This window comes from Ammospiza caudacuta, chromosome 7, assembly GCF_027887145.1.
Source record: "Ammospiza caudacuta isolate bAmmCau1 chromosome 7, bAmmCau1.pri, whole genome shotgun sequence".
NCBI lineage: Eukaryota > Metazoa > Chordata > Aves > Passeriformes > Passerellidae > Ammospiza > Ammospiza caudacuta.
The window spans coordinates 21373355-21489325 of record NC_080599.1 but is presented as its reverse complement, the minus strand read 5'-3'; the positions used below and the strand labels follow the sequence as shown (position 1 = coordinate 21489325).

General features: G+C 45.9%; 3 protein-coding genes across 5 annotated transcripts; 2 read left to right on the top strand and 1 right to left on the bottom strand.

Moving 5' to 3' along the window:
• The first annotated feature begins 22444 nt into the window (after window positions 1-22444).
• On the top strand, window positions 22445-48735 carry FAM20B (FAM20B glycosaminoglycan xylosylkinase). Of its 2 annotated transcripts, XM_058808380.1 has the most exons (9): window positions 22461-22481; window positions 23156-23395; window positions 28958-29390; window positions 32711-32797; window positions 34673-34782; window positions 36862-37033; window positions 40670-40861; window positions 43148-43207; window positions 45286-48735. In XM_058808380.1, exons 3-9 carry the CDS (start codon window positions 29014-29016, stop codon window positions 45515-45517), a joined length of 1230 nt encoding a protein of 409 aa, XP_058664363.1. In that variant the 5' UTR covers window positions 22461-22481; window positions 23156-23395; window positions 28958-29013; the 3' UTR covers window positions 45518-48735. The 2 variants fall into 2 exon arrangements, with proteins under 2 accessions (XP_058664362.1, XP_058664363.1); XM_058808379.1 differs by lacking the exon at window positions 23156-23395 and having other exon boundaries at window positions 22445-22481; window positions 28860-29390.
• A 3251-nt stretch (window positions 48736-51986) lies between these two features.
• Window positions 51987-57072, top strand: TOR3A (torsin family 3 member A). Its single transcript, XM_058808941.1, has 6 exons — window positions 51987-52287; window positions 52619-52732; window positions 53426-53691; window positions 54216-54391; window positions 56286-56410; window positions 56822-57072. The coding sequence occupies exons 1-6, from the start codon at window positions 51987-51989 to the stop codon at window positions 57070-57072; spliced, it is 1233 nt and encodes a 410-aa protein (XP_058664924.1).
• A 2039-nt stretch (window positions 57073-59111) lies between these two features.
• ABL2 (ABL proto-oncogene 2, non-receptor tyrosine kinase) lies at window positions 59112-104128 on the bottom strand. Of its 2 annotated transcripts, none has more exons than XM_058809088.1 (11): window positions 103948-104128; window positions 74431-74601; window positions 73392-73687; window positions 71889-72161; window positions 71096-71180; window positions 69330-69507; window positions 68570-68754; window positions 68154-68306; window positions 67262-67351; window positions 65916-66089; window positions 59112-65425 (listed from the first exon to the last, which is right to left on the bottom strand). In XM_058809088.1, exons 1-11 carry the CDS (start codon window positions 104126-104128, stop codon window positions 63729-63731), a joined length of 3483 nt encoding a protein of 1160 aa, XP_058665071.1. In that variant the 3' UTR covers window positions 59112-63728. The 2 variants fall into 2 exon arrangements, with proteins under 2 accessions (XP_058665071.1, XP_058665070.1); XM_058809087.1 differs by lacking the exon at window positions 103948-104128 and adding an exon at window positions 78041-78263.
• Window positions 104129-115971: the final 11843 nt, after the last annotated feature.

Genomic DNA, 115971 nt, shown 5'->3' with positions numbered 1-115971 from the left:
ATACTGTGTATAGGAGTTACCAAACCTGAGTCACTCTCACCTCAGTAATCAGGTCCCCATCAGTATTAAATTCTGTGTTGTTACACCAGTGCTGCTTTTGTTCTAATTCCCTGTCTCTGACACCTGTATCAGAGGCTTCAGGAGTAAACATACAGTGAGGGAACTTTTAACCAGGTAAGTAAGTTCTGACTCTTAATGACTTCTGTGTATTGAAAGCTTTACAGTTTCATTTTCTCAATTTCATTCAATAGGATAATGGCTCAATAGTGAAAATGTTCCTGCAAATCTTTTGGTTTCTTTGAAAAGAAGCTGTAAGATGATAAAGAGCAGAAGGAATGTGGTATGAACACACTAACACAGAGCCAATGTGAACTGTACCCCAGATTTGTGTTAAATCTTGGTTCACATCTTGTCAGAGACATCTGTATTTTATTACTTTTAGGAGTTAAAATACTTCATGCAATGTCAGTGACACATAGGGTTCTTGCACACAGCTTTGCATTTAATTTCATAGAATCCCAGAATAGTTTGGATTGGAAGGTGCCTTAAAGTTCATCTCATTCCACCCCCTGCCATGGGCAGGGACACCTTCCACTATCCCAACTTGCTCCAAGCCCTGTCCAGCCTGGCCTTGGACACTTCCAGGGATCCAGGGGCAGCCACAGCTTCTCTGGGCACCCTCAGAGGGAAGAATTTCCTCCCAATATCCCATCCAACCCTGCCCCTTACCAGTTTGAAGCCATTCTCCCTTGTCCTGTCACTCCATGCCCTTGTGAACAATCTCTCTCCATCTGTCTTACGGGCTCCCTTCAGGGTCTGAAGGACATTTGTGAGGTTCCTTCAGAGACCTTAACTAGAATGAGGAAACTGTTTCAGGGTAGATGCCATTTTTGTTATCTATCTCCTAGCCATTGTACATGGATACACCAGCTTGCTACTCTGGTATCTAATGAATATTTACTAAACAGCTGAAATCCTCTCTGTTGTGCTGCTCTGCTTCCAGTCCCATTTGTCCAAATCAAAGCTTGAAAATTCAGTACCTTGTTGGTTCTAAGATTGCAGGGGAAGCTGTTCCTCAAGAATGTGGTGATGCCTTAGTTCAGGACATCAGCAAGTTCATATGTTTGATCTTCCATGGGATTCATCCGTCAGTTGAGTGCCTTCCAGAGAGGGAGCTGCTATCATCCTGTCCTTGTGCTACAGTGGAGAAACTGAGGCACAGCAGAGAAATAAATCTCATGTTCATTGTGCAGCACTAACAGAGTGGTATCCAGTGCACTTTCCAGTGGATCATAAATGCATAAAATAATGGAAGAACTTGTCAGAGCAGGTCTGCTCTGGTGTTTCTTGCCAAAATCCATCAGCTACCCTGATTTAAATCACTTTTTGACAGTGATGATGTGTGGAGGTAGAGCCCATCAGTGACCTTGCTGTGTGTCTCAGACAGTCAGCCCAAGAAAAATTCAGGGCAAGGTAAATCATTCAAATCCTGGTAGTGCCAGGGCTGTAGGGGGGTGTCTGTGGACATGGAACCTCAGGGATTTTGTGAGACTCTGTGCAGACAGAGCGATCTCTTGCACTCAAAGAAGCTTAAAGTATCAAAAATAAAAACAATTCTCTAGACAAAGCTCACTGAGCTGAAGGGTTTCCAATAGCTCATCAGTAATGCTCCCAAGGTTAATGATGCATTTGGGTAACTGAGCCCACTGCTCCTGCTCAGTCTCCTGCCAGCCTCAGAAGGGGTAGCTCTGTGTTCTTCTTGTCATTCTGTCTGCATAAAAGTGGCCAGGGAAAATATGAGTAAAATAGTTTATTCAAATAAAACAGTAAGGAAAAACTATTTATTAGGTCCAAGTTTAAAAGGGAAAGTATGCAAAACTCTCAATTCACCCCCATATTCTGATCCTTTTCAAGACTAAAAGCAGGTCACAAATCCTGCAAGGCTTATACATTTATTATTTTCTCTAACTCAGTGCTTTGTGTTGTTCCATTTGATCCTTGAAGTGCTGCTTTTTCAGTGCTGAATGTAAATGAGCAAATACAGATTTTTTTTTTTTTTTCCCTCCTGCCATGCATGTAGTAAGAACTTCCAAAGGAGACTTTTGGGATGCATCAGACTGGTTCACCTTGAGCTCATCCAGTCCTTTAGTTAAGCAAGAGTTCTAAAATATATTGTGCTGCCTGTTACTTCTAGTTAGATAATGACATCGAATGCTCTGATAATATCAACCCAGCATTTGTTCCTTCAGTGTCAAGGATAGGCAATGAAAATGTAATAGCCAGTCAGATTAAAGTAAGAATCTGCTGCTGGCAAGGAAATAACAAATTGGATTTAGTCAATGCTGTTTTGAATGTTGGTAACTAGATGAATTTTAATTTCTCATGGTTCTTTAAAAGAGCCGTTTAGGCAAACACTTCATATTTTAAGGTTATGTTACTGTTTTAAATCTACTTCCTAATTCACTTTAGTATTTCAAAAATGTATTATTCCCACATTGTGAAACTCGAAGCTGCTCCTTACGCATATCCTGGAACACAAGAAATGGAAAAGAAACATCTAAAATAAGAGAATATTGTCACATGAGCAGCAAATCTGTATAATCTGGCTGTAGATTAAAGATAGGTTTCACACCAGCAAGGAGGGCAAGTTTCTGTTCCAGCTCCTCAAAGGAACAGTGGGGAGCAAACCCATAAGTGTGGGGGTTTCTGTGGGGTTTAATCAGGTCATGAGAGAAATGCCACTCTTAGTGAGATGTGTGCAATGCCACAAGGCACAGCTTGGCAATGTGAGAAGGCTGCTGTGGGCTCTTATGAACACTGTCAGACAGTTAAATATCAAAGCAAAACCAATCTTCTAAAGGTTCTTTTTTAAAATAATTTATTAGTACAAAATACTGAGTCCTGTTGTACAGGCAGGGCCAAAATGGTGCAGCTCTGAAACCTGCCACTTAGTGAGAGTAGCCCAAAGTTTCCTTTGGTCACACCTTCTATCAAAATCTGAGTTTGCAAGTTGAGAATTCACATTATGATATCTGAACATTAAAGAATCTGAGGTTTCAAATACCTCTGAGCCTTTGTTTATCCTAATTTAAATCATGGGGGTCTCAGCTGTGCTGAAAATAAACTTTAATTGATACAGTTTCTCCAAAGCTGGGCCCTAGTTCCTTTGTTGGTATTAAAGACTAATCAGAACAGATTATTAAAGATTATATTAAAGATGAATGGAAAACAGATATTTTGTACTATTAACTTTGTATAATTACTTACAAACCACAGAAAAATGCTCTTTTAATTTTCCCTGAAAGATCAGGCTGAAGATTTGAAGTCGTAACACATTTCTTGTGGTAACTCAAATTGAAGTCATGTGAATCAAGAACTGTAAGCACACATGGAAAGTGGGATTGGATCTGGAAAAGTATTGACAGTATGTCCTGTTCCTGTATTATTTTTTAAATTAAAAATTAAACAAAGCTTTCAAGTGGTTTACAGTAAGTTGACAGTGCCAACACACTTTAATTTCCATTAAACTGGAGCTGCCACGCTCTTCATTTTAAATGGAAATAGTATTTTGCTGGTGTGACTAGTGAGCTTTTTTCCTTTCTGCCACTAAAATATGTTTGTCTTAGAGTGATTTTTGAAAGGAAACCCCTGTGAATATGTTTGTCCTGGTAATCTGCTGCTGCTTTAGATGAAAATTGCTATAGCAGTCAACTTGTGGGAAGATAAAACTTCTTTATTTCTGTCAACTTAAATCCAATGTATGCTGCTAGATATTGGAATAAACGTGGTTAGTTTCAGCTGGGAAGCCTGGTTTAGGAAGAGGTGTCTCATCTCAATGCACAAAGGCTGTTTCTCATTTTATTGTGTTGTTTTTTAAAGCAATGTCTATCTTTTCTGCTGAAATGTGTGCAATAATAGATGTGCATAAACAAATTTGGGTAATTCTCACTAGTGCCTCAGATTTGTGCTTCTCTCCCTCTTTCCCCAGCCCTCAAGGAAGTGCCAGGCTTCCCTCAGGGCTGCTTTTGGGGATCCTTCTGCTCCTTGTCTTCCAGCCTGCTTCAAAGCCTGCCCCTTCCATCTACTCCATAGCTGCTTTGTAGACATAACTTGTCCAGACACCAGGGAACAGAATAAAGTCTATTTTTCTGTTGCCACCAGAGTTAACAGCTCCATCAGCCTGCAGCAGTCCTCAGTAGGATCATTGTTACCTGTGTTTTCCAGCATTGTAAGAAATGCTACTGATCCTAAAAGAAAAAAAAAAACAATCAAGTTTAGCACTTAGTTGATCTTAGTTAGCACTCTCAAACTCTTGAGAGTCTGATACTTAAGTACAGAATGATTTGTTTTTTCCTTGATACAGCTTTCATCCAGAAGAGATTGCCAAATGCTTTCTGGATCACACAGAAAAGAGAAATTGTTTCTGGCACCTACTGGATCAGCCAACAATAAGCAACCTGTTTACCCAACTCATAAAATGCAGAATCTTGTTTGCTTCTCTTCTACAAATATGGCAGGTGGGTTTTTAGTTCTTTCAGTGGGCATGACTTTAACATTTGTGTTTCTAGTGGAAGGTGGTGGTGCCTGGGGTGTGTTTCCACCCTGACTCTGTGTCAGTGACTTAGGAGCCACCTCACCAGCAAAGTGTTTGGAGAAGCAGGACATCTGTGAGAAAGGAAAGGCTGGAAAGAACAAACTCCAGAAGTGTATTTTCATAAAAGCCACTTGGGGTGTGTGTCTAAATTGGTGCAGCATTAGAACTCACACACACTCTTTTTCTAGAGCTGTGCTTCTGTGGCAGATGGCAAAATTACCTCCTTTCTTTTTAATTGGAACCCTAGGAAAAAGCAGTGACGTACTTCCAAGTGGGGCTGGTGCCAGTGAGGCACAGCTTCTGTGGGATCTGCTAGCTCTTCTCCAGGGAGGGTTTTCTCTTTGCCTCCTGTTTGAGCACCATTTCTGTCCCACTGGGAGTTCCTGGTGGCCAAGCAGTTTGCCACGTGTGGGGGTGCAGCTGGGGCAGGGCACTTGCACAGGGTGGGCTGTGATAGTGAAGACTCTGAAAGCCCAGGCCAAGCACACTTCAGTTTTATCTTTTCCTGCTCTTTTCCTTCTTTTTGGGGGGGAATTTTTTGGTTTTTTTTTTTTTTATTTTTATTTTTTTTTGAGGCTGGTTTAATGTTGTAATCATTTCAGATTGACACAATTAAGCAAAATTCCACTTCAGATTGCTGGTGATCCCCCCTCTGTTTTATATTAACACTGAGAATTTGTCTGGTTGAGAGACTTTTTGGGTTTTTTCCTCCCTCTCCTGCCTGAGATTGTTCAAGAAATGTTGAACAGAGTGCTTAATGATTTCCAGGGCTTTCTCTTGACGTTTTAGTTTTGGAGAATAAGCGATGCCTCCACTGGGGACTTCCCTGGCAGATCCATGTCTGAACAGCCAGGGCTGGCTTCCAAGAACATTAAATTCCAGCTGCTTTTCCATCCAAGGCAAGGTTAGTTTAGTATCCCCCTTCCTCCTGTGTCTTTACAGCAGGAGATATTCTAGCCAACGTATTCGTCATGTTTCTGAGCCTCCCTGCTGCTTGATTTATGCAGAGAGGGCTGAGGAGAGAGATTCCAGAGCTGTGGGCTGAGTGTGGAGTCCCTGCAGGTGTGTGGTGGGCTGGGATGGCCTGGGCTGGGCTGCTTCATCCCACACAGACCCAGAGCTGGGCTTGTGCCCTGCACGCTCAGAGTCACCAAACGTGGCCCTGCCTGTGCCATCCCAATTTGGGGAGAATGCTGTGGAATCCAGGAGAGGCTGAGGTGGGGTGAGAGGTGCTGAGACAGGGTTGGGTCTCCCATCTGAGGTTGCTCTCCTCATTTATGAACAGCAGTGTAGGGAGATACTGAGTTACAGGTAGGTAACAAGATGTAAAGCTTCAAGAAAATTCACATTTTCAGTTCTATAATGGATTGTTTAGGTCTCTCTTGTCAGCTGGGAGTTTGAGTATGTGGCACATTTGGAATTTCATCCCATGCTGACCTAACAACTGACAAAGCTGAAATCCCAACTGCTCAGTTGCTGTTTACACCTGAGATTTGTGTTTGCCTGTGTCTCACCTGAGCAGGGTAAGGTGTATGATCTCAGAGCTGGTTTTACACGTGCAGCTGCCTGATAAAAGGCACAGCAGCAAACCCCAAATGCAGCCAGTCTCCAGCTGGTAAAATTGTCATCATCCACAGCCTAATTGAGCTGGAAATTTACCCAAGTGGAGGATCAGGTCCAGTGTACACAGCTGGGAACCAAGCTGAGCTCAATAACTATCTGTGCTCAGTCCTCAGCCCAAGCCAACTGGGCTGCACACAGATATTTCTCCTAGGCAGCAGCACATGGATCAATGTCCTCTTGTTTGCTTGTATCCTTGTTGTCCCCTGCTCTCCTTACCCCTCTAACTCAGCAGTCCTCACACCAAAAGGAAAAGGCATTGTAGGTGAAAGCTGAACACCTTTTCCTGATGATTCAGAGGAATTTACTGCCTTTACACATTAACTTCTCCAACAGTGCTCATCATTTGCTGCAGACCTTTTCACAGAATCCCAGAAAGGTTTGGATTGGAAAGGACCTTAGAGCTCATCTCCTTCCAATCCCCTGCTATGGGCAGGTGGCTTCCACTATCCCACATTGCTCCAAGCCCCATCCAACATTTTTAGGGATGGGGCAGCCACAGGTTCTCTGGACAATCTGTGCCAGGGCCTCCCCACCCTCACAGGGAAGAATTTCTTCCCAATATCCCAACTAAACCTGCCTTCTGTCAGTGTGAAGCCATTTCCCTCTTGTCCTGTCACTCCATGCTCTTGTAAAGAGTCTCTTTTCCTTGTTTCAGAGAGAAATTTGTGTTAAGCTTGATGTGAGTTGGGGAGAGAACAACAGCAGTAGATAATCAGGAGTGGTTATTCCTCATTGCTCCATAAACAGCACCATTACAGGCCAGAAAACTTAGAGAAGGTTTTGCTTAGCTCTGTTTTTTCTCTGTGACTTTATGGCCATAATTTTTCCCCACACTTCTCTGCAGATCTGTACTAGGACCCAGACCACTAAAATGCTTTCATTTTGGTCCTTTTCTCCCCCTGTGTATTCAGCTAGTATGGTAAAATGTTTTGTTTTTCTTTTTTTTTTTTTTTCCAGAGTCTATGAGATCATTCAAGTATGGAGACTTGGCAGCTTCTCCATATGTACAAAGACGGCTGTTTGAATGTCTGAGTGTCTTTCTGGCTAAGGATAAATTATTTGGTGTGTTAAATTAGGATTTGTTGCTTTATCTGGCATGAATAAGGTTTCGTTTATTATCAGTGTTCCATCATGATTTACGCTGGACTGCATCTTTGGGGTTTTGCTTTTTCACATTTTATTACATAAAAACATAGGTATTTCTTTTAAACAATATGCTCATAGAAAGGACTGCAGGAGCAAGTTAATGTGGTTGTAAGACCAAGAAAAGGCATTGCAAGACAGCAGATAAACAAGAGTAAATGCAAAAGTAGTGGTGGGATTGGAAAAACAAGGTAGATGTTTACCCAGGCTTAGCTGGTCATTTACATAGTGCTCTGTGTAGAATTTAATGGTCACTATAAACAGTGTAATCCATGGAAAAGATGTATAGGCAGTTTTGTAAACATAATTCTTGGTGAAGATACAATTTACAAAGAGAAGGAAAAAAGAAGAAAAATTATTAATACTTCAAAGATTCCATTCTGGTTCCCAAAATGCCTTGTAGCTCTCTGTTGAGAGGAGAAAAAAAAGTATTTTGTTCAAAAAAGATATACCCTAGTGTACATCTTTTGTACACTGGTGTACAAAAGTACTTGTGGCTGTTGTCAGCTTAGAAACTGGGTGCATTTTACACCCACCAGTGACTCCTGGTCTGGAAGTCTCAGTCTTGGCTGCAGGAGCCATTTGCAGGGAGCCCCTGCTGGAACTGTGTTCCCTTACCAGACTCAAGTATGCCATGTGCAGTCCTTGCTCAGGGTGGGTGCTCTGCCCTGCTGAACTGCTTGGAATGCTGAAGGGATGGAATAAATGGTTTTTTTGAAAATATCTTTAATAAGCATTACAGCTTGATTTAGACCATCTGGGTTTAACTAGAAATAGTGTTACAAAAAGTAAAACATCTGTACTTACAAGCTAGAAAAGATTAATAGAGCTTTATTTGCTTCTAAATCCTCCAGTATAGATTAACAGCATAGACCACCTCTCTCTCCCCATTTTTGTTTAAGTTACACAGGCAGCCAGTCCATCTGTACTGATGCTGCAGCACATGACTGCCCTGGCCTGGGCCTCTTTATTTTCTCCCAGGGCAAACAAGTGTCAGTCAATATTCACTTACATTTCTTAATCTTTTGTCTCCCACAGTGATTGTACAAGTGTCAATCACAGTGCAAGTCTGAACTTATATTTTGGGCAGTATTTGAAAACTGCTAAAAGCAGAAGGATATGGTAAATATACACAGTTTCCAACACTGTTTGGTCTTCGTGTCAGAAGAATCAAGAAACCCAGACATTACTGTTAATCACAAGGTGGGGCATGTCATTAAAGCCCTGTGCTTACCAAAGGAAAATCATCCATGTTCATCCTTTGGCCATGTTTCAAACCAGAAAATAGGAATGTCAAAATCTGTGCAAAAAAGCTTTCTGCCTTTACTGGTGACTCATTTAAAAGAACTCAAGAGCTCATCTTCTGTTTGCACAACCAGTGTTGTGATAAAGTGCTGGAGTAGCATCCTGGCCTCAGTATGTGTGTAATTTATCCTGGCCTCTGTGTGTGTCAGGCACTTGACCTGCTGCCTTTTTTCTTTTCTATTTTTCTCTTTTAGCAGCAGAACTTCTTTAGCATTTGTGCAGATTGATTTCCAACATGAAATTGAGTTAATATTAGAAACTGGAAGATGAAAGATAAGCGAGTGGGAGAGGGAAAGAAAAATAGAGCAATCGCCTAGAGGGTTGCCAGTAAGAACTAAAGGAGTAACACCAAACAGTTGGCAAAGTAGCCTGTGGCTTCTTTGATAGTCCCTCATCACAAGTAATAAAACACCTTTGGAGCTGTTCTTTACCTACTGGTTGTAAATCCTGGTGTAAAGCTGCCTGTGTTTCCAGGAGTCCTGGGGACCTCACAAAAGCTTCTGCTCTCTCACAGTCCAGCCTGCCTGCACATGGAAAAGCAGAAATATCAAGGTGGGGAAGGTGGGAATCACTGAATTTCTCAATCTCTCCTTCAGGTTGTGGTGTTGTAGAGATCTCTCTGAATGTGAAGGCCATATTTTAAAACAAAACACTAGCACATTCAACCTTCCTTACTTTTGCTGCGAGTCACTGCAGCTGTGGTATGTATGAAGCTGGTACTGTCCTATCCTTTTTAATGTGTTTTAAAATGTGCCTGGAGGCTTGGGGAATTTCTCATTTCTTTTATTTGTATTTTTTTAATTCCGGCTGAAATGCTCTGCTGTTTATATTTAAGCAAAACCTCCAGCAGGAATGAATAAAATCAAAGAGCATCATAATGTTGAAAGGCAGGTCAGAGGCTGACAGATAGGTCTGCCTGAAGGGGCCTTTTCACAAGGGATGGGGCAGGCAGTGCGCTGGGAACAAGGCAGCCCCTTTCCCCTCCTATCTCTCTCCGTGCTCTTTTTCCCTGTCATCTCTCCTGCCCCACATCTATCTCCTCTGCCTGAAGCTCGTGTCAAAGCCAGGTTTCACCAACAAGTCTCAGCAGCATGCAGAGAAGTGAGTCTTGTTCAGCAGGGCCTGCCCAGCCCCTTGGCTCTGGCTGCCTCAGGCGCTCCAAGAGCAGCAGCGCTGCCTCGTGCCTGGAGAAGCTGCTCCTTCTGTTTTCCACTGGAACATCTGATGAGATTTCAGTTTCCACACCACAATGCCCTTCAATTCCAGTGCAGTTTTTAGCAGCCTGCTTTCAGCCAAGAGCAGGAGTAAACTCTGAGGGCTTTTTCCCTTTGTTAAGCTCCCTGTGTCAAGTGACCTGGTGTCACATCCTTGGCTAGGGGAACCTTCTGGCCACAAACAGTGGGGTTTGCTAGGAACTCCTGCCTTTATCCAGGAAAGAATCCAACAAAACAAGGCTCACTTTTCACTATGCCTTCTCTATGCCATTCTCTTCCAAAATAAATGCAAGCCAAGCTGGGCAGCAGTGCTGCAGCAGGCCAGTCTCACAGCACATCTGTGATGGAAACATGACAGGAAGTTTCACTGCAAGGAAAAGCAGCTGGCAAAGGGGAAATAATGAATTTGTGTTTCATTTTGCTTTCCATGTTGTGCATTGAATACCCATGAGAATTTTGCAGAGTAGAATAAAGTTATAAGGGCTTTTTTTATGGTGTAAGATGCCAGGCTTGCTTGCCTTTTTAATCCTGGAAAACTAGACCCTTAGCTATCCAGGGGAATTTTGGAAAACTTTCCAGCCAATGTTACCCCAAGTTAGGGGTGGTACCAGCAGCAGCAGGGAGTCTGTGCTTAGATGAGACCATCAGTTTCTAGCATGTATTGACCATCTCGGCAAGTAGTTTTAACTGATTGTAGAAAAACCTCCTGGGAGCTGCTGGGGCCTTGTTTAGGGTCATCTGCTGGTGCTGTCCACCAAGTGATTTTTTTCAGTAGGTCTTTTCTCAAGTTAGATCTGGTAAATGTGGGTGATATAATAACCTAGTATATAATTCAGGGACTGAAAAGATGACCCTTCACTTTTCCAATCTGCAAAGCAAAAAAAAAAAAACAAAACAAAAAGAGCGTTGCAAGGACTGTGGAGGAAAGAAGTTTTGATAGTTCTGTGCCATGGGTGTGGATAGGAAGATGGGAAAATGGAACATGGGGAAAGGGAACACTCACCCACCACACACACTCTTTCTACCATCACCCTGCCTGTGGTCTCTGCTCCTGTCCCTGGCCAAGCTAAAAGCATCCATCTAAAATCCTTCCTTTAGGAGATTTTCATCCATGCCTCTTTTGGCCCAAGATCAAGGTGTTTCCCAAAAGCCCCTGTTCCAGGCATGGCTTAGTGCTGGCTTTAGGCAGGTGTACAGACAGCAGACACTGCTGATTTACACCATCATTGTGGCATGCCCACAAAACAGTGTTTAGCTGCATTTTGAACATCTCTTGCTGCCAGGATCCAGCACAGCTGGAGTTGGATCTTTGAGTCTTCTCCATGGTCTTTACCTCTGGTAATCTCAGCTGGTGTAGTGCTGCTTATAAACTGCTGAGGGTCTGTACAGAAATACTTCCCACCTGCAGAGCTGACTCCAGCCCTGGGGAAGGACAAGGACCTGCTGGAGTATCCAGAGGAGGCACCAGGATGATCAGGGGGATGGGGCAGCTCTGCTCTGAGGAAAGGCTGAGGGAGTTGGGATTGTTCAGCCTGGAGAAGAGAAGGCTTTGGGGTGACCTCATGGTGGCCTTCAGTGCCTGAAGGGAGCCTGCAGGAAAGATGGGGAGAGACTATTTACAAGGGTGTGGAGTGACAGGATAAGGGGAAATGGTTTCAAACTAACAGAGAGCAGATTTTAACTGGACATTAGGAAGAAATTCTTCCCTCTTCCCTGTGAGGATGGGGAGGCCCTGGCACAGGATGCCCAGAGAAGCTGTGGCTGCCCCATCCCTGGAAGGGTCCAGGGCCAGGCTGGACAAAGCTTGGAGCAACCTGGTCTAGTGGAAGGTGTCCACTAGGATTGGGATGGCTTAGAATAGATCTTTGAGGTCCCTTCCAACCCAAACCATTCCATGATTCTATGTCACAATGCCTTTTCTCTAAGTGCTCTTTGCTCTCCATATTTCTGGCCATTAGATTAAGCAAGATGTGTCCATTATGCCTCTAGTTTTTTCAGTGATTTTGAAGTTTAAGTATTTCTATGAACAGCTGGTTTTATTGGCCTGGAGTTCTAAGCCACTGAGGAGCTTTTCTACTGATTTTAACTCTTGCAAGCATTAGTTATTTCAGGTTATTTATGGTTGAGCTTCTGTGCTTGGCTTTTTTCAGATAAGGGGAAAAAAAAAAGAAAGAAAAAAGCCTCCAAAACTGTGGGCCTGCCTTATCCCTTCTTGCTCAAGCAGTGAAACCAAGTGGGAATGTCTGGGTTATTTCTGAACTCCACTGATGTGGCCCTCCTTCATGAAGGCAGCAGGATGATGTCACATTCAGCAGCTCAGGAGAGGATCAGTGCATGGTGCATCCAGCTCAGCACACCCCAGAGGTAACACCATGGGCTGATGCCACAGAATAAGGCAAAGAACTACCTGATGTCTGCTCTTTTTTTGTATTTAAAAATGTATGTATGTTTGAAGAACTGCCTTTACAGGCTCTGAGAAGAAGAGAATTTTTGAAAGGAGTTTTGGTTCCTTGGGAATTCCTTTTTTAATCTTTTAACAAATTTTTCCTTCATGTTTTGCTGCAGAAGGCAAGGCTTTGGCCACAGGTTTGTTCAGAAGCTTCATACATTGCTTTACTTGGTGTCTCCACTGTTTCAGTAGATGAAAAAAAAAAAAAAGGCCAAAACTAATATTTGACCTTTCAAATCTGGTAATGTCTTTTTTGTTGTTATTTTTCCTCCCCGCTTACCCTTTTCATGGTGAAGAAATAGTGTAAAAAGTTCAACATTTGTTTCCAGGTGATCTGTTCTTTTTCATCCCTCTCCTTCTCTCCCTGGACTTGGAGGCCCCTGCCATCCTCTGAGATGTCAGGAGTTTCAGGAGATGATTTATGCAGCAGCATAAAATGGCATTGGACCATGCAGTTAGGGTCAGACATATGGTAGCAATGATCATATACAATACATACATCCCCAGTAAAGCAGCTTCCCTGCCTGTCTTTGAACATGTTATGATATCCTTTCCTGAACAGCAAAATGCTTAAAATTTCATTATGTATTCTGATCTTATTCGGGTTTGTACCATGCAAAACAGGAGCAGGAATAAACAAATAACTCTTTTCCTTGACCAAAATAAATTATGTACATTTTGGTGTGGAAATGAGATTACAGCCCTTATTTTCTTTTTGACTTGACTGGAGCTGTTGAGAATAGCAGCCCCTCAGGTCTCTGGTAATGTAGTCTTCAGCTCAAATAGGGATTTTAAAATATTTAAGCATCTCTCTCACGAGGCTTCCTGTTTCCTATTTGTTTTGTGTTGCTAAGCAATGCATTTAAACCCCCAAAGTTAAAATTTACAACTCTCAAATTGTCCCTCAACCTTATTCTCCAAACCTCACATCTGTAATGGGTTTTCCATCTGCCAGTTTTCCCAGGTCGCCCCATCCATCCTCAACTCTGCAGAGGAAAAAGCTTTGTGGTTGAGAGGTGGGGGAGGAGGGGGGTTCCCCTTTATTTTTTTTTTAGCCTCCATCTGTAATTAATTTCTTGCAAAGCCACATCTGTCCATTTGGGGCAGGGGAAGTGGGGAAGGGGAGGTAAAGAGTGAAGTCACTTTCTCCCAGTAAAATGCAGGATTTGGCATGTGTGACTGTAGTTCCTCAGGGCATTTGAGCCTCTCCCTTCCACCCTGAGCCCTGCCACCCCCAGCTCCAGTGCAGGCCTTGCAGAGGGCACAGTGCTGGAACTTCTCCTGCCTCTGTGGGGCTTGCTTGTGCTGCTGCCCACATCTGACACCGCAGTGTTTCAACTGCTGGGGTTCCTGCAAAACCTTTGGAAAACTTCCTTCTGTCAATATTTGAATTTTCAAAAGCCATACTAAATAGCTGCCATGATGTTTCGTTTTTAAAGACTTAAGAAGCAGCCGCAGCGGTGCCAGTCAATATTCCTTCTCTGCCATCATCCAGGGCAGCTGTTCCAAAATATTTTTATGTTCTGCAGACCACCAGGTAGCTTTGAGCAGGAGCTGGGCTTGCTGTGAGGCTGGTCCTCTGCCTGGTGCCCTGCTCTCTGTGGTGGGGGAAAGCAGAAAGAAGCAGCTGTCTTAGAGTCATGGAATTGCTAAGGCTGGAAAAGGCCTCTAAGATCATCAAATCCAACTGTTCCCCCAACACCACCACAGTGCTCGCCTCTGAACTGTGTCCTCAAGTGCCACATACAGGGTTTTTAAACAGTTTCAGGAATGGTGATTCCACCCCCACTCCCCTGGGCAGCCTGCTCCATGGCTTGACAGCCCTTTCCATGAGGAAATTTTTCCTAATACCCAATGGAAACCTCCCCTAGTGCAACATTTCCTCTTGTCTCATCACTTGTTAACCTGGGAGAAGAGCCTGACGCCCACATGGCTATAACTGCCTGTGAGGTGGTTGTAGAGAGTACCAGGGTGTCCCCTGAACCTCCTTTTCTCCAGGCTTAACAGCCCCAGCTCCTTCCCCAGCTCTGTTCCTCTCCTCTGGGCATGATGCTGTTTGTTGCCCTTCTTTGCTTATGGAGGACATAAACACCAAATATGTAAGAACAAGAAAATCCTGAAATCTGGGAAGAAATTCTTCCCTCTGAGGGTGGGGAGGCCATGGCACAGGGTGCCCAGAGAAGCTGTGGCTGCCCTATCCCTGAAAGTGTCCGAGGCCAGGCTGGATGGGGCTTGGAGTGGAAATATATAAGTGGAAGGTATCTCTGCCCATGTCAGGGGGGTGGAATGAGAGGATCTTTAAGGTCCCTTCCAACCCAAACCATTTTGTAGTCTATGGAAAGTTGAATTTTTAGGCATTTTTGGAGATCTGGGGTTTCATATCTTTGTTACTTTAAGCAAGTCAGACTCCAGGGATATAAACTGAACTGCTCTGATTTAAATGTCTCCTTCCCACCCAGTGCTCTTCTCACACTTGGTCCTGGTGGCACAACTACTGGGCAGTTTGGGAATTGGATGGGATCATTAATCTGGGTTAAATATATACTGACTTACTTTGATGCCAAATTATTTTTAATTTAGGTCAGTTCTGCAATTCAACTTATTGCCCAGCCTCACAGGCCATGGGATTGGCACATTGAAAGGCTGGCAGAGGGGTGGGAGGATAAATGGTGAGGAGTGTGGCAGAGGCAGCTTAAGCTGATGTTCCTGCTGAAAACCACCCCTGTTGGTCCAAGTGCTGCCTGATATGTGAGGCAGAACCTGTTCTGTGCAGGGCTAACACAATGTGCTGCCTGTTTGCTGCCTGTTACAGGCACCTTCCTGAGCGTTGCTTTCAGGAGAAGTTCTTTGGGATGATGTCCCTAACACTGAAACATAAGAAATGGCAAATTTTAGAATAATATGATAAAGAACTGAAATGCTGAGTAGTAAATAGTTGTAGAACCTTCCTGACTCGGGATTCATCCCTGTTGGACATCCAGCAGTGCTTCCAGTAACTCTCATAATTCCAGGTTAGAAGAGGAGCTGTTATAGGAGTGTTGTAGAAAGCTGGGCCACTGGAAGATGGGCAAAGCTGGGGCACCCACGTTGGGGGAATATTGTGTGTCACAGACACATCTGCCACAGCTGCCAGAGCACAGTGGGACCTTGTTCCAGCCCAGCCATGGTAGTAACATGTCTGGAAAATAATTTTTGGCAAGGGTCAACTTAAACAGCTTTGTTCTGCCTCAGAGTCAGCTCTCAAATGGCTCTCAATTGCTGAATGGGTCGTGGCAGACTCTTGTGGTGGTCATGTCAGGAAAAGGACATGGAGCCCTGGGCTGGTGCCTCTGGAAGGGCTCTGGATCAGCTGCTGGAAGATCCTTGCCCAGCAGCAACTGAGAATCCCAGCAGCAAATTGGGAGCAGATTTACAATGGTGATCCCATTGCAGATCCTTCTGAAATCTCCCATTGTCCCCAGACCACGGTAAGTGTGTGTTTCCATCTCCCTGTTTTAAGATGTTTTGTTTTAATTAAATGAATTTAATTTAAATAGAATGAAAAATATGGGCAAAATTCTGTGGTGGCAGCTGCTCTCTGAGGAATAGACTCATAAAAATAATGTGGTGAGAAATTAGTGTGATTCCAGCATAAAATGACCCAAATTTGAAATAACACTGACACCCTGTGGAGATGTTTGGAGGGACCTTCTCCAGGTCTTGCTGATTTTTGTTTCTGATACTTTAGGCCAGTGATTAGATTCATTCATGCCATCTTTTAGAGAAATTTTTTATTTTTTCCAATGAATGTTTTGTTGTCTACAAAGTCAGATTAAAAAGTGAAAATCCTTTGTATCTTTTCTATTAGAAATATTTCTTTAGTCCTGTGGCTAAACCACAAAAGCTCAATTACCAAAAAGAGGATGATGAGGAATGTTCTAACAAGATCTGAAGAATGTGCCTGCAGTGAGTTGAGTTTCCTGAGGGACTTTCTTGGGCACAGCTGGAAGCATTGGAGGGAGCTCTTCATGGCAAAGTGAAGTCAGGGTGGTAATCATTTCCTTTCCAGTCTGGACTCTTGGTTAAAAATGCAACAGCTGCAAAGTTTATTGGCAAATGTGCACTGTGAATATGCAGAGCAGCAGCTCTGTGTTTGTTCTTGCTGCAGATCACTCACAGGATGGTCTGGCTCTTTGGAACATGTCTTGGATGCCTTCCTGTGCTTGTGCTCTGGGCAGAGAGCATCCTGGTTAAAAAAGGATCAGTTTCCTTTCTCACTCCAGGCTGAGCACAGGATCCCCTTTCTGTGCAGGATTAAAGGTTAGAAAGAGGAGGGGGGTGTTTGAGGAGGCTCCTGGTGATGTGAGAGCAGCCAGCACTGCAGGGGAAGGCATGGCAGCCTGGGAGCTGTCCCATTCCTCACCTGCTGCCTGGAGCACCTGAGTGCTGCAAGTGCACTCTTCACCTTGAGAGTTGCCTGGTCTTATTGGTTTCCTCCAAGGGTGATAGGATGTTTAATTTTCAGATATTTACATGGTCTGCAGAAGGGGAAACTGAAACAAACTGGGCTGAGCAGAGCCAGAATGTGCCGTAGAAATTAGTTGTCACATAAACTCAGTTTGCTAGAGCAGGAGTTATTTGTGAGTGAGCAAGGTTGGATATCATTAGTCTTACACTTCAGGAACCATTTTCCCACTGGTGCTGGTTGATCAGCCTCAGTTCTAGACCCTCACTCCATCCCAGAGGAAGTTCAAGCTCCAGTGTATCAGTGACTATAAAGATACCATCTCCCATCTCAAAATCACAGCAGTTTCAGACTGTGCTATGGTTTTCCTTCACCTCCAGCCATGTCACCCCTCCCTGAGCTCTGTGCTCTCATCCTGCTGGGAGCAGTGAGCAGAGCTGCAGCCCTGGGAGCAGTATCCCCTGTAGATCCCATCCCAGTGAACAAGGAAGGGATTTCTGCACAGAGCCAATGTCCATTCAGAAAAACCTTTGAGATTAAAAGTATTTACAGACACTGAAAAAATTCTTACAGAAAGATCCAGCTTCCAAGACAGGAGGTGTTCATGGAAATAGAATTAGACTTGACATGTGAATAGCTTAGCTCCAAAAAGGCTGGTTGCTCTCTCCTTGTCCTTACCCCATTGAAAGCTCTCCTGGTTGTGCTCCAGATGCAATATCCACAGCTGTGCATGAGGTCACACAGGCTGTCCCTCTCACAAACCACCTTTGGTCCTGAGGATTGCTGTTCACAGAGGAGCATTTCCTTCCAGTTGTCTGTGGAATTTGCTGCCACTGAACAACACCACAACCTTCTGAACAAAAGGGAAATTCACCCTGCATTCTGCAGCAGTTGCCTACAGCCCTGAAGGGAAACCATCAAGGGGGTTATCTGCAAGGAAGTGTCAGCTGGGTAGCCATGGAGGACACTCAGCATCAATTACTCCTTTAGTAAGGTTGGGTAAATTTGAGTGATGTCTTGAATCACCAGGAGAGGAATTAGAAGCCTTTTTCATGAAAGCAGTTCTCATTCTGTAGCTGTTGTATTAGCAGCCAAGTTGGGGTCAAGGCTAAATGACTTAGAAGTTCTCCAGGTCAGTTCTCAAGGCTGTGTTCAGGATCCTTGCTGTGACCTCTCTCTTTCACAAGGCTCACATGAAGAAGGAAGGACTTTCATACCAGGAATCTGATGAAGGCCACACATTAAAAATAAATCCCCATGTTCTGGTGACAGCCTGAGAAAGTGATAGGAAGAACCATCAGAGTCTCTGCACAGCTTACTGGGTTTGCTCTGAAGTCAGCTAGTTGTGATTTAAATATCTTGAGTTATTCTGGGCTCATACCCACGTACAAGAGAAGATGCACAACAGCCTGGCTGGCATGTTGGCACAGCACAGTGACTTGTTTCAACCCCCCAGCTCAACAGAGCTTGATTTGTTGTTAGAAGCTTGAGAATTGATTTAATCCAATATCTCCAACACTTCCCTAGAGAGAAAGAAAGGTAAAATCTTGGTACTATGGGTACTGCCCCTTTTCCTTGGCAGCATCTGTCTCTGGAATTTGTTTTCCAAGCAAGGCAGTCTCTCTTCTCCCTTTCTTTTTCCCAGGCTGTGCTGAACCCTAAAATTTTACAGAAGGCTCATAACAACTGCCCACTGCTTTTATTCATAGAATCCCAGAATGGTTTCAGTTGGAAAAGGACTTAAAGGATCCTCTAGTTCCAACTCCTTGCTATGGGCAGGGATTCTACTTTCCAAAAGTTGATTTTGGGCACTGATGCTTCATGAAATTGCCAAACTAGTCTTGCACTTTAGCTTAAAATTAGTCTGAATTTTAAAAAGATATTTTAAAATTTATTTATTGTTTTATCCAGTTTCAGTCCATTTGAAATGGCCACTCCATTTCCCTTGTCAGGTTTCCAGTACGTGCAGCTCTGATGAGATGTTAACAATTCTCTGTCTTCTCCTGGCACAGTCTCTGGTGAAATGATGCAGAGGGGAGTTAGTTGTCCTCCAGGGGACCCCAACAAAACATGTGGGCTTTGTTTAACTACTCTTGGTTTCCTTCTCCCAAAGGACCAGGACTCTTCCTCCTTTCCAAGAGGAGACCTGCTCTGTAGTGAGCTGGCGGCTGCTCCTCCAGTGAATGAATCTGGGATTATCAGCTCCTATGCAGGAGAACAGGCACAGGGCCATCAAAGGTACACAGAGGTGCTGGTGAGGAGGCAGGCAGAATAAAATCAGTTTTGTGCAATGCAAATGTGCATTGCTGTTCCCTTAAAGCCTTTGTGCTCAGGTGGAGAGGTGACGTCTCGTGGTGCTGTCAATTAAACTGAGAATAAACACTGTTTAATTTGTGGTGACATTTAAAAGCAGTTAAGGAGGTTTAAATGTTAAATGTGTGTTTTGTCTTTCCAGTTAAACACAGTTTTGGAGGGAAAAAAATCTCCCAAATATTTAATTACACACTTACAACTGTATAAATAAGCCTGACAGTTTTAAAAAGATTTTTTAATGCCTTGCATAACTACTTTAACTTCATGTACAGGGTGTGGTGTTCTGTTAAAACCCTGACACATGTAATTTCTTATTGTAACTCCTGTATCCAGCATTGTCTGGGAGCAACTGGGGTGTGCATTTCCTAATCTGCTCCAGGCAAAGTCACCCAGATGGCTCAAAGCACCTATACAAACTAACCCTGTTGATTTTTCCCTGAAACAGATTAAGGAGTCATGAGACAGAAATGCTGAGCAGCAGACATTTGGTGCTAGAGACTTCATATGCTCACTGGTGAAGTGATGGAGCTCCAGCAGCTGGATCTGCAGAGGGAAGTCTCTTGCTGAACAGAAGTTCAGGAGAGGTTCAGGAGAGGAGCCAGCCTGAGCTGGCCTGTCTGTTCCTGAGGTGCAGGCAGAGCTGCTATCACTGATTGTGAGGTCACCTGGACTGAGTCAGCACAGCCACACTTGGGGTTTTGTGCTTGGGGCACTCCTGAGGGTTTACACATTGTCCAAACCTGGTTCCATCCATCTAACCCCAGTACCAAGGATCTGGCCTTTTTGACCATGTGCTGAAGGACCTCTTTGCCACTCTGTAGTCCCAGTGAAAGCTTTCCTGTGGCACCTTTCCACTGAGCAATGACCTTGTGGCCCTTCCTTCTCCCCACAGGTCACACTGCAGGGAAGGCAGGGGAAGGTGGGCACTGAGTTGGGCTCTGAGCTGAGTGAATTTCTCACACTGGTGTGACAAGCCTTGGTGCACATTAAGTGCACATTATATGCTCCTCAGCTCACCTGCCCTGTCCTTCCCTGCTGTCTCATGTCTCTTATGTTCTTCCCCATTTCACAGGATCCAAGGACTCCTCTTCCTGGGTGAGTCAAAGCAGTGACTCCAGTTTGTCTCTCCACTGCCTGGCAGGGAAGGAGAGAGTTGGGGATGGCACCTTTGCTTAATACCTGACCTCAGAGGCACCCTGCCTCAAATTATTTCTGTGCCTTCAGCTTATGGACACGTGGATTTATTTTGTACAGGTATCTTCTGCAAAGCCATGCTTAACATGCTTTGCTAGGTCTAAGTGCCATCCTTGACTCAGGAATTTCTTTTGTGTTGTGTAAATCTGACTTCAGCCTGCTGCCAGGATCACACAGCTCTTTGAACAGGAAGATCTGTGCAGTATCTGGTGAGAGTGCATGTTGATCTAAAGCTTTCTTCTTTTGAGCATGGGGAGGTTTTCCTGGAGAGATAGAATTATTTCACAGCCTCCATGGCTTCCTACCCACACCAGCCCCAGCTTTTGAGATGCCCTTTGGCTGCTGTTCTTCCCCAGCCAGACCTTGTTCTCCAGCCTGAGACAGTCCTTATTCCAGCTCTTTCTCCTGATCTTCCTGGGCTCTGCCCTTGGCAAGGGATAACAAAGCTCTTCTGCCTGTCACCTTTGGAAGATGATGGCCCTTCATGACCACCCTGTGTCCTGCTGGTCCCCTGGCCATCCCACATCCCCAGCCCCTTGCCTGGTCTGTAACCTGATGCACTTGGCCACTTCTTAGCCCTTAGTGTTTCTATAGCTGTAGACAATTGCTCAGCACTTAAATATTAATGTGCTAATTAATAATGAAAGCTGAGATTGTAGTTAGGTTTAAAACTTTAATTGGGTGAGGAGCTGGCAGAGGAGCAGTCCATAACAATGAAACTGTGTTATCTATATCTATATCTATCTATTATATATAGAGATCGATCTATCTAGATCTATCTATATATATCTATATCTATATGTTTAAATATCTTTCCTTCTAGCAAGAGCATTGCACAAGAGAAGTATCCTGAGTGTGGATGTCTGCAAAGATGTTTGCTTGAGGCACTTGGAACCTTGCAGCAGCAAGTACTAAAGCACTAGGTATGATTTAATTATTTTTTTCAAAGGGGTTTTAAAAAGTCCCATTAAAAGTTTTCGTTCCCAGTCCTAAAAATGGAGGATGGAAAGGGAAAATTCCTGGAAAGAAATACATTTATTTTCCACTTCAGGCCAGTCTGCAAGTGCAGTATTTGTTGCAGTGTTAAGGTAGCCCAAGAGACTACATTGGATGCAATGATCTGAGAGGTCTTTTCCAACCTAAATGATTCTGTGGGGACCAAAAAAAGGATGAGGAACAGCAAGTGGAGCAGAAGCAATGGAGAAAACGTCCTGGACAGTGAGGAGCTGTGGAGGAAGGGGATGCAGGGGCTGTAGCTGTGGTGGGATGTGCCGGACTGGACTGTCCGTGAGCTCTGCTCGGCTCTGCCGTCCTTGCCGAGTTTCTGGAGCACATTTCGGTGCTGCTGGGTGGTGGCTCCTGCTGAGCCGGGCTGGCATTGCACCAGCGGCGCCTTCCCTGCCAAACTTCCAGCGCTGCCTGCCAGATGGAATTGACACTGGAGCGTTATTTCATATTGGGAGTGTGTGAGCGTAGAGGGGAAATTTAAATTAATATGTTATTTGTAGTTGAACGGGGGAAATTTTTAAATTAATTCGTTATTTGTAGTTGAACGGGGAGAGATAAAATTCTATTGATGTTATGGTTGAATAGCATCCAATTTATTGGTGCTAGATTATAAAAGGAGGTGTATTGCTCAAGACTGCACATAGTCATAATGTGTAGTATAATAGGGCTATATAGTATAATAATATTGTTTAAGAGGGCTGTAATTCTAAACTATAATTCTGTAATTCCAAAGTCCGAAGAGCCGAGTGCCTCTGAGGGCGGCGCGCGTTGTTACAGGACCCGTTGCCACAGCATCCTGCTCCTGCTGCGCGCAGCCCCGGCTCAGTATTTTCCATATGCACTTGACAAATGTGTGTGACAACGCGTGTGACAAATGTATTCGCTGGCTTTCCCCCAAAAGCCGGGGATCCTCCCCGCAGCCGAGCAGCGGCACCGGCCGGACCAGGGTTAACCCCGCCGCCGCTGCCGCCGCCCCATTGGCGGGCGCCCCCCCAGCCGTTCCCATTGGAGGCGCCCGGCCGCGTCTCCCCGGCCAGGGCAGCGCTGGCGGCTGATTGGCGGGCGGGCGGCGCGCGGCGGGCGGGGCGGGCGCCCATTGGCTGGGAGGCGGGAGCGGGGAGCTGGGCGGCACCATGTTGTGGGGCTGGCGGGGGCCGGCGGTGGCCGGGCCATGGCGGGCGGGCGGCGGGCGCGGTGAGTGAGGCGGGCGCGGGCGGCGGGGCTGGGCCGGCGGCGCCTGAGGGACGGGAGCGGGACGGGACGCGACGCGGCGCTGCTACGGCCCGGGGCGGGTACAGCAGGGGCTCCCGGGCCTGGCGGCGGGAGGGAGGGGGCGGAGGGGCGGCTGCGCCCCGCGGAGCGCCGGAGGGGCCCCCGCGGCCGGAGCGGCGGCGGGAGAATCGCAGGATCCGGGAGTCGGTGCGGCTGGAAAAGACCTCCGGGATCTCCAGTCCAGGCGGTGACCCAGCAGCGCCTTGTCAAGCAGCCCACGGCACCAAGTGCCACGTCCGGGCTTTCCTTACCCACCTCCGGGGACGGTGACTCCGCCGCCTCCCCGGGCAGCCCGTTCCAATGTCTAATCACCCTTACCGTGAAAAAAATTCCTCCCTGTGACCAACCCCTTCCTCTGGCGCAGGGTGAGGCTCCGTACTCTTGTCCTATCGCTTTTTACCTGAGGGGAGAGCCCACCCTCACCTGGCCGCATCCTCCTGTCAGGGAGTTGTGCAGAGCAGTGAGGTCCCCTGAGCCGCCTTTTCTGCAGGCTGAGCCCCCCCAGCTCCCTCAGCCCCAGACTGGTGCTCCAGACCCTTCCCCAGCCCTGTTCCCTTCTCTGGACTCGCTCCAGCCCCTCCCGTCCTTCCTGACAGGTCCGGCCGAGCCCGGCTCCGGCCCCGGACAGCCCCGCTCGGCGGGGGCTGCACGGACGCGGCTCTGGCAGATGGGATTTGTATCTGCGCTCCTGCGGTTCGTTCCTCTTCTGGATGCTCGCTTTGAGCTGGGGACCGAGCCCCGTACAGCTGTGAAGCCTCTCTGGCCGTCTGCTAACCCTTGGGAACAGCCGTCTGCACCGTGGGCTCTCACCCAGTGCCTGGCGCAGCTTGGCGAAGGTCATTGTCCACTGGTGGAAAAATTCAATGTGTGTGTCCATAGAAGAGTGCTGGCTGTGGTTGTTCAAGGCATGGGTTTGACCCCTTTTTAAGGATATCTCTCTTTGGATCCTTTCTGGATACAGATATGCATAAGCACTGCAGCTGTTTCATTGTACCTTCTGAGGCCCTACAACATCCATAGTGCTTTAGGGGCTGAGCAAACAGAGTAAACTGTAAAATGTAGATCCTAGGTTTGCAGTGGATTCATTGTGATTGGATCTCACCTTGTATTTATTACAGAACAGATGTTCTCGTGTCTTGTTTTAATTTGAAAATTACTCCATGCACCCGTCGTGTCCTTAAGTCTGACCCACATAGTTACTACAAGATTTGCCTCCATTTGAGGTGGAGAGTTTATTTTGCTTCATGGTACGAAGTTGTCAGCTCGGTTCTGACCCCAGAATTCCTGCCTCTCCTCAGGAGTGGAGCAGGCTGATTGGCACCATCCTCCAGCAGAGACAGGCTCATCACTGCTAAAATCCAGATTGGTACATGGACCCTCACTAAATTTTTAATGTCAGTCTTATGTAGGAGATGAATAAACATGTCAAGTGGAGAAGGGAAACTGCAGAATTTTCTCACTGCCTTGGCTTCATTTCCAAGTGGAACAAGGCTCCTTAAAGCATTTCCAGCTGGTTTTATTGACCTGTAGTGGTCAGGGGGAATGTCAGGAACTGGGATGGGAACAAGGGAGGGTTGTTCTGGCTGTCTTCTGACCAGGTCCCAGCACCCTCTGTATCAGTGCCTTTGGCTCCTGCCCCTGTCCTGTTCCATTCCCCCTTTCAGTGCTCCCAATCCCTCCCTGCCCACGTGGCATTCCCAGCTCCCTGCCCCTGGGTTGCCCACATGGCCAAGGCAAGCAGACAACTGTTGAGCCAACACTGTGGCCCTTCCTGCAGCACCCCTGGCTGCCAGCTTCCAATAAATACATAAACCCTGGCTTCAAAACATCCACTGTCCTCTCAGATGCGTTTGGAATTGGCTGGTGGATCTAAGTGAAAAGTGTGATTATATAAACTTTGTTTCCATAGGAAAGGGTGCTTGGTGGAAAGTCATTCAGCAAGGAGGATTCACGCAGCCTGCTTTCCTGAGGAGTTGTTTGCCACTTCCTACCCCAGCAGCTCCTGCCTGGCTCCCAGGGGCCTCAGTGCCTGGTGGCTTCTCCTTCCCCAGGGCTGCACCCAGGAGCTGCCTGGATCCCACCCACCCTGTCCTTATTTGTGCAGCCAGCTGAGTCAGGTGTTCCTGTTTGCTGTGCCGGCAGCTGGGAGAGATTCAGGATATTTACCCAGTTGTCCTTGGCTTCTCAAGGCTTCTGTCCTCTATCTGGCCTGTGGTTTTTGTAAAGCTCATGCAGATAGTCCTCTGACAAATTTGGCAGAAATGCAGGTGACAGATTCTTGAGTTAACTAAGGGATATAGCAGGCCAAGGTGGGCAGACAGATGGACAAAATGATTTTGTTTCTTTCCAGAGCTGTGTGAGAATATTTCAGGCCGTTACTGATTGTTGCAGCTGCAGGCAGAGATATTGCAGTGGTTAAAATGCTCGTGGTCTTTCACATTTATCAGTGTTATAGCTCTCAACCAGGGGTGCAGTTGTGTTTGTGGAAAGTTTGAGTGTAGACTGTCACAGATTTTGCCTGTAGATAACGAGGGTTTTAGGAAGAAAGGAGATGGAGAAAGAGCAGACAAGTAAATACGTGGGAAGCCTTGAGCACTGGATGACTAAACTTGTACACAAAGCAGGCAGCACGCAGATAGTGGAAGTGACAGAATGAGTCTGAGAAATCCAAGGAAAGGTCTGTGGGAGCCTGCCTGTGGAAACTGGAATAACAAGGCTCACGCAGAGAAGGGAGGCATGAGCCACCAAGGAGCTGGCCAGAGAGGGGAGGATGGGCAGGAAGATTGATCTGGTGAGACTGAAGGATGTTTTGGGGAGAGGAAAATGTCACTACTGTGTGCGGTGTTTCTTCAAGGCGTTTTCCAGGATTTACTGGAGAACTTCTAAAGGCCTTTTGATAGGTGATCCCAAAAGGTATAGTGTATATAAGAAAAACCCCTTGCATTAAACAGGAATTAGACTCTACTTTCACCATATCCATTTCAGATCAGTGTCTGTTTGAGCTATGATTTTTTGTGTACTTATGCTGCCAAACTAAACCTTTGCCTGGCCCTGGACCTGATTTGTGACTTGGAGCATAATGAAATCCTGGCAAATTGTACACACAAGTATTTTTGACATAGCAGCTAAAAAGCTTTATGATATAAAAATAAGATTGTGATATGAGGCACGCCATTGATTTTGTGACTCCAATAAAAAATGTCTTGTGGGATTTTTCTGGTAACTTTGCAGGCTGCTTATAGTAGCTGTAATTTTTGTAACAGGCAAATTGCATGTTGTTTTTTGAACTGGGAGTGAAGTGGTCTGATGTTGGTATTTAATGCCAGAAGACATGCTTTAATTCTTTAATTTTGTGTGCACAGTGACCCTCCATGATACTGAGGAGATGCTGTTATTTGTATATTGACTTGGGAGACTCCTACTTGCTGAGAATAAAGACCTGGTTGTAATAAGAGAAAGAACTGATCAGGAAATTTCCCAAAGAGGTAGTGAAGAACAAGAAACATTTCTTAGGCAAACCTTGCAGTTGACTACAGCATTAAAAAGCTGGTAGGGCTGTTTATTTCTGGCTGTTTTCTCTTTTTGGCTGGGTTTAGTTTTGTCATTGTCCAAGACCCTTTTGCTGTTCATTCCAGAGATCTGCTCACGCTCACCTTATTTTTTCCCTTTTAAAATTTTGGTGGTGTATTGTTATTTCAATTTTCTCATCTCTGACCTCATTCCAGGGCCAGCTTGACACTTCTGGAGTTCTCATAATCTTCCTTTCCAATCCAAGACTTTGCCAAAGACTTGTCTTTTTCAAATTACTTTCTTCCAAAACAGCATAAATATTTTCTTACATTGCCTTGACGCTGTCACCCTTGCCATCTTCAATTTAGAACAGTAACCTCAAGTTCTTGCTGTCCGTGGTAAACTTGTTCAAAAAAGGATTCAAATCCCTTGGCTTGCAGAGCAGAGAGTGTAATGTTGGCACCAAGGAGCAAAGTGCAGGCTGTGCTTGGAGCACTGGGAAATTGATTGCATGGCAACCTCGGGGGTGCTTTGGTGTTTGTTGGAGGAAGGCAGCCGATGACTCATGTCCTCAGATGTCACTAAAAAGTGACGGCCAGCTCACCAGCAAATAGTTAAATACTGAATTTTATTTGTTTTTGTAACTTCTGTTTACCTCATTGGAGGGTTTCAGCCAAAATTAGTTTCAAAGCCGTAACAGAAGATAAACTAAGTAAATTACCTTTCATTTGGGTGACTGTAGTTGTATTCTCCCCCCAGGTCCCAGGAAGAATATCCCTAGAGAAACTCAGCATTCCTGGAAATCAGTGTAGAAAAGTGAGTGCTCATATTGAGCTGCAGAGGTGTGAAACACCCTGCCCTGAGCTTTAGTGCTTTAATCAGCCAGCACTGCACTGTGAGGCTTTCTTAAAATGTGAGTGTAGACATACTCATATCCCACAGCCAGGAGTAACTGTTCTGAAATGACCTCTGTTCTTCTGCCTAACTCCTTACAAACTCTAATAGATTTTAAAAATGAGTGGAAGCAGTGCTCAAAATGATTCAGAATTAGTAGTTTTAAAGAGGTGAATTATGCAGTTAAAATGAGAGGGTGCAGGTGCAGCCAATCCGCTTTGCTTGTCTGCTTAGGTTTAAGAATAATGTGATTATTATTTAAGGATCTGTTCCTGGGTGAGTCTGTATCTGCAGGAGTGAGAGCTTTTGGGTCAGGTGCATCTTCCTTGTGTGTGCTTCACATTCTTGTGCTTGCAGTGGGTAATGTGCAGGTGGCAGTGCTGTCTGGAGAAGAACAGGCTGCCAAAACAGAACTAGATGAAGAATAATAATATGTTCTAATTTCCATATAAACATGTGATTTGTTCTCTTTCAGTATGAGCACAAGCACTTATTTTCAGCAGGTTAAAATCAGTATTACACAGTTAACAGGACACTGTGGTTCTAGTCTGAAGCATCCCAGAGGCTTCTGCCCTTGCTGGGATCTCTGTCCTGCTGTGAGTGCTAACAGGGATGTGGGAGAGCTGTGTGGGTCTGCTCTAGACCTCATGTAAATTTGTTCTGGGTGCTGTGGAGTCCTCTGTGGCTTTGCATGTCCTTTTATACTTTTATACTATACTCTTACACCATGCCAGCCTGATTGTGCACTGAGGGCTGTGACCTGTGTGTGCCTCACCAGGCATGGCCTGGCTGTCCTGTGGTTGCTGCTGGTGAAGGAGCCTGTGGCAGCTCATTTTTTCCAGTGCCATGATTAATTATGGCTGATTTATACACTTACTGTTGAATTGCATGAAAAGGCTTTTCTGTGTCAGTCCTCCCTCAGCTCAGGGTGCTCTCTGGGGTTTGCATGATCACTGTGGCTGCTGAAGAGAAATTCCTGCTGGCTCCCAGTGCCCCTCAGAGGTGTGCCTCATGTCCCCTTTCTCTTTGGCTTCTGACTGCATTCAGCTAGTGCTAGGAAGGTAATTCTGTCTTTATAACCCAGTACAGTTGATGGTGCATTCTCTGGTCCTTACATGCAAACACTGCCCTGGCCAAGGCTTCTTGAGGGACCAGATGTGTCTTGGAGCCCACTGTAAATATGGAAACAGATGTGGTTTTAACTGTTGTAGGTGAGGATATGAGAACAGGCAAGTGGTCTGGGATATTTTTTCTAGTTAATTTGGTTGAGATTGCAGACACTTTATGTATTTTCTGTGGTTATGGGTTTTACAGTTGAGTGCAGAAGGAACTTAGCTAACTGTGAGGAAGTAAAGATGTCATCCCCCACCCCAGCTCATATTTTTTTAAGAATGGAAAAAAAGCTGAGTAAATTATAATGGCAGCAAATGAAGGGCAATAAACAATTAAGTCTATTCTGTGCTTATGTGTTGTACCTTCAAGAAAGAAGGTTGAGCAGCTGTTCTCACTGTTGTGAGCTGTCTTAAAATCGACCTGGGAGCTTTGCTGAGGGATTGGTCTTTAGGACCCCAGCAATCATGGGATCTTGCACTAATGGAAGAGTGCGTGTGAAATTGGAGCAATCACGCTAAACTACAGTTCCCTGCAAAAGTCTTGCCTGTGGTGGTTGCAGCTGCTATGATTTCAGCTGTGCAGAGATGCTGTCTGGCAATTTCCCCTTCTGTGCAGATCACAGCCAGGCTGCAGGAAGGCAGCAAGGCCAGTGTGTTTTAACACAAGTGTTCAGGCTGTAGGATACAGGTTTCTATGAGTGCAGGCTTATGCTCCAAGCATAAACTTGATTTTGAGTTTGGCGGGATCTGCGGGATTGTAAGTTTGTGTTTTGTTTATTTTTAGGGGTACCAGGAGACGCTTCAGTGCTGAGACATCTTTTACAATGCAAGTTAGGCATGAAATTCACCAACTAACACCCCCTTCCTCACCCTGATCTCCAGCAGACTTCCCGTAACGCTCGGAAGAAAGGCTCAGGGGAGAAGGGCCGGAAGGCACCATGAAGCTGAAGCAGCGAGTCGTGCTCTTGGCCATCCTCCTCGTCATCTTCATCTTCACCAAGGTTTTCCTCATCGACAACCTGGACACGTCGGCCGCGCACCGCGAGGACCAGCGCGCGTTCCAGCGCATGCTGGCGGGGCTGCGCGTGGCGCTGGAGCCGCGCCTGGAGCACACGCTGCAGTCGCCCTGGGAGATCGCCGCGCAGTGGGTGGTGCCCCGAGAGGTGTACCCCGAGGACACCCCCGAGCTGGGCGCTGTCATGCACGCCATGAGCACCAAGAAGATCATCAAGGCTGATGTGGGCTACAAAGGGACGCAGCTGAAAGCTCTGCTGATACTTGAAGGAGGACAGAAGGTTGTCTTCAAGCCCAAGAGGTAAATACTGCTTTCAATGTCTGCGTTAACAGCTGCTTCATTTACATACACTATTCTTCTCCATGTTGTCACATTAGTGTTTAAGTTAGGAATTTTGAAAGACCATCCTGTTATTTTTGAGACAGAATAATGTCACTCATGCACTGGGGTCGGGGCAGGAACAGGCAAGAGGCAGGATTGTAGAAAAGGCAAAGAAGGCTTTATTCAAAAGAACCACGCGATTTTTATACAGTGGTAGGATAGATTCTATTCTATTGGCTAACTTACAGAAACATCTTGCTCACGCACTGTCCTTGAGAGGAACAGATTAAAATAAAGTAGACAAACAGCACCTGCAAATTGTTTATAGTCAACAGGTTATCACATCTTTCCAGCTCCCTGAAATTCCTCACAAGTCACTGTGAGAAACACTTGCTGTTTCTCTCTCTCTGTCCCATGGCATCCACAGAATAGAACCTTGCTGGTGCTCTAGTAACATTAGCTGTCTCTCAGGCTGTACAGCCTTGATACAGCCTGTCTGTAGATTAAAAGAATAATCACTGTGTTCAGTCCTGAGGGGATCTGGTGTTTCTGAGCAGTATCTTCCTGCCTGTGGAAGTGCAGCTTCTGGCAGTTTGGAGACAAGCTTTGCCTCCTTGTTGTGTCAGACTGTCAGGAGAGGGTGCAGTTCAGGAGCAGGGAAGGAAGGAAGGAAACTTGGCAGTGGTCTCAAAAGTACATCTGTGTGTCTGGTGTAGTTGAATGTAGCTGTAAAAATGGTTTGGGTAGGTCAGAGTGAGGGCCCCTGAGCCTTCTGTCTGCCAGCAGTGAGTACTGGAGAATGGAGGGTAGTGATACTTCCTTGGTATGGCCTCAGTTTACAATGATCCTCAGAAAAAACTGACATGATTAAATGTTCTGAAAAGTTTTGGAAAGTCTTGGCTGTAAAGCTTTTTGAACTCTTTGTCTTTGGGGAAAAGGAGAAGAAAGCTGTTAAAAAGTAAGACTGGGTGTGTTTTAGGAGATTTCACTGCAGATGAGAAGTGTCTTCACAGAAAAAGATTTTGGGCTAAGCAGGCATTAAGATTTCCTGTTAATGAGTGAGTGCAGAGGCCACAAAGATGCTCTGAGGGTGGGAGCACCTCTGCTTGGAATCAGGCTGAGAGAGCTGGGACTGTTCACCTGGAAAACAGAAGACTCCAGGGAGACTTTAGAGCCCCTTCCTGTGCATAAAGGGGCTCAAGGGAGATGGAGAGGGACTTGGGACAGGGGCCTGCAGTGACAGGACCAAGGGGAATGGCTTCACAGTGACAGAGAACAGGGATAGATAGGATAGTGGGAAGAAATTCTTCCCTCTGAGGATGGTGAGGCCCTGGCACAGGTTGTCCAGAAGAAGATCCCTGGAAGTGTTCAAAGGCCAGGTCTGACAGGGCTTGGAACAGCCTGGTCTAGTGGAAAGTGTCTCTGCCCATGGCAGCAGAATTGGAATGAAATGTTTTTCCAGCCCAAACCAATCTGTGATTCTATGATTAGAGAATGAGAAAAAAAAAAATCTCTGTACAGCCAATTCCTGCTCTGGCTGGAGCTCCCCTGCAGGCCCAGGCAGTGTCAGCCTTGCACACAAAGTCCTGGTGGTACAGGAGGCATCTCCTCCAGTGGAAGCACTGGGGATTCACAGCATTCCCATAGAGCTTTCTGTGCCAGGGAGTGCAGTCAAGCATTAACTGAGAGTTAAACTGCATTCTGTAATGCCCTGTCTGTGCAGGCAAACCCAGGCTCTGAGCTCCAGCAAGGACACATGCAGCTGGGAGTGTTTATAGGAGCACTGGAGAGGGTGGCTTGGCCATCCTGGTAGGCCCATGTTTTGTTTGTGACTGCTGAATAGCCAGGCTTGTGGGCAGAGTCCTGTTCTGGCATTGCAAGAGAGTCTATTTAACCAGCTTTGGACCTGAAAGCTCTGTCAAAGTTACTGCTAAGAAAAGTTCTGAGCAAACTTCCCAGCAGGGGAAGAAGGAATTACCTCATTACTTTTGCTCTGGAAAGGACTAGGTGCCTACTGTGCATGGAAACAAAGAGTTTGGTCAGGATTTACTAATAAATTTTAGCTCTGCAGCTTTCAAAATGTGACCATGTTTCCAAAAGCCAGCTGTAAGTGCCTACCAAAGACCTGCCTTGGAGGACATGTTCTGAGGATTCACTGTCTCATTTCAAATTTACTTGAAATTCAGCCCTATTTACTAGCAAATAATACTTGCTGTCATCACATCTGGTGGTATATGTGACAGAAGGTGCTGGTTTGGTGAAGGCTCCCATTTGGCAGGAATCCTGCACTGCTGAATTCTCTTTTGAGCTGCCCTGCAGAGAAGCTGGAGCATTGCTCAGGCTGGGGAAGTGGATTGTCTTCTCACCCCACATCCTCCCTGAGCAAGGCTAAAACAGCAAGGTCCAGCTCTGTGCCTGCTCTTACACTGCTGTTGCTGCTGCTTGAACACAAATTCTGCTGGAAATAATCCACTTTACACAATTTGATACATAGATGGAAATAAGAAAATAGATAACCTAATCTGGCCTTTTTTATTTGAAAACATGTTGCATTTCACCCCTTTGCTTAGTATTGATTGTGGTGTTTCACACTCAGCTGCAGTGTGGTTCTGAGGCAGTATCTGCCCTGATTCAAATGTCAGGCAACTGAGAAATTGGTGTTTGCCTTGACTAAGTACCATCTACTAAAAGATAAAAAGGGGAGCAAAAAGCCTTGCACTTCACCAAAATGCACCATTGTTTTTGCAATGAGTGACTAATTTCTGTTTTTTGCTGTTCACCATGTCTTTTCTCTGCCAGATTAAAGGCTCTGTTTATACCCAGCATCGTCCTCAGGTTCACACTTGCTGATTTTCTATCTACTAAAGATTGCATTTGCCATCTCCTCCACAATATAAGATTGTATTTGTTAATGAGAATTGTTAATGTACAATTCTTTCTAACCCCAAAATCATCTGTGGAGTTGCTGCTTTCCAGAACAAATAGCCCCCTGTTCCACAGCAGGGTCTGTGCTCTTTGCTCTAAGATGTGACCTGGCATATGGTTGGATTAAAATGTATTGGTTGGAATGTGAGCTGCTTCCCAAGCTCTGGACACCACTGTACATCACTGACCTTTCCTCCTTATTTACCACTTCAACAGTCTGGGCACTTTAATCCCCTTGATGCTTTTCCACTCTCCATTGGCAGTCACTTGCAAAGTGACCCAGTGACTCTAACTATTATTAAATTGTTACTCTGAACAGCAGAATTGACAGGATTCTACATAGACTCACTAAATTTGATTTATTTCAATTCCAGATATGCCAGGGATTATATAGTGGAAGGAGAGCCCTACGCTGGCTACGACAGACACAACGCAGAGGTGGCAGCCTTTCACTTGGATAGGTATGGAATTGCTGCTTTACCTGGTTTGATTGTCTGTGGAAAACACCAGAAAGAAAGGGGTTCTTTGAAGAATGCACCTCAGATGGGAGTTGCCTCTGACCTGCCAATTTACCACACTGAAGCCAAAATAAGAATTAGTTCATTCCGTGAAACTTTCTTTCTGAGATCTGTTCAAGAATGTAACATTTTAGATACTTGTGAAAAGTTTGGAAAGGAGAATGAGCCCTGAAACCACTTTAGTTAATATTACAGGGGAGAAAGAGCTTAGCCAAATGCTGTGGAAGAGTCTGAAATACTAAATGTGTGTGCTAAGTTCATGTCCAGTTCACTAAAAAGTCAAGAGTGATGTCTAGACTAACAATTTAGTCTAGAGTAAATATACATCAGTGCATCCTAGAGGAAATCCAGTTATTCATATCCTAATTGTGCTTGGAGTACCCAGGTGCTTTGGTGGACCTGTGCTGGAGGTGCAATTACAGGAAAAAATGAAAATTACAGGATGTTCAAAGAATGGGACAGAATACAGCAGGCACTGAATGTCAATAGTTATGAAATGCTGCTAGAGCTGCAATTTCACATAACAGAAATGAGCACAGTCTCTGTTTCCTCATAGGAAGATTTGGAGGTGAAAACACATAAAATCTTGAGAAAAGGAATAAGGAGGGACAAATGTAACAAAGGATAGAAAAACTGAAACTGAAGTTTCTCAGTACATAGAAAAGAGTACATATCACTGTGACTAAACTCACAGGTGGTGACAGAGATGTCTGTTAGTCCTGATTCACCTGTGGAGCTCATTGCACAGTAGAAATCAGTAATTCTAGGAAGAATTAGAATATCCAGGATGATTAGTAGTTGAGTAACACCCATTGCTGCTACAGCCAGCTTGTGCTGTGGGCCAAACTCGGGGTATATTAAGAAGATAAAAAGATAAAGGAGCCAGATGTCAGTCCATTTGTGCTTTCAAGGAGCATACAGGCTTCAGGTTCCCTGAAAAAGCAATGATTGAACATTCAATCAAAGCCTCTCTCAAGTGTCCAAATCTCACTTAACTCTTCTTTGCTCTCCATTTGGTCATGATTTTTGCTTCTTTTCTCTGGTCTTTGTCTGTGGCTCTGCACTTCTTTATTCTTCAGGAATACCTTTTCAGGATCTTTATCCAGAGGGTGTCAAAAGTGCATGAAGAGAGTTGGGGCTGACACTCCTTTGATGTTTGTACTTTAAGCACTTTTAAAATTCCATTACAAACACCCAAGTCATTTGTGGTCACAGAGCAAAGGCTGTGGCAGGCATGGGAGTGGAACCTGGATCTTGTAACTGCAAGTTTTATGGGTATTCTTCCCACCTCTGTTTTTCCAGGCCCTTCTCAGGCATTCACTTTTATTCTACCATTCTCTCTTCCCTTCTCTTTCCTTGTGCCAAACAAAACAACTCTTGGATTGGTTGCTTTCAAGTGTAATTGAATTTGGCTTAAGCACAACATTTTAATAGATAGTGGTTCCCACAAATTAGAAATTATCTTTCCAGGTGACCAACCCACAGCCCATATGGTTTTCCTGCTTCAGCCTGATTCAGACACATGATGGATATTTCTGGTGTGAGGTCTGAGTTCTGAGAGTTGGAGCATGGTGCATCCTCTGTTGCTTTAACAAAGGATGTCACTGATGGCCTATAAAGTAAGTTTAATATCCAGGCACATAAGAAAAATGAGTTTCCTTACTTTGCCTCAGAGAAGAGAGGAGGTTGCTGCAGGGCTCCAGCTTTACTCTTTGGTCTCTATCATCTCTGACAGAGACCGAGAGGGTTTTTTGTCTTAGTTTTGAACTGCTGCCTGTGTTGCCAGTTCTCAGGCTGTGTTTTTTCTACCCAAATCAGAATCCTGGGTTTCCGCCGAGCCCCGCTGGTGGTTGGCAGGTTTGTGAATCTGCGCACGGAGATCAAGCCCGTGGCCACGGAGCAGCTCCTGGGCACCTTCATGACTGTGGGTAAGTGCATTCATGGGCTGTGCTGCCCAGGGAAGGGAAAATCCTTCATGGGAAAAAAGAGCTGTGGGAGCCTGACACAGTTCAGAGCAGTTAACCATGATGCAGGAAGCTCTTTCTGTGCCAGGAGAGATCTTGGATAACCCCAAGGAGGACTTGGTTTTCTTCAAGTACTGTTCCCTCATGCTGCTGTTACAGATGGGATTTTTATTTTTTGAGTAAGAATTTTCTCTCTGCTGTCAAAAATGGTTAGAAAAGTCTGTGATTAGACCTGAAAAGAAGAGAATAAAGTTGTATTTAATGTGAAGAGAGTGGTGATTTGGGGTAATTTATAGAGCTGACACACTGGTTGGTATTAGATGTTGTTTGTGCTGCATCAGAGCCTGCAGAGCATTTACAACCAATGGCAGAACTTCCCTGTGTTGTTTACAGCAATAATGCTGTGAAGGACACATAATGGAAGCTATTAATGTGAACTCCTACCAGGTGGTCATTAAGCACCAAGAAATTACTTATGCTGCAGCCTTAACTCCCTGAGGCTTTCATAAACCATCCAATTATTACTCTTTTGTTTGTTTGTTTCATTTCCTAATCAGAAGGCTCCAGAGATGATTGTTCCTTACCGCTGGTAACGTTCCTATTAGCAGCCCTGCTGGCAGTCTCACCTGCTGCCTGACACTGCCACTTACAAGGTGCAACTTCCAGATGAAAGTTTCAGCTCAGCCTCATCAGCCTCTCCTGGCATTCACATGGGGTTCCTGCCTCAGGCAGGCTTTCCATTTTCCAATTTCAGCCAAGATAACCAAGCTGTTTGCTAGCAGCAGTGCTGACTTGAGAAGTAAGGCTCCAGAAATGTTCATTGCTCCTTCTTAGATTCCTTGGAACTGCTATTCTGCAAAGCAGGAACTAAAGAAATGGGTGGATCTTTGGAGGAGGTTATGATGTTTTGTTAGGCCAAATTTGACCAAGTTCTTGAGTTTTTGAAGAAGAGAGAATTCATTCATACTCAGTGCAGGTTTACTGGAGTTACAGCTAGAATCTAAAAGAATTCTGTGTCTTGCTAGACCTGCTGCAGCCCCTGGATGGGAAGAGAGACTTGCAGGCTTTCCATACAAATGAGAGATCTGGTCTGCAAGCTCTGTGTTGGTGATGATCTGTGACATCCTCAGGTTGAGTGACAGGATTCTGGGAGCTCAGGGTGTGGATGGAGGCCTGAGAGGCAGGGATGTGTGAGGGTGGGAAGGGAGGAACATGGCATTTGGAGAGCTGAGCCTGCTCTGGGGAGGATATTGGATATAGAACCAAAGGAAGAAAGGACAGAGGGTCATCACAACCAAGTGAGACATAGCTGAAGAATATTCTGGAAGAACATCTGTGAGCATGGAACTGGATTTAACTTGGCGAGGTTCAAGCAAAGGTGGGTTAAAAAGGGGAAGATAGAAAAGGTTAAACTAAAACTACTAATGCAGGCTACTCCAGGATGCATCAGTGTTAATGGACTAAAGGCTGCAGTGTTTTGTTGCTCCTCTCCTGTCAGAACACACTGATGAAGCTGTGACAGATCTGCATTGCTAGATCATGTGAGAATGATACTTGGTTCTGTCTCCTCTGCTGAGTCAGCTTGTGTACTGAGATGTGTGGCAGGTCTCAGGGCACCAAATCCCTTTGGGTCTCTTTTCACTTATTTCTCTTTGGTCAGCTTTTTCAAGTCGGAAATCTGACACATGAAGTATGAATTGTGAAAAACAAGCAGTGTTAACATTGCAAAGTCAGGGTCCTCAGGACTAGGAAGGAATCACAAAAACTTGTTGAGAGTGTGATGTATTAATTTTCAGAGTGATAAAGTCATTAGAAAATATAATTTAATTGCTCTCTCCTTGTCATATTATTCTTTAATTGCTCTGAAGGAATGGATGTCTGTGTAATCTCTTTTGAGCCTCTCAGAGACAGGAACCACAAAGACAAGCACAGTGAAATCCTGTCATGGGGAAACCTCTGCTGCAACAACACGCTCCTGAATTTCAGTTGGATTCCTTGGATTAATACCTCTTCATTTGATACCTCTTAATTTTTCTTGTGAAGGCAATAACACCTGCTTCTATGGGAAGTGCTACTACTGTCGGGAGACAGAGCCAGCCTGTGCAGATGGGGACATCATGGAGGGCTCGGTGACCCTGTGGCTGCCGGACGTTTGGCCCCTGCAGAAGCACCGGCACCCCTGGGGCAGGACCTACCGTGAGGGCAAACTTGCCAGGTATGAGAGGGAACGTGGCAGTGTCATTCCTTACAGATGATCATTAGCACTGAAATGGCCCGTGGTTAATTAAAGAGCTCTGAGTGGTTTCAAAACCTACCCAACACAAAACTAGTTGTGTTGACAGCTTTCTTAGCACAGCCGTAGAAGCTGAGAAGTCCAGAATAAAATTGAAATTAAAATGAGGGAGAAAAAAAAAATCTTCCTTGTTTTCCACAATACTAAGCACTGCCCTTTTCCTGTATCTTGGCTGGAACAGAACTCCACAATGCAGGCACTCCAAGCTCTGAAAATCTTGTCTGTGGGCAGGCTAAGATTCTTCTCCTGTGCCACTGGACCTTCTGTTGATGCTGTGGCCCCTGAAATGTGGCAGCACTGTGCCATACCTAATTTCATGATCCTTGTAGGTAATTTTCAGAGTTGTGGACTGGTTTAACTTAAGCTAGGCCCTATGTCATGGTTTGACACTGGCCAAACACCAGGCACTCATAAAAGTTGTTCACTTACCCTCTTCTGTTACAGTTGGGCAGAGGAGAGGGAAGAAAATTAACAAAGGACTCATGAGTTGAGATAACGACTAGGAGAAAAAAAAACACTCTAAGGGCAAAACAGGTCCAAATTTAAAGGTATAAAGTAGATTTGTTATTAACAGAGTCAGAGGAGGATAATGAGAAGTAAAAAAACCACCTCTTTTCCACCCAACCCCACCTTCCTTTCCACCAACAGTGCAGGAAGACAGGGTGTGGGAGTTTTGGTTCATCATTGGAGAGCTTTTCCTGTTCACTCATGGAAAGAAGTCTTTTCTCTGCTATGCCATTGGGTCCCTCCCACAGGCAAACAGTTATCATAAAACTGTTGTGGGTCACTTTTCTATGGGATGCAGTCTTTTAAGGATAGGCTGCTCCAGTCTGGGAGCAAGGAGAGAACAATAAAGCTCTCTCTTTCTCTGGAAGCAGGGGCCCTCTCTCTCTTCAGGCCTCTCACTGGACCACAGCTTTCTCTGACATCCACCCACTCTGCCATGAGCACTTTTCCCATGGGCTGTGCGTGGATCTCTGCATCCCCCCTGGACTTCATGCATTGCAGGGGGACAGTTTGTTTTATCAATGTCCTCACCATGGTTTGCAGAGGAATCTTGGCTCCTGGAGACATCTGGAGCACCTCCTCCCATTCTTTCTTTTCCACTGACCTTGGTGTCTCCATGTTGTTTTCCTCACATGTCCTCACTTCCTCCTCCTCTTCAACTAGAAGAAAAACTGCTACCTGTAGGTACCATTGTCAACTTGCACCAATTCAAAGATTGTTGCAAGATCCCACAGTGCCCAGAGGCCAATCCCATCCAGGTTCTGTGCTGGGGAGTCACTTGTCATGTTTCCACTGCTGGCCATCAGAGATTGGCTCTGTCAGACATGCTGGAAGCTTCCAGCAGCTTTTCACAGAAGCCAAACTTGTGTCCTTCCCCTGTTACCAAAAAATCAGGCAGTGCCACATCAACACACCCTGGAAAGTCCTTTGCTTTGAATGCCATCAGTATTTGGTGACCATGCTCAGCATGTCAAGAATGCCAAATCCCACATTTGTTCTTCTGTAAGCACCATTCTGCAATAGATGTAACACATCTGAGTTCTTGAGGTGGGAATGTTTTTGCCATGACCTGAACAAATGGGTTTGAGCTTAGTAAATTTTTCTGACTCTGTCTTGAACTTGAAAGTGATTAGAAGAGATTTTCAGTCCTTTATCTAAAGTATCCATTGATTTCCAATTATGTGATTGTTCTCAGAAAGAATCTCATCCAAAGGCTCTCTTGAATTGTTTTAGGGTACAAAATGCACAGATTGAATTTTGAGCAGCAGATGTTTTTTCTTTCCCAGCAGGTCAAAATCAGCTGTGTTCAGTACATGATACATGCAGTGATGAACAGGATGAATTTCTTGGAGGTGTTCCTCCTGTTGAGAGGCTCCTTTTCATCACACCCTGCCTGCTTACACAGGGGTTTACCTTGAGTCCTGTGCTGATTTGATATTTGGTGTATTTAAACTCACACTTGCCTCCTTCAGATGAGGTTACAAGGTTCTGGTGTTTTTCACCATGTCATGCTGCACATTTCACTTTGAGAGATCAGAATTAAAGGTTCTTGGTGTCATGCTCTCCTTTTTCTGTGCCTGGTAATTGTGAAAAAATAACTGTAAGAATTTTTTCCTGCTCTAGCTGCTGTTTTAAGCTGACCTTTTGAACGTAATTCACACAGGCACATTAGTGTATGTAATTTTTAATGGAGGTGTAATGGACAAAATCTCTGACCTTCCAAGGCCTGTGCTAATACAATGTAAATTATCAGAAATGAGTGTTGGATGAAAGTGTCTCTTGAAGCACTGCATGGACAATGAGAGAGCATACCATATCTGAACAATTGTGGCAAGGAGATTAAGTACTGCTCTGAAGTAAAAGGAGAGAAAAAGAAACACTTGAGGGAGAGTGGGATGCAGCATAAGAAATGTAGCCAGAACAAGGAGAAGAGGTTCTGAGACAAATCCACTGCTGTGTGGATTTGTGCAACACCTTGAGTGTGAGTTGGACCTTGGTGCAAAGATCCCTCTTCCCAGGGGAATTTAGGCACAGCATTTGAGGAGCATGGTGATCTGTTATTAGGAACATTGAGAAGATAAATTTTTAAGCTCTCTGATTTGGACACCTGGAAGAAAGGTGGGATATTGGGATCTCTGGTTCCAGACCACTAGAAGATGAAGTGGGATATGTGGCTTTTGTAGTCAGTAAATTCTGATCTTCCTACTTTTATGACTATCTGCAGTTTTGAGCATGTCAGAAAGTCTCTCCAGCTTGTGTTTCTTCCATCTCTGTTTCCAAATCACAGATGGTTTAAGGCATTTCCAATTTAACTGCTATTTTGTGAAGGATTGTTTCAGTCCTTACGTGGAAGATGTCCTTGTTATTTAGGTGGACAGATGGAAAGGATATACACCAGAGATTTGGCTCTTTTGCTGGTGGTGTTGAACAGCTTTGAAAGCTGTAAAGAAGAAAATGAGGAAATTTAAAATCCTAGCTTTGGAGAATTGAGACATGACATCTGTGTTATGAAATTATGTGGAGAAGGAGATAAGAGGGAAGCTTGAAATCATGTCAGTGGAGAAGGTGAGATACTGTACAGAGGAGGGGAGGAAAGAGACAGCTGTGAGTGAGGGACAGTGACCACTGTGAAGCCCTTCTGGGGGCAGAGGGGCCCATTAAAAAGAAAAAAGGAAGAGGATGGAAAGCCTGATGGAAGCAGCTCAAGGCAGTGGAAACACACACAGAACTGAGGTGTTCCTTGGGAAGTTGAGGGAGGCAAGGCATGGCAGTAATCTTCCCATAACACAGGCTGGCTACTGTGGAGTTGTGAGGAAGCAGACTCTTTGTTTTCCATAGGAAGATGATCTTTGTGTATCTTTGAACTGCTCCATAGGCTGGGATGTCAATGCAGGCTTTACTCTGCTCATAAACACTTGTCCAGCTCTCCCTTCTTGCTCTAGCCTGGGCTGCTGCCCTTTCTTGGTGCACCCAAAGTGCCCCAGGGCAGCTGTAGCTGCTGCTGCTGAGCAGGGTGGTTCCCTGAAGGCTGCTTGGTTCCCTGTGCTGCAGGTGGGAGTATGACGAGAGCTACTGCGACGCCGTGAAGAAAACGTCCCCGTACGACTCGGGCCCGCGCCTGCTGGACATCATCGACACGGCCATCTTCGACTACCTGATCGGCAACGCCGACCGGCACCACTACGAGAGCTTCCAGGACGATGAGGGAGCCAGCATGCTCATCCTGCTGGACAATGCCAAAAGGTGAGCCTGGCCATGCTCCTGCTGCCCTGGCAGTGCTGGCTGCAAGGGCACACAGTTAGCTGCTCTGTCTCTCTCTCTCTGTTTCCTCTCTTTATTCTTTAGTAGCTTTTGTAATACTCTTTCCTTTTTATCAGAAATTACTCACCAAATCTTAGGGTCCTTCCAAGGCTGTGGTGCTGACAGGACGTGGGGGAATGGATTCAAACTGAAAGAAAGTGAGAAAGTGGATTTATATCAGATATTAGGAAGAAATTCTTCCCTCTGAGGGTGGGGAGGCCCTGGCACAGGTTGCCCCATCCCTGGAAGTATCCAAGGCCAGGTTGGACAGGGCTTGGAGCACCTTGGTCTGGTGGGAAGTGTCCCTGCCCATGGCAGGGGGATGGAACAAGATGAGCTTTAACCCAACTCTTCCAACCCAAACCATTTTAGGACTCTGTGATTGTGCTTTAGATACTCTTCTGTCTTGGCAAAGTCCTACTCAATCTACAGAAACTCCCCAGTTAACACAGTATTTCCCAAAACAACTTTCAAAGGCTTGCTCAAGTCTCTCCTCCTATCCCAGAAATGCCCTTTCCTTTTAGGCTTTTAATTAATGGAAGATTGAAAACTTTGGCTTTTTTATTTATCACCAGTCAGTAAAAGTGAGTGCTGTAATAAAAGCAGATCTTTCTAAGATGTGTTTCTGAATTATTGGGCATTCCCTGCCTTCTGGATATGCCTACTCTGGCTTTGAAAGGTTCACAGTTTAGAATGGAGGTAAAGTGATACCAAACACAAAAATGATCATGTTCTAAATGTCGACATTAACTCTTACCTGAACAAAAATATTTTAAAAATGTGTTTAGAATGTGAATTCTTCTGTCCTTGCTATAGTTTTTTTATATTGTCCACTATAGTTTAGGTTAAAAATCACATTGAAGACACAGCCTTGTTTAAATCATAACAATTTGATTGATTTTTCTTAAAAACATAAAGGTCATCTATTTGCCTACTCATAATTTAGTCCAGCAATTCTGGATTGTTTATTTTTCTGGTGGCTGTGAAGGACCAGCAGTTCCTGTGGCAGGCTCTGCCCTGGCTTTGCACAGCACTTGTACCCAGTGTACACAGCACTTGAGACCTTGCAGATCCTTGCAAGGCTTGGAGTTACCTTTCCTTTCCCATTTATCTTTTGTATAGTGGTTCTGTTGTTCCATCCATCTTTCCATCCATCCTTCTGACATCAGCCTATTCAGTAATACTCCAGTATGACAGCAGGATGCATTCCACCTTGGGACTGCTTAATTACTGCTGCTTTAGGTGAATTTGGCAAAAATGTTCTTTCTGTTCCTCACTGACAGTGTGCTAGGAGGAAGGAAGGTAAGGATTAGTCACTGGAAGTGAATATGGGGTTTGAAGGTCAAGTCCTTTTGTTATGGTCCTTTCCTATGGCATTATGAAAATATTTGTGGTGGGGCTTTGCAGGCTGACAGTAAATTGTTTTCTTGAAAATTTAAGTGATTTATTTATAATAAAATTTTAAATTACTTTCAGCTCCTTTGAAATAATGGGTATGGGACAGTTTTTCATAGAACCATGGTAGATCTCAATTTGGAAGGGACCCATAAGGGTCACTGACCCCAACTCCTTATTTCTTACAGGGCTACCTAAAACTAAACCATGTGAGTAAGAGCAGATGCTCCTTGGTGCCATGACCACTTCCCTGGGAGCTTATTGAGTTTTAAAGCTATGAATAACAGAATTATTTGGGCAGCATAAGGCCAGGCCCCTGCAGCAACTCATCTTTATTGAAGGGAAAGTTCTTAGTTTAAAACAGTATTATGAGGAAGGTGAAACTATGAAAAATAAATCCAGCATGTGTTTGGATGAAACTTGAAATACTATGGAAGCTTTCTGGCTTGAACTGTTTAAGTTGATCACCTTGTTAGTGAACTGTTGGTGCTGTTGGGCTCCTTCCCTGCCCAGCTGTGTCAGACAGGCAAAGCTCCCATTCTGCATGCCCAGAATAGCAGTTATTCCTTACCCCTGCATCATTTCTAAACTTATCTTGGTCTGATAAAGAACTGGGTATGCTGATGCTGCTTCTGTTTACCTGCTTAGCTCATGCTGATGAAAGTTATATCTGCAACTGGTCTTTGACTGTTTTTATTTTAATTTATATTGTTTGATCTCTTGGAGCATGAAATTGCCTAGTATTGATTTCTCTGAATTCTTTACAAAGCCCTTTATGCTGAGAACAACCTTAGGAGTTCAGCTGGTTCACTTGGGTTTCATTTTGCTTTTCAGCTTTGGAAACCCTGCCCTGGATGAAAGAAGCATCTTGGCTCCTCTCTATCAGTGCTGCATGTAAGTGAAACACAGGGGTGCTGTTCACTTATGTAATTCTGTCCTTAGGTTTGCAATTTCATTAACTTGGGAGCATTCTGGCAACCTGAAAAGGTTTGCTTGGGTCCACAGTGCTGTACTTTTTGAGATATTGTCTGTCTGATGGATGGGCACTGCCCAAGAAGCTGAGGAATCCATTTTCATGAAGGCAGAGGTTGGCTGCAGAAAGTGTTCTCACCTCCAGGTCAGTGGTTCAGCTCTACCCACAGTCAGTGTGACAGGCACTTTGCATCTGCAGCTGTCCCACCCAGCTCCTGGCAAATCAGCATTCACATCCCTGCTTGACTTCTCCCTGACAGTAGTGAAGGATGGCAATTTAATAAAGGCAATTTAAGAATTCCAAACACGGTTTATAAAAAAAGCCTGCAGCCCTGCTAAGGGGGCTCCTCTCAAGTAAAATGTGTAGTTTCTTTGCAGAGTTTTGTTTCTGCTTTGGCCTGGTGAGCTGTGGTTTTATTTTCAGAGGCTGTGACTTTTTGATTTCTGTTCTGTGTCCAGTCTCTTACCAGGCCATTGCTACTTCTCATTAGGAAATAAATGCTCTAAGGGCTGGAATACCTCTCCTCTGGAACAGCCTGAGAGAGCTGGGGTGTTCAACCTGGAGAAGAGAAGGCCCTGAGGAGACCTCAGAGCCCCTTCAGTGTCTAAAGAGGCTCCAAGAGAGCTGGAGAGGGACTTGGACAAGGGCCTGCAGTGACAGGACAAGGGGGGAATGGCTTCACACTGACAGAGGGCAGTTAGATGGGATATTGAGAAGAATTTCTGCCCTCTGAGGAGGCCCTGGCACAGGTTTTGTGGAGAAGCTGTGGCTGCCCCATCCCTGGAAATGTCCAAGGCCAGGTAAGACAGGGTCTGGAACAACCTGATCTAGTGGAGGGTGTCCCTGCCCATGGCAGGGGGGGTGGAATGAGATGTTCTTTAAGGTCCCTTCCAGTCCAGGCCTTTCTGGGCTTCTGTGAAAATTTCCAGACAGAAAAATACTGAGATACCAATTTCCTGACTCTGATACTTCAACATGAACTCCTTCAAGCCTTCCAAATGGAGCTTGTCTGTGAAGCTTGTCTTGAAAGGTTCTGTCTTCCAAATTCTCTGGGACCTTTGAAGCCTGGGACCTTTGCAGAAAGCCTGGGCTCTCATCTTGCACTAAGCACAGCTTCCTGCATGCTGCAGTACACCTGGCCCATGTTCTGCAAGATCTTTTTAAAAGTCACATGCAGAACAATTAAAAAACTTCTAAATTCTTTAGTTTTCCTGCATTAGTTTTAAATATATGTTTAATTTCGTGCTTTATTGAAATTCTTCTGGTGTCTTTGTCATCTTGATTCCCCCAAATGCAACCAGAGAAGAAGTTTATCTCTGTGAGACTATGCAATTTCCTGCTTTTCAGATTTTCCTTCTTTCTGGTACTGGGCAAATGCCATATGATAATTACTTTGCATAATTGTTTTAACTATAGGTTTGTTACAACACTTTATTTTGCTGGTTTTATTGGAAGCCATCAAACCCAAGGGTTTAGACCAGGGATGCTAAAGATTTTGCCCTGAAAGGTTTGGGGGAGAATCCCAAGAGACTTCACAGAACATGGGAGCTGAGATGAGCTGACACAAGCAAGCTCAGTGGCCAGTGAAGAGGAAAGGTCACTGCTGTGTTCTCTTTCTTGGAAGTTTGGTCAACTGCCTTTTGTCCTTTGTGATTCATTATTGGTCAGTGATGCTCTTCCTGAGGTGACCTTTGTTTGAATTTGTTGATTTTCCTTCCTTTCCTTTCCAGACTGTGTCTGGGAGGCCTCAGGATGGAAGACCTTCTGTGCTCTCAGCTGGAAGTGTTCCTGTGTAACATCAGAGTTTTGTCACACCAGATTGATTCTTCATCACCTTTAATTTTCAAATTCCATTAGATCCTGTCTGAGATGCAGTTCCACCTGGACCCTGCCATCCCAAACCCACTTCTGCGCTGAGTCTCCATTCTTGAAGAGCCAGTATTCCCAGAGGGATGCAGCAGGAGCCTGGTGTGGTGATGTGTGTTTGTTTCTTTTGCAGCATCCGGGTTTCTACCTGGAACAGGCTGAATTACCTGAAGAATGGAGTCCTGAAGTCTGCCTTAAAAACTGCCATGTCTCATGACCCCATCTCACCTGTGCTCTCCACCCCTCACCTGGACGCCCTGGACCAGCGGCTCCTCAGCATCCTGGCTACAGTGAAGCAGTGCACAGACCAGTTTGGGCCAGATGTGGTGCTGGTGGAAGACAGGATGACTCTGTCTCACTTGTAATCCTAGCAGGAACACGAGATGAAACTCCTTTTTTAAAAAACAAACAAACAAACAAGCGATAGAAAAACAGCACAATCAGTTCAGAAGGGCTGTGGCCAAATGGACTGACATGAACAGGACAGCTCCCAGGCCAGAGGAAGGGAGGTGACAGTGGCTGTCTCCTTGGGCTGGCAGCAGTGAGAGGTGGGAAGGAGCCTGGGTCGCTCAGCCCCGTGGTGGCCTCTGTGCCGTGTCCATTGCCAGCAGTGGGCACCGCGCTGGATGAACGCGGCTCTGGGTGCTGTGCAGAGTGTGGAACACTGAATCCTCTGTGGACTGCATTGCAGGGGACCCTCAGAGATTGACAGAACAGTCCCTTCCCCTTCTCTTCCCCCTTTACTCTGGCGAGTTTGTTCATTCAGGGTTGTACACAATCAGCTCTGAGCTGGTTGGGCATTTTACTGCTTCTCTAGAGAACGAGCAGGGGTGAATAAAATAACTGTTGGACTGAAGAGTTGTGCCACCCCCCGGGGTGGGATGTTCTTCTGGCTGTCTGAGGGGTGGGAGAGGGGACCTGCTGCTCACTTGGCTTTTCCTTGATAAAAGGCTGGGAAAGGGGGCTGCCTCATATGTGATAATGCTTCAGTGTTTTTGCTGAAGTCCTATCGAAGGTTTATGCACAGGGTTGGAGATTTAGGAGAGGACAGGGTGGTTATACAGCACTTGATAGTTAAGGGGTTATAGTAAGTTTCCATGTGTCTTGTCCCTCTTTTTTTCAATTAATCTGGCAAGGTCTGAGTAGAGAAAATATCCTTGCGGTCCTGTGTCCATTATAACCAAATGTTCATTCTCTTGTAGCTGAGGAGGACAGAATCTGTCCTTGGCAGCAGTTCTGTGTGGCGAGGTCAGGCTGCTTTACTGTGAGCCCTGAGTGCTGTGCAGCCGCTGGGCATGTGGGACTGGAGGAAGAGGTGTCTGCTGGACTTCCCCAGCCACCAGCAGTCACCTGAGGTGTGCAGACATCCCTAAGCTCTGCTCTGTCTTCATCTCACCTGAGAGAGCTTCCTGCTGCTCCCTGTGACCACAGTTCAGCACTGCTGTTCTGGGGACACCAGTGCTGGGGTCCCACGTTCACCTGGCTTGGCTGTGGCTGAGCTGAGAAGCTGTGACCACTTCCAGGAGGTTTTCTGCCTTCCCCAGTTGCTTCCTGCAACCCCCTCTGCAATGTTCTGCCTGGGATGGTCATCAGGAGTCCTCACTAGTGGTTTTGCCACAGATAGAGAAGAGTTGGCTTTCAGGACAGGCCTGCAACACTCACCTTGTGCTAGTCCTGTTGTCCTTCAGCACTGCAGCCTGTGCTGAGTTTGTGTCATGGAACTGATCACCTTGGGGCAGGTCTCAGTTTGTGTCTCCAGAAGAGAAGCAGCTTCATCATTGTTTCCAAATTGAACAGCTTTGGATCAGTGTTCAGCCAGCATGGTCCTTAGTGTAAGGAAGGAGCTCCCTTCCCCAAGTGATTACAGGTTACTGAACTCAAGAGCAGGAGCACCAAAATGTCAGTTTGAGCCCTTTTCCTTGATTTTCTTGTCAGGAAAATCTAACTTCCTCTTCTCTAACTGCAGGGTGGCAGGCAGGTGAAGAGCTGTTTTCTGTTCTTGCACCTTGGCCACACCTGGTCCAGGAGGTGTCAGGGAGAGGGTTTATCTGAAAAATGCAGGCACTGCTTTATTTTGTTGAAGTCTTTTTCTCACTGCACGAGCAGAGTATCTTGAAAGTAGAATGTGACTGTTTACCTGGGATTGAATTCTCTGTTATTCTTGCTCTCTTCTGGACTTGGCCACAACCATAGATGCCATAGAGCAATGAGATGATGGGATGGGATCTGGAGTTATTTCCTGGAGTTCCTAGTCAGGATGGTGACACACAGCCAGCTCTGAGGACACTGTGAAGCTCTTGCCTCTATCAGCTGATAACAGAACAAACTTTGGATGGTGCCTTTGTGGCAGGAGCAAGCTGGTTTAAGCTGTTTCCCAGGAAATTTCAGATGATTTACCCAAAGAGGAGATAGTGAAGCACATGATTGGTGGCTTGTAGCATTTCTGAAAGCATATTCTTCTTTTGAGCTTAAACATGAGCTCTTAATATTTTGGGAGGGATCTACCAAAATTTAATTTTTGACTTCTATATGATCACTCTTGATATTTACATTTGATTTAATAATGGGCTCAAAAAAAGGCCTTTCAGTCTTTGAAATTAAATTAATGTTGAGGATTTACATGTTGCTCTTAGCTAAAGCTTTTACTGTCAGATGGAACCTGGGGATGAGTTTTTCCCCAGTATAAATGTCAAAGATTTAAAGCAGGGTATTGGTTTATTTTGGTTTACTTGTGGACAAAGGGCATGAAGTCCAGCATTATCAGTAGAAGGAAGCAAGAAATGGTTGGTTTTTGGGATTGGTTTTTTATTTGTGATATTGATGCCTCTTGTTGTAAACACTACTGGATGTTGGTGTTCTGCAGCAAGAAAGAAAAATAAATTCCTCTCTTAAACCAAAATCGGCAAGATCTGGTTTTGGCCTTGTGACAATTTCTGCCTTTTTGGCAGTGATGGTTGTTTTGCTCAAACACAGAACCCTGGGAGATTTTAAATTGTAACCATTGCAAAGGAAATGAGGAGCAGCATCCACGTTCCAACAGGGTCTGCTTGAATCTCAAAAATAGCATTGTTTGCAAGGCAGGTGCTCTGGGAGGAGGTTTCCAGACACCTTCTGATTCTTGTTCACTGTGCACGTGTCACCCACTGGCCCCAGAGGTTACACACTGGTTGTGTCGTGCTATCAATGATATCAGAGCACTGGAAGCACAGAAATCAAGAACTAATTAAAGAGCCTCATCAGCCATCTGCTATTTACCTCCTTCTCCTTCCCAAGTCAGCCATCAGGGGGAGGAGACACTCGAGTCAGCTCTCCTTCCGGCAGCTGATGAACTGGAGTGTGTCTTGCCAAAAACAAACTTCAGCTCAAAAGTACTAATTTATTAAGAAGGTAATTTATTTAGTGCAGCAGCTGGAGCAGGATGCTGGAAGCAGACTCCCCCTCTTGGATGTGCCAGAGGAGGCCCCTGGGAGCTGCTGCACAAATGGAGTTGCTAATAAGCAAACAGAATGCAATCATGACTTTCTACTCCTATACCCCGGGGTCAGATCCCACATAAAGCAACATTGTGTGAATAAAGATTTTAATAAAGCAACACTGATGGATTGTCTAAGTGTCTCTCTCCCTCCCCTCTCTGTCTCTCTGCAGTTCCAACATGTGGTGGGCTGAATGTGTGAAGTGTTTTGCTGCTGCTGTCTCCCAGTTCCTCCTCTGCTAATGGCTGTCAGTGGCATTTACTCCAGTCATGTATATCCAAAAAATGCAGATGGTTTGCCAGAGCCTTGTTGGTAAGGAAGGAAGAGTGTCCCAAAGGGATACAGAAATAAAACACACCTAAATTGAGGTGTGGTTCTGCCCATGCATCCATCCCATGGCCCTGCATCTGCTGGCCATGGAACCAAGAGCTGGTTCCAGGAGCCAGGGAGGAATCCTGGGTTGTCAGGGGGTCTCTAGAGCTGCAGGTGCTCGTGGCTGCCTTGCTGAGCTTTTATAGGGATGGACACTGCTCCCCCAGAGCAGAGCTGTACTCAGGCTGCAGCAGAGCTTTTCCTAATGCCCCAGCAGCGAGTGTTTCAGAGGCAGGAGGTGAGATACTTCTGATCTCAGGGATCTTTGACCTGCCCTGTACCATCAACTAGTAGTGTGAAACCTGGTTTGCTTTAAACTAGAGTTTCTCACTGAAACTTTGGATTTCAGCATTGTTGAATTCTGTAAGAAGTGCTTTCTGGGGTTTATTTTGAGAGTTTTGTGGGGGAGGATATTCTGGGATTTTTTGTTTCCTAGCATTGTGTGCTGACAGTAACTTTTCCTTTCCTCCATCTCTATTTTTGAGGTGCCAGTTGCTCAGGGAGCAGGACAGGATTCTTGCTTGTGTATGAACAGTTCAACAGCTACAGATGCTTTTAAGTTCTGACATGCAGAAACTGGCAGTTGAGAGCCGTTGTTCCAAGCACTTTGTTGTTCTGCTGCTCTGTATTTTTGGAGTGGTTTGCCATAGTAACAGAGTGAGAATTTGTATAACTGGGAGATTTTAGTGTTTCTGATTATGTAATGAATGTACTTTTACAAAAGAATGAGCACAAACAGCTTTGAGCCAATGGAGAACCAAAGGGGGTTGAAAATAAGCACTTTCCCTGAGGTCCTCAAATCCTTTCCCTACAATTTTTTTATTGAATCTGAAAATTAGGAAAAGAAGTCCTTAGTTCACATATCCCAAGTGTGGAACTGGTGATTGGTTCTTTGTAGAATCTCAATATTTTTAAGAGACTGGGGATAGATAGGGCTTTGTGGGGGAAAAAGGAAGGAGGGGAAAGGACTACTCTCATACCCTTTATTCTAGATCTTTCTTTTATTTAGTGATCTAATCCATAGCTGTTTTATACTGAGCTCTGGAGAGAGGCTCTTCTCCTCCTGCCTTCTGTCAGAGTGCAGAAGAAAATGCTGTATGGAAATGGGGAAAAAAACTAAAATATGGGTGTATGGCATTTCCCTGGAGAGCCTGTAAATGAAATTCTGGACTGTGAGGTTCCCTCTGAGTGTTTGCTTGTCCTGAGCTGCACTGGGGTGTGGAATAAGCCAGGCATAACCAATTCTTGTGGTGCTTTTTCTCTTCAGATGGCAGCTGAGCTGAGCTGAGGTGGTGGAGCCTTAATCAGGAGCTTGCTGCTGACCAGGACTGACTGCCTGGAATAACCAGCTGCGAGTGACAAGCTGAGCATCCTCCCATCAGCTCTGGGGCTGTGCAGCTGCCTCTGCTGCCAGCCTCACCTCAGGATCAGCAAACTGCACTTGGGGTTTCAGCAGAGCAAGGGAAACCCCATGTGCTTCCTATGCCCCTTCAGAGAATCCCAAAATGGCTGGGGTTGGAAGGGACCTTAAAGATCCCTCTGTTCCAAGCCTCTGCCATGGGCAGTGACACCTTCTACCAGACCAGGGTGCTCCAAACCCCATCCAGCCTGGCCTTGGACACTTCCAGGGCTGGGGCAGACACAGCTTCTCTGGGCACCCTGTGCCAGGCCCTCCTAAAGAGCTGGTTTTCCTTCTGGCTCCGACTATCTGCTGCACTGGGGCAGGGCCGACATCCCAGGAGTTATACCCTGAGCTAGTGCAGTGTTGGACAGTCAGTTTATCCTTCAAAATTTTCTTTTCTCCTTTAGAACATGTAACCATCTATTTTTTATGGCATCTGTCCCTTTTAATAAGCCCTTTTCAGCTAGAGCAGTTATCCTGGGTGGGCCAAGTTTGAATGTTCCAGCTATTAATTTTTTATAAATCTGTATAAACGCTTGAGGTACCTCAACTAGTTTCTAGAAAGGCTGACAGCAGGTTTTTGTGAGTTTTTTTGCTATAGCTACAGCAAGTTTGATTTAAATTTATTTCTTTAATGCATTATTTTTAGCTCTGTTTAAGTTGTTGCAAGTGGTGTTCAGGTCTCGGCCTGACTGTTTTTGTAGCTGAAGGGGCCGTTTTGTTGGTCCCAGTATGTGAAATGCTGCTGTGTAATATTTGCAGGCACCTGTAGATGGTGATGCGCTCTGCTCCACGCCTGGGCTGCATCCCCCCTCCATCCACCTGGACCAGGCAGTTACCGGGCTGGATTAATTCTATTTATGATCCTCCTTACTTTTATTTTTCTGAGCGTGTGGGATAACCTTGAAATCCTTTCTATTTCCAAAGCATTTTGGCCTTGAGCTCAGGATATCAGGACAGCGGGCAGCCAACGCAGCCTGGACAGCCCTGCTTCTCCCCCGCTGCTCCCTTGTTTTTATTTCCTCATCTTTTATTTTTGTGTCCCCTTTGAAAGGACACTGAGGAACAGCTGCCTCAATGTCCTTTTCTCCTGTGTCTGCGGCTGCACAACCTCAGCCGAGCCGCTGGGCAGTTTAAAATCCAGATCACTGCCTTCCCCAGGCGTTCGTTGCCGGTGCCGCAGCTCTGTGGGAGGCGGTGGCCGGGAGCCTCCTCAGCCCTTCCCCTCACGGCCGGGAGCCTCCCCGGGCCCTTCCCGGCCCTTCCCCAGCCCTTCTCCTCACGGCCGGGAGCCTCCCCGGGCCCCTCCTCAGCCTTTCCCCTCACGGCCGGGGCGGGCCGGGCCCGGGGCGGGGCCGCAGCCGCCGCTGGCCCCAGGCTTGGCTTTTGTCGGGTCCCCTTGGCTGCGACGGCGACAGGGCAGCCACGTCTGGCCGGGGGCCGGCACCGGCACCGCCCGCGGCTGCTCCCAGCAACGCCTCAGGAAGTGAGGGCGGCTCGGGCCAGGCCGGCCGCGGGGCCCAGCGGGGCCGGGCCAGGCCCGCTCTATTCCCGGACCCGCTCCATTCCCGATCCCTCATCGCTGCCATGGGCCCGGCCAGGCTCCCGGCCCCCCGCGGGCTCGGCTGCTTTGTACTGGTGCTGCTGCTGCTCCTGGGCGGCTCGGGCAGCCCCGGGACAACGCCGCCGCCCCGGGCGCCCTGGGCAGAGGAGCAGGGAGCCGTCCCGGAGGGGGCACCGTGGGGCAGGGTGAGGTACGAGGCCGTGAAAAAGCATCTGGGAGCCCTCTCCAAGCACTACTGGCAGTACCTGGCGTGCAAGGTGTGGCAGGAGGGCTGCGAGGAGGAGGAGAAGCAGCAAGGAGAACGAGAGGCCAGTCCCATCCCAGGTAAGCGCCTTGCTCTGCTCTCTCCCGTGCCCAGGAGGGAACAGCAGATCCGGACCCTGCTGTGCCCCGGCTCCTGTGGCGCTGCCCTTCCTTCCCGAGGTGCTACCCCGGGCATCTCCCTCCTTGGCACACCCCGGGATGAGGCTCTTGCACTTCTTGGGCACTCGGAGCCATCTCGGGCTGCTGCCAGTTCCGAGCTCACTGTCCCCACAGCCAGGGCTGTCCGCAGGGACATGGCTGAGTCCCTGCACCTCAGAGAGGATTGCCGTGAGCCCAAAATGTAAAAAAGCCTTTCCTGGAACCTCTCTGCTCATTCTGCTCCCGTTGCCAGGCTGGGGCTTTCCTCTGGTTGGCCAGGATTACCTGGAGATCCTCTCTGCCTGGTACTGCAGCTTCGGCAAGTGCTGCGAGACAGGAGACTGCAGGATCATCAACAACATCACAGGTAGGGGCTGTGCTGCTTTGTCGCTTGTTTTGTGGCTTTTTTTTTCCTATTAAAGTCTATTCTAGAAAGTTAGTAAAGGGGCTGTGCTGCTTTGTGGCTTGTTTTGAGGCTTTTTCCCTGTTAAAGTGTATTCTAGAACGTTAGTAAAGGGCTTTTCTGAGTGGAGTGCTGAGCTGTGGGAGGGTGAGAGGCTGAGCTCAGCCCTGTGTCCCATTTGAAGTTCTGAGACCAAAGAGAGTTTGTTCCTTACTGCATAAGTATCTGCTCCAGCTTGCCACGAGCCCTGCCTGCATCCCATAGCTTCCAGGCACATATAGCAGGATCCAAACTGGCCCAGGACCCTGCCCTAGGTCGGGAGGGCACACTGAGACCTGTGTGTAAGCCATGAGTAGGTGTCTTTGTGTTTGCTGTCCCTGAGACTCCTGGGATGCAAACCCTGCACTGGGAGCTTGGGAGGGCCTTGGGGCACCAATGCTCTCTGCAGCTGCCAAGCATCTCTGCCTTTTCCTAAAGGAAAAAAGGAGTCAGTGGAAGATTTGTGTCTTTTTGGGGCCAGAGGCGGGGCACAGGCAGCCTGTGGCTTTAATGCCACTTCACAGTCCTCTTGGCCAGGCATCCCTGCCACGTTTTCTCCTCTTAACCCCACGTGCAGTAGCAGTGCTGGCAGGAGCTGAGCCTGTGCTCTCTGTGCAGGGCTGGAGGCAGAGCTCAATGGGCAGCTGCACGGGCAGCACCTGGCCAAGGCCGTGGTGCTGCGGGCGGTGCAGGGCTTCCTGCAGAGCCCACGGCCCCCCAAGGCTCTGGTGCTGTCCTTCCATGGCTGGTCTGGCACAGGGAAGAACTTTGTGGCTCGCATGGTGGCCACTCACCTGTTCCGGGACGGGCTGAGGAGTGACTGTGTCAGGGTGTTCGTGTCCCTGCTCCACTTCCCACACCACAACTACGTGGACTCCTACAAGGTGAGAGCCAACATCAGGGGATGGTCCCGTGGGCTGGGCTGGAGTTCATGTCCATGTGGGGCTGTGCCTTGGGTTTATGGGTAAAACTGGGTCCCTCAGCACTGGCTGGTCACTGCTGAGCAGTGCCTGCACAGCCTCAGGGCTTCCCCCCTCTCCCACTCAGCCCATGAGCTGAGTACAAGAAGTTTGGGACACACCAAAGAGCTGAGTCCTAGTGCCAGAGGGATATCCCATGTGCTGCCATGCTCTGGAATAAAAGCTGCAGGGAGGGGTTTGGGGGCAGGAAGCCATTGCTCAGAGACGGGCTGGGCATCAGTCTGTTAGTGGCAGGGGGTGGCTGCCTTTGCACCACCTGATGTCTTTCTTTCCTCTTTCCTTCACTTATTAAACTAATGAATCTCACCTCACTCGTTTTCCTGCCTTTGCTCTTCTGTTCTCTGCCCTGTCCTGCTGGGTGGGAGGGGATGGAGCAGCTGTGGGATGCCAGGGGATGCCAGGGTTCCTGAGTGCCCTCCCTGCTGCAGGCCCAGCTGCAGAGGCAGATCAGCGAGACCCTGCAGCGCTGCAGGCAGGCCCTGCTCATCTTCGACGAGGCCGAGAAGCTGCACTCCAACCTCCTGGATGCCATCACACCCTTCATGGCTCAGCACACCAGCAAGGGCCAGGCAGATCAGCAGAGATCCATCTTCCTCTTCCTCAGGTGATTTCTGGTCCCCAAGTAATGGTGTTTGTCCCCAGAGGTGTGTGATACAAGGGGCTGAGGTGGCAGGGGAGGGCACAGGAACCTCATTCCTTCATGGTGGTTGCATCCATGTTCGGTTTTACCTGTGGATGCTGGGCATCCTCCCTGGGAACATCTGTAGGAGGAGCTGAGGTCCAGCTGGGTTGGGACACCTGAGCCAGAGTCTGGAGTTGGAGGCAAGGAAGGACAGTCAGTTAACACGGTGTCACCCTGCCCAGCTGGGCAGATGTCACACTCCAGGGAGCAGAGCTGGGGCTGAAGGCCTTGGTGGGAAGTTGCCATGCATTGTGAGGAGCTGGGCAGTTCCCACTGCCTGGCTGTGGCTGCAGACTGAGGTGCTGTGAGGCTGATCCTGGCATCAGCACAGCCTGGTTTAGTTGGTTCCTTTCCCAGGAAGTGCACCCCAGCACTGTCTGTGTGGGATGCAGCTGGAGGGAGAAATGGGACATCTCAGAACCAGGATGTGAGGCAGGCACCTGACTGAAGTGCCCCTAAAGAGTGAGAGATCAGGATCAGCATCTTGGGCTCCCTTCAGTTTGGGAATTGCAGCCTTGGGCTTGGCTCTGGCAGAGCTGTTCCTGGTGGTTGGAGGTGAGCAGAGCTTTCCTCCTCCACTTCCACCATCCAGGCAAGGCTTCCAACCTCCCAGCTCGGTGCTTCCCTCAGAGAGGTTTCCCTGTGTGAGCCCAGTGCCTGTGGAGCTCCCCTCACTCTGGTCCCACCTGTGTGCAAGGGGCTGTGGGGCAAGGGGCAGGTCCTGCCCTGTTGCTCAGCAGGGGTGGACGTGGCCCAGCTGCACAGGGCCTGGTGTCCTGCTTGGCAGCCCTGCAGGTCAGGAATGTCACAGTGTCAGCAGGCAGAGGGGAGCAGGGTGCCCTGAACTGCAGCAGTGTCACCCCAGGGGTTTCATCACTCCTGTGGCAGTGTGACACTGACCTGTTTTAGCAGGATGGCTGTGCCCCAGGGCTGCTGTGGGCACTGGCACAGTCCTGCAGATGGGGTGGGGCTGGCTGCCTGTCCAGCCTCAAGGGGCTCTGGGTTGGGAGCAGGATCAGTACAGGCTGTTTTCTCCCTGTTTTCTCCCTGACACTGGGTGGGGGCATGGTGGGAAACAGTGCTGGCTTTTCAGTTTTCTCTGCCTTCAGTTTGGGGTCCAGAGCCTCTGACATGAGGGTGGGGTGCAAGATCTGTGCCTCCCACTGCCTCTCTGCCTCCCACCCACACAAACTCTGCATCCAGCTGCTTCCCAGTCCACTGGAGCATTCAGGGCTGGGGACAAGCCCCTCACCAGCACTTGGGGAGGGGGGACAGCTTTCCTGGACCTGCTTTCCAGGCTGAAGGGCTGTCCTGGGACCCTCAACAGCTGCAGGACCTTGCAAACCCCACCCCAGAGCTGCCCCCATGGGTGTCCAGAGGAGCCCTTAAGTGGGAGCTGTGTTGCTGCTTTGTCCCATGGGCAGAGGATGCTGTGCCAATTCCTGGGCTGCCAGGAATCCCTGTCCTGGACCTTTACTTCCAGTGGGGCTCCTGCCACGTGCTCTGCCCTTTAACCTGGACTTTGTGGTGGCTTGTTCAGCGTTTGGTGTGGAGCCAGGTGTCACCTGCAAGGTTGGTGGCTTCCCAAGCCAGGACAGGGGACTGAGGGAGATGGAGGATCCTGCTGCCCCTGGCAGGATGGCAGACAGCTGCATTCCTGTGGAAAGGGGCTCTTTGGGAAGAACACTGGCTCTCCATGTGCTGATCCTAGACAGCAAATCCTCTGTTGCCAACAGCACTGCTGGGGCCAGCCTGCAGGGAAGGTGCTGGCAGCTCTCTGGGGGAAATCTTGAGTGACCTCCCTCTGTGTCCACAGCAATCTCGGTGGCAACACCATCAATGAGGTGGCCCTGGACTTCTGGCGAGCCGGGCGGGCGCGGGAGGAGATTCCCCTGGAGCTGCTGGAGCAGCGGCTGCGCCTGGAGCTGCAGGAGGCTGCAGGTAAGGCCTGGGCTTGCCTGGGGGCTGGGACTGCTGCAAGGCTGCTGCAAGGCTGCCCCTCTGCAGTGTCCCATCCACTGAGTGCCACACAGGGCTGTGCTGGGGGAACAGGCCCTCACTCCAGGGGTTGTTGACAATGAGAGCTCCAGCCTTGTCCCTGTGAGCCAAGAGGCTTCAGGCCCCTTCAGCCCTGAAAATGGCTGGGGCAAGAGGCAGCTCAGCCTCACAGGGCAGTGCTGAGGCTTCTCTGGGGCTTCTCTTGGTGTGACTCCTAGACATGCTCTGTGCTCAGAGTGCTGAGCAGCTCTGCACTAGGGGGTCCCACTGGATGAGCCCCTCGGAGCCAAGCCTGGTGGGATGATGCTCTCAGGTGAAGTTTCTGAGTTTGCCTTGTCCTTTGCTGTGCTCCAGAGAACAGCTATGCCCACAGACAGCTCCTCAGGGAGAAGCTGATTGATTTCGTGGTGCCGTTCCTGCCCCTGGAGTACCAGCACGTGAGGCTGTGTGCACGGGACGCCTTCCTGGCCCGGGGCCTTCCCTACACCGAGGCAACGCTCGACCAGGTGGCCCAGATGATGGTGTTTGTCCCCAAAGAGGAGAAGCTTTTCTCTGCACAGGGCTGCAAATCCGTGCCCCAGCGCATCAATTATTTCCTTCCTTGAACACCAGGGGGACCAGACGTGTGCTGAAGGGGTTCTGCACTCCGGGAGCTGCTGCTCTCATTGCACAGGGTCAGAGGCAATGACCCAGCCAGGCACTTGCACAGGGGCTTAACAGAGACTCAAGCCCCTCAGAGCTGTTGCAGGGAAGGAGGTGCATCCCTTACTCCTGGGATGTGGGGACAGCCTGTGCTTGGCTGCTTTTGGAGCCTGTCTGCTGTTCTAAGTCCCTTCTTTAGCTGGAGGGGTGATGTGGTTCTGCTGACAGATGCTGTTCCATGTGAGTGGGGACTGGGAATGTCCAAGTCCTTGTTTTGTTGCTGTGTGGTGACGGGAGGCCTTGGACAGGCTGGTCCTGTTGAGACAGTGTGGCCAAAGCCATGTCCCTGTCCCCAGTTTTCTCTGTCATTTTCCAACATCACACAGAACTGCTTTGCTGGAGTAGAGTTTTTCCCCTCTGTTGCTCTCATGCCTTTCTAAGGTGTCTGCTGCTCAGGGACACATGTGCCAGGACTGCAGTCTGTGCAGGGAAAAAAGGACTGAATAGTCTCCTCTGGAGATGCCAAATCCATAGCTCTCACCTTGGAGTGTCCACCTCTCACTGGAGTCTTCCGTTGTATGGAAGCAGCTGCTGGGCTGAGGGGAACTTCTGCTGCAGTTATTTTACTGAGCAGGTTGGTGCAGAGCCCATTGCCTTCACTGCAGAAGCAAAAAGGGGAGAGAACTCCTCTGCCCAAGGGCAGAGGGCAGGTGAGGAGGATGGTGGCTGAAGCATCCTGATGCTGCAGCTGAATTTTCATGGACGAGTTTTCATGGATGCAGTAAAAGCTTGGGGTTTTTTCCTTCCTTTTTTCGTTTTTGTCTTCAGTACATTTCATGCTGTGGCTTTTTGGCTGGTACAGTATTATTATTATTATTATTATTATTATTATTATTATTATTATTACTCCAAGGGGCTGTTTGCTGTCTGGGTACTGGCCAGGTGATAAGAGTGTTGCAGCAGCTCCAAAACATTTCATCAGCGTTACGGGAATCGCTCTGTGACCTCTGGGTCAAAACTCCCTTCCAACAGGGCTGTGCTGGCCAGGAGTGACACAGCCCCTGCCAAGGACAGGGCTCGGCTTCCCAGCCACCCCCACAGGGGGACCTTTGGTCTGTTTTAAGCCCTGAGCCATTTTGTGGTGCCAGTGATGAGCAGTGTGGCCTCTGGGGAGGAGTGACCAGACAGACAGTCCGGCCCTGCAGCCTCTGAGTCCCTGCGTCCCTCCAGGCTCTGTTACCTGAGGAGGTGTCACAGCCCCAGGCAGGGATGAGCCTGCTGCTCTCCCACTCTCAGCCAGTGCAGCTGCCTTAACCCAGCTGTGTGGAACAGACCTTGGGGCTGTGCCAGGGGGGTGATCAGGCATTTCTGACACTGGGCTTATGGTTAATCTCAGGTGTCAGAAACCTGGGCACCATTGGGGTGGTGCCTCCAGGTGCTGCCTCACAGGACACGGCTCAGCTTGTGTTTGGTCACCTGGGCAGAAATTTAGCAAGCTGTGTGCTGAAGGTGAGTAGCCTAAAGGTTGTGTGTGCAAGCCAGGATAAGCCAGGATTTTTCCTGAATGTCAAGAAGTGTTCAGCTGGGTTAGGCTGCCCCAGGGTGGGGTGGCAGGAGGTCACTGGGGACTGGTTTGAGGGGGGCATGGAGCAGCTCTGGCTGTGGCTGCTGAGGGAGGTGGGGGTGACACTGACAAGAGGGAGGCCAGAGCTGCACTCTGCTGGGTCACCTGTGTGTGTCACACCTGGGTGAGCTCTGATCAGCCCCACCACAGCAACAGCTGCTCTCTGACCACGCCAGGGCAACAGTTTGGTTCTAAAATAAAGATACTGCTTTTTCTGCAACCTGCTGGAAATAAATTCTCTCTCTTTTTTAACAGTTTTTCTACCCAAATGAAAGAGCTTCTGGTTAGGACTGAGCAGTTTCAAATATTCATTGAGGGAAAAAAAAAAAAACCGCAGCATTTACTCAAGTGGTTTTTGCCAATAAAATATTGCAACCTTTATTTAAAACAAAATGCAAATTGGCAAAACTTTGTGGAACGACAGGCAAAGAGGCCCTTCCAAGGCCTTATTTACATCAAGTTTAACACTGTTCGCAGTTCACAGTCAGACGATAGTGAGAGAATTAAATTAGAAAAACAACCAAAATATATTACAATAACAATTAAAAAACAAAAACAGTTGACAACACTGCTAAGAGTGATTGGTGATTAACGTGATTCATTTCAATCCATTCCTGCCCTCAATGAGTTCACTACCAATTCAAACAGTGCCATGTGAGCCCAGCAGGCACCACCTCCCGTGCACAACAGACACATGGGGAAGGAAGAACGACCTCCTTTGGTACAGACATTGCTTAGCCTGGAGCTGGGAGAAACAGATCAGTGTCCCAGAGCCTCCTGGGACCTGCTGCCAGAGAACGGGCTGAGGCCTTTGTTCCACACTCCAGGGAGGAGCAGCACCACCCCAGCAGCCTCCACACATGCTGCAGTTCCCTTGAAGTGTCCCTGCCAGCTCCTGGTGGGCAGCAGGGCTGAGCTGAGCGTGTCCCAGAGAAGGCAGCAGCCTGATGGCTTTGGAAGCACCATCCTGGGGAGTCACTGGTGCCTGTCAGTGCTGTGGATGCCCCGGAGGCCAAGCCTGCCTCAGGTGAGTGGTAGGACACGAGGGTTGGGATTGCTCTGTGGCTGCAGTGTGACCCACCCACACCTCAGCCTGGTGGGGAGGGGCTGCTCTGTCTCCACTGTGGGGTTTGGCTCCCTGTGCCCCACAAGTCCCCCAAAGCACCCTGACAGCTGTCAGCCCTCATGTTTGGCTGTGTCTCACAGCCACAGGGCCAGTGGCACCCAGGACAAAGTCCTGAGGAGGACAAGCACAGCCTCTCCTCTCTCCCTCCCTGCTGTGCCATCAGCGATGCTGCCCCCTGCCATTCCCCATTCCCACTGGCTGAATCTGGTGCAGTCCCAAGACCCAGACTCCTAGCTCAGCCTCACCCTGCCCACACTAATGAAGAACATGACTAAATCAAGTGCACCACTTTGGGGTTAGGAGGGGTGTACAGTGCAGGAAGAAGAGAGAATTGCACCTGTGAGTCAGCTGATTCCCACAGTGGTAGGAAGAGAAAGTGCCCCCCTGAGCTCACTCTGTGCTTTGTGCTTGGCAGCAGCAGGCCCGTGGGTGCCTTCCCCATGGCAAAGACAACTGCTTTAAATTCTGGCCCACAGCAGTGCAAGAGAGCCAGCCCAGCTCCAGCTGTGCCCCACAGCTGTCTGACAGTGCTGGGGAGAAGAAACAACGGGACTTCTGCCTTGTCCCCTGCCTGCCCCAAACCATGGAGCAGGAAGTGCTCTTCACTGGGACAAATAATGGGGTTTGTTCCTTTGCACATCTGGTGCCAGGCTGAAAGCAGAGAATTGGCCACAGTGGAGACCTTTAAGGCTGAAGAGAAAGGCAGACCTAGCTAAAGGGAGAGGGAATGGTAGAAGTCCTAGAAGCAGCAGTGGAAGCAAAGACAACTGGATGGTAATTTACAGCAGAACCAGTTTTCCCAGATTCCTTTTGCTATCCTGCCAGAGGGCAGGGCAGCATTGCAGTTTGGGAATAAAACACCCTAGGGCAGCAGAAGTCCCAGCAATCCCACAGCCTTCAATCCAGGGGGAAAAAAACCTGCCAAGTCAGCACTACCTCTGCCAATCTGCCCACCTGATGTTAGATGGTAGGTGAGGGCAGGGAAAACACTTCCCATGAGAGTGACAGTCCCCAGTTTCCACCAGCCTTTGATTTTGACCCAGAGGAGGGGTCAGAACTAAACACTCCTGTGTGGGGCACAGGGGTTGTAGAGTCTCTGTGTTGGAGATGCCCAAAGGCTGCCTGGACGTGGTCCTCACAGGTGACTCCTGGTGGCCCTGTTGGGGAGTGTTTGGACCAGGAGACCTCCAAAGTTCCCTCCAACCTCAGCCATTCTGTGACTGGAAATCAGCTGGATGCTGCCCTGTCCCACTGCCCATCTCTGCTGCAGGGGCAAGGAGAAAATGTGGCACCTGAAAGGAAGTGGGGATGGCCCACAGTGTTCATTGGGACACAGCTGCTTTCTTCTGCGAGAGGGGAGTTCTAGTAGTTAGAAATTCCATATTGCTATTCTACCACTTTTGCTGTAGCTTTTCTGGAAGACTGGCATTTAGGGAAAAAAAAAAAAATTTCAAAATGCTCATCAGAATTGGGCTAAACTTTAAAATGTTCTGGTTAAAATTCCTTTCCCTGGGATCCCTTCAGTTCCAGCCCATTTGTCCCAGGCTGAGCAGCAGTACAACCATGGAACCATGTGATGGCCTGCCAGCATGACCTGGCCTTCTGCCCCCAAGGGAAGAGCCCCCCACCTTCTAAATGCTTCTGATTGTTTGACAGGCCATGTGAAGCAATGCCACAAGGCACCTTCCCTTTGCAGGTCACCTTTCCCAAGGCAGTCAGTTGGGATGCACACCTTCCATGAAGATGGCTGAAAGAGATAAGGTAAACCACAAAAGCCCTCAGTAAAGTCTAGGAGATAAGGGGTTGGTGCTCTGCCTGTGGAGAGCCTTGGGACATCTCAGGGCTGCAGGGATCAGGAATTGCCACCTCGAGGAGTTGCTTGGTTCTTTCCCCCCCGAGCACTTCCCTTCCTGGGCCAGAAGCTCACTGGTCCATTGTACCTCACATGCTGCTCCTCTGCTGTGCCTCCACACACCCTGAAACAACTGTGCTTGGCTCCAACAGAAATGAAATGAGGATTCTCAGCACATTTCTGAAGATTTTTCCAGGCCTGTCTCATGCTCTGTGGAAAAGGCAGGGACACTTGCTGAGACACCCAGCCTGCTTCCAGTCACCACCACGTGCTTCTAGACAGAAACAAAGTGCCCATCCTCTAAAGTCACACCCCTGCCACAGCTCCACTCTAAATGCTCAGACTGAAAGCAGCACAGCCACACTTCAAAAACAAGTTTAGAAAGCATTTTAGCCAAACAAATAAAGGCTTAAGGTGCAAAGCAAGCAAGACCCTCTATCACCAGCAGTGTGCAGTGAGCAGCAGCATGCAGGAAGGTGTATTTGGAGCCAGGTTTCAGGCCTGTTTCCCTTCCTCTCACAAACCAGCATCTGAGCTCTTCCTACTTGCCAGTACATTCACACCTTGGGGAGCTGTGCATAGACACAGAGCAGCTTTTTGAGGCCACAACAGTCTGCAAACAGCACCAGGACCCAGGATAACAACACCAACCACTCAGCTGCTCTCATTCTGGGGTTGTTAGAAGGCATCAGAGACCCACTGGGAGCCCTTCAAGGCAGAGCCACAGCTTTTGTTGCCACGCCTCAGGCACAGCAGTGCACAGGTTATGTGCACATTCCCTACACCACAGTGTAGGATTCTGGTCTAGCCTTTAAACTAAGGGAACAAATCCATGGAGATACCTGTGGTGTTTCCTGTGTGCTGCCATACTTTATCACCTTGGGATGCAGAGAAGCTTGTGAGACAGCAAATACCAGAACAAATCCCAGGAATCTGGCAGTGTGAAGGGCAAGGGACAGGTGCAGGGAATCCTGCAGCAGTAAGGACACGTGGTGGGCAGGCTGGGCTGTACTTTGTGGTTCTCCAGCTGGCCCTGCAGTGCTGTGACTGCTAAAGGAATGTGGAGAACAGCCAGGGGGGCAGAGGCTCTGCCTTACCTACCATGGGTCCTCACGGTGATCAGACTGAACTGGGGTAAACGTGGTAACAAGTTAAAAACAATCTAGAGCTTCAAAAAAGGAACAACCCACCCACCCCAACAACACTGGCAAGTTGTGCAAGGGCCCCTAACTACTCAAAAATGACCATCAAGCAGCACCTGTGCTAGATCACTAGAAATAGGTATCAGCTGAAGGCTGTGTGGTGGGAAGGGGAATTCCAGTGGTAAGTCTGCCCAGCATCCCTGACACTTCCAATACAATGACAATGAGAACGTGGTGGATGAGGTGGACAGGAGGGAAAAGGGACAGTTCCATATATTAACTAATCTTGCAGTTCTCACTACAGCAGCAACAGTGCCGTGGAAGTTAAGCCATCCAGACCAGTGCATCCACCTCCAGCAGCTCTGAATACTGTCAGTGCATTAGACCTTTCTCCCAGCTGTACATGACCCCACTCTGGAGCTGCTCTGCCCTTGGTACCAGCAGAGCCCCAGTGCCTTTCCTTGGCCTTGACAGGACAGCAGAGCACAGGTGAGAGCAGCCAGGGTGGGATCTGTGCAGCCAGGCAGCTGCAGCCAGCCCAGGGCTCCGGCAGTCACCACCGACCTGCCCAGAGGGAGAACCTGCCATGGGTTCTCCTGCCTCTCCAGGGCAGGAGAGGGAACTTTCTTTCCCTTGCCATACCAAGCTGATCAGCCTGGCTAGGTAGGGACAGATCCTTGATGTTCTGCCCCTTACAGCTTTAATCTACCCTCTCCATCCCCAATTTTTTGAGATGAACCTGTAAACGTGAGGAGAACTCAGTGATCTGAGGTACTTCACATACTCAAGTATCAGTCTTTCCTTTTGAAAGCATCAGTACAGAAAAACAGTCCCGCCCTCCCCGTGTGTGTTTCTCTTACCCAGATTGACAGTAGCTACCTTTGCACCACATCACTGATTTCTTGGACACATGACAATAAGTTATTAAGGACGGGGTTCGCCCCGTGGACGCCAGCAGCTGTCGAGGACACCTGCAGCTCCTGCAGGCTGAGTTCCAGTTTGCTCACGGCTTCCCGGAAGGCGAATTTGTTGCGCGTGTGGGGGATGCAGTCCACGTAGCCTGAGCAGTAATCCAGCAGCTGGTGCCCCGTGTCCACCAGCTGGCTGTTGGGCGTGGGCTCGGCGATGGCGCTGGACAGGAGATCGGCGCACTCCAGCAGCGCCTCCTTGCTGATCTTGTCTGCGGGGATTTTCTCGGCCGCCTGCTTGGTCTTTCTCAGCGCTACCTTGGCGCCGGCCGTGCCGTTGGCCATTTTCAGTGGGGAGGTGGAAGACGTTGACAGAGGCACTTGGGGCGGAGGCATCACGGGCCTCCCGGATTTTCCACCGACAGGTGCTGCTGCTGCTGCTGCCTTCTTACTCCCTTCGCTGGGTTCCAGTCCGTGCTGCGCTCCCGCCGCGCTGCTCAGCTCTTCTGCTGCGTCCGAGCAGGCAGCCGGCTGCTGGAGGAGCCGCATCACCGGTGGTGGAGGTGGAGCACACTTTGGTTTTACCCGTCTGGGCCGGTCCCTGTCGCCGGAAGAAGTGACCTGATGCTCAGATAAGAGCTTAAATTTATTACCCTGAGAGTCTGTGCCAATGAGCTGCACGTCTGCTGGAGTGTGTTTTAGAGTGGGTGAGATTAGGACTGGCACTTTGTGGTTATGAGTGGTTGGAAGTATTGCTGCAGCCTTTACCGGAGATGACCACCCCGGCCTCTCGCCATCCTCAAGGGCCCCTTGTCGTGGGCTGCTGTTTTTTTCCTTGCCCTTTGGAGCTGCAACCAGCCCCGGACCCTCCTTTTCTTCCGACGCGGAGGGAGTTCGAAAAGGGAGCGCTGTGGCACCCCTTGGCAAGAGTTTTGCTTTTGGTCTCTCTCTGGTCAAAGAAGGACCTTCTTCAAACCTTTTGGGAATCAGGTCACTGGCCCTCTCTGTGCTCTCATCGGGCTGGGAGGAGGTGGACACAGTCCGTTCCAGCTGAATTTTTGACCTCTGGGAATTTCTGGGAAGGGTCATTGCCATCCTATCCTGCTCTGGAAGCCCTGAGGACATGGAAGATGTAGAGTTTGACCTTGGAAAAGGCTTTGAAGCTTCTTCATTGCCAGTGGGTTTTCCTGCTCGCAAACCCAGCGTCTTTTTAATCAAGCGTGGCGTGAAGAAGCCAGTGATGCCCGACCACCCTCCACCAGTGCTCACAGCCCCAGCACTGCTGGGCCCAGTGCCCTCCTCGCTGTAGAAGGTCCTCTGCACAAAGCCCCCTCCGTAGCACTTGGGGGGAGCCAGGCTCGTGTCCTGCTGTGCTGGAGCAAAGGAGAACCCGTCCACGTGCTGCAAGGAGGCCACAGAGGAAAAGTTACCCGTCAGCTCGTATTTCTTGTGGGGCTGGTTCTCCATCTCCCGGAAGGAGCTGCTGCGCTTGGGAGGCGTGGGAGCGTTCCTCTTCTTCATGAAGGAGCTGAAGAAGCCCCCTTTCCTGTCCCTGGTGAACGTGGTCTCTTTGGCATCCTCCAGGAGGCTGCTGGGGGACTTGTCCCTCTGCTTGCGGGGCAGCGCGGGGGACCCGCCTGCTGGCTGTGTGCTTCTGATGAAACCTGGCCAGGAGAGACAGGTGTCAAGCTGGACAATCTATTTCCATTTCCACCTCCCTGTCCTGCACTGGGTTTTACAGGCCTGGTATATTTACCTGCCCAGGTGCTGCAGAGATACAGTGAGGGAAGAAGCAAGCACTTGTATTTTATCTTTTCTTTACTTTTTTCCTGTATCTGACTTGTCTGTTGTCTATACTGAGAAGGCCACTTTGGAAAGAGATCAGAAAAGAGCTGCTCTTTTCTTTCAGTTTATTGCTCCCTTCCCATAATTTTCTGCTCCTTTCCAAACACCCTAAGTATAGGAGAAAATCTCTTGCTGCATTGTTAACTTCAGTTTTGAAGCTGTCATTTAAAAAAGAGCAGCAAAACTGAAATGGAAAGAAAAAAAACACAATGGGATTTACTAAAAGAACATTGAAAAAACTACTTGCTAGTAAATAATTCACACAGCAGCACAAAACATGCCCATGTCAGGTTGTTCTTTGTTTCACACCTGGTGCTGAGCTGGATGCTGAGTGCTCCACAGTGTCCTGTGCTCCCTCAATGTTCTCCTTGTTCTCTGCCTGCTTCTTCAGGGTCCTTGTCTTGGAGGGAAGCATGGGTAAGCGGGGCAGGTAAGGAACTATGGATGAGGATGAGGCTGTTCTTCCAAGCTCCTCTGCTACCTCTGTAAGGAAAAAAGGGAACAGTCAATAACAGAGATCAGAAAAAGGAAGAGGGAAAAAAACTCTGGGTCTTTACTGCAAACACAGACTGGCAGGAAGAGATCCATGACTGAGAAATACATAATTTATACATTTAGTCTTTGTTCAAGTCTAGAAGTATTTAGGGTCAGGTGTTTTTCCTAACAACCTTCCTTACACCTTTATAAATTCAGGAAAAAAAACCCAGCAGTGGTAGGATCTGTACCAGGGGTCTATTAAAGGCTGCTCAAGAGCTAAAGGCAGCACTGGATGCGTTTGCCTGTCTTTAATCAAGGTGCCTCCTACTGATGCACCCCCAAAGTTGTGTCCTCCCTGGATCTGGGTCTAAGCTGCTTTGCTTGTGGCAAAGCACTGCATCCTCCTAGATGAAGAAATGAAGATTGCATGTCAACAATAGGTCAACAAAAAGAAAACAAACACAGAAAAACCCCATAACCTCCTGGCCAGACCCAGCTTGGCATTTGTGTGGCCACTGGATGTGTCTATTACAGATCCTCACTGGTAAAATTCCATCTGGTGTCTTTTTGATTAGCAGGGAAGTTGATGGATCAGTTGCATGTTTAATTTAAAAACTGAGCAGAATGCTCTGACATTTCTGCTTGTCTGCTGAATAGTATCACATTCCTCACCAGTATTTACCTCCTCGTAGATTATATTTCAGACTTGAGCTGCACAGATTTGCTCCTAGAAGTAGCTAAGCAGAAAATCCAGAGATTAAAGCACACTTTGTTAAAAGTGGAGGCTGGTAGAATAATATTTCATGACCTAATTGCTGCAGTCAGCAAGGGACTGTGATATGCATACATCTTTCTCTCTCTCCATCACTTACTATTCCTCACTCTTCACCTGAAAAACAAGAGATTTCCTCTGATAGAGGAGACAATATTCTTTAAATCAGCTCTTTGGCATTTACTGCTCAAATGAACTTACACTGTTCCCTGCCCTGGCATGTGTCTGAACTTTATTCAGTATTTATGAAACAAGTTATTTATCCGAATTATGGCTAAAACAATAAGGGATGGAGCTCCATTTCAACCCCACTGCCAGCAAATGAGCCTTAAGGGCCCATCCCTGAGACACAGCACTCTGGGGATAACCTCCAGTGCTCCAGGAAGAAAACAACAGCAGCTCTCACCCTCTGAGATGCTCGAGTCGTGGAACATGGTTTCAAAAGCCTGGTGGGTCTCAGCAAAGGAAGGTCGGTCTGGTGGGTTCCACTTCCAGCCTGCAATGCCACAAAGCAAAGTCTCAGAGCCTGAAACAGGGAGATGAACTTTTCTTCTTTCCAAGCAGACAGAAAGTTGTCACACTCTGACCCACTGTTAAACAGGCTTTAGAGTCATTCACAGGTGCTGACTCATGGCAGCAGTTAGCACCCTACTGATCCTCACAGACAAATAATGAGAAAAAGGAACCAAGTCTAGAAATCCCAGCTCTCTGCTAGCTCTACAGGTTTTTCTGATCTCCCCATCCCCCTTTCTGAATTGTTTGGGCAAAGGACAATTCTGTATCTGCTACCCTGGCTGCTTGGACTGAACACATAACTGAGTATGTAAAGCTTCAGGCACCATCCTGCTCCCATGCTCTTAATATTTCAGGCAGACCCTTCCAAAAGAAGGATGTGTGGACCCTCTAGGGGAAAGAGGAGGAGAGTGCCTTGATCCTAGATGGAGCTTGGAAAGTTACAGAAGAGTATCATGATGAAAAGTGTAATTTCTGCAGTTAGAAATCTGCACTAGAAGGATGTATTCTGGAAGCACTGTCTGCTGGTATCAGCAAAAGGTCTGGAAAGTGACTGGCATTCTGCTTGTTTTGCATTATGATCATATGAATTCCCAGCTTTTGGGCTTTTGTCAGCTTCCTTAAGGTTTTTTAAGCAGTAACATCCTTCATCATTCCCCACCTTCTTTGTTTCATAACTGAAATCTACTCTAACTTTGATATGCTGAGGATCAGGTATTGCTGTTAATTCCAGATTCCTCCCACCTTCCCAGGCTTTGTTCCCACAACTGGAAGAAGATACTCACATGCCCTCATCAGCTCATACACCTTGGGAGGGCACCCCTCTGGCTGCTCCATCCGATAGCCCTTTTCCAGCAGATCATACACCTGAGAGAGGTCAATGCCTGGGTATGGTGACATCCCATAGGTAGCAATTTCCCATAACAGCACCCCAAAGGCTGCAAAAGGAGGAAAACAAAATTCCTGGTCATGAGTCTGCCCTCTTGTTGTTCATTACTCTGTGGCCTTCCTTGCAGGTATTTCAGGCCAGTCTATGTGGAGATATCACATGCTAAAGATGTTATTGATTCATGAAGTTCTGGCCTGGCATGTGACTGTCTTCACAAGGGTTTCTGCCCAGGCCAGAAAGCAAGTTATTATCTGGGCTGGCAGAAAAAAGCAAAATGAACAAGAAAAGGGCACTGAAGGTGAGTTTTCTTACCCCACACATCTGATTTGATTGAAAAGGTGTTGTAGGCCAGGCTCTCAGGAGCTGTCCATTTGATTGGGAACTTGGCCCCAGCATGGGCTGTGTAGGTATCACCAGTCATGAGTCGACTCAAGCCAAAGTCAGCCACCTTCACCACATGGTTTTCTCCAACTAAGCAGTTCCGTGCTGCCAGGTCCCTGTACAAAGGAACAAAGGACACCACTGCAGCAGGAGCAGGGCTTCAGAATGCACTTTTGGGGCCCTGCTCCCCTGGATGAGGAAGTGCTCTCAGTATAGAGCAGATAGAGGCAAGGTGAGCTTTGCCCTGAACAATGTCAGAAACTGAGTGGATTTATTCTTAGGAGCAATGAGGTAAATCTGGATTAGGATTAACTTTTTAAATTCCATTAAATTTTCAGTAATGGTGGCTGTTACAGTGTCAAGGATAGGATGGGACAGGATGGGATCAGCAGCTCATCACACACTGGTAACAGGTTTATGACACAGCTTTATCTGCATTTCAGCAAGACCGTGGGTGGGCACTGTCTGCACACAGGTATTGCCAGGCAGTTGGGCACAAGATTGCTATCAAAGTCCTGGGGAAAAGCTATTGAAAAACAGCAGTGAAGCCACCAGAGCCAATGGATGAGCCAGTGCGAATCCCAGCTGTGGCAGAAACCTCCCCAAGAGCTGGAATTCCCAGCCCATCATTCTGGTGGCCTGTTTATCACTGCAATCTGAAACTGCAGCAGCTCAACACGACCTCCCCCACCTATGGATGAAGTTCTTCTTCTCCAGGTACTCCATGGCAGAGGAGATCTGGGTGGCCATGTAGAGCAGCACGACAGCGCTGACCTCCTCGCGGTTGCACTCGCGCAGGTAGTCCAGCAGGTTCCCGTAGGGCATGTACTCTGTCACGATGTAAAACGGGGGCTCCAGGGTGCACACACCTGCAGGGAGCAGCAGGTGAACAGAGCTTCCCTTCCTCACCACTGCTCCTGATTCAACACTGCATTTTGTACCACTGAGTGCTCCTCTGGGAAAGTGAAGACTCCCATGCACCCAGGTCAGTGCAGCCCAAACTCAGGGCTTCAATCTGTTTTTCTCTCCATCCACTTTATGGCTAGAGAGAAACATGTCTATGAAAGCATCACTATTCCTATCTAATATTCATGAAGCAGTAGTTCTGTTCTTTGAAAGGTTACAGAATGAAAAAAGAGGAATTATGAACACACAGTTAGCTTTTCTTCTTTTCTCTGCCTCCACAAAGCTGAAGAGTGGCCAACTGGAAGCAGGTACCTGTCAGCTGGCAGGATTTCCAGGCTGAAATGTCACTACAGAGTGATGTGAGGCACTCCCATGTGCTGGGTAGGGAATCAGCACGGTGGGACCTGCTCCTAGAGCAGCATTCTCACACATTCCTGGGATGACTCCTTGCTACAGTCACTGTACAAAGCATGTAAAGGCAGAGGAGGAGGGCAACAGGATACTCTTGTCACAGCTCTGGGATCCCCCTGCAGCTCTTTACACATTCAGGAGTAAAGCACTGTGCATCAGAAAGAGCAAAAATGCACCTCTCTGGTGACAAATCTCTGAGCTGCTGCTCCTGGAACCAGACAGGGCTGGCACACAATTTCATCTGTGCCCTGTTTTTAAAGTGGGTACAGAACAGTTGCCATTACTAAAAGCCTTCACATTCTTCACATTTCTCCTTTCATCCTAGGCTTGGCTTGACAGCTCTGCTTCTGAAAGTGCCAGAAATCCAGAGGCAATTAAACACTAGTAAAGGTTTAGGGTGTCTCCCTAAGAATCTTTGTGCATGTGGATTTAACAGCTATGCAAACTATTTAATAATGATCATCATATCATGCATCTGCCAGTGAGACAACAGGGCACAGTCACTATGTAAAGCCTGTGGATTTTTTCCAGTCCTGGGTTGTTAGATCTCATGTACTTATTTGGTGATACACAGAGTTCCTCACAGCAGCAGCAATCTGGTGTCTTCTGCCTAATTATGGACTAATTTGTTCTTTTCAATGCAGCCTTTTCTGTAAATGTCTCTGATTTGAGAAGTATGGAGAATGGTATTTGTTGTGCTTCCAACAGAATTTTTCATTTCACTTTGAATTTTCTTACATTTTTTCTCGTTCTCTCAGGAAAATAAGCCACAGAAAATTATTCTGTAAATCTGATTTAACAGAGCAGAGAAGGAATCTGAACCTGATCACTGAACCCTGGAGCATGTTAAGGCCAAGGACACAAAGCAGCAGGAGGCTGATATTACAAACTTTTATGTAACAGTTGTGCCTCAACAGCAAAGTTGTCTACTAATGTAAGTGACTGTCTTTGATGTTTTATTTAAAATTAGTGTCTCTTAGCTCCAGTATTACATAAAGCTGTCAAAAATACCACCCCATAACCTGACCTGATTCATAAAGTTATATAAATACAGAAAAGCTGCCACTGCATTTAAACCAGGCAAGTTTCTGCCAAAATGAAGACTAAGTAAGAACACAAAGAGCAAGGCATTTCACTCACCTAACAACTGCACTAGATTTGGGTGCTTGATCTCCTTCATCACAGCAGCTTCCTTCAAGAACTCTTCCACCTCCATGGTATCTTCCTAGATAGACAGAGAGGCAAAAGAAGGGAACATTTACCTTCATGACCAAGGTCTGGTTAAATATAAATAATGGCATCTTTGTCTCCATTCTGTTGTTTTGGCTTTTACCAAAGCAAACTGTACCAGCCCTGAACAGCTGCCTGGCTGTCCTGCAGACCCATCTGCATTACCCTGGCAGGGCCAGGCTTGCTCATTTGGTGTTGTGGTTGGTGAGAGGAAGACTCAGGATCACTGACTTTGTTCCCCTGTATAGCTATAAAAATTAACTTACTCATGGGCCACTTAGAATTGCAGTTGTTAATGTTGAAACAAAGGTTTTGAAAAGGAAGACAAATGGAGAGGCTGAATCTTTTCAGGAGTGGAGGACAGCTTATAGAAGCTATTTTCTACATCTTTGATTTCTTAAAGCCTCCACAGCTACTCTGGAGGAAGGGAAGTTGGGTTTGTAACAATTTCTATTGGTCTGACTTGGCCATGTAGCTCCTGCTGGGCCAAAATTCCAATTTGTTTCTAAGCCATGTGCACTGGTGCAAATTTGATGGGGTCACTTTGATTTGCAAAGCTACTCCCAAGCAGGGATTTTATGCAGAGCAGCACACTGCACTCTCTGATGTTCATATCACGAGGTGTAGTTGAGAACATTCCAATTTCCTTACTCATGTCATAAACAGTGACCAAATGAGCAGTGCCCAGAATGTGAGAACTCACCTTTAACGTTTTCACAGCCACTGTGAGATTGTATTTCTTCCAGACCCCCACGTAGACCTCTCCATACTGCCCTCCCCCGAGCTTGTGCTTCATGGTGATGTCGGTGCGCTCCATCTCCCACTTGTCATGGATGGGGGACACCCCGTACACCGTGGGCTTATTGCACTTGGGGGCTGGGTAATGCAGGGTTGTCACCAGGCCATCTGCCACCGTGGAGTGATGGTGCACCAGCTCTGCCAGCGTGCTGAAACGGCTTTCTGCTGTCACATAGACCTGCAAAGCAAGAAACAGGAACCTGCTTAAATGAAGGCAGCTGCAAGTTTTCAGTAACGTTGGAAAACAGGTACAAACATTCTATTTTTTTTTTAATCAGAAAACCAGGACTTTAAAATATTTGTTCTCTTCCTGTTGGGCAAATAACTATTAATCTATGGGATTTTTACCTGCAGAAGGCAACTACATGTAAGCCATCACTTAAGATCTGTGTTAGTTCTTGTGACAAAATGTCTCCTGCCTCATGCTTTACAGGACTAGAAGCTGGAATTCTTAGGTATCTCAACAGAACATGCCACTACTTCATTTTGGTTAAAAATCCTGACTTACTGTCCTAGAGTGATGTTCTGATGCTTGTATCCCCATTCATGTGTTCTGTTTATGCTGGATATTATGTTCTGTGCCTTCAAGACTGGCTGTGAAGAGTGAAAGTTTTGTTTTGGTTTTGCTATCAGCCACTCCCCCACAGCTGGCGGGACCCACAGACGGGGCAGTACATGATGCTGCTTTGGCTTTTTGCTTGGCTTTTCGCTTTGCTCTTGCTCCTGCTTTGCTCTTGCTTTTTGCTTCCTGCTCATTAGTTAGTTTAGCTAAACAGTCCAAATTTTTCCTGGACTGTTTCTCCTTTCCTTTTTTTGGACCTACTCAAACCTGCTCTGGACTGGGACCTGGGAACACTGAGAGTTTGCACCTTTGTGGCTGCAGCAGCTACCCAGAGGGACTGATAACAGAGCGACCACCCCCAAGAGAGACTTTCTGAATTTGTCATCTTTCAGAACAGTGAAAGAGTTTTGTCATCCGGTATTGTTCCTTTTGTGTGCTGGGGGTGCTGTGCCTGTTAAATAAACAGGTTCTTTCTTTCCCCTTCTCTCTGAGGAATCCTTCCTGAACCGATTGTGGGGAGAGGCCGTGTGGGTTTACTTTCTGAAGGGGCGCCCTTTGGAGGTTTTCTCCCAAATTTGCCCTAAACCAGGACATTTACCAAAGCTTTGCTGCTTCTAAGAGGATCAGTGGAAGGCTATCCCCACCTCCAACCACAGCTGCCTTGCTACCCAGCTACTTTCAGCCCAGACAAGAACTGTCTGCACTTCTTCCAAAGTGCTTTTTGGGGAGTCACCACCAAACCCTTGGCACACGTGTTCTTTTATATTAATCCTGGATCTCCAACTTGAGGTTCTGCAAGATGCTATCTCCATCTCCTCTCCCCACAGCACTGCCAGAGGTGCTCACCTTGCCATCTGAGGTGGTGTTGATCCTGTAGTGGTACACACGTCCCTCGTACCTGAGCGAGATGGACAGCTGGCCCGGGCTGCTCTCGCTCTCCCGCACCAGGAAGCTGCCATTGATGAGGCTGCTGAGCAGGTACTCGGCGGCGCTGCGGGACACAGGCCCGTGGTACCACGAGTGCTTCTCCAGGCTGTTCACTGGCGTGATGTAGTTGCTTGGAACCCAGCCCTGCCCGTTCTTTGAACGTACCTCACTCCATTCACCATTCTGGTTGTAACCCAGGACTCGCAACTTCTCACCTGGGCCCAGAAAGGAAAAACCAAAATAAGCACAGTGCAAGCTCCTGGGTCTTCTTGAGGGAGAAACTCAGCATAAGTTGAGCCTGGGTTTGTAGCTTAACAAAAGAAATCATCTTCTAAATAAACTGCTACATACAAGGTATTTATGAAGCAAAGGCTCAGACAGAATACCTAGGATACTGTTCACTGATGTAGTGCTGTGAGTTAAACTCAAAAAGCTTCTCATATCCAGCTTATTAGAATAGGAAGACTTTATTTTCTTGGAGGGCTCAGGTTTGTTTTCTTGAAGCTTTAAATGCCATACGATTTAACAGTTCTGACAAATGTACTGACCAGAATCAGAAAGTGTCTGTGCAAGCTTAATTCTTGATTCTGCCCCCAGCTGAAATTGCAGAGTTCTGTTACTGCATTTGTGACATACCCATTTCTCTCTGCCCTTCCTACAGCAGGTTCCTCACAGGGCCAGTGATGTGGGGAGCTGGCACAGGAGAGGGCTGGACTGTGCCTGTCCCAGCAGAAATGCCCAGCAGGTGTCCCTCCAGCACCATGAGGGACGGGCTGTCTGCTTCCCACCACTGCCGTAGGGAATCACCTTCTCTTAAGTGCACTATTCCCATTCTCTAAGTGCACTATTCCCAGTCTCTAAGTGCACTATTCCCATTCCTGTCCAGGCAGGGATTCCATTTCCTGATCTCTGTTGCTAAGTTTTCAAGCCCACAGGTGCTCTGCACTCCCAGTGTTACCTTTGGTGATGCTGAGTGTGTTGTCACCACTTGCTACAAAATCGTAAAGTGCAACAAAGAGATTGGGGTCACTCTCAGTGGCTCCAAGCAGGTTCTCCTTGGAGCTCCACCTGATGGCTTCGTTCAGTGCCTGGGGCTCGACGTCGCAGCCGTAGGGGCGGTGCAGGGCCTCTGGGGAAAGGAAAGGACAGGACAGGGCAGGGAATCACTTTGTGTACAGCTCTAATCATTTCCCTTCCTGAGCTGGAAGGTGGCCACAAGGATCATCCAGTCCAACTCCTGGAGAAGGTGATTTAACTGCTATAAGCCAAATAGCAAGCTATGTATATAAAATTTCTATTTAATATTTATTATATATCTACACCTGTAGGTGCACGACTAAAAGCACTTTTTAAAATTACATGAAGGAGTGAAGAAAACCTTTCAATCACAAAATGTTATTGTTTCTGTGGTGGACACAGCCTGGATCTGAAACCAACATTACAAATACAAGTAAGAGTGAATTATGGCACAAATGAGATGTGTAAGCTGGGAGAGTAACTGGTTCAGTATTAACAGGAATGCCAGTGATTTGTAATACATTTCGAGACTGTGCAAACAGAGGTGGAAAACTGACAGGAGCAGGGACAGAAGGCAGTATAGGTGATGCTGGGTATTTAGCAGCAGCATTTTGTTTTGCTGTTTCAATGGACAACTGATGCAACTTGTCACTACAAGGGAGTGGGGGGAGGAATCAGCCATGTTTTAGAAACAAAAGAAAGAAGTCCCTACAGTTCTTGTGATTATTAAAACTAATCTAAATCCACAGGGGTTTAGGAAGAACTGTAGTAAGAAGCAAAACTGAGAACACTTCATGCTAGTGCTATGTCAAGACCATCACTGGCTTTTTAAGTCATGGGAAGGTTTTCCAGGAACATGTAGTAGAATAAATGTCAATATTAAGAAAGAAAAAGAGTAATTATGTGGTTTCATACATGAGGGTTGCTCAAGGGAACAACAACATATGGAGGTGTAAAGGTATATACTTATTAAAGTTATATATTTTTTCTCTGACAGCAAAGTTTTAAGTCCCTGTCCCAATATCTACTTCTGAATTCTCTAGTTGAACTTACTTAGAGAAATGTATACTGCAAAGAGATTTCATTAAATGCACTAAACATAAAAAGTTCTCTCTAAAAAAATCAGAGGCTTTCTTTGTCTAACAGACATTGGTTTGGCCCATTTCTGATGGCTGAGAAGTCAGGCTTGGGAAGTTTTTAAGCAGACACTGCCAGAGAATGTGTGTATGGCTACACTTACCCCCTTCTCCACAGGCCCCTGAGATGTACACTCATGAGCAAGAGCTGCTCTGTAAGGCACTTGAAAAAGGAACAAAGAGCTCAAATGCAGCACAGGACAGGAAAACTGGGAAGTCAGTGAGACACAAAACAGGAACAAGCCTGTGCCATGTATCAGGCACAGTAATGTGCCACATCTGTGTCACAGGCCAGAGCTCAAGCCTGGAAAATGAGGACTATGGGGGGTTTCCAGCCTAAAATGTAATTTTTTAACTGTACTGTAAGTATATGAGAAAGTAAGTGGTTGAGGTTTGCTCTGTTTCCATTTTAAACTTAGCTAAGTGGCTTTTGACTGCATTTCTGGTAATTATTCAGAGTTCTATTTCTTGCATAACCTGCTCACCTTGCAATTCCTTAATAACCTAAAAGTAGCCTTCTGTCAAGGTTCTCCTAGCACAAAAAGAAGAGCCTACAGACTAAGGCACCAAAATGTCAGTTCCTTGATTGCACTGCCTGCAGATGCAATATTTACACACACTTCTTATTCCTAACTTTCAACTGCAATTAGTTTTACAAGATGTTAACCCATCAGGCTGGAAGCTATCATGGAAAATAAGAAATCCCAGTGCTCAGCCACCTACATTACAGCATGGCTGCCAACATCCCACTGTATTTTCTTGGGGCTGGATGTGTGCATACTCAGCTCCATGAAAGAACACCAGTTCCTAAATCCAGCTCTCTTTATGGAGTAAAAATACTATTTAATTTAATAATACATTCTTTATGCTCCACAGTGAGTTGTGTTATGAGTGTTTCAGTGCTTTAAGCAAAGTCAAATGTGCTGTATGAGAACCCTGACTTACACATCTCTGCTAGAGAGCAAACACAAAAGTAGGTAACTTCCAAAAAAATCCCAACTTTTCAGCTCAAAAATCCTTTAATGGTGTTAATTACCTTCTTACTTTCAATTATGTATCTGCCAACCAGTGAAAGGCTTTAAACAAAAATATAGCATTTATTCTAAGTCAAAGCATCCTTTAAGTTTCCTTCTCCAGCCAGAAAAGCTCACACATTGAGCAGCCAAGCCCAAAGTTAAGTGCTCATCCATGCAGCCATGGATAGCCTGGAGCAGCCCAGGGCCAGCCCAGCCCCAGAGGTGCTGCAGCAAGCCCTGTGCCCAGCTGAGCCCTCTGCAAGGTGAAGCCAGCAGAAATGCCACCTGCTCAGTACTAGGAGTTCTGCCCACATGGAAACGTGTGGGGCTGTGCTGGACTGGCAGAGGGGAGTCAAAGCAGATGTGGGACTCTTAGCCCTTTCTTGGGAATGCCTGGGAGGCTGGCACAAGTTCTTAACACCCACTTGATGTACAAAAAAGCCATAAGTTAATGTTTGATGAGAAGCTTCAATCACTTAGCTACAGTGCTTACCTAAAAATCTTATTACCTAAAAATCAAATGCTTTTAAGAGTTCATGTCTCACTAACTTCCTTCACTTGTTAAAGTGACCTGAATGCCTAAATAACTGTAAAGCTTACCCAACACCTAAAGGGGTTTTTACCAGGTTACAAAAGTATTTCTTGCAGGTTATAATTCCATACCAGCCCACGCTGTTCCATACAGTGAGGTATCTACACCATCCATCACAGACAGAAATATGATCACCACAGAGATAACCAAAGCATGCCACCAATGCTGCCCCTCCAGCCAAACAGTTTGTGAGCTCAGTCCGCACCAAAAGTCAGGAAATGAGCTGGGAAATTCCATTTTATATCAGCTCCTTTTCAAGGCTAACCATAAATCTTATATTATCACCTTCATTTCCCATGCAATGGAAAACTTACATCATCACCTAGTGAGCAAGTAATACACAGTCACACAAGGAGGTTATGCTTCATCCATCTCCTTCCTTTCCTTTATTCCCACAATACAATTTGCCTCTCTCCGGATATGAAAGCTTTCCTATCCAGCCACCATGTGAGGGGGGGCTTTGTCCCCCACCTTTGCTGCAAACACTCCAGTTACCAATCTCTTTGGTCTCAAACACTATAATTACTAATCTCTTTGGTCTCAGAGCAGGAGGCAGAATATGCTAAATTTTAAATTTCAGAGTCACATTAGGTGCTGAAGTGGTCTCTATTTCTGAAATACTGTGTAACTGCTCATAGAAAAGAAGCATTTCACTAATCCTAAAATCCCAATAAAAGCTGGCAATCTCACACCTGCCTGTGGCTGGCCTCATACTACAAGACAAACTTGAAAGGACCTCATCCTCACTGAAGCACTTGGACAAACACAGGAAAGGGACAGGACAGGATTCCACCCCGAGCATCCTACCTGTGAAGCTCACAGTGGGTTCAGAGGTGCCCTCGCTGAGGCAGCAGAGCAGCCTGCCCTCCTTCCCATAGCTGCTGGACTGGAACAGGACTGTCCCCACACTCATTTTCTGTGCTGCCCAGAGAGCAAAGAGGCTGCTTGGCACCACCAGTGCTGGGCTGAGCACAAGGGCTCCACACACAGCAGTCACTGCCAGCAAGGCCGGGGGCCAAGGGAAAGGAAGTGTTTCCAGGCAGGCAGAGCAGAGACTGGAAAATCAGACCCTGGGCTAACTGGTTATTAACTGGATGGGAGGGTGGAGCTTTCCAGGACTGCTCAACACACAGAGGATGTGGGGACTGGACTGCAAGTTGAAACAACTTTGAGATGAGCTGGAGAGACAGAGTTTTGTTCCACTATGAGTTAGGTAACAAAGTGTTTGGGAAGAAAGCAAACAGTTTCCTTGGAGAAATTCCTTCGCACAAATTACAAAACAGATCACCCATTAAGGGGACCGCCCAGATTGATTCACTTTTCCACTCCACATACCACTGCTGGAGCTCTACTTACAGGAATCAACAGCAAATGATGTTGGTGAAAACCCACATCTTGGAGAGGTACAAACACTGAGCACATGAACACTCTTGGACGTGTCAAGAACTCAGAAAGACACAGAAAGCAAGGCCAGCACAGTACACTCAGTCTGAGCTGCACATTTGCTGATTTAATTACATTTGGGACAGTTTCCATCAAATTACCTCTCAAACCCCCCAGATTGGTTGATGAATTCTTTAAAAGCCCTGGTTTTCTAGTAGAGCTGCCTTGTGGCAGGACAGGTTCCTTCCTGGTCATGGAAGGGTTAACAAACCAGCACTCACCAGGGCATTCTCACACCTGGGAGGGTGGTGGGCCTGCAGAGGGGTATAAAAGGGAGCAGGGAAAGGGAAGTCTGTGGTTTAGGCTTTGGTAGGGGGAGAGGAGCTGCTGTAGTCCAGTGAGGTAAGAAAGCAGCACTTCCATGATCTGTGAACTTCACCTTCTGTGATGGGGCAGCTGCACTGTGTCATGATGACTCAAACCAGACTAAAGGTAAGCAAGCAGGCTTATTCCAAATATCTGTGTTTTGTAAGGTTGTGAATGTAGAAAAAGTGTATATAGAACTGTGGAGATGCTGTGATGATGAGGAGTTGCCTTTCCCATATTGCTTCTGACAAGAGTTATTTCCCCTGCAACCAACAACCAACATTTGTGGAAAACTAACTAGGCAAAGAATTAGCTTAGGACACCTGAATATTGTTGTTCCTTAAGTTCTGACAAGGGGGTGATCTCTTTTCTTCCTCTTCCAAAACCAAGCTCAGTGAATCCTGCAGCATGCTACCCAGTGGCCAGACGTCGAGACACCTTTACTTGAGAGCTCCTAGGCTTTCTCTCTTTTCTTCTTTGTTTTGCTTCTTGCAGTTTATTGTTTTCTCAGTTTGCATTTGCTCCAAGTACTCTGAATTACACTGGCATTTGTACTAAGCTTAGCATATCTGTTGATACACAAAGAATAATCAGAATTTGTGGAGAAAGCCAGCACAGCTTCAGAAAGACAAGGACAAGCTTTGTGACAATCACCCTTACCTAAAATGGTACCAGGAAAGGGCAAGCTATGTATGGATTTGTGGCTAGATTAGCCTCAGCTGTAACAGTTACTAACCTTAGCTAAAATAACACATTTACTTCTTAGTTAAAGTACAAGGGATGAGTAATTGGTGTTTCAAACAAAGAAGGATTAGCAGGAAGTTAAATTGGATTAATAATGTATTTTGCACATATCCCTACTTACCCCATCAATTTTAGCCTCTGTCAGAAGAGTCTGTAGCCACAGCCTAATGGCTGGCTGGTGTGCTAAGAGCTCCTGATGGGAACCATGTAGTTGGCAGCAGTGGCACTATTGGTGAGAAACATTTTGCCTGTAAGTCTCCTGCAGCAGAGTAATTTTGTGCCTACACTCTTTCCAGGCACCCTCCTGAAGGTGCTCTCCAGTGGAAAGGACACAGAGTACACAGCAGTTCATAAGGTCCTGTCAAAAGCACCCAGCCAGAATAAAACCAAGCATCTTTCTGCCTTCTAGATGGCCAGTCTCTCTCTTAAAACTGATTTTCCTAGATAGATATTTTACACAACAGGCCATCACTTTGACACCTGCATCTACCACATCTGCATCCTGTTCCTGTGCTCTTCACAGTAAGTGCATGACATAAAATCTTAATTCTGGCACACTCAACTTCCTCAGTGGAAGAATCCACCTTTCAGGCACAGCAGCTCTTCCCAGCTCTTTACCCTATTCCCTGTGGTGCCCTTCAAAGCTGTTTCCTGAGAGTGGCTACCCTTCCTGTACAACTTAAGTCATCCATTTAGAAGCATTTTTCTAGTTCTTCCAGCAGTGGGGAAAAGTTGAATAAAAGGAAATCTTGCTGACTATGCTACTTGGTAATGTATAGTTCAGGGAGCTTCTAGAAAACTTGCTATACTCTGAATTTCAACATCTCTTAATCAAAGAAAAGAATGTGGTAATGAAAATACAGCCCTGAAATTGATTTGGTGTTGTTTGCCATAGGCCTAAGTGACTGGTTTGTCAATGGAAGGAAAGAGACAAGGAGGCTTACGGGGCAAATACTGGTAATTGCATACAGCCTTAATCTGATATATTATACAACAAAACCCACAGGGTGTAGACTTGTGTGTATTTTTTCACGTAGGGACAACTCAAACACAAAGCCACCAAGATCCCTGAACATGCCACATATTTTATTTTCCTCTTGAGTCCTTGAACTAAACACCAATAAATTATGTAGGATGCAGTTTTATAGACAGACTCATTTTATTTTCTTACTTATAAGACCAGCAAAGAACAGGCATTGGTCATCAACTCATGGAAAGTAGACCATCAAGTACTTAATAAGTGCTGGTATAATTGGTATTTTCCACTGCACCTTCAAAACATACATCACATACAAAACATTACACCACTGGACCTTCAGATCTTTAACTGGCTTCGTAGTGGGAGGATTTCTGCCTTAATGAATACAAGGAAACAAAACTGATAACACAGCAGCAAGTGGGTTTCCTATTTTGCTGACATGATTGGAACAGTATCAAGTTCTACAGCAGCTTTGTTTCTGAACAGTGCTTCCTGCTAACCAAAAATACTCAAGACAAGTTACACACTGAAAAGCAACCAGTGCTGAACAGGCCAACTTTCTGCTGTCTAATAATGTGGTAGTATTGAAGCAGACCTATGAACTTCCTTTAGCCTGGAACAGACTGCAGCCTTCACCTAAATGGACCACCTAGATTTTCTGCTGACATCCCTGTGGCCAGGCAAAACACTGGTTAGAAGGGGTCAGACAGCTCACATATGGCCTTGGTGAAATGCAGGCACTACCTAAATGCCATTCCTAGGTGTTCCTCTCCTGCAAGCAACCAGACTCTTAATAATGTGGTTTGCTAGAGCCAAGCACAGACCCATAGTTAGTCCTGGGGCCTCCCACAGAGTGGGGCAAGGTTGAAGTATTGTAAACAACCCACTGAGGAAAGCCAAGAAATACAGCTCCAAGCCAGGAACTCGGCATGGGCAAGGAGTAGGTTTCTATTTATGGCACCAGGCTGGGAGAGACAGAAAGGGAGGAGATTTCAGAGTCAGTGACAAAATTGCATCATGAACAGCTCACATCATATAAAAAGAAATAGTTCAAGCTGGCAGCACTGTCATGCTTCAATTATCAAAATATATCTGACATAGATAAAAGGGATCTTTGTTTTCAGGTGAGAAATACATGGAGAAAGAGATCTCTATATGATTCATCCCTTGCAAACAGATTAATTTTGCAACATGATGAAGTGCTGATATGAAACAGGGGTTAAAGTGGTTTAAAGTGTGTCTAGGTCTTTGCCTAGGAGAGGGGCTTCTTGGCTAGCTTAATACAGAAATCCAAGGGAAGACAAGGTTTTGGGATTTGGTGTTAGTGAATCTAATTGGTAAAAGGAGAGAGAGAGATATTGATCTCAATTGATTTAGTTCCACCAATGTATGAAGAATTCAAAACATTGTTTGTCTACCTGAACATTACAAGGGGTTAGCTGTGTTAAGATTTTAGAAAAACTGCATGTCTTCTGTTTCCCTGGTTATTAATGCAATCAGAGGTGTCCCTCAGCCAATTTCTTTGCTTAGATGTCAGTGACACATTTCTCCCATTATCAACACAATGCAGTGCTTCCCTATTTCTTCCCCAACTAATTTCTGGTGAAGTAGCTTTTTGGTGCAGAATCCAGTAGGAAATAAATCAAGCTTAAACTCCCAAGCCTTCATTTGAAAATCTTCATTCCTTGAAACCAAGATGCATCAATTTCTTCATAGATCAAAGTATAGGCTGTGACTGAACCATCCACAGCAGCATTTGGTAGCTCTGCTGTTTTAAGAGAGAATTTTGAAGTAGATGAAGTATAGATCATGTTCAGTACAATACTATTAACCAAATAGTCTGGCTCTCATCACCTCTAAGATCTTCACAGAACTCTGTCAGAAAAGCAATTCTGGTAACTGCAGCCAGCAAAATGATGCAGGGGTTTAGAAACATTTACAAAGCACTTTAGGGTGAGGTTCCCATGTGAGCACAAGAGAGCTGGAGCTAGCAGCTGTTAGAAGGTAGAACAGCTGTATCTTGGCACAGGTACTGGGAATGGTCAGAAGCACCAGACCAGACACAGTTCAAGTCTGACTTCTTTACATGGGTCTCTGGATGAGGAACCAAAACCCAACAGCACAGCAGATAAGGAAAAAACCTTTTCCTTTCCTGAAGAGAGATTTTAATGTAATTAAAATTAAATACAAAGAGGTTCTTAGAACAAAAAACTACAAATGTAACCCTTTTGCAAAATTGTGAATATTGTATCCTAGTGTTTGCTCCTTTAATTCCCAAGGATTTGCTCAGCTCCTATAGAGGCAGTCAGCTTTGCAACTGCAAGAGTCTAGAAACAAGCAGAGAGCAGCAAGTGTAAATGCTCTGTACCACATACCTCCTTCCATTGAGTACTGAAGCTCCAGTCTCTTCCTCTGAATGCTGCCCACAGCAGACAGCAACTACTGCCACAATGTCAGAGTTAGGGAAAGGAGTGCTATGAAGGGACACAGGTTTCAAACCTAACTGGGAAACTGTAGATCAAAAGTGTCTGACATTCTTCCTCTGTCCTGGCAAGTTCCAGTAAACCTCTCCAGTGTGAAGGGTGAGGAGGATTAGGTCACCCAGTCCTGCTCCAGGAAAGGTGGGATGGCCAAACACACGCCAGCTTACAGCAAGTCATTTAGCACTATTTTAAATCAGTACCTTGGGAGAGAAGTTGCTTAATGGGGATTACACTTCACTGCAACAGAATTCCTGGGGAGTTGCTACTACTGGCCACATCAAAGCCAGATATTATCTACTTCTAAGCAAATCACTTGGGTACTTATTTACACACAGTGCAACACAAACACTTGCAGTAAGAGCTCTTCTGCAAAAAGGCTGCTTGAGAAATCACAGCTCAGCTGATCTCTGAATAAACCAGAAATACCCACACTCACAAAGTCTAGCTGGAGAGAGGTTTATTTTGCAGCTGTAAAGCACTAACTGATCAGACCTTTGAGCTAACATGATATAAATGTCCAAGCTGCTTTCCCAGTGACATAATTACATCTTATTAGATACCTTACAGTATTAGGTACTCTCCTTAGACTCAGCACTTGGATCAACAACCACATTAAACTGTTTCTCAGCTGCCTTTTTGAAATTTATTTTTAGCCTTTTTAGTTAGAAGGAAAACTTGGAAGGAAAGGATAGAGATTAACTCATTGACCTGTAATGTCAGGAGAGAAAGAAAATGTCTCTAATAGCCCAAATCCGAGTTGATGTCATATCTTGAGGCCAAGTATTTTTGCAAGTGCCTTGGGCAGGCAGCAGTGCTTACCTTGTGTAGGATATTCGGAGGGCAGAGCTCCCCAGATGAGCTGGTACAGCTTCAGTTTCCAGTACATGAGTTTAATTTTTTAATGGAATCCCAAAACGCTTGTTTAGCACAGATGTGATCTCTCAGTTCCATCCACCCACACCGAATATGCAGCAACTGCCAAGGCTACACAGTACTTCTGTTTTAAAAAAAAATTCTCCAGCTAAAAATAAATCACAAAACTCTCAACCTCATTTGTCAGCAACCAATATGCTGTTCAAACCATTGTCCACAGCCATTTTCTTCTGTTGAACAAAGAAGGGGGATCCTTTTTAGAATATTTACTTCATTTGACTAAAATACCCTTGTGATCTTGCCTCCTTTGAAATACATTTGTCTTAGAAAACAACCAAGTGTTTCCTTTCCTCCAAGAAAAGCTGAGCTTTAGCGTGAATACTTGCCCAAAAATTGCATGTCGTGTTGTGAACTTCAGAACCAGGGAAAACTCCTAAGCTGGAAATCCCCTGACATCCAGCTGAGCCCTGGCTGAGGCAGGTTTAGTTGTCCTGCTCCTCCTCAGCCCTCTGGCCTGATTTCCTTGCAGGGGGGGCAGCGGGAATGTGAAGTCAGATGAACAAATCCATGGCACTAAACTTAGCTCCGGCTGCGGAACCGCTTCCCCTCGGTGAAAGCCAGACACTTGTCATTGGCTCCAGCGAGCAGACAAGGGGCTCCATTCACCAGCACCAGCCCAGCAGCTGCTCAGGGAGCAGGGTAACACGAGCTCCAGCCTCTCCAGAGGGAGAATTCCAAACCCAGCCTCTCCAGAGGGAGAATTCTGAGCCCAGTGCTGCCACAGCTTTGCAGTTTCAGGCTGTGTCACTGCATTTGCTTTTCCAAATCTAACTGCAGTATCTGAATTCAGTATGAAGTCAAGAATGTACTCCCTGAAATAATGTCTTTGGAAAATCCTTCCTGGGTTATGGAAGAATTAATACAGCTTTGAAGGAAGGGAAGCCAATGTAAGACTCAGCAGGTTCAGCACCCCTAAAAGCACTTAAAACTACAAAAGGTTTGACTTGCTGATGTAGAAATGAAATCAATTTTATTACAAAGAAAGATAACAGCAGGTGAATAGACAAAATTGTGCATAAGTAAAGTGGAGCTGGGTTGAAAATGTTTATATAATTTAGTATGTTTGTAATGGATATTATTCAGTAGATCAAATATTTTAAGACAGAATAATAGAAGAAACAATAATTTTTTAATTATTTCAAGAGAGGTAAGACTAGCCAATGTATTAAACTTGATGGAGTTTATGCAGTTAAGATACACATTTTATCTGTCTGCTACTAAAGATGCTTTACAAGTTCTGGATTATCTTTTAGGGAGTAGAGCACTTTTTGACTGTTAACATCAAAACTACAGAACATTTAACGGAAGTATGATAGCAGAACACTCATTTTTAGCAGAACACTTAAATATGTCAAAAGCAAGTCAGCCAGCTGACAACTAGGATTCTTCAGGCACACAACAACCACAGTCCTGGGTCACTTACAGCCCAGCATCCTGCCTGGCAAAAGGGTAATCATATAATTCCAGAATACTTTCCAAGCCTCCAACATGTTGCACTCGAGGTGTTTTGGAGCCAGAGCTTGTGTTGTTGCAGTTAAACTTCCTGACAGGCCTTATTTTGTCCAGTTGCTGTCTGAAGTATTGCAAGCTAACCTCACACATAAACAAAATCCTGCTGCCACAGTATCAAGAGCTCACAGCACCTTGCAGAACAAAGAACAGGCTCTGACTGTTCCGTACATCTCCTAATTTCATTTGCTGATGCTCAGTCTCTACAAGGCAAATCCCAAATGATCAGTACCTGCAGGTGCTTTCTCTGCTACTCATGATTTTTATAAGCCCTTCTCTCATTCTACCTCAGCCACCTCTCCTCCAGGCTGAAGGGAGCCTATAAATGTTGTCATGATAAGTCTTATTAAGGCTCAGAAATGTATTCCTGTTGTTACAGGAGCAGCTCAGAACTTAATACCTCACATGCAAAGGCAGAACCATTTTCCTCAGGGTTCCACCTTCTACATGATCACACTGAATCCTCTTCTGCTTCTTCAACCTCCTGCAAGTTTAGCACTTGCCATTTGCTTTCTTCTTCATCTCATTTGTCTGCTTTTAATTAAAAAGAAAAAACCAACAAAGAGTTGAATTTAAGGAAAGTTAGAAAGCTGAGTAAAAGACTTTATTCCTGTTTGAGAGCTTTTGAATTTCTAGACCCTATTCACTAAAAAAATTGAGGTCTTCCAACAAGTAATATACTACAAGCAGTGGTTGGTAGTGTATGGTCTGGTTAAGTCAGCAGATATTGCTCTCCTAAGGTGAGGAGCACTTTAAAAAAAAGATAAAAATTACCTTGCAAAGGACGCTAGAAGTCATCTAGTTAAAGAAAGCATCATTTGCTCTAGGGAGAAATAACCCAGGAGGAGGAAAACTTGGCTCTCCCTGGATGCCAAGAGAGCAAAACCATCCTGCAGATGATGTTTTTTCTACTAATTTGTTTTCAGAGCAGTAAAGAAAAGCAAACAAAGTACAACAGTGTGGAAATGAGTAACTTAATTCCCCAGACACATTAGGCCACATCTCTTTCCTAGGTTCATGACTGCCATTTCAAAAAGCAGAAATTACATGGAAAATACTTAGATTAACCTTCAATTTGGCTAGCAAGGACAGAATCTGGCCTACAGACAAACAAACATCACAAGGGAGCTAGTTACAATTTCAGATTTATCTAACAATTTGTCAAAAGACAAATCCCCTAAAGAGCTGAGATCTGTTGCCAATTTACAATGCTAACCTGAATACTAATGGTTTGTTTTTCCATACCACTGCCAACATCCCCTCCTGTTGCTGGGGAAATTTGAAAGAGGAAAACAGTTGTTTGGAATTATCTAGGATTGTAATGGGCTGTGAGACAATATTAATTAAATGAAATTCTATTTTATTGATTTGGCACCACAACAACACTTGCCATTCACCTGGAATAAGAACAAGCAGACAGTGTAAGGTATATTAAGAGTAAGGCTTTTCAAGAATGGATTATGAACTGTAATTTAACCACATACTAAGATTAACAATGATGGGGAAGGTACCAATGCTGCCTTACCCCCTCAAAACGCAGGTATTCCAAACCCAAAACCTAGATAAGTTCTTTTGGAGCAGTCAGTGATGAGGTTCAATAGAATGGTACTCTCCTGATTTTACCCAAATCTATTCCTCTTCTGTTCTGGTTTTCATCTGCTCCTTGGAGGTTTTTGAGTAGAAATGCAAAATGACTAGGAAAGTATCTGCTGTGTGCTAAAACAGATCCAGCAGCTAGAAAAAGCAAAAAACATTATTTCATTTCTATCACTTGCTTGCCACACAATGACTTGACTACTTTTTCCTGTTCAGAGAATAAAACAACAACTTAGTGTTGACACACTGAGGAACAGGAGCCACTGGTGGCTATTTAAGGAGCTTTCCTCCCACTCAATACCAGCATAGCTGTCTGAGACATCTCCCCTGCTGCCAGGCCGGGTGGTATGACTGGGATGCTCCCAGCATTGGCCATGGTATTGTCAGCCACTTTTAACTGGGGCCACTCAGCCTCTGCTACAGCTCCTGCCTTTGGGAGCCACCTCCCCCAGGGCTTAATTTAGTGTATTTACTATATATATTCTGAGGGAGGAAGGAAGAGGGAAAGGGCTGGAAATTCCCAGTGGGAGGTGTAACATTGTGCCTCACTCAGCAGTTGGTTTCCTCTTGCTCTGGAAAGCAGTGCTTAGTTCCTAAACTGCATCCATCCACAACAGCAGTTTGGGTGATTTTACTGGGCACGGCAAGATGCTTTTCCAATAAAAGGCTCTGCCAGAAGGGCATTGCTACATCCATGGCAAGACTTTTGCCAGTTGTGCCATACAGCTGCCTCCAGGGAGCTGCTTCATTTGGGAGTGTTGTTTTATGAAATGTCCATTTAAAACTGAAATTGAGACCAAAGTCTGGCTATGCCAACTTGCAGCATCCCCATATCTTCTGGTCTGAAAGGCCAAGAAAGGTCCCTTTCTCTTGCTCAACTGAGATATTTTCTTTTTTCTAATTTGACAGAGTTCCACCTCATTCCTTCTTCCTCCCACTCCACAGAAAAACATTCCCAGTTGTTGCTGGCCTGTATTGGCTGTCAGACAGCTGACTGCTTGGATTACACAGGGCTGTATTGTATCCCTGCAGGACCCAGCCACACAAAGGGGGATCAGGGCTCACTGCTGGGCTCTACCAGCACACCAGGTGCTGTCTTGAAGTTGGAAATCCCAAGACAACAGGCAGCTCCTCTCAAAACATTCTCTCTTGAGCCTCTCAAAGTACAAACTGCTCTAAATCAGCTACTAAAGCAACCAAAAGTCATGGGGAACTTGTACTCACTCTGACTCAGCCTCTTACAGCAAAGGGATCCTGTCTTCTGTCTTTTGTCCACGTACTGGAAATTAATGCCACTCCAAAGCTTTTGGCAGCTTGGGAGACCTTTCAGTTTCATTTCTATTATTAACAGCAGTTACCTATGGCAATGCTGTATTTTGAAGATATTTAAATGACCATAGCTCTCCTCAGTACAGTAGTTAGAAAGCAGAACATTTACCATCCCGTGCAGATCCCGTTTCCAGCCAAGGGCTTCTCTACCCCACCCTTATGGACACCCCTTATTTACTACAAGCCAGTCAGCCACTTCCAGCTTCTGGAGATGCCACTAAACTTGCCCTTCAGGGCAGTTCTCTTTTGGAATTCCAAGCTGCTGTGACTGGTACTTAATTTGCAAATTTCTTTGGAAAAAGTACCCTTGAGGCAAACTCCAAGTCATGCCTCAGCCCAGGAGCTGCTCCTTGGCAAGCCATGGAGCATCCAGGGGCAGATCCCATTAACTCCTGACTAAAAGCTGCTGTGCTTCAGGTTTAAAATGGGTTTTTAGCTTAGAAGGACTTTGCTTAGAAGAATCAGGAGCTAATTAATATTTGGAAGTTATTTGAAGGGTCTTTAGAATTAATGACATGTTTCCTGTTCATCTACATCACTGCCAGAAACTGTCTTCTCCCTATTTGCAAGCTACTTTAAGCACTTAAAAGGCAATATAACAGAGCTGCTGCTGCTTAGAAGTAACCTGGATAGGTTATAGAGCTGAGCAAGTGCCAAAACTGTCAAAAATAGTGAGGCAAGGAAATATGGACTTATTGCTGCTTTGGGAGCTAAGTGTCTAAGTCTAAAACAAACCACACATGCATAACAATGTTAAATTTTTTAAAATCCTGTATGATCAGTCCCTGATAAACTGACCCAAGAGGTGTAAACTGGAAGCACCCAGCACACTAAGTTCCTCCAGCAAGGATGCTGAAGTTCCAGCACGATGCATCAGCAGAGGCTGTGGGACCAACACCCCTCAAGGTCATGCTTTCATCATGAATAGTGCCCCAAAAAGGGAAAGCCTCTGAACAGCACCCAAATCAATGACTGATAGACAAAAAATGACAGCCTGGAGAACATCCAGCAGGAACCTGCATAAAGCAAGATTTTGATTTTTTCCCTCTAAAAAGATCAGTGACTTAAACACACAGGGTCACACCTTGTGCTCTGATGCCAGAGACTGAGTAATGGCAAACATCAAATAGTTGTGAGCAAATGCAGTGAGTGGAATCAGCCCTCAGAAGGACTGACTAATCTGGGATGGTTCTCCTCTTCCCAGCAATGTCAAACTCAGTAAAACTTCCACATCTGAATTGGGTCTCATGAAAATGCAGTGAAAGATTACCAGGGTAGGAACTTCATTCCTAGTTACTACAAAACCAGACCAACAGATTCATTGGCAGAACTAGATTCTGAACTTCGTTCCTAATTACTACAAAACCAGACTAACAGATTCATTGGCAGAACTAGACTCTTTGGGCACAAATATTGGTCTTTTTTGACAAGTTCCCATCCATTCAGCCTTATCACATTGCTATTCAGATGTCCAGGATACAAGTAGGCAATATCCTGTAAAACTTTACTTTGAGATCAGGTACTTCCTAGATCAACTTATAACTCCTCCCTATCACAGGGGGAAAAACCCAACCAACCAACCAAAAAACCCCCAAACTACTCCTCTTATTTTGAAAATTCCTAGTCAATCTTTTAGAAACTATGTATTGTGAATATTACAGGCAGATTATTTATAACAGACTTCATACAAAAGATACATGCTGCAGAAGCAGGGTTGAAACTAAGTTACTCAAAATATATGAGTCTAATGATTCTGTTTCTAAAGCAAGGGTAGGGCATCCTACATGATGACAGGTAAAATAGAAAACTGACAGTCTTGGCTTTGTTTTTAGTGCATGAAGGTGGCTGCTGTAATCTAAGACAAATACATAAAATACAGGTTTTTCTTTTAAACTGATGAGGAAAAATAACCAGGTCTGGGTGTGGAGGACTCAAACCAGTTTTTGTGGGAGTTTTGCCAATGTCATAAGAGCTGCAAGGGTGGTACCCTCCTCTCAAAGAAAAAACACAAGTGGAAAAATGAGGCTGTGCAAAAACATGTGTAACTTGGGCGGGGAAAAGAGGAAGGAGAACTAAGAGCACCCTGGTAGGGCACAGAAAAACCCTATGGTCCATAAAAGCATTCTGTATTTTTAGAGGGATGTGGCAGTAACACAGGCTCAGAACTCCTCCCCTGTGAAGACACAGCATTGCCCAGACAACCTGAACTGGGATTTGGAGCCCTTCCAACCATCACTAGACAATTATGAAAAGAAACACCTCCACCACCTCCTAACCCTAATTAAGACTCATAAACTGAACCTTCTGCAGCTGTTGGGATTCCTCTCCTGCTTTTGTCTGGAGCTTTGGGGTGGGATCATGGTGCAGACACATGTGCTGGCTGTGCAGCTGTCTCTAGAAGCAAGGACCAGGCATTCATCCTTGCAATGAGGTGTGCAGGCACATTTTTTTTCAGATTTAAAGTTGCATGAGGGCTACCATACAAAGCTGAGAGGGCTCACCTGCCACCCACTGATTTTCTTTTAGTCAAGAGGCAGTCAGGAAACAGCAGCATGAGTATTTCATCCCAAACTATGAGGTTTGCTAAATCTGAATCATTGCCTTCTAGATTTGTCACAAGAGGCAATGATGTTTTTCCATTGAGGATACGAATTCTAGTAAGATTTATTTCTAAACCCTCTAGCAGGTAACCATCTCCCCTGCTCAGGTAACTAAACAGTAAGATCCACAAGTTTTGCTGAAATGTTTTATGAGCAATGAAAGGAAGGAAGAGCAGGAGAATGTATTAAATCCCAGACTTCTGCTGGGGCTGTACCTGCTTTGTGGGTGACTCCTCTCACTGCTGCTAACCAGGCTCTACCCAGCAGTAAATGCCTATTCTCAGACACATTAAATTCACAGCCCACACAACATTCTCAGTCAGGGCATGCTAATATTATGGCTTGATACTACACAGGATATTTTTGTAGCACTTGATATATATTGAGTGTCTTGCAGTTTTGGTATTTTATTCTTTTGACAGCCCTACAGAGTAGTAGGATAAATTTGTGCTATGAAGGAGGTCTAAAGCAAAGCAAAAGTAATTTCCTAAATATCTGGAAGCTATGGCTTCCAGAGCAGGACTCAAGTTGGTGTTGATCAGTGATCCTACCTAAAGTGCAATACTCAGAGCTTTCATTACAAAACCTTCACACTAATAAATAACACTTTCAATCAAAGTCATAAAAGACTCTGAAAACAGCTACTGTCCCAACTATTGATGATGCCTAAACAAAAACTCCTACTCTTACTCGCACTAATGAAGTAGGATTAAAATAAACAGCTTTGAGTTCAAGCATCAAAAAAGGTTAAAAAACTTGCCATGGGGCAAAGCATAACAGAAAGCCTCTATAGTCAAACTTGGAAAAAAGGCCTGTGGAAAGGGTGCTGCATCCATAGTCCTGCTAGAGATGTGCTGCATAAACCATCTTGTGTGCTCATGACTCACTTATCTGTGTGACAAAACAGTCTTCCTTTGATAAAACTGACTGCTCTGCCAGTGAAGAAAAAAAAAATTAAATAGTTAACTGTTGTGGAAAATAGCTTTCCTAACTGCAGAGATTTTTACTCATGCTAGTATCTTATATATATGTGTATGTATGTATATATAGAGAGAGAGGGAGAGAGAGAGATGGTACCCTCATAGGGAGAAATTATTTTCTCCAGTTCCTGCACATCTGTATTCCAGGTTCTAGAGCTGACATCTTTTGTCAGCAAAGCCAAAGAATTTGGGAACAAATTAGGAGCACACAGTCAGAGAGAAAGACATTGTGCATCAACTGTTCCATTTTCAGAATAGATATGGCTCCAAATAAGACACCAGCTGAGTAAGAATGCTAAATGCTCTGAGGAAAGGGAATCTTTCTTCCTATTTAGTCACCAGCATAAATTCCTGGACATTCAATTCTGTTTCCCCTTAAGCCTCAAGCACCCTCATTTCACACATATTGTCCATGGAATGACACTTCCCAAGGGCCACTATCTAATTTCTGAAAGCACAGGAGCAATCCTTGGAGTTGCAGCCTTCACTTTGGTGTATGAAAACAGTAAATTCTATGTACTAAAGCCCACTTCTCTACTAACTGTGAACAGAGGTGTTGTTTGCCCAATAGCCTTTATTAGGTTTCAAACATTACAAGCCCATCTCCCTGCAGCTCAGGGGTAACTGTGTGATGAAGAGTATTTTTCTGTGAGAGGAAGAATAGATGGGAGGATGATGTAATAAAAAACCAGATGCCAAGGCCTGAAATGCATCTAAGATCTCAACTTTGTAGCAAGTTAGGAGAGTTTGTGGGAGAATAAAAGGGCATCTACAGCATGCCAGAAGTCATGCCTTTGCTTTTGCATGACAATATACAAGATAGGAAGTCTCTCTTGGTTGTATTTTAAACAGGTTTTCATATCTCCTTGGTAGGAGGCAGGTTTAGGACTGATTAATGTGTTTCTTTCAGCATGGCCTTTCACTGGCTTGTATTAATACATGACTTTTAGAAAAACACAAATGCATCCCAGTTTAGTGTAACAACTTAGCAGTCAATGGCTAACCCCACTGCTGTGTCAGGTGATTTTATTTTTTGGTAATTACCTGCCCTTAACAGCAGGTTTGGGATGTCCTTGCAGAGATCCTGTTTCCCAGGCACCAGCCCAAGTGCATGAATGCTTTATTGCAATTCCCTTTGCATTTCCCTACTGCTGGGCAGCCAAAGCCATTACTCCACAGTTCTCCCTCTGTTTTAATTCACTGGAGCTTCAGTCTCTTTATGGATATTTGAGAGATAACACTGAGCAAAGTGCTGTGCTTTGGGATTCCTTTTCAAGTCCAACAATTAATACAAACATTACCCTTCCCTTGGACCTATTACCACGCCACAAATGTTTTGAAATACAGGCTAGAGCCACAACAAACACATTTCTCTAAAGCCTACAGGATGAGACAAGAGTGTATGACTGAACATTTAATTTAGCCTGCAGACAGCTTTACTGGATTTGTTTGTGCCAAAATTAAGTCTAAACAGCTCCATAAACCAAGCAAGCATAATTGTAATTTTACAGATGAGAAGTGCACAGAAGCAAAGAGAAGTGATTCTTAATTTGAGTGCTCAGATTACCTAGCAAAAGTATCAGATTTAATGTCCTTCCATGCACAAAAGCTGTCTGCATGCTTGCACATAAACAAGTTGGGAAACTTCCCTTGCTGGCAGATGAAGTTAACTTAGGATAAAGCCCAACAGAAACAAAACAACTAAAAGGGAAACAGCCCAGCTCTTAATGGCAAAAACAAAATAAACATGTATTGTTACATCTCAATACAGCCACATCTGCCTTTTGCTGTGTGGGTCCTGCCTGCTTTCATAACCCAACACTTACTTAAAGCACTGCAACACAGTATTGTTAAATAACACACCCCACTTTTCTTAGTGGGAAAAACCTTTTAGCAAGGGATAAATGAAGGCATTGGAGCACCCTCTCGTGGCAGGCTGAAATAGCGTTTGGAACGAGCAGCTGAGATCAATCCTTTTACCTTGTTAGCTGAAAATTTCAGAGTTTACACCGAGTCCCCACCTGGGGCAGAGCAGGCACGGGGAGCCCAGCTGAGCTTTATTCCAGAGCCAGGCTGCACCTAGGAGCAGTTCCAGGCTTGCCACCGAGCAGGAAATGAGAACCAAGGTGTTTTATTGAGCAGAAATGCTGCCATGGCACACAGAGAATGTCCCTGCGCTTCTGCTGTCAGGGTGCCTGTGTGTGCATGGAAAGAAAGACACGTGCCAAGGCTCTGAGCCAAATTTAGCTCAGCCCTTTGACAACAGTAGATGGAATATTACAGGCATACACTTGAATATACAGGCATATTCAAAACAAGAATTTGAATTTCTGCACAAAACTACAGCCAACCTCAGCTTTGACAGACATAAGCCCTGTGGTCTAATTCAACTTTTTAAAGCACATCTGTATTTCTAACTAAGTGCAAGAATTACCACATAAACAATGAGTCTGATTTAGAGGACAGCGCCTTCTTTAAGTACATTTTACCCCTAAAAACTCAAATAGATTTATTTATGATGACCTAAAATGAAAACATTTTCTAACAAAGAGGATGTAACAAGGGTTCAACCTGCTGGATTTCTATCTCTTAGGATAGCCATGGCAGGCCAAGCCACTCCAATCAGCATTTGGGCACCTACTGAGTGAGCAAAGCAATCCCAAGGCATCTAATGCACCTCTGGAAGAAAAAAATATTAAAAATTGGCTTGTTGTTCTTCTGTAGTTATATTATTGGACTCAAATTTATTAATTAGTAAAAAAAAAATTTAAATTACAGTTTCTTTAACATGAAAAATCAGCTCCTTCCCCACATCTATGCTGCAAACCTTATATCCCCAGGGTTAAGATCCTGAATTTAAAAAAGAAAGGCTAAATACAACTTGAAACACTAACACTACAAAACCTTCCCATTTTCCTATTTATTCTAAGGATCCTCTGTAGATAAAGGCTTTTTAATATCATAAAGTCCCTCTGCTTTCTCTATTTATTCCAACATAAAATGATGTAAACCCAACAAACACAACCCTGAATAATGAGCATACAACTGATGACTAGTGCAGAAGTATTTTGCTGTGCTCCAGTGAGTAATCAGGCCAGAGCACAGGTTTCACAGTGCTATTGATCCCACAAGCTCTGCTCATCCCTCCCCAAGCTCAGACCTCTCCCTGCCTCAGAAACAGATGCCAAAACCTCCCCAACCCCTGCTCATCTTCCCAGGCAGGAGAGGAGAGCACAGGAATCCTGCAGAGAGGTGGCTCTCACTATTTTAGTTTTAATTTCTATTTTACTGCCACAAATGATAAAGCTCATCAGGCTTACTTGATGCCATTCAGGTCAGTGGAAAGCAGGTTTGAAAACAAACCAGAATTGAGTGATATCTCATAAAATAATCAAAAAAGCATTTTCAGAGCACCTGTTCAAGGTCCCACCTCCACCCCAGCCTTTATGCCTTGATCAAGGTGCCACTGGGAGAGGAACTTTACCAACACTCCTATTAAAAACAACAATATTCCAAAAAGCACACAAAGGACACTCAGCAATTCACAGTTCAAGCTGTTAAAACTTGCTATTTTAACTTTAGTATCTAGGAACTGAGCCTGAGAGCTGCCACTTATTAGACTGAAATTTTTTATTTGTCAGTTTATAGATGAAAAAACTAAATTTACAAGATAAAATGAACCACAAATCAGCTCTCAGACAATGGATGCTGTTTCTCTTTCACTTGTACTGAAGGGAATGGTGAACACAGAAAAAGCCTTATAATTCAAACTTGTCTTTTAAGAAAAAAATTGCATTAAACACAAGCATTAAGTCCATGTTTATGCAAACCAGTCAGGCCTGTATGACCTTGAGCTCTGCTGCACCCAGTGACCTAATGGAAGAAGGAAGCTAGGTCACTGTTCAAAACATCTTCAAGGTTATTCACATTTCTTAGAGTGCGTTTCCTTCTTCCTAGATGACCCAATTTGTATCAGTTTTTAAAAGATTGGCATAAATAGGCTTTTTTACTGCTAAACAGCAGTACACTTTCATTAATTGGCCAGTTTTGACAGATTGCTGGGTGGGAAACAACACTTTAAAATTTCTTTTTTAAAAAACCCTTTAAGGCTAATCTAAATCATCTTTCCAATTTCCTTCTATTATTAAGCAATTTTCAGAAATACCATTACAGCTGTACCTTAGCTCTGCTTCTGCTCTTGGCTTTCCTAAGCAGCAGCCCAAAATTGATATTCTCATCAGTCGTGCAGCCTCCCACGGGTTTTTGAATAGCAGCAGTAAAAACTGAACAGTCTTGTTAACTCTGTGACACTGCTGGTTAGCAAAAGCAACCCTGAGCAGAAAAGGCTTGGAAATCATCTTGAGAAACTGAGCTGCCCTTGCAGCCTAAGGAAGGCCTCATTATATTAATTTACACTCCAGCTTGGGTTTGAAGGGTTATCTTCACAATCCAGGGGATACGAAATTCAAATGTACAAATATTTTGGGGTTTTGTCTAGGAAACAGATCTGTGCTCTGTAAACACCTTTTAGATCTCTGATATTTAGGGTTAATGTAGGAGGTAATACCAATCTACTTGGATATGATAATACTTAAACAAGCTCCTAGCCCAGGCCAGATTTGTGATGGGGAAATGTCTCTTCACTTTGCAGTTCCTGTGGGTTTTGGGGTGTTTGCTGAGGAGCACCACTCTCTGCAGTTAACTTTTTGAAAAAAAATTAACTGAAAACACAATCTGAAAAACAGGAACACTTCATAGTCTATGCTACATGCTCCAAAATGTCTAATATTTATATAATTTAGCCAAAATTCACACAATTTCTTTCAACCAGAAGCAAGCCTGAAACCTGTTTCAAAATTAGCCATGGTGCTGATCTCAGCTGAGATGACAACAAACAGGAATAGCCAAGACATGCTTGATGCTTTGTTGGGATTATCACTAAAGAAACAAAGGAGAAATGGACATGGAGGTGCACAGGGTCACAAATCCAGAATGTTCTCATCCTCTTATCCTATAATTCAATTGCTAACTTGACCCAAAAGCAGCAGGAGATGGTTCCTATGCCTTTGCCATATATAGCTTATAACAAGAAGCAGCTATATCCTTTTCACTTATAATAAATAATAAAGCCAAGAAAACATCAAATAAACCAGGAAAGAGGCCAAGATCCAACTCAGCAGCATTATAAATGAAAGGATGAGGCATGCTGTCCTATAGAAAAATGAGTGTTCCTTCATTGAAGAGCTACTTTTCTTACATAACTGTAGTCCCAATTCTTGCATCACTATTGTCACAGAAAACTTTCAAGTTATTGTAAGTGAAGCTCCATGTTTATTAATACATGTAGTTATTTTTAATTGAAGTATTCTAGTAAGATTAAGATTCTAAGGTTAATGGTAGAAGAGAAGGGGAAATTCTTGAAAAAGAAGTATGTTTAACAGACCTCTAAAGAGCACCAGAAGATTGAAATAAAACTAATTTAATTTTTAGTGAAGTAATTCTGTACATCTTTGTCTCCCCTTCAAAAAAGGCAAAGTTATTTCAGGGTTTTGTTTTTTTGTTTTTTTTTTTAATTGTTCTGCTGAATTAATTGGTACTGAAAGCCACCTATTAAAAAGTTAATTTACACCCAGCTGCAGACAAGTAATCATAGTGAGAGATGCTCGTGTCTCTATAGAGAAACCCACAAAGCACAGGCAACTTCCTAAGCAGAAATGGGTAATAGAACGAAGCTTTGTTGTTGTGGTTTGCAGCATTACCAACAGGAAGCCTCAATGGTTTTGTAAGTGTCACTTATTCCAGAGAGAACAATCTCTATGGGTAATACCAAGAAATACTTTAAAATAAAGTATTTCATAACCACAAAGCCAGAGAAATGTGAAGGATGATGCAGTAAGGTGAGAAAACCGTGACCTCAGAGCCAGCAAGTCAATGCTGCTGCACCTCAGCACAAGTTTTCTTTCCTGCTGTGGGGAGGGAAAGAGGGCTGCCACTGGCCCAAACAACCAAGAGAAGTATTTCTTTACCAGTCAATACTGTGCTGAAGGCTGCTAAGAAGGAAACTCTATGCCTACATTGCAGATTCACCTGCAGAGCCAGCCCTGGGGCCATTGGCACTGCAAGCCTTGTGTCACCTGTAATTACAGGCTGCTGAAGCACTGCTAAGGGATTGGGGATCTGGGAGATCAGGCTGGACACAGGATGCACCTGAGGCTTTGGTCTGTGCTCATCCATCCATCCATCCATCCATCCATCCATCCATCCATCCATCCATCCATCCATCCATCCATCCATCCATCCCTGGCTTTCTGAAACACAACCAGGTGAAAATGAGCTCTGCAAGCCACCACACAAAACCCACCTCTGTTACTTTTAACAACTTCCCCACCCATCCCTACTGGAGTAAGTACAAAGTTCTTGGTTTGTATTAGCTGGATTTTGATAGTTTCTCATGGCTGTAAACCAGCCAGCTGTCAGCAGTACTTAGAAGGCAGTTAATGGATAGTAAGTATCCTGGAAACATGAAGTTGTGACAACTAAGAGAAATGAGCTAGAATAAATCATGCTAAGGATCTCTGGCTTCAGCTGTAAAGCAAAGATCTACAAGGTACAGTTTGACTTGGGCAAGGACTGGCCTGCTTTAGGAACAAACAAACATGATGTATGCTGAAGTGGGTCACAGAGCAGGTCACTCCTCCTGAACACCAGACATGGTTTTCTTACTGTCCCAGAATCTGCAATAAGTACCAGCCATGAAATATTCCTGAAGCCAAGCCTGCTAGAGCATCTCCAGGAGATAGTCCAACTCTCTCCACTCTAATTCTGTGAGCTGGTGATGCCACTAGATTAAAATAGGATGGTTTAAGACACTTACAGTAATTTGCTTGTAGTGTCCCTGTTCATTTTCCACCGATTTGTTCACTTGGCCATGTCCTTAATTCCAAAAAAAATCCCACAAAAAATTTTTTTTTTTTGCAAAACATTGCACTTGCAAGCAATAGCAAGTTTGTGAAATATTGCTAGAACAACTTGTACCACACCATCTGCTACTTGGGGAGAACTGAGAAGTTAGAGATATGTCTGGGCTTTGAAATTTGATTTTTAAGTTGATTCTGAGTAAAAAATTTTTGAGGTAACTTCATTTCAGTCTTACCTTCTTCAGACTGTGTTCCCTGCCTATGTGAAAAGAATTAGATCAGTAGTCAGTATTATATTGTCCCTTCCAGCTGGTAGCCTCCTCTCTTTTGCAAAATTCATTATACAAAAATCCCAGCTTAACACAAGGTATAAAAATCAATATTTAATGCAATGGATCTGCAGGAATAATTTAGATATCATGGAGAAGGATGCAATAGAGAACACGCCTACAAATTCATGTTCTACAAGGGATGTTCCCCTAGACACTCAGCTGAACTGTCCTTTATTCCCCAAATAATTAGTTAAGAGTTATTTATATATTGTGGTCCCACAAGATTTCTGATTTACAGTACAAAAAGCCAGGCACTGAATACAGTGATTATACTCCATCTGCACAGGGCATTTACTGACAGGAAAGTCTGTGGGCAAGTAGCTCTGGCCTGAGCTTGCTGCATTTCACTGGGATGAAGAATAAAGAACATTTTAGGCAGCCCACAAAGTGCAGTTGTTAAACTGACCCTATTTTCTCTCCTTTCCATTTTCCAGCATCCAGCTTTTCAGTTTCAGAATTTCAAAGGGACAGTGTTATTTATGCTTCTTCCTATTTTAGAATGTTTTTATCATGTGTCATAGCACTCTGACTGCCTTAGGGGAGCTTTAATGATAATTTTATTTTTAAAAGTATAGGCCTATCTAGTCTGACCTTGATGCACATAATAAACGGTTGCTAAACTCCTCCTCTAGAAAACAAAACAGGGAACAAATGTCCTGTGCCTGCTGGATCAAAAGCTCAAGTGTGGCAGAGCCTTCCACTACCCCAAAATATATCACCAAGGCAACTGTAGCAGTATTGCAAACAGGTATTGCAAAGGCTTCCCAGCCAGGATTTAAATAATCTGATTTTCCTGAAGTATGCACTCTACAACACTCAGCAAGTCTTTTTGGAGATGAAAAGCATGCTAACACCATTCCAAAGAGTATCTTGGTACAGTAGGCTGTTATCAGGGCTCTTCTGAAAGAAAATTACAAGTGTCACTGGGCAAAGGTCAAAGCAGCTCAGTAGAGTCCGTTCAGCTTGGAGGTTGTTGGTTGTTGTTGCTTGTTCCCCTTTCCTCAAACAAATTTCTGAAAGGACAAGTAGATAACTGACTTCCTCTTCACTCTCCTGTGCCTTCTCTGGAAGGGAAAGCTCACCCTGTAATGCAAGCACTTCTTGTCTTTGCTGGTTGCACTGATCTGTAAGAATTTGGTTCTAAGTACTGCTCACTGCAGCTCTTCCCTCTGGAGTTGTGGCACTCATGAATTCCAGTGGAGTGCACATGGAAACACCAGTTTGAACAATCCTCATGTTCACACTCACCCTTTCTACTACACCAACAGCAACCAGCATGCTTACAATCCATAGCCTGCTTCTGTGAGTCACTGACAACATGCCAGCAATGCTCACAAAGGGGTGTTTTAAAGGGCTAACTGCAGAAGATTGCAAATTCCATTATTATCTTCTTGCATCCTGGAGAACCCCATAACTAATGGAATCACATGAGGGTATCAGCTTGCTTAGGACTTTTCTGCTCAATGTCACACACAGAACTCAATACCACAGTGAGCTGAAAGCCCCAGCAGCCCAAGTGTCTGTTCTCATGATGGAATAGTGGGGTGCCACATTGCAGATCCCTTGCTCTTTCCAGAAAACATCTTCAAATTCTTTGTTGCAAGTGCCTCTCCTGTAGAGCTTCTGCCACACAAACCATAACCCAGCAAATAATCATGGAACAGACTGGCTCTACTCAATCTCTTGATTCTCAAGGACATCTATGGTTCAAATCAGCTGGGTGAAAATGTTTGTCTCAGATTTCCAGTAGCTTAGCAAAGAGGGTTTTACACTTCACCCATTTGAGTCAAACTGCTCTTCAAAATTCTGTAGCAAAACAGGTCTGAGGCTGAAAACATTGTTTATTTCCACCCTTTTCATAAACAATCCAGAAGAAGCAACTCCTCAAAATGAACCTTGGCAGGAGCACTCAGCAAGGTTTGCTGCTGGCACAATGTGGTAGGAAAGCTGCCAACATGAGGTAGGGATTTATAAACAGGTTGTCTTCTTCACATCCATGACTGCACCAAGGAAGGGAGAAAATCCAGCCCCATCCTGTGACTGGCTGGTTTAGCCACTGGTCCAAGAGTGCTAACCCACAATCCTGTGCTTTTGCATCACTTTCCATACACTGTGAATATATGTCCCAGAAAAAGGATGGAAGGTGGAGTTCAGAGAGAAATTACTAGAAAAGAGGCATCTGGATCAAGTAACACCACCAGCAACCAGAGCATCTCAGCAGCAGAAGCATATGACTCACTTAAAGAAAACCTGGCTTGCTGCTGGCTAAGTAAAACAGGAGAGCAAGGTCATTAAATGAAAAATAAGAATACAAGTTGATGATAAAAAATTCCCTTAGACAAGGAGAGTCAGGATCACAGGAAACAGTTTCTCTGACAAAGGAAGTGGACTCCAGATTTAGGAACACTACATGCATTTTAGTTTTTGCCCAAGACAAGTATTTAAAAAGGTACCCAACTTTATCAGCATTTGCTACAGATTATTAATATTGACTTGTTAACTCATTCCTAGTAAAATGCGAATGGAATCAGGAAACAGTTTAACACAGCTGAGGCATTCACCAAGATGGAAGAGAAGTTTGAAACCTGCTCTGAAACTCTCAAAACCTGGGTTGCCAAAAAGTCCCCCCCTTCTACATAATCTAACAGAATAAAAAACTGTTTCTTGTTTTTAAGTCACACCTTCCGCTACAGTCTACAAGGGAAATAACAAAAACAATCCTAAGTAAAGACCCTAAGTAAAGCTACATCCATTACCTTAGCACTGAAGCAGATAACCTAAGCAATATAAATAGCAGTGAAATTATTTTGAAAGATACCATCACTCTTATCCCAGAGCAAAGTTCTTTTTATGTGGCACTAACAGTTTTATTCAGTGTATTGGCCTTCCAGGCTCATTCTTGTTTCTCATTTTATGGAAGACAGAGCAGAAGGGCTGGCAGGGCACATAATTTGTCTTCTTAGTATGCATGCATGCTTCAGAAAGCTTTTCCTCTCCATTTCCCTGCCACTACATGTAAATAATTCTCCCTACTATCTACCTTTGAAATTTAGTAGGGTATGGAGAGGAGCTAGAAGGAATTGTTCAGGATGCTGAACTAAATTACTACCAAAACATGCAGCAACAACAAAAAGAAGTGCTTGAGTCAGTGTCAACTGGGTTATTGGGAAGTCACTACACATCCCCACATGCTGTAAAGCACTTCCCCAAACGTCCTTTCTGTCCTTGCCTTGTAGGAGCAGGAATCAAAGAGTCATCCTGGCCAAAGCATGAGAAGACAGTTTGACATCAGCAGGAGCGTACACAGCGATCTCTACAGCATTCTGCCCTGCTACTAAAAACTTAGACACACCCCACTGAAAGAAGTGGGGATGTGCATGACTTCTGAGATGTCCTCAACACTGTGAGTGTGCAGTCTGTGATAGCAATGTTTTAGCCAAAGTGCCTTTTAACGTACAAAGATACAAAGAGTAAAACGTGAAGTTGCAATAAAATAACTCTTAGTTTAACTGTGGGTCAGGCACTTGGCAAGCATGTGCTGTTTTGGCTTTAAAGCTGATACTGCTCCCTGAACTCAAAAGCTGTGATAACACTGAGATTTTTAAGAACCAGATTTAGTGGAGTGCTCTTGTTTTGATAGATACTTACAGGTCAGCAGTCACAGAAGATGATATTTACTTTTAGACTGCTGGTTGCACGTTCCTTAATCTTTTTGCTTGAGCTCATTCTATTGAGCAAAAGAAAACGTGTACTGTCAGAAGCAGCCTTACTTTATAAACACTGACAACTCTCTCTCCGCTTAAAGCCAAGCCAGCCAAGCTCTCCAGAGCTGATTCAGGTCTTTAAAATTTGAGATGCATCCGCACATCTACTCTCAACATGCTTGTCAAGGCAGAAAGGTTTCAGTTGATCTTTCCTTCCAAAACTTGGCGACATCTTAACATAATGCATAAATAAGTATATATATATTAAAAAAAAAAAAAAAGAAACATGGTTACAAAGGAGATTTGAAGGTGTGTGGGTCGTTCTAAGAGAGGTTACAGAAACGTGTACATTTCCGGTCTCGGTTCATAGCAGTAAGAATAGAAGTGGACAGAAACTTCAACCTAGAATCAGATGGCAGCTGTAATAGCCCAGTCAAAACGAAATTGCTCGCTCTGTCAGGACCTAGACAGTCCCACAGACGTACAACGGCAAGTCACAAACGCCTCGGCAAGCAGTCGGACAAGGCACATGTTACCTTTACCTTTGTAAACAAAACCAGAGCTCGGAATCGCTGCGGTGACAGCGACCGAACCCCGCAGGTCCCGATTCCCGGCGGTGCCACCTCGCTCCCGCCGGGGCTGGCGGGCAGTGCCGATCCCCAACTCCAGCGGGTCGGGGGGAAGCTCCTCCGAAGCCGAGCATCCCCCGGGACGTGGCGGCCGGGGCGAGCATCCCCCGGGACGTGGCTGCCCCGCTCCCCCCGCCTGCCTCTCCCCTCCCCCAGTAAACCCACCACAACAAAAGAGGGAGGGGAGGAAGGCCGATCGCGCCCCTTTCGCCCTCGCCCCGGCCGCTCACCGTGCTGGGTGAAGACATTGAATCCTCCCTCTGCGGAGCGCCCGGCCGCCTCCCGCCGGCGGCCCGCCGGCCTGGCCGCGCTGCTCCCCCGCAGACCCCGCGGCTGCTGCTGCTGCTGCGGCGGCGGCTGGTGCTGGAGCCCCGCGCCCGGCTCCCCGACGCGGCCCACCTGCTGCCCCATGGCGGGCCGCGCTCACATCCCGCCGCTCCCGCCGCTGCCGGCCCGGCAGGCGCGTCCCGCTTCTCCCGAGGCCGGTCCCGGCGGCTCCCGCGGAGCTCCGGGCTGGGGCTCACGGGCTCGCCCCCGCAGCCCCCGCCGCCATCTTAAACCACAGAGCGCCGGCGGAGCGGGGACGGAGCGGCTCCCGCAGCCGCCTCCGGTCCGCCCAGGGAGGGGAGGGAGCGAGGGAGGAAAGGAGGGAGGGAGGAAGGGAAGCTGGGATAGAGGGAGGGCGGCTGCCCCCGCAGCCCAGACCGCCCTCCCGCGGCAGAATCCCAGGATTGTTTGGGTTGGAAGGGAGCTCTGTGGATCAGCCAGGCCCAAGGCAGGGTCACCTGGAGCAGGTGACAGGAACACGTACGTTCAGGCGGGTTTTGAATTTCTCCAGAGAGGGAGACTCCACGCCTTCCCTGGGTAGCCTGTTCCAGTGCTCTGCCACCCTCAACGTAAAGGAGTTCTTACTCATGTTGAGGTGGAATTTCTCGTGCTTCAGTTTATGGCCATTGCTCCTTCCTCCTGTCTCTGGGCACCACTGAAGAGTATGGCACCATCCTCTTGGCACTGCCACAGGCAGACACATTAGGGGGGGACCAGCACACGAAAGAATGCACATGGGCACAGGCTGAGGGGCAAGAGCCACCCAGGTGACTCGCCAGGTCACCCCAGGAGAGGCCTCTCATCCCGGCCATGAAGGCAGTCCAGGAGAATCACAGAATCTCCTGAGATGGAAAGAACCTCTTAAGTCCATCTCTCAGCCTTGCACAGGACAGCCCCAAGAACCAAACCTGAGACTGTCGTCCAAAATACTTCTTGAACTTTGTCAAGCACTGGCCGTGGCCTCAAGGCTGCCCCAGTCTGAGCAACACTGTCCCTTTAGGCTACAGCCAGGCTGGTTTGCCTACAAAGCTGAGCAGGCATGAGGGTAAAGCCAGGGCCATGTGCCCAGCTGTGGAAGGGAGCCACGATGAGCTTGTCCTAAGCTGTGCACAAGGAGGTTGTTGTAGCCAGGTGAGGGGCGGCCTCTTCTCCCCAGCAACCAAGGACAGGGCAAGAAGACACAGCCTTGAAGCTGTGCCAGGGGAAGGCCAGGTTGGACATTAGGATTCATTTCTTCACAGAAAGGGTGATTAGACATTGGAATGGACTGCCTAGGGAGGTAGTGGAGTCACTGTTGGGAGGTGTTTATGGAAAGACTGGATGTGGCACTCACCACTCACTGGTTGACATGGTGGTGTCAGGTCAGAGGTTGAACTCGATGAGCTCAGGAGTCTTCTCCCACCGAACTGATTCTCTGATCTCCGTGGGTTGCCAGGCTTCGGGCTGATTCCTTGGGTTGATTCCACTCCCATCTAGACTTGTCCTGGCCAAGGAGGAAAGTACTGCTGTGTGAATAACATCAGGAGTGGTTGGCAGCAGCATCTTGTTGTTGAGTGAACATACAATTCTGTAACTAATTAGTAAACCAACTTTTTTTGCCTTTTGTAATATTAGCATAAGGTGCTCCAGTCAAAGCAGAAGGCAGGAAGTTCTGTCCTGAAAGATAATGGTGCTCATCACAGTTTAGAGGAGCTGGGCAGTTGGAATTTTTTCTCTCTCCATGCTAGCAACTATTTCAGCAATGTCTTGGTAATGTTGTTTCATCCTGGATGAGCCGCAGCACCGCTCCCCTCAGATGCCTTTACCACTGAGAACTGATGTGACAGTGACAAATTGGCTTGGTAACACTCAGAGCCAACCAGCTTCCAACCTCTGTTGCTGTCCTGTGATGGGAAGGTGAGGAGACGTTTCTCTCAGAGTTTTGTGAAAGCCAGCTTTCAGTGACAGGAATCTAAGCTCATGTTCTACCTTCCAGGGAGCTCACAGTGGTGCATGAACCCAAACTGAGCCCTGCTGCAATAATAATTCTGCCTAAAATAGGGGTGGCTCATCCCACTGGACTGATGTGTACTCTGACAGGCTGGATGGAGTAAATGGGAATGAGGAGCACGAGGAACCAGAAATGCCTTAACTTGCTAAATTAATGGACTAAGAACATTTGGGAGATCAGGACTTCCAAACAGACCTGCTAATAACACACAACAAAACAGTTCTTAAAATAGTGCTGGGAACATGCAGGGTGCAGCACGGGGTACATGGTGCCAAGTCCAGGACCTTGTACGGACATGGTTATGTGAGTATGAGCAGAGGCTGTTCCTACAGAGTGGGCAGTCTCGGGCAGAACCAGCCCATGGTAAACTCTGCAGTGGAGCTATTTCCTGGTCCCATTCCAGCTAGAATTTGCAGGATTTGGCATTTATAAATGGTTTGCCTTGTAAACAAAATATATGTTCTCTGGAGACTGTAGAGACAACAAACACAGAACTCCCTCGTGCCATTTGCAGTTGCCACGTAGCATAGAGCCACTCTTTAAAAATCTACAGAAATACTGTTTTTCTTTCCTAATGCTTTTTACTTGCTGATCACGAAGAACTATCCAGAGGAAGGTTATTAGTATTTTAAAAGAAGATACAAGTGCCAAGAGATTGTTATATGCAAGTGCACCAAGGAGAATTGGATTTAAGCAGTGTTCTTATTCCTCAGATCTCATGAAATCCCTCATTTTCTCTCCCAGCACCTTCTGCACATAGAACAGCTTGCTGTGGGTTACATTAATGTCCAACTTCAGGAAACTTGTCTGACACACAAAACCATCTTTTCTGGGGTTGGGGTCAGGCAGAGCGTTTTTAAGAAGGCCTGTTGCAAGGAGAAGAGGGTAGCAGCATGGAGGTTTTGCTGCTGTATAATAGTTTTTAAAGATCATGCTGTACCCTGTAGAAAAGGCAAACCCAGAGCTTCAGCCAATTTTTGATGTGTTCTAAACAAGCTAAACCCTCAGACTGTGCCCCACTGTAGTAAGCGTCCTAGCAAAATATATGTATTGTACAAGTGGCCTTGCCCCAGTCCTAGTTGTTCCAAATGGGCTGCAGCTGTGATGTCCTTAATTGGGTGGCAGCTGTGGCTAATGAAGATAACTGGGATAAAAGGGGGTGGGCTGGCCAGTCAGGGAGAGCCTTGGAGGAGCCCTGATGAAGAAGTGGGAACAACACTGCTGTGAAGAGCTGCCTGTGAGAAAACCACCCAGAAGGTATGGGACTCTAGAAGTATGATATCAACAATATAATAACAACACCCCACTTGGTCCCCTTGGTTCACTGATCCCCTCATCAACTTTGTCATATAAACAGGGGATGCCCTGGTTGGTGACAGCTCTTCTGGTCCCTGCTAGAAGAGCAATGGGGATATAAACAAGAAACTCCCCAAACTGAAAAGGACTCTGTGCTGCTGAGTTACTGATGACACTGAGCCACACCATTCCTTGTTGTTTAAATGGAGGCTAAAATAAGTATTTACTTCACAGAGTGTCACAGTTATTAACCATGCAAAGCCAAGAGGTAAGACCTGCACCAATGTGTCTATTTTTATCAGCCTCATGAAGCATCAGGAACAGGTTGTTTTTCAAGGGTAATTTCTTGTGAAGAGGTCTGGCACCATGTGTTAGTGAGGCATCAATAACAGTTACTGTCCTGGTGATTTTGGGTTTCCAGTCAATCTGCCATTCATGAGCTGTTCAAGTAAGGGGTAAAAAGCACCAAGGCAGCACTGAGGTTACAGTTATGTGCCTGAGAAGAAATGTGGTATTTCTAGAAACACTTCTGAACTGACTTTAAATATTAATGGTATATCCATTTCTTGAAGCTTCTTATAAGCACTGACAATGCATGTGCTCCAAAAATCACACACTCAAAAAAATTGCTGGCTGAGCAGTCTTACATCATACTGTGCATGACAGTCTAACTGTCCTCTGCCTGAAGCGTGGGTTCTGTGCCAGAAGGAGCCCGTGGACAAATTGGAGACTCCTGAGCCTGAGTGTTAACTGGGCAGCTTCTATTTGGAACTTAGGAAAAATTAGCTAGAAGGATGCTGGTGGCAGCTTAAAAATTAATTCCAGCAGTAATCTTTGCTCTTCTTCCTGATCATGTACCTTCTGTATACCAAAGCTGTACAGAGAAACAGATGTGTGTGAAATATTTGATGGGTATTTAAGATGCAGGTGTATTAGTTAAGGTGTTTGCTAAGTGAGTAGAACAGCAGAGGCCTGATTGAGGGATATTTGTGTACATCAAGATTTTTGTACCTTTATTCAGTGCCAGAACAAAGGAAGCTCCCCTGGGCTGTCTGCAAGGCAATGGGTACTGCCCACCACACAGCCCAGGGCAGTGCTGCTCTGTGTCCCTCTGCCCCTCCAGGCTGCACCCACCTGACTCCAGGCAGCCACCTGGCTTCTGGGGTTCAGCCACCATGGGGTTCTGGGGAAAGGCTTTAAAACCAAAAAGATTTAAGAATCTGATAAAGGCTCTGTGACACAAGGTTAGTTACTCTGCAGTAAATGTTGAAAGCTTGTAAGTGCTGAGTTGTATCAAAGGAGGGTGTTGTTTCTTGGTGTAACCTGTTCAAACACTCAGCCTTTCATCTCTGACTGACAGCTCTTAAAATGTCTGCCCAGATCTGTCCTGGCACAATAGATAGTGTTTCAGTGTTGTCTTAAAAGTTATTTTGAATCACTACTATGATTTAAATTAGCATTTATGTACAGTGCATGCAGGAGAGCTTGGGGTACTCTCATACCTCTTCAGTGAGAGTCTATGAAGTTAAAAGCTTTCTGGGGAAGTAACAGTTTTTGCCCAATAGTACAGAAGGGTTCACATGCAGCCCTTGGCAGATGAAATTCCTCTGTCAATAACTCTCTTCCACCCTAGATGAAAAAACCTACACGTACACTCTCCCACAAATGTGTATCCCACCACCCAAATCATCCTCCTCCTCTGTGAAGGCAGCCTTTTGTTCTGTCTTTTCTGCTGCTTCAGCATTGTCTTCATTCAAACCATTCTTCTGACACTGCCACAAGTCTAAACACTGATGCCAGCCAGGAGAGCCAGCAAAGGAAGGGCTCCATGCATAGGGGGAAAGGGACTGGGCCCACGGTGTTGTAGTGGAAAAGATGAGTGTGTAGAGACAGCCAGCTCACCACAGCATCTCAGGCATCCCCATTCTTCTTTTATTTGGCCCTGTGTTTTGGGGTTAGGTATGCTGGGTAACTAAGCACCCTCACGGATCAGAACTGTGGAGCTTGTGCATGTATCTGTCAGCTGTCAGCAGCAGCACATTACCCCTGCTGAGGTTCTGCAGGAGCTGTGCCCATCAGGGTACCACACGTAACCTCACACAGCCTCCAGCAGAGTGGAGCCAGAGGTGGGGAGAGATGGAATTAAGGAGATTATAAACTTCTTCAGGAATTTCTTTCCTGTCCAATATATTTTTCTAAGTTCTACAGCTGCACCACCCTTCCCAAGCATCTGTTCCAGGCACCAAAGGCTGTAGAAGAGTATGCTAATAAGAACATTAAGAATGTTGTTTGTTTGCCTTTTTCTGTGGAACATGTTGCCTCTACCAAACAAAAATGATGACAAGTCTCTGCATCTGCTGGGAATTGCAAATTAGTACTAAGCTTGCACAATGATCACTGATAAAGTACATTTGCTGAGGTAATGTGAGGTCCCTCGACTGTGCTGATGATGATTCAGGCTTTTAGGCATTCAGCTGCAGGTGGGTCAATAGGAATGTTTTGCCACTAGAGTTCTAGCACTGCCTTAATTTATGTTTAGGAGCCTATTTTTTTATGATTCCTAATTTAAAATCTTAGTAGCTCATTGGACAGTGAAGGGGTTCTCTTGATTTGCAGATGGAAGCTTTTCTTCATGTGTTTTCTGTTTCCTCTCAGTGAGAGGTTTGTATCCAGAGAGCTGACATTTAGTTAAGTGATAGCAAATGCTTCAGAGCACTGCTGTACTGCAGTTCCTCCACCAGTGCCTTGGAGAGCAGCCTTGTCCCAGCATAGATTCCTCTGATGACTGCTGAGCTGGGTTTCCATTAGCATAACCTCTGTGGCAGTCCAAAACAAAGATACATTAAAAACAAGATGTGAAGCTAAAATAAGATGGAATTAGAATCAGAGCCATTTAGCTGGAAAAGATCATTAGACTCTGGAGTCAGCAGTGCTTCCTCTCCATGTTCTCTGCTTCTTGTTTCTCCCCTAATATCTCCTTCCCCTCCATCTTGCCCAGTACCTTCACTTCCCTTTTCTAAGTTGTGCTGAAAACCACATCTTCAGAAGATGCCTTTGTTGCAATAAGGAATCCCACAGTGACTGCACTCCTAGTATTGTTTTCAGTTCTAGACACTTGTGAATATAACCTTTGATCTCATAAGGAAGCCTGAGGATACAGCTTTTTGCAGGATTGCTGTTCTGTGTAACACATTTAGGATGGCAGGGATCCAGCCTTGCTCTGGCCATGGATGGTGTCATGCTCTGTGCAATGTTCCTAAACAGTTAAATCACTTTGAAAGTCAGAGTATGCTCTAAAATGTTGTTATTGTTTCATTCCACAAAGTCTGGAGAGATTCTTCCTTGACAAGCTTTTTCATTTGATTATGCAAGAATTGTAAATGCTTACTTTATCTTTCAAATAAATGACACTGTGTTCCTTCCTCAAACAGTTATTACATAGCCATGCTTTGCAGTTTCCAACTTTAATGTTGATCCTGTAAAAAATGCTTACTAGTGTGAAACTCTAAAAAAAAAATAATAGTAGGCACTGAAGCAGGAGAAGGCACCAGAGTTTTGTAAGATGCTTCTGTGAATGCATTTGTGTGTGTGTGTGTACAGAATAGACTGGTACTCAAGAGAGCAGGATTTATGTTTATAATCAAATCTCACTTAAATCTAAAACTTGTTCCTTCTGTTAAACATGCAAATATTTCCATTTTCCTTGCAAATTCTGCCTCTCTGCTCATTACCAAACCTTTTAGAAAAGACATAAGCCCAAATTTTACTCTGATCAGGCACTTAATGTGTTCTGTGTGGTCTTTATTTAGACTGTAAACTTGCTGAAATAGGAAATGTCTTATAAAAAAAACCAACTACACTGTCTCATTTCACATCCAAATTCTTCTCCCATACCAGCTGTGTGTGTTTGCCTAGCAGCAAGTCTCCTGTTAATGAATGACTTGTTCTCATTAGCTTGTCAGGCTGGATGTGTAGCTTGTAGTTCCCACTCATACAGAGCAGCACTCCTTCCCTTGTAGCTTCTGCTAAATCAAACAATGGGATACACAAAGCCTTGTGTCTCTGAGCCTGACCTTTGTACTTGGAATCATTAACTACCACACAATGCCAAAATAAAGTAAGTAGCTGCTGCTTAAATATATTTAACATAAGCAGAGCCTTATGGACTGCCTGGTGTGGGGATTGTCACAGGCTTTACCATGGGCTGCCACTTCTATACCTCCTTTAAAAGAGGGGGAAACTAATTCTCTGACTGGCAGAGCCAAAGGTGTTGCTCTCAGTATATTTGTTTTGTGAAGCTGAGGTCCAGAGTAGATTCCTGACACCTCAGAGGTTTGCAAAATGAGGTCCTGAGCAGCCTCATCTGACTTTGAAGCTGGCTGTGCTTTCAGCAGGAGACTGGACTAGCGATTGCTGCCAACTGAAATTCCTGTTCCAAAAAAAGTTTCCTCCATTCAGGGCATTAATTAAAAGTCTGTCCTCTAACTAGGCTGTATTTTTTACAAAAGCCATTGGAACTGAATATTTCTTAAATCTTCATCTCTCCATCCAATTTGCATAAAACTGGCCAAGAAGTTCAAAAGTTACTGGGAGAAAAAAGCTGGGGCAGAAAGACAGACATGCCCTTCCTCATACACATAGGACAACTGTACAAGCCTTGTTTTGTTAAGGAAACTTTTCTTCCCTTTATGTTAGTGCAGAAAATTGTCAAGTGTGCATCTAATGAGGCCTGAAGTCATGCTACATACTCCCAGCTGCAGCCAACCTGAAATAATGCCTCCCCAGAGCCAACAGCACATCCCATGCAGCCGAGGCATTTACTGTGCAATCCAAACTATGCAGAGAAGTTGAGACATTCAGGAGCATCCCTAAAACCAGGACATCATCTTTCTGATGGCAGAGATTGCATGGTTGTGCTCACAGGAGCTGTGTTTCAGTCTGCCTGGGGCCTTGCCCATCTCTGCCAGCAGACACTGGAGTGTGGCTGGTACCTCTCAGTAGTCCTCAGCTTTCCCATAGCCGGGAGTGACAGAAAGGGGAATTTGACCTCAGCGTGCTAGAGACCGCCTGGCTGTCTGCCTTTCCCTTTTTGTCTGCTCTTTCTGAGGATGCAGTCACACTACCAAATTACCTTGAGTCATCTGTCCTGGAAGTTTTTCCCATGGGTTGCCTGTGATAAAGTGTGAATGTGCTGTAGGCACACAGTTTGTGGTAACTGGGAGTGGGGCTGTGGCTGAGCCTCATCCCTAATGGAGTACAGCTGTGACAGGCAGGTGAACAGCATTAAAGGTAATGAGACATGGTGTACAGAGGGCACACAGCTGTAATGCATGTAAGATGAAGAGTGTAAAAGGTTGTGCTGTAGAACAATAAAGAGCTGCAGATGCTTGAAGCCTTTTTTGGTGGTGGTTGTGCCTCCGCTGTCATCCTGGCATGAATGTACTAGAAGCATTTTAATCTGTGCTGTGAGGGGAGGCACTGGTGTGGTGTGAACCCACTGTGGACCTTATGTGCTTCTGGGATATCCATCTACCTGAGCCAACATTACATGCCTTCCCAAAATCTTTTCTGCAAGGGCCAGGTTCCATAACTTCAGTCCACACAGCTTGCTGATCAGCCAAGAGCCTCCTTCAGCAGCCAGAGCAGCAGATTATTCTGTTTCCCTCTCTCCCAGATTGCAGAGAACACACCTATCTTCCTCTGCTTTTGATGGCTTTGGAAAACGTTACTTCTGTGTTCCTGGGAAAGAGCTTCAGAGCACTTCTATTTTCTGCCTCACACGGAAGCAGAAACTGTGAAATTATCAGCATCCTCTGGTTGTATGTTCCCCGGAGCTGTTATACTGTGCAGTCTGAAATAGACATCCGGCCCCAGGGAATTGCTAATGATGCATTCAGTCTCAGCATGGCACATGCTCATTCCTGGGGAGTTACTGAGTTAGCATTTATAGTTCTAATCTTTTCTTCGGAGTAGATGAAGCCCTCTGATTTTCCCTAAGCACTGAGGTCTTGGGTGTTGGATTCTCTTCTCATGACAGCTTACTTGGAATGTCACCAGAAAGCTTTCAGCCTGGATCCTTGCTCTGAAAATCATAGACTACAGTAGTATCATGCCAGAATTCTTCCATAACTTGGTGTCTGATCAGCAGGCAACAGGAAGCTGAGGTCTTGCTAGACACAGTTGCAGAATAATAAACTCAAGATTTCTGTGCTGAAGATGGGGACTTGTACTGAGGATACTGGAAGCCTTTTGCACCTCACAAATAGAAAGCAGAGTCAGCAGCCCCTAAGGAAAGCACAAGTGGAAAAACTGTGGGGAGTGAGCACTGCTGGATGTTTTGATGGTGGTCCTAAGTGTGGGTCCCTACTGTAGAGAAACAGCAGTGGTAAAGGACGAAGTGAATTCACTCAAGGTTTACCTTGTTCTCTGGTTGCTTTGTCAATTTATGTCTCTCCAGTCACTTTTTGCAATGAGGCATTTTTTGTGTGGGCAAGGATTGAACTAACAGGAACACTTTTACTATATTTCACATTAACTTTCTGGTGAAGACAAGACCTCTCTTGCATGACCTACATGCCTGAACTCAGAATCCCTCTCCTGGGCCTGCCATCTTCAGATTTAAATCCTTTAAACAAGCTCAAGTTTTCATCTCCTCATCCATATTTCCAAAGCTTGTAAGCCTCAAGGCACTAGGCCAACAACGGAATAGTGCTGAGCACAAAGATGTTTTTGTAACCACATCAACTCAGCCCAAGGCAGATCAACTGCAGCAAACCCTGCAGATTGCTTTGCCTCCTGGTGTAGTTCTGTTAGAACCTCCCATATCTGCCAGTCTTCAGCTGATAGCAAAAATGCCTCTTTCAGCTTTGTAACTCCTATTTTCTCCACTTGCAGCAAAATGCTGCTGAGAGTTGCCAGAGACTCAGCTGTGACACAGATCTATCTGAATTCAGAGGTTTGGAAGTGTTCCTTCACGCTTGTCATCTCCTTCAATAAGCACTGCCTTGTACCAAGCCTGTACATTCTTTACTGCTCTATTTGTTGCTATGGCCCATGGTGCCAAGTTTCAGTGACATTCTCTTGGGAGACTATTTTGGGTTTTCCTTCCTTCTGCTTTGTTTATGCTCCTGGCCCCTGCAGTGTTCTCCCTTACCATCATCCAAAACTTCTTCCCAAGCAGGAAAGCACTGCCCTCTCCAGTCCCTCCTTGGCATGAATCATTGCAGCAGAGAAGCAATGGATGGATTCCCCTCTAGCCAGGTGTTTCTAAACTCAGGGAGAAGCAGGAAGGAACAGATAGGACAGGCCTTGAGCAGAGAAAAGGGAGGTTTTTGGCAGGGGAGCTACAAAGGCACAGTGTTGTCAGTCCGTGTCAAACTTGGGAAAGGCACTCACAGAAGAGAGAGCAGCAGGATGTGCTGCCTCATTGCCATGGAGACAACCAAAGAGCTGGCTGGGCAGATTTAGAAATGTGTCCTGCTTGGGATGACTTTTGGTACATGTCATCTATTTTTGCAGAGATTAAAACAAGGTGGAAAAGAGGAAATGTCTGATACTGAGAGTAAAAACCTGTTTTCTTTCATAGTTTACAGCAGAGAGCCAATCTTTTGTGGCTTAATGGAGATACTTGTTCTCCTCTGAGAAATATATCCTGGTTTTGATGGAGATTATTTTTTTTCCCCTGTCCTTATACTTTTTTCACCAATCACTTTTGGCATTCTGATTCTAGATGCCTTTTCAATGCTCTTGGACTTCTCCATGGTGCTCCCCATGTGACATTCCCTGCTTCACATTTCTCTGCAAGGTCTCCCCTTGATGACCCCCAGGATCTCATACCCAAAAAGGCTGATCCAGTCTCACCATAGCAAATCAGTGGTTTTTGTCTCACATCTTTCCCACTTGATTACAGCAAACAAAAAGTTATTTGTCCCCAGAACCTGCACTTTGCAAAGTACAGAAAAGGTAGAACTGCATGATTACCTGTAAACAGCAGCCTTGGGAATCATCCTGGATCTCTCATTCCATAAGGATTCTCTTCCATGTCCATCAGCAGTCAGCACATTTGTACTGCAGCAAATAAATGGGAGACAAAGAATTGACACAAAATACTGGCATACACTGTTTTCTCCACCTCAGCAGCTGTGGGGAGAGCAATAGCAAACTGGTTTGTATTTATTTAGGAAAAGGAGAAAGGATGCACATGCTTATGAAAAATGGAGAGGCAGAGAGTAGTAAGCCTTCATTAAGGCTTACTGCCACAAGAGCAGTAAGCCTTCATTAAATTAGGTATAAAATGTCTGACCTTCACAAGGAAGGGTCCCAGGTGTGCAACACAGCTGGCAGTCTGTGGAGTCACAAGGAGCATGTACAGTTGCTGCTGTAGGAGTGGGAAGGAGATGCTGGCCAAGTCCAGTGCCCTGTTTCCACAAAAATATTTAGAAAGTCATTATATGCAGGAGAGTCAATACTGGTAACTAGATCTGTTTGTTCTGGAATGCATCTCTCTGAAGTCACCCTTCCAGGGTTGACTGCACATTTAATTCCATGTATTCCTGCTGAAACAACTTCAGAGACCCTCTCACTGAGGCAGTTCAATATTTTCATGCATTTTTAATAAGCAGCAGAGTATGCTGCAGAATAA

What these genes read in the sequence shown, in the direction of transcription:
- FAM20B (XM_058808379.1), top strand. Translation starts at nt 29,014, where the DNA reads ATGAAGCTGAAGCAGCGAGTCGTGCTCTTGGCCATCCTCCTCGTCATC. An exon ending in GTTGTCTTCAAGCCCAAGAG is followed by an intron (nt 29,391 to 32,710) that starts GTAAATACTGCT and finishes TTTCAATTCCAG; the next exon opens with ATATGCCAGGGATTATATAG. An exon ending in GCAGCCTTTCACTTGGATAG is followed by an intron (nt 32,798 to 34,672) that starts GTATGGAATTGC and finishes TACCCAAATCAG; the next exon opens with AATCCTGGGTTTCCGCCGAG.
- TOR3A (XM_058808941.1), top strand. Translation starts at nt 51,987, where the DNA reads ATGGGCCCGGCCAGGCTCCCGGCCCCCCGCGGGCTCGGCTGCTTTGTA. An exon ending in AGAGGCCAGTCCCATCCCAG is followed by an intron (nt 52,288 to 52,618) that starts GTAAGCGCCTTG and finishes TCCCGTTGCCAG; the next exon opens with GCTGGGGCTTTCCTCTGGTT. An exon ending in GGAGCTGCAGGAGGCTGCAG is followed by an intron (nt 56,411 to 56,821) that starts GTAAGGCCTGGG and finishes GCTGTGCTCCAG; the next exon opens with AGAACAGCTATGCCCACAGA.
- ABL2 (XM_058809088.1), bottom strand. Translation starts at nt 104,128, where the DNA reads ATGGGGCAGCAGGTGGGCCGCGTCGGGGAGCCGGGCGCGGGGCTCCAG. An exon ending in CACACTCAGCATCACCAAAG is followed by an intron (nt 73,688 to 74,430) that starts GTAACACTGGGA and finishes TTCTGGGCCCAG; the next exon opens with GTGAGAAGTTGCGAGTCCTG. An exon ending in AAGAAGAACTTCATCCATAG is followed by an intron (nt 68,755 to 69,329) that starts GTGGGGGAGGTC and finishes TCCTTTGTACAG; the next exon opens with GGACCTGGCAGCACGGAACT.